At 33.0% G+C, this 144,179-nt stretch overlaps 3 protein-coding genes across 5 annotated transcripts; 2 read left to right on the top strand and 1 right to left on the bottom strand.

Annotated features, from left to right (window-relative positions):
• The first annotated feature begins 24,567 nt into the window (after positions 1-24,567).
• Positions 24,568-25,206, top strand: LOC128667679 (uncharacterized). Its single transcript, XM_053738826.1, has one exon. It carries the CDS (start codon positions 24,568-24,570, stop codon positions 25,204-25,206), a length of 639 nt encoding a protein of 212 aa, XP_053594801.1.
• A 4,816-nt stretch (positions 25,207-30,022) lies between these two features.
• Positions 30,023-99,120, bottom strand: LOC128667586 (ataxin-8-like). 3 transcript variants are annotated; one of them, XM_053738281.1, is made up of 5 exons: positions 97,781-97,810; positions 33,163-33,296; positions 33,001-33,070; positions 32,706-32,894; positions 30,023-31,131 (listed from the first exon to the last, which is right to left on the bottom strand). In XM_053738281.1, the coding sequence occupies exons 4-5, from the start codon at positions 32,832-32,834 to the stop codon at positions 30,826-30,828; spliced, it is 435 nt and encodes a 144-aa protein (XP_053594256.1). In that variant the 5' UTR covers positions 32,835-32,894; positions 33,001-33,070; positions 33,163-33,296; positions 97,781-97,810; the 3' UTR covers positions 30,023-30,825. The 3 variants fall into 3 exon arrangements, with proteins under 3 accessions (XP_053594256.1, XP_053594255.1, XP_053594254.1); XM_053738280.1 differs by lacking the exon at positions 97,781-97,810 and adding an exon at positions 34,116-34,207; XM_053738279.1 differs by lacking the exons at positions 32,706-32,894; positions 33,001-33,070; positions 33,163-33,296 and adding an exon at positions 98,874-99,120 and having other exon boundaries at positions 97,781-97,947.
• LOC103578378 (ataxin-8) lies at positions 74,760-78,898 on the top strand. The gene is made up of 5 exons (XM_008559458.3): positions 74,760-74,851; positions 75,671-75,804; positions 75,897-75,966; positions 76,073-76,261; positions 77,835-78,898. Exons 4-5 carry the CDS (start codon positions 76,133-76,135, stop codon positions 78,093-78,095), a joined length of 390 nt encoding a protein of 129 aa, XP_008557680.3. The 5' UTR covers positions 74,760-74,851; positions 75,671-75,804; positions 75,897-75,966; positions 76,073-76,132; the 3' UTR covers positions 78,096-78,898.
• Positions 99,121-144,179: the final 45,059 nt, after the last annotated feature.

Genomic DNA, 144,179 nt, shown 5'->3' with positions numbered 1-144,179 from the left:
AAACTAACCTTCACATAAATAAAGTCTTGAAAATTAAATTAGTATGAGATCATAATTGTAATCGCTGTGACAATGGCAAGATCAGTTATAATTATAGGACGTACAGGTACGATTAAAACGTCATAAATAATAAGAGAAATACTTATAAAATATAAAATAGCTGTGAAATTTACAGGTTATTTTGTTGACAATAAAATAAAACTGATGAAATTGGATTATAATCGGAACGCTTTAGTTACGTGGAATGAAAACTATAGTTCCTAAATTTTTTGATTTCGTTAAAAATTTCAAGGCTATCAAATTATTGGACGAAATAGATACAACATAAAGTTTAAGGTCATAAATGAAAGATTATCAGACAAGCTTTCAGATACTTTTTACGCAAATTATCTATGAACATTAGTTTTTAAGTTATGTTGGCTTTAACAGTGATGAAAAACTGATTTTTACGAAAAATCGTGAAAATTTCAAATAGCCATAATTTCAAAATTATTTAAACTATTCAGCCCATCTTTGAACTTGATCAATTTTATCCTCTATAGAATGAGTGTAAAAAATTTCATTAAGATCCGATAAAACTGTGGGCGCTCGAACCGTTTCAAATCGTCATAAATCATCAATTGATGATTAAAAATGATTAAATTTTTCGAATGAAGATTAAAGACGATTCATGGCGATTTGAAATTTTAATCGTCATTAATCGTTTTTAATCGTAAAATAATAAATCGTCTTCTGATGATTTGGGACGATTAAATCTGAAAATCCATGACGATTATGACGATTAATGATGATTTAATTTTTAATCGTTTTTAATCGTCACAAATCGTTTTGTTTAATCAGGGAAGACCAGTGAAAATCATCGGGATGAGAGGTACATTTGATCCATTATAAATAATAAAAGAAATACTTTTGAAGTATAGAATAGCAGTGAAATTTACAGATTATTTTGTGCACAATACAATACAACTGACGAAACTGGATTATAATGGGACAAGCATAAGTTATGTGGAATAAATACCATATTTTCAACATTTTTTGATTCTATCAAAATTTTCAAGGCTATCAAATGATTGGAATAAATGGTCTAAATATAAAGTTTAAGGTCACAAATTAAAGTTTATTATCCAAGCCCTAAAATACTTTGTACAGAAATTATCTATGAGTTTTAGTTTTAAAGTTAAATGGACTTTAAAAGTAATTAAAAACTGATTTTTTCGAAAAATTGTTAAAATTTCAAACAGATATAATTTCTTAACTAATCGACCGATTTAGCCCATCTTGAAACTTAAACGTAAAAATTGCCCATAGAATAAGTGTAGAAAGTTTCATAAGACCGGATGAGAATTGTAGACGCAATCTTGTGTTCTGAAAAGTCCGTTCTGTAACACACATATATATATATATGCATGCATAATTTTTTAACGGATGGTATTTTTGAACTCTACTCAACTAATTATGATAGTTTATGACAAAACTTCTTAAAAAATCGACCATGAGGACAAATACAATAGTTAGATTTTTAAACAAATCTACCTAAAAACGGGAATTTTCCGGGTGCTTTTAGATAACATGACAATTTACTCATCGCTGGGGTCACTACTGTCTAGTTTCGACCAGTTGATATTTTCTAGACGTTGACCAGCCTGCGAGTGAGGGGTATGAGGCTCCGAGGTTGCAAGCGATCGGTCTCTTGGTTACTGGCAAGCATCAGCGACGGACATACTTTTTCCGGATCGCTACTACAACACTACTACTACTTTCACTACAGCATCTAGTACACGCATATACGCCATTTTGTAACCAAGAGCTCATAATCCCTCGTTGTGGGAAAGTTTATTTTTATTCAGTTTGTTTTAAATAATTGTTGGAGTATTGGAGATTGTTGCGGAATTGGATTGGAGATTAGATTAGTTGGAGAACTGTTGGAGAATTGGAGAATTGGAGGAAGCTATTTGATCTGAGAGGAGGTCGAAGGGTCGGAAGGAGTTTGTAAAGTTCGAGTGAGTGGAGTTATTGTCGGTTGAATTTATTTTTAAAATTTGTAATAATTAAAATAGTCGAGTCATTTGTGATTTATATAAATAAATTTAATCAGTAGAGTCAATATAAATAATTTAATAAGTAGAGTCAGTAATAATTAAATTTTTCAGTTGAGTCATTGTTAAATATCATCAAGTCGAGTCAATTTCATCAGCCATTTCATTTATTGTCCATGCACATAAAGTTTGTTTGTAAGGCAACTTCGTCTTGAATAAATGTCAACTTAAATTTAATTCACATCAATTATCTATTAATAAATTTTTCCTAAACATTTTCCTTATAAGTTAATAATAATGTGTCTCTTCTAAATATTATACTGCGTGGTCTAGTATGGGGTGATCCTCGTCCTGAGATTACTGAGCATAGCTGGACAGGTACGTAAGAAACCTTAAATTTTAAACATGTCTGGGCCCTTGTTTTATTACGACCACATTTAGTTAATAAAATAAGTGGACTCATCACACATCCATCAAGTGAATGAACTCATCGCAAACGGCCTTTGATAAATAAGTAGTAGTTCGTGATCCTTGATTTCCAAATCAGTTAATATGGCTTGCTAAAAACGGATCGAACTCGGCTAACAGTTCCACTATCATAAATTAGTTTCTGTTGTGCGGATTACCAAACTTTTCATTTTTTCCTCTAAACGCGAGGCCTTTTAAACATAGTCGCTTTACTACAGCAACAACCCGCCTTAGAACGTTTCTCCAATAAGTAACTTCTTCATCTATTTGGGTGCATAGTGAATTATCAACTCGACCCACGATTGCACTTCTACTTTTCATAGCAATAATACTAGATTTATGACGCGCAGAGTTTTCATGCTGAGCTACTCGGTTTTCTGCATTCTTCCAATCATTACATCCGTCGTTCTCAAATTGAGTTATATTCTCCGATGGGCCAAAAGCCACACACGTTCCATAATATACGGAGTTTTCACTCTCAGAATAAACCGGCCAACTTCGATTTCTCACTATATTGTTCTTCATTTTTTAACTTCCAGCTTTCATCAGATGTCGACGTTTTGAGGTTAGAAAGCTATTCTGACTATTTTCAGAAGGATATTCGTGTGTGTGTGTGTGTGTGTGTGTGTGTGTGTGTGTGTGTGTGTGTGTGTGTGTGTGTGTGTGTGTGTGTGTGTGTGTGTGTGTGTGTGTGTGTGTGTGTGTGTGTGTGTGTGTGTGTGTATGGATGTAAACTCTTAATATCTTTTTAATGAACAGACCATTAAAATGTTTGAGGTGGCAATCAAAAGAGTTTATTGGCCGTCAACTTTTCTCAAAATTTCAAATTGATCGATCAAATAGACTATAAGATATGGAAGAAAAACAAAAAAAAAATTTTTTTTTTAGTTTTTTTTAAATTTTTCTGAAATGGCTCCATCGATTAATTCCAAAATTCAATCAGCATACGAATTCAATAAAACGCGTCGATTGCCGCCTCAACCATCTCAATCGGTTAATTCGTTCGTAAGATATCGTGGGAGAAAGAAATGCTAAAAATCGGTTTTTTCCGAAAATAATGGCATACAATTGTATTTTCGAGCTCGAAGAGCAATTATTGCCGTAAGTTATGAATCTACTCTTTGACTGAAATGCATGACTTTTCCGTGTATTTTTGTTGCAGCTCTATCTTGAAGGTGATATTGAAGATAAGTTATCGTCTCTTTTCGTTCGGTCAACACATTTGAAATTAAAAGAATCAAACGAAACCGAATTTTCAAGTTATACGCGAAACTGTATTTTGCTAAATAATTTTAATTTGGCAAATAAAAGTTGAAATTATTATTTTTGCTAAAAATATTTGGTTATATTTTATAAATTTTTATTTAAGCTATTAATCCTTTGATCCTCTTGCTTAGTAACTTTTGGTTCATTGCTTGCTCACTCCAAGCAACCTTAAGTTTTTTTAAACGCACAGCTTATCACTTTTTTCAAGGGTGCAATTAGATGATTTGTTTTTTTTTTTCTCTTTAGTGTCTAGTTTTCTATCTAATTTATCAACACATCTTATATTTCTCATTTATTTGGAAACGAATTCCGGTGGTAATAACGATGATCATTCATCATTCCTATATAGCAAAAACTAATGAACAAAAGTCATCGAAAATCGAAAGATATTTTAACTTTTTTCTACAAAAGATCAAGAAACAGTCTTACAAACAACACACATCTTCCCGATATTTGTGTTGCCTGTTGTCTGGGTCGTAACAAATACAATTTAAAAAAAACGGCCTTGATCGCTGAAGAATGGTTATTTTTTTTTATTTTCAAAATAGATTCTTATCATTAAAAAAAATAATTCTGAAATAAAAATTAAGATCTTTAGTACATTCAAGTGTCCTCTTTTTGAATCTGGCGTCAAAATAGTTGTAGTTTGAAAATATATTTTATTACTTTGCCTACATTATCATTTTCACTTCTAAAGTAGCGCTTTTCATTTCTTCAGCGGCAAGACAAATTTCACTCTTGGTGCCTGACAAAAACAATTATATTAAAAAAAAATACAAAAAAATTACTTAGCAAATTGAAAAAATATATTCTTGAACTACAACTATTTTATGCACTCATGGTTAAACAAAAGTGGAGGGTCTTGAAGCGTCTTCAATGAGAAAAAAAATATTGGGAAAAAAAAAATGACTTCGATTTTTTTGGTTTTCTGGTTTAAAAATGGGCATATTTATTTTTCTAATGGACAAGAACTCGATTTTAATCCCAGATTCGAAAAGAGGGCACTTACAAGTACTAGGAAACGTAAATTTTATTTTAGAATTATTTTTCTTCAATGACAAGAATCTATCTCGAAAATGAACAAAAAAATCACGATTCGTCGGCGTTGATAGGTTGAATTTGCCACCCCTGAAATTTTCCGCCCTAGACTCAAGTCTACTCAGCCTTCTGGTAAATCCGCCACTGTGCCTATGCCTACTTATATATATCTATACGATATTGACATGGAAGATTAATGCATCAACTTTATTATTACGCTTTATTTTTGATAACATAATTTAAAAATAGATAAATAAAATTTTTAAAATTGTGTAATTTACCGGTTTTTTCATTTTTTTATCTTTAGCAATCATCAGAGATTTTTTGTTCTGAAAATAAAAAATTTTACTGACTTCGAAATCGTATTATATACATTTTACTTATTTAATATTCAATAACTCTCTTACTATGTATTAAAATTTAAAATTTATTCGATATTCAGTAACTAATGATAAAAAAATAAATAAGTAATGAACATATGCTTTTGAATAAGAAAACATGGCTTATTACTTTTCCACTTTTCCCAGTCTTTGTTTTTTTGTTAGTTTTATCATTGTTTTGAAATAATAATAACAATAATAATGAAATTTAAATGAGTGGTTTAATCCGTTCAGTTTAGTTAATTATATTATTTTATTATTAAAAAGAAAACATTAAAAAACTAATAGTAGCCTTAAGTTTTATATTATATTTATGTTTCGGATCTAAATATCCGAATATTAATAATTCTTTTTTATCATTCATGCAATATAAGTGCTATCTTAGCGCACACTCTTATGTTTGCCAAATAGCTGTTTGTCCATTCAACTGTTTTCACGACATTTGTGTGCGTTAAACAATTATCTGCGTGCAACTAGAAGTAAACTTGTCGCACGCAAATTTACTTCTAGTCGCACGCAGATTATCGTTTAACCCACAAAAATGTTGTGGAAACAGTTGAATGGGCAAACAGCTATTTGGCGAACAAAAGAGTGTGTGCTAAGATAGCACTTAAATTGCATGAATGATAAATAAAGTGTGTTCAATTCGTGCAGTGTTGTCGATTACCTACACGAGCGAATGAGCGCACTCAGTTTGTTCGTGCGCTCAACTTCCCTCTCGTGGGCAATCGACAACTTACCGCACTAGTTATATAATATACTAATTCCAACTCAGCAAAAATATTAGTGTAAAATTTTACGCACGCTTTTTATTTTGCATCCTATTTCCTTCAACGAATCTTTCTTGTCGTTGAGTTTACGCTAAAAATGAACAAAAAATAATAGGAAGATAAGTTTGAAAAAAAAATAAGTATAAAGATTAATAATAATATACCTTTTTAGGATTATGACCATTTTCAGTAGAACTAATGATGTGATTTTCCGAAAAATTATTCGGTCCTGTATCTTCTTTTACTGAGGTTGCGTTTTCCATATTGAAGCGTTCCTATACGTGTAAATAGTAGTATTTGAAAAAATATATATATGTATATTAGGGTGGCCCAAAAAAAACGGACAATTTTTTTTTTTTCGATCTCGCATGAAAATTTGTTGGTTTACGATGATTTAAGAAGCATCTCCAAAAATCAGCTCGATAAAAAATTTTTAAGAGGTCGCTCCCGAATTTTGAAAATTTCAAAAAATGATTGAAATTCGAATTTTTTACTTCTAAATTTTTTCTTTCTCGTGGCAGCATTAGTTTATATATGAAAAATTATGACAATTCTGAAAATTTCAGCCCAAAATTTGAATATTTAAACGGCGCTCAAGAATTTTAAATATTAACTGATAATATGCAACTAATAGTTTGAATTAGTTGTTGTATTTTTTTATAACTCAATTATTGTCGTTTCAGTCAAATATAACTTTTGCATAACCGAAAATATATAGGTCAGTCTTAAACAATGATGTTTGGTAAGTTTTGAATAAGCGGAAAAACCTAAAACTTGAATTAAAAAATAAAAAAGTATGTAAATAACTTATTATTTTTATCTCTCGGGTTATAGCCTCATTCATTGTGATATAAATCGATGGTGAAAAAATCGAGAAGCTTTATTATTAATATATAAGGGTCGCTCGAAAACGTCCAAAAGACTGCACTCGGAAACATTCAAAATTCTTGAGCGAGGATTAAATATTTAAATTTTTGGCTTAAATTTTTAGCATAGTCATGATTTTACAAATATAAATAATGCTGCCACGAGAAAAAAAAAAATTTGAAAGAAAATTCCGAATTTCAATCATTTTTGAAATTTTCAAAATTCGTGAGTGACCTCTTGAAAATTTTTTATGAAGCTGATTTTTGGAGAGGCTTCTTCAAACATTGTAAACCAACAAATTTTCATGCGAGATCAAAAAAAAAAATAGTCCGTTTTTTTGGGCCACACTAATGTATATATAATAATAGTTCCATAATTTTGATAGATGTTAGATCTTAAGTCAATAATAATAATAATATTGTTATTTAATAATTGAATAATGAATAAATAAATAGGTTGAATTAAAGTTTCATTTTTAAACACGAAAGAAAAATAGTTACAACAGAAATAAATGATTAGTTAGTAGATTTATTCCATTATTATGTTAATATCAATTAGTTTTCATACTTTTCACAACTCTTTTAATTTATATAAAGTTGATTTAATATACAACGTTAGCATAGATTTTTTAATTTATAAGGTGTAATAATAGAAGATTCTTTGCAAATCTTTTATATTAATTAACTCCGGGTTCGACTTTCATACGTGATCAACATTCAATCAACAAGGGTCAATTTAAATTCGCAATATACGGAAAATAACAAATATATCTTTGTTCATCTATCTGAACATGTATCACTTTTTCTTTAAAGCAATCAATACTTTTGATAACAGTATTATCTCCGCAGTCATTTATTACACGATGAATATGATCCGTTTGGATTTTACCAACAGAGTGAAGTGAAGCTTTTACAAGACATCCATAAATAAAACATTTTGTTTCGACAACTATTAAATGATGTACGTGGATAATTTAATTAGCATGAGATAATATATATGTGTCCTCCGTTTTTGTAACACGTGTGTACTCAATGGAGTGAATGATAGACTTTTTAAAAAATACCTTTTTTGAATACTCTTGGAGAAAGATTATTATTTTTAAAGTGAAACTTCATTTCATCATTAATATTTTTTTTTACACGAGTCTCGGCTGTGAGAACGACTCCACTTTGAAGTTTTAAATAATTTAGAAGTTGTCTGGGCTTAAATAAGTTTTCACAAAACGTTTTACTATTTTCAGATATTGCTGTTGTTTTTAATCGCGAAATCAGCATTTTTTTCTTCAGAAACTTTTTTACAATCTGATGGCTAACACCTCTAGGTCCATTTATACATTGCTTTTGCCCAAATATACCATTTTCGAATGCAAAAGCCGAAATATCTAATAATGGCCTACTTTGCTTGACAGATTCACCTAAATGTAATAAAGAATAAATATTAGAAGTTATCGTTGATTTTGAAAATGCAACTTGAAAATTTCCAACAAATTGCAGTAAATCGTATTCTGATCTTATAATATCTTCATTGGTAATTCTTCGTTTCAATAATGTATTAATACTGCGAACTAAAAGGGCATACATTTCTAAAAAACTGTCATCTACAATCCCCGCCAGACATAAAATACTCCAATATAGAAGTCATGATTCGAATTCGGAGGCTTTCCACTTAGACATATCAGCAGTTGATCGTGGCAATCTATAAACTTCATGAGGTGGTTTTATAGCAGTTAAACGATTATTAACTTGTTCCCATTTTAGTTTATCGAGTTTGTATTTTATAACGGTGACCTTGGCTACTTCGTGTCCAGTAGCCACGAACCACAGTTAAATAATTTCCCGATTCAATAATAAATTATTAATTATAAATATAAATTTTAATTATGATGTTGCTGGTTCTGAACGCGGGAAATAGATCTCAGAGATGGGTCGACTCGTTTTGACCGGACACGCGGCTGAAATTTAACTTATTCTAAAGACACTGGTGATGAGAGTAAATTTTAGAGACTTAATTCAATTATTATATATAATGAATTTTTATTTAACCAAGTCCCAAATATTTACAAAATTTCCCCTTTACTTATAAAATAATAAATGTCCAGCGACAATGAAATCAATTTTATTTAACGCGCAAATATTTGATGGACACGGGGTAATAAATTAAATAATTATTTAAAGTAAAATATTACGTTGAAGAGAGAGAGAAAGTATAAAAATATATATAAGAAAATTTATTATAAATCTTATCTGGTTTAGTACAGACGACATACAGGTGGAATCGGGCGTCGGTTCATCTTTGATTGCCACCGTTGATTCTGGAAGTTCTTGGACTGCTGGCTGACCGGAACTGGGCACCAATCTTTCACTTCCAATATAAATTTTATTTTCAAGAAGAAAACGACTACAAACTTTAGGTTTTATGTGTTATTTTGACGTGATTGCCAAGACGATCACTTCCACTCGAGTGACGATTCAGTTTCAACTCCCTTAGGTCCCAACCTCTGATGACCCCTACCTAATTATGCGCAAAGGACCAATTCATGGTCACCTGCTGCGCGAGATCATCCCCTGTGGTCTAGCACCTAACTCAGCCGAACTCAGCAATCGGGTTGTAACGAGAGAGAGAGAGAGAAAGACCAAAACCAACAAAGACAGCGAGAGAGCCGCACTCTCACGTCGTACCAACGCTGCCCGGTTATACTCCCCGTCGCCAGACTTGAGATTGGGGCTCGGAAGCTGAAAAGACTAAATAATGTTTACAGGTGGTCAGGTTCGAAAGAAACTAGTTTATTAAAAAAATATAACTGAGCAAACAAATTTATAAATTTTTCTTCTCGTCTACTCTTCATCAAGCAGAGCGGGCACAGCAGGGTCTATGGCCACTTTTTCGTCGATGACAAGAGTGTCGGGGTCATCTGAAGACTCCTCGGGCTGCTCGTCGACCTCCATGTCAGCTAAGGCAAGTGGATCCTCCTCGTGGTCCAATTTGGGAGAAGTGATTTCCTGCATTGGTTCAATATAAACCACCTCCGGAACAGCTACGGGTGCCACCAATCTTTCAACCTCTGGATCAACTTCATTTGGAGTCTGCATTAGGTCCTAGCGGGTCTGGTTCAGAGCTTTAGTGACAGCTGTTGATGAACTTGGGCGAGCAGGGGGGGTGTAACCCGGCTCGACGAACCTAGCCACCGAGGGGCGACCAGTTTGCTCTACAGCTCGGGACAATGAGCAATGTTTTGCCCAATGCATCGGGCTGCCTGGTCGGGGTTTCATCGCGACCACAAGATGGCACGGCAACAACTCCTTTGCTGAAGTGGCCGGAACGACTGGAGCAGGTGGCGGCGGAAGATCTGGCCTAGGCGTGCGAAGACGACGAGATGGCGGAGCTGGTAACCCCATGCGAGCAGCTTGAGCCAGATAGGTGTTCTTGCGCTCCCGGCGCATCCAAGTGCGGCAATGAGTTTTGTCGCGAAATCTCCCCGGCTCCTGAGCCATGCGTTCGCGAACTCGGCGGTCTCGCTCTTCTCCCTGAAACAAAGTTAAACAATTTTTGATAACCGAGGGCTGCGCCTGGGCAATTTTAAATCCGGAACATAGTGATTGCCCAAAATTTTACCAGCCTCTGATTTTAACTCAACGACTAAAGGACCAATGGTTTTATTGACAATGGCTGTTCCTAGAAATTTACTAGCCAAACTAGACGAATATTTGTCGGCTTTCTTACTTAATTTCCGATTTGGGTAGTATACCGGATCACCCACCTGCAGTTTAGGTGGCTCTTTAAGTCCTTTATCGTGATACACGGCTTGCTTTTCACTTTCTTTCCTCATTACGTCCTCGATTTTATGACGTAATTGATCGAGACGATTAACCCGAGTACGCCACGAAGTATCATCAAGATCCAAGTCATCTATTTCGAGTTTAGTAACTCTACCCGACAGCCGTGGTTCTTTGTCATGAACCAAGTAGTATGGCGATATGTGCAGTGAGGCATGATAACTACTATTATAAGTAAGTTGGAATTCGCCTAAGTGCTCATCCCACGACGTCTGGTCTTTCGAAATAAATGCCCGAATCATTGGTTTCAGAGTACGGTTAATTCTTTCAACCGGGTTACTCTGAGGGTGCGCGATCGCGGTGGGTACTGACTTTACTCCCGTTTCTTTCAAGTAATCTTTAATCTCGTGATTAATAAATTCTTTGCCGTTATCTGTGATTAAAAACAGAGGGTATCCCCAGCGTGAGAAAACACGACGTAAACTCTTCTTAACATTTAGTCCCGTCTGCTTACGAAGTCTAAAGACCTCAATGAAGCGCGTGTATAGGTCTTGTACAATTAAAACGTATTGATAACCGGCTTTAGATCGCGGAAATGGGCCAGTCACATCGGCCGCGACTATGGCCCAGGGTTCGATAGGCTGTCGCGTGCGCATCGGCGCTTGAGACGAGGTCTGTTTATATTTGACCTTTTTACAAGTTTCACAGTTCTCAACATAGTCGCCGACATCGTGATACATACCAGGCCAGTAGTAGCGTGTGCGTATCCGATGATACATCTTATCGCGACCCAAATGACCCGCATCCGGTACATCGTGGTTTTCTTTTAAAATATCGGGGATCTCATTCTCTGTTAAAACCAATTTCCACGCATCTTGATCGTCAATATACTCTTTCAAATAATCAGGCTTATAATACTCTAATCTATCTTCACTATTTATACGCCAATCAACAAAATTCTCAGGATATTTCCTAACATTAGCTTTCTTTATATCGTACCACGAGCGAACTTGAATATGAACGAAATCTACGCCTTTAGTTTTAATCTCATCGAGGACTTCGGACCACTCCACAGGCTCCTGGTCCTCGTATAGACGCGACAAGGCATCCGGGCCTTCATTCTCGGTTCCACGACGATGTTCGATCGTAATTTGGTGGGCCAAGAGTTCCATGGCCCAGCGGGCAAGCCTACCGTTCGGGTTTTTTAAGGTATGGAGCCATTTTAATGAAGCGTGATCGGTAACCACTACAAACGGAAACCCTTCAAGATAACATCTTAATTTTCTCACGGCCCATACAACCGCCAAACACTCCTTCTCAGTTGTAGTATATCGTGTTTCGGCACCTCGTAACGGTCTACTTAAACATATAATCAGGAACTCTTTCCCGGTGTGTGGTTCCTTTTGAACCAAGAACGCGCCTAGCCCCGTATCACTCGCGTCAGTATATAAATAATACGGAAGATCTGGCTGTGGTACAGCCAAAGGCTTAGCGTTGACCAGGGCTTGTTTAAGATCCTGGAAAGCCTTCTCTTCCTCATCACCCCATTTCCATTCCGGATTCACACTACATAATTTGTTTAAAGGCCCTTGGACCTTCGCGACATTTTGTAAATGCCTATGGTACCAGTTTACAAGCCCGCAGAAACTGCGTACTTGCTTACGAGACGTTGGACGAGGGAAATTCGCGATAGGTGCTATTTTTTCAGGGTCAGGTCGTAGACCCTCGCTATCTACAATGAAGCCAAGAAATTTTACCTCGGATCGCGCGAATTTGCATTTACTTGGATTAATTAATAATCCGGTCTCACGAAAGATTTCAAAAACAAGAGACAAAACGGCCTTATGCTCATCGTAATTCTCACTTATAATTACCCAATCGTCCAGGTACGCGAAGACTTTTTCAGTCCAAGAACTCGGTAAGTTTCTCTTGTGTACTTGCTCGATGAACCTATCGCGAAGCTTATCCATGGCTTTTTGAAACGTTGATGGTGCTCCCGCGAGACCATAAGGCATGCGAACCCATTCAAATTGCCCCCTACCTTCGACAGAGAAGGCAGTGTAAGGAATGGACTCCGGTGACATTAAAACCTGATGGAACGCTTCCTTGAGATCCATGGTTGTGATATACTTCGCGTTATGTGAAGCACTTAAAATACGTAGCATATTAGGAAGAGGGTGAGCGGGTAAAATAGTATATTTGTTAATTGGTCGGTAGTCGACGCAAAAACGCCAACCACCCGAGGCTTTGGTCACCATTACCGGAGAACACGACCAGAAACTGCTACTAGGCCTAATATAGCCTTTCTCGAGCAGTTCGTCTATTTGTTTATTTAATTCCGCCGCAATAACAGGACTACGCCGATACGGACGGATTTGAATGGGTTTAATTCACGGTTGTAAGACGATCGTATGCTACACGAGGTCAGTTAGACCTTGGTTCGATAACTCCGCGAATTTTAACATTTCCGATTCTAAAAATACATCAAAATCTTTTTGTTGATCCGAAGTCAAAGTTTGACAACTAGTTCGTTTATCGCGACAATTTATTAATTCAAATGGATGAATTTCGTTAGTGTCTTTGAATTGCCAAGTTTTCGTAGCGCAATCTATCAATATTCCAAACTGAAGAGCAAAGTCCATACCTAGGACCACTGAATAGCTCAGGTCCTCGAGGACACTCAAATACTGCTCTCCCGCTATTGTACCAATTTGAATTATGAACGGAGCTCCCCCAATAGTTTTACATTGGGTATGATTCGCGAGAAGAACTCCCCGACGGTTCGTATCATCCTGTTGCAGTTGACCAGAGCTAAGCTCACGTATTTGGTCATACACTCGCCGATTGATGTAGGACCTCTCACTTCCCGTATCAATAATACCGTTCACTTGCACCCCGAATATCCAGATAGACACCGGTATACGAGCTGTAATTGTTGGTGGAACAGGACCAGTACCCGTATAAAATTTGGTCCGAGATGCAATACGATTGGCGATACGTGAGGGTAATGTCCTATCTCTGAGTATCTCAGGAAGATACGACGCGTGCGAAGGCGAAGAACACGGTGGTGGAGAGCTATGACTAACAGCTGGACCTTCAGGTTCTAATCCTGGGTCAAATTCTTCCTCCCACTCCTCTTCAATCTCCTCGTCACTCTCAAGTGGCTCCAGACCACATAGGTATGGCATACCGGGGACGTCTATAGAACTTGGTTCTTCCGATTCGTCGGAACCAATCGACACAATAGAATTGCTAACTTCTAAAGTCGCTAAGATTTTTTGATGTATTTCATTCGGATTAATTTCGACCGAAGGAAAAGAACGATCAAGACCGGCGCAAATTTCTTCGAATAAATTATCAGACATTGGTAAATTAACCATGGACCGTGCTTCTTCCCTTAAGCCTTCCCAATGATTCATTTCGTCGGAATTTAAAATGGATGAATTAATTTTGTCATTTTTTAAAACAGATAAATTATTATTAAAAACAGATAAGTTATTATTTAAAACCAATAAATTATTAAGATAAGATGAGTCATTATTTGAAACAGATAAATTATTAAAAATAGATAAACCGTTTGTATTATCATAGATATCGCAAAACTGCGTGAATGGATTTTCTTCATCATCCAAATTTTCTAAATTACTACCACTATTAATTTCATCGATAGCATCATACCAAATTTCATTTTCCACGACATGATATAAATTATTTTTCTCTATAACTGGACTGCATAGGTCAAATAAACTGACCTCAGTCTCAAATTTATTATCATTATTATTTAAAACGGAGCTAGTCGAATTTAATACCTGATTTTCTAATATAACATCACCTATTAGTTCATCACTGGTTAAAGCAATCGGACCGACAGTACTCTCTAAGACGCCGTCTAGTCTTGTTATTAAATTGCTACCTACTACCTCTTTAAATTTGAATTCTTCTACTGGACCGACAGTACTCTCTAAGACGCCGTCTGGCCTTGTTAACAACTTTTTACTCATTAAATTTTCTTTTACCGGACCGACAGTACTTTCTAAGACGCCGTCTGGTTCCGAATCTTCTTTTATTAATTTATTGATTTGTATAGTTGGACCGACAGTACTCTCTAAGACGCCGTCTGGTTCCGAACTTGAATCTATTAAATTTTCAACATTAATATCTATAACTGGACCGACAGTACGCTCTAAGCCGCCGTCTGGTTCCGAGTTATTATTTGTTACATTAATTACTTTAATTCTTGTAAATTTATTTGGTTTATTCAACCAGGCTTCATGTGAACTATTACGACTAGGGCTCCGATTTCCCCATATTATTTGTTTAAGAGACCTCCTACGTTTCGCGCCCTTTTTCCTCGGGGAATAGGAGGGCGAAGCTAGTTTTTTGAACGATCAGTGTGACTAACGTTGCCAACACTGGTCGGTTGAGCTTCGACGCAATTAGAATGGTTGTTTACATTATTAATATTATCATAATGATTATTAACATTATTATTACGAACGAAACGATTAGAACGGTTTCTACGATTATGTCGATGATCATTTCTTTTAAAATTATTTACAGTTGGGTTTGGGTTTCCCCTATTAAAATTATTTACATTTGGTTGCCCATGATTCAGGTTATAATTATTACTATTATTATTCAAATTATTATTATTCGAATTGTTATTTGATTGAACAGGAATGGCTAACGGACGTAAATTTGAACTACTCGTAAATCCAGGCCTAAATGAATCGGCATTTAATTTAAAACAATTTTGTCTTACGTGTCCTATTTTAAAACAATAATTACAGACATCTACTCTGTTATTTATACACTGCTCAAATATATGACCATTTTGCCCGCAGTTAAAACAAAAGTATTGGTCGAAATTACGACCAGCAGTAACTTCACTAAACGTACGCGATATGACATTTGAGTTGCCGCTATTATTCGCATTATAAGAATAACGTACTCGATTGTTTGGAGATCTATTTGATGAGATATTGTTTTGAGGAGTTTGGACAGTAGCTGTCGATGCACAAACAATTAATTTGCCGTCCTCTCCCTCTCTAATTTCCTCGATAACGAGTGGTTGTTTATCATTCATCATATCAACCATAATAGGAGTACGCGGGAACGAATGTACTGCTGAGAATCGCGATTTTTCTTTTGTCTTAGCGTGCGACCTATCGGATGGCTCAGACGCGCGTTTATTTTCTTCTAGTAGCGCGGTGGCCTCATGTAATACCGATAAGAAGTCATCATAAGTGTTCACTGACCTAGAGAATACTAAGATGGAAAGATTTCTAGGCAAGTGATTACGGATGCACGTAACCTGTTCTGATCCAGGAGGTGGGTTGCGCATCTCACTATATTTTTGTTGAACTCTAAACGTGAAATCTATTGACGATTCACCGGATTCTGGTCTCAACTGACCAATTTCCATCAATAACTGAGTGTCCGTTTTTTGTGAGCCAAATGCTCTTATTTTCATGATTCAAGTGGCCTGTACTACACTCCCCGTCGCCAAAACTGTGAATTACTTCGCGAACAGTTTGTGTAATTGACTGTACAGGCACTTGAGAATTATTTATCCTTTGCGTGCTCATAGCTATGGTCAAATTTTGTAAACAATTCAAAATTTGAGCCAGGGCAGTTTGAGTTGCCGCTTGATCAGCCTGTGCGGAAACTGGAACGGTGCCAGGAAGAAAAGCGGATCCCGCATTAGGCTAAATTTGTTGAGAAAGTACCGGTGGGGGGTTTTCTATGAATACTTCATCCATAGACGCCCGTAAATTATTATTGTTTGTTGAATTTAAATTTAATTGTGCATTTGTATTAACGGCCTGTGGGTCGCGCGTTTGAATTGACCCAGACAAAGTTGTAACAGTAATAGGTGTGGTGATGACGGTACTGGGTAGAGTCGCGGTAGTGATTGGTATAGTGGTGGTCACTGTCGTGACCATAGACGTGGTAGTTGCTACCATATTCCCCAAGCTACGCCTTACTGGCGGTCTAACCTGCTGTGGGGTGTCTGCAGTCACGGTCAAATTAGGTATACCGGGTAACGGAGTATGATTTGACATCGTCGAGCTCGCTGGCGAAACCGAAGTGCTTGATGTTATCTTAAACGTAGTCGAGGGTGGTGAATGTACTACCCTGTTTTGATTTCTACCGTTTGAGGAACTAATTCCTTCGAAGATTATCTCTTCACTTTCCCGCCTACCCGATTGTTGAACCGAACGCTTTGAGTTTTGACGCGTTACTGGTCGAGTGTTACTCATAATACGATTATTGGGACTTAATTTTGATTTATATTAGCTGGTAAGACAAGCAGCTTACGATCCCCAATAATACTTAAATACAAAATTTAATTACCGGTAGTAAATCTAAATAAGTTAAAATATTTCTTTTGTCACTTATTAAAATTAAAATTTATTTATTTGTTACCGGATTAAGAATTTATTTTAATGGCTAGGTGACGCCAGCTATAGCTAAGTAGTTTCTAACAATGACAGTCTTTGTAAATTAAATTTTATTTATCTGAATTAATTATAATGGTTTAAGTAATAAACCACAAATCTATTAAATTTTAATTTGTTTAAAATTATTATAAAGAAAATTATAGACAATGGCTAAAATTTTAAGCTACTATTTTATTTTATTTATTAGCTGATAATTTCTAATTTTTTTCGACGCTTAAAACTTCAAGCCCTGAATTCTATTTTAAGCGATAAAGATTTTAGCTATTTATTTTAATTTATTTAATTGAAAGATTTACCCAGACTTAAGTCTAGTGAGTAAATTATTTTAAAATTTGAATATAGTATTATTTTTATCAACAATTTTATTGCAATGACTCATTCACTTAATGAATTTTCCTCAAACTTATTTTAATAATCCAAACGGTGGTTTATATTAAACCAAAGTAATTAAAATTAACCGTATTTATTTTATTAGAATTTTAACTTGTAATTTTACTACAGAATTTATTTTTATTACTTTGTTTAAATTTATTATTTAATAACGAAAAAAATTACTGTCACTGTTAGTTATAAAATATAAATTTAATTTACTGATATAATTTATTTTATTTAATTTATTTATTCAGAGAATTTTAAAGAAACAACAAGCGATTTTAGTTTATGTTTCTTTCTTTGAGCTTAGTAACGTACCTATTGTTTGTACTACGAGTAACGCGTACGACCAACGCGTAAGACGATGACCTTGTCTTGGTCTTCACGAGACCACCGGAATTTATCGATTTTTCACTACCACGATTTCAATTTTAATTCTATTTTTCACTCGATATTTTATATTTTAAAATTTAAGTATTTTACTCGCTATTTAGCCTGTTAATATTTAAAACAAATTATTATAATTTTTATAAATTTAGTTTAAATAATTTTGGGCAACCAATATATATATAATTTAGCACAGTATCAATCCAATATTATCATTCACAGTTTAAATATTTCTCTCTTCAACGGTAGAATAAATTAATTAAATTTTTCCAAAATTTTCCAAATTTGATTTTTCTTTATCACCAGGTCTAGAATTTTCCAAAACGAGGAACACGAGTTGGGCTCCAAATATAACGGTGACCTTGGCTACTTCGTGTCCAGTAGCCACGAACCACAGTTAAATAATTTCCCGATTCAATAATTAATTATTAATTATAAATATAAATTTTAATTATGATGTTGCTGGTTCTGAACGCGGGAAATAGATCTCAGAGATGGGTCAACTCGTTTTGACCGGACACGCGGCTGAAATTTAACTTATTCTAAAGACACTGGTGATGAGAGTAAATTTTAGAGACTTAATTCAATTATTATATATAATGAATTTTTATTTAACCAAGTCCCAAATATTTACAAAATTTCCCCTTTACTTATAAAATAATAAATGTCCAGCGACAATGAAATCAATTTTATTTAACGCGCAAATATTTGATGGACACGGGGTAATAAATTAAATAATTATTTAAAGTAAAATATTACGTTGAAGAGAGAGAGAAAGTATAAAAATATATATAAGAAAATTTATTATAAATCTTATCTGGTTTAGTACAGACGACATACAGGTGGAATCGGGCGTCGGTTCATCTTTGATTGCCGCCGTTGATTCTGGAAGTTCTTGGACTGCTGGCTGACCGGAACTGGGCACCAATCTTTCACTTCCAATATAAATTTTATTTTCAAGAAGAAAACGACTACAAACTTTAGGTTTTATGTGTTATTTTGGCGTGATTGCCAAGACGATCACTTCCACTCGAGTGACGATTCAGTTTCAACTCCCTTAGGTCCCAACCTCTGATGACCCCTACCTAATTATGCGCAAAGGACCAATTCATGGTCACCTGCTGCGCGAGATCATCCCCTGTGGTCTAGCACCTAACTCAGCCGAACTCAGCAATCGGGTTGTAACGAGAGAGAGAGAGAGAGAAAGACCAAAACCAACAAAGACAGCGAGAGAGCCGCACTCTCACGTCGTACCAACGCTGCCCGGTTATAATTTCATCTCCGAGGTTTTTAACAACTCTAATATTTGTCGTGTAACTCCTAACAAACAACTGTGCATAGAGTCGTTCGGGAACCCCCGAACACTGTCAAAAGATGGCAATTTTTCGATAAAAGACATTGATCCTTTAACACCTATGATTTTATGAACATAGTTTTTTCTGGTTGAAGAATTTTGTAGTCTTTGAACTTCTTTAACATTAGATAAATGTGATTCATGACTTCTTAAAGGTGCTTCAACTTCGACGATCGGGTAGTGTATAGCATTTCCTACATAAACTCCTGGTTCGTAACACCAGCTACATCCCCAGTAGCCATTAAATTTGGTTCGATTCTTGCACAAAGCTCGAGCAGGTGTGTCAAGACAGCAACATAGTAAGGTAAATTTTAAATTTACAATTTCTTGAGTAGAATACTTGTATATATTAACACCATTACTTGATAAATCAACAATTTGATCAAATAATGCAGCATTGTAAAGATTCATGAATTGTGGATTAGGTTCTCTACTCGTTAAAAAAATATCCCCAAGAATAATGTGCTTAAAACGAAGTTCTAGGGGCAATTCATTTATGTATAATTGTTGAAGCCAAAAACTGTTCTTAGAACTCTTAAATAGCGGAGCTCCATCGGTGTTGAAATTTAATGTTAATAAATCAGAGTTATTAGCTTTTAATTTCTTATACAGTACCCTCGCAGTTTTGCGAATGCCGTAAAAATGCCGTAAATTTTCGGGATTTATGCACATGCCGTAAATTTACCGGAATAATTTGGTATTAAAATGGTTATTTTGGCCAGTTTTTTTCCTGCAGTTATGCCATATACTTACTGCACTTATGCTGTAAAGTTACCAGATTACTACAGTAATATTACTATAAAAATGCCGAACTTTTACCGAAAAAATGCTGTATAAAAACTATAATACGATAATGTAGTAATGATAGAATCGTTGTTTTTGTGATAATAATACCGCCAGTATCCTGCCATTTCGCCAGATTTACGCTGATAAAATAGAAAATTGTAAAAAAATATGGTTTTATTTTTTGTTCGCTTCTGCATTTAAAATCATCGAAAATGTGCAAAATGTAATATTTTTTATTTTATTTTATTGGTTCGCACAATTCTTACTCAAACAAAAACATGTAAGTGAAAATAACTATCTGTGAAAATTGATGTTTTCAATTTTCTTAAGTTTGTTTGTATCCATCTGAATACAATTAGTAACATATTTCAAGTAAGTGATTTGGCATAATGGCTACCAGATCAGACTTTGAACAAATAGGTCTCGGGATCGAGTCCACGAGTTAACGGGTGTTTTTATTTTTTTTTTTTTTTCATGACAGTTTTTTAATATATAACTTTATAAGGTTCTATATAATTATATAAAATTATATATAACTGAATAAAATTTTATATAATTATACATAAATTTTTTTACGGGTAGAACGGTTTGATGCTGCAAAAATGCCGAAAATATACTATAAATATGCTGTATAATTACTGTTTTAATTCTGTTAAAATACCTTATTTTTTCTGTTTTATTACCGTAAATATTAGGAATTTATTTCGTAAATTTTTGGTAATAATGCGGCAAAAAAACTGGCTAAAATAACTCGAGTAATACCATATTTATGCAGTATTTATACTGTATGATTCCGGTATTATTTCGGTATTTCCAAAACCGCGAGGGTATAGAATCTTAGACATCACAGATATCAGTAGATGAATGATTCATATTTTTAATATTTTTAAATAGATTGTGACGAGGCAAAATCCTAGCCTCGGTTTCTAGTCATATTTTTAAATATACTTTCATTTAACTAATCGACGTCGCGACAACCGAGAGGCACTGATGTACGTACGACTTTAGTCGCACGGGCTCTCTTCGCAGAACCTCATCACCTGGTGGTGGGCGACACCTGCGAAATACTTCCCTGGAGGCGCAATGCTCCACCTCAGGAGATCGTAAGCCGACCCACTGGAACAGACGTTGGTCCAGTGCCCTGCAGTCCACCTTGCAGGGACATACGCGGCTCGCTCACTCATACAGGTGAGGCCAGTTCAGCTTATGTGGCGCCATCTCTGAGGGGGAAAACTCAATACCTTGTATTCGATCGTTGATTGAGCGACTGAGTGTGGTATCGCTCCCACTGTTGCAGCCGCGTGCAGGCACTGAGCGTCCTACCCGAACTGCAAGAAAAGGCAGTTGCAGATTTGTTGCCGATAAACGTCAACGAAGAAGAAAGCAAAGCGGCGGCCAGGACAGCCGGCAACCTCGACGTCATCCAAAACAGTCAAAATAGCCCTGAAATGGGTAAAAGGAGGCAACAAAGTAGACCACGAAACCAGCGACGGAACAGTACCCCCAACGCTGAACAAATCACGCTGCTCCAAGAACAAATCATCACATTACAGAGGGAGATAGCAGCAGTGAAAGGGTCAAGAGATACGCAGAGCAATCCTATGGATCCACAGCAAGACCGGTCCAACTTGGGACGACAACCGAAACCGCCCCCTAGAATAACAAACCCCGAGATAGTCTGTTACAGATGTGGGACGCGTGGACACGTGTCTAGGGATTGCAAGAATACACCAAAAACTACTCAGCCTCCCGGGAACTAAACTCGTCGCCCAGGGACAGATCGGCGTAAGGACGAGTATGAACAACAGCGCTGGTACACTTCAACCCACCTCATTATCCGTCAGTGAGCCCCTGTCAACCCACGTGGAAAACCTCAACCCCACCCAAACCAGTCCCAAAACCCCACCGCGCGGCAGTCCAGACTGGAATCAACGGAACGAAAACTCGACTGGCCCAGACAAGCATTTTGATTCAGAATTCTTGGAGAATGTCCCAATACTTGCGATGTCGAACCCGGAGTCGAACGAATACGAGGACGAAGTAGAATACTTCGGGTCTGAGTGCGACTGGGATGATGAGAGTGATGGCGGGGGGGGGGGGAGTGTCCTCTGAACATCACACTCTCATCCCAGTATCAGAACAAGTCCAACTCCTAGGCAGCTCAATTCGCGAACTAGAGGACCTCTGTTCATCGGGCACAATTGACAAAGGGGGGCCGGTAGAAACCAGATTCTACGTAGCAGCAAACAGGTTCGAACCAGCCCCAGAAACGGCCAAAGTCATGATCCAGATTGCAATTGCGGGGTTTTGCCTCAACGGCATCATCGATACCGGAGCTGAAAGGACCTTCATGTCCTTAGGAGCATTTGAGCGAGTTAAAGACCACGTTGCGAAAACCCCGAAACCTGACTTGGTGTGTAGGGCTGGTGTGCGGCTGGCCGATACTCATACTGTGTACCCTGAAGCCGGGGCTCCTTTCGTCATTAACGTTGACGGGGGACAAGGCCCACAGTGGTTCACCATTTTCCCATGGCTTAGCTGCGACGTCATCATGGGAATGGATTTCTGCAGACACTGGAAGATAGTAATTGACACCCACCAGTCCACGTGGTACTCGGCCTACTCAGATGTCCTACACCCGATTAAGTGGAAAAGCTTCATCGACTTGCCCGCAGTACTTCGGTCCCTGTCAGAAAACGAGACCCAGAGGCTCGAACAATTTTTGGACGAGCAGCTCGCTCTCATGGACAAAATCGACGTGGGCCTCACAGATATCGTCTCCCACGAAATCAAACTGCTTGACAATGTCCTAGTCCGGGAGAAACCCCGAAGAAGGTCCCATGTTGTACAGAAAGCATTACATGAGGAGGTTAACCGCTTGCTTGAGAAAGGCTACATTCAACGTAGCAATAGCGCCTGGTCTTGTCAGCCGGTTATGGTAAAGTAGCAAGACGGATCGTGGCGTTTCTGCGTAGATTATATGCCCGTGAACGACAAAACCGAGAAGCCAGCCTATCCGATTCCCTTCATGTTAGCGATTCTGGACGCTCTGAGGAAAGCAACGTTGATATCGACCATCGACTTGAAAGAAGCCTTCCACCAGGTGAAAATGGATCTGAAGAGCCAACCCCTCACCGCCTTCGCAGTTGAAGGAATGGGTCTGTTCGAATTCATCCGCATGCCGTATGGGTTAACCGGGGCACCTTCCACCTTCCAGAGATTGACGGATACACTTCGTAGTCGGTTGCTGCAGAAGTTGAACGATATTGACCGGGGAGAGCTCATTGAGAAAGTGTTCGCGTACCTAGATGACTGGATCATCATTTCCAGGACGTTAGATGAACACTTACTATTACTGAAATTGGTCTTCGAAATCTTCCGGGAAGCCAAGCTGCTAGTCAACCGCAAGAAGAGCCACTTCGGACAGACCAGAGTCCGTTTTCTCGGGTACCTAGTTGACGAAGAAGGAGTCCGACCAGACCCAGAAAAAATCGCGCCCATCTTGAACTTCCCAAGACCAACTAACCGTAAAGAGCTACGCAGGTTCAACGGTTGCGTGAATTGGTACCACCGACATGAAAGACGTGGCCAAGGTCCAAGGCCCGCTTAACAAGCTAACCAGTGTCAAAGTCCCCTGGAGATGGACGGAAGTGGAGGAAACAGCTTTCCAAGACCTTAAACGAGCACTGACCAACACACCGGTTTTGTCCATGTCGGACCCTACGTTGCCTTTTGTCCTATACATTGATGCTTCTGACACCGGTTTAGGAGCCGTATTGACCCAACAAGGGCCCGAGAAAGAACACCTGATTGCCCTGGACAGCAGACCCTTACGCGGTGCCGAAGTCAACTACACGACGACCGAGAAGGAGTGCCTCGCGGTAGTATGGGCCGCTCGTAAGTTCAAGTGTTACCTCGAAGGGGTCCCGTATACAGTAGTGACTGACCACAGCGCCCTCAAGTGGCTGCGAACGTTGAAAGACGCAACGAGGAGAGTCGCTAGATGGGTAGCAGAGCTTTTACCTCAGAACATCACCATAGTACACAGGAAGGGGACCGAAAATGAGGCCCCTGACGCGTTTTCCCGTCTTTACGAAGACCACTCCCCCGACGCCGTACCCGAACCAATCATTCTCAGTGGGATGGAGTCCCCCACGTGGTATGATCGTAAGTTCGAAACGGTTCATAAGCACCCTGAGTCGCTGCCAGACTGGAAGATTGTTGATGATGCGCTCTACTATCGTAGACCAGACCCACTCAAAGCTACGCTGGGAGATCAGAGTGAGTGGAAGCAGGTAATCAAGAGCGACCAGGTCCTGGAAATCATTAAAACCCACCACGACGAGGCCTCTGCTGGTCATCTTGGGATAGAAAAAACCTATTACCGAATTTCGACGTCGTATTACTGGCCGGGCATGTTTTCCGACATCAAAGACTATGTACGCTCCTGCCAGACATGTCAGCTGGTGAAGTCTGAATAGTCAAAAGCTATTGGGTCCATGGGAAGACGCCCCTCATCGGTCCATGGGAGATTATATCCATTGACACCATTGGCCCCTTTCCCCGGTCCAAGACGGGCAAAACTACCATCGTTGTTGTCGAGGACATGTTCACCCGCTACCTGGAGAGCTTCGCAGTGGCCAGTGGCACCGGTGCCAAAGTAGTCGACTGCCTACGTACAGCCTGTACTCATTGGGGTACGCCACAAGCCATCGTTTGTGACAATGGAACTGAATTCCTCAATAAAGACGTAAAATCTTTCACCTCTGAAAAGAAAATCACCCTGATTACCACCCCGATTTGCCACCCGCAAGCCAACCCAGTAGAAAGAATAAATAGAAACTTGAAGACCCTCTTAGCCGCATTTGTCGGCTCAGATCAACGAGACTGGGACGCGAACCTCCGGGAATTGCAATTCGCGTACAATACGTCTATCCACTCATCGTTGGGAGTTTCCCCCGCGTATTTAAATCATGGGAGGGAGTTGTTAGCCGATGGCACTCGACGCCTAGAGACCGGCCCCGAGACAGTATCCGAACAAATTGAACGAGCCGGGAAGCTCATGGAGCTGAGGCATCTTGAAGAGAACCACATGGTCCGGGCCACAGACTCGCAAGCGAAACACTATAATAGAAACCGAGAAACCGCGTGGCGACAATTCGAGGTCGGGGATCTTGTATATTTTCCGAACCGACAATTGAGCAGGAAAGTCGACTCCTACAGCTCAAAATTGGCCCCTCGTTAAGCGCGTGTTGTCACCGTTAGTGGTTGAACTCCAAGCCGACGACGGTTCGTCCCTTGGTAAACATTTTATATATGATTTAAAGCTCGTACGTCGTTCGAAGCGAATTAACGCCTTAAAGACCCCTTTTTCAAATTCCAGCATGCTCCACGCGGTAAAGTTGACAGGGCCTGGACAGGCCTACCATCCTGCACCTCGCTGAGACGGTATGTTGGGCCGTGGGATCGTCCACGCCCCCATCTCCTGCCGACCTGGTCAGCCCGGGCTCGGCAATCCACCAGCGCCACGGCCGGCCCAACCTCCAACTCCACTGCCACCGACGCCGCCCCAGCTCAACTGCTTTCTGCGCAGCCACCAGCTCCTGCCGGGCCTTCACAACACGAGCTAATGGTAGCTCAGCGGCGCCAGGCCTACAAAAATCGCCCGCGCCCGCCAGCCGTCCCAGGCTGCTTGAATTGTGGGGTTAGAGGACACCCTTGGCAGCGGTGCCCCCTGCCCCGCCAACGTGACTACTGCGAAGTCTGCCACGCTCCAGGGTTCACCACCTTGGATTGCCCATGGCCCCACGGAGACTACACCCGACTGGCTAGAGGGTTTTGTGTCTGTGCGACCCCTCTAGGTCAGTACAACGAGGACTGCCCCAAGTGCGTCGAACGTTTCTTGGACTCATAAGAGCCGAAACCGCACCACGTGGTCCATCTGGCCAAGTCTTTTATATTTTTTTTTCTTTTATATTCATGTTCCTCATTTATTATGCACCTTTTATTATTTAATAGGTCTCGCACCCTTTTGTAAGGAACTATGTTCCCCATGGCAATAAAAGCAATCTTGATTTCTGCACTCCTACGCGACGAGTTGTTACTCAGCTAACCCTCAATCAACCTTTGCACGTCCGATACCGGACCTAGTTCGTAAGCTATGTGATACGATCCTATCATTACCAAGGCCCCGTTCTTCCTTTTGTGTTTTCCCTTTGTGTTGTTTACCCTTTGTGTTTTCATTATCGATGTATATGTTTATTGAGCAGTAAATAAGAGGACTATCAGCACCAAAACGTTCCAGTTACGTGTCGCGAGGTAGTTTAGTTAAGGGAGGGAGGATGTGACGAGGCAAAATCCTAGCCTCGGTTTCTAGTCATATTTTTAAATATACTTTCATTTAACTAATCGACGTCGCGACAACCGAGAGGCACTGATGTACGTACGACTTTAGTCGCACGGGCTCTCTTCGCAGAACCTCATCACCTGGTGGTGGGTGACACCTGCGAAATACTTCCCTGGAGGCGCAATGCTCCACCTCAGGAGATCGTAAGTCGACCCACTGGAACAGACGTTGGTCCAGTGCCCTGCAGTCCACCTTGCAGGGACATACGCGGCTGGCTCACTCATACGAGTGAGGCCAGTTCAGCTTATGTGGCGCCATCTCTGAGGGGGAAAACTCAATACCTTGTATTCGATCGTTGATTGAGCGACTGAGTGTGGTATCGCTCCCACTGTTGCAGCCGCGTGGATACGGATAAGCCTTAGCAATTCCCTAGGCGACGTAAGGTTGGTCAACTACATAAAAGGAACCAGGGGACTTCTTTTTGGAGGGAAGTCACTCTTGGTTGATTCGCAACGCTGATCGGTTAGAAAAAGTAATTTCTGGTTATCATTGTTTATAAAACTTAGAAGCCTCGCATCTTTATAAAATAAAGTTCCGAGTTTATTTGAAACATTACTTCGTGTTATTATTTTAACTTAAAAGTACCTGTCCATTAGTTATTAATAGTATCAAGTGCATTCAACGTTGCGTAGCACGTGTCAGACGAGTATTTCAGTTGAAGTAAAAAAGTAAGTCCGTATTTATTTATCTGCTCAATACCCATTATCTATGACTATCCTGGTGAAGCCAACATAGTAGCCTGGTTGAAGAATAAATAAATTGCGTGACCCAACCCCGCAACGCTGCTTAGAAAACAGCGCGGTAAAGACTGACCGAACGGATACCTGTCCTCGAGGTTAAATTGACCGAGGAGGAGGCATACAGTTTTAAGATCTTCTTGAAGTTCAGGTTGATTTGAAATTAATTCTAATTGATATCTGATGCCTGGACTCATAAAAGAATTACTACTTTGTGAACAAATTAAAAATTTTTCAGAACACGTTTTACATGTCATTTTTTCCTTCTTTACACAATTTTTTAAGTATTTTTTGGTTAAAATGACATAACACTTTTCACAGAAAAAGGACAGCGTGATTTTATCATCAGGAACACAAAAAGCTTTCGATCTTTCGTAATGACTACTTTCCCATTCTTTAAACTCTGGCCCAGCTAAAGTTTTTACCAACTCCAGCAAATCATTTTCATCATTTTTGGTTAAGTTTTTAGCTACTGAAAACATTTGGACCATAAATATAACATCAGCAACGGTTAGTTCAGCTGCCGGAAACATTATTCGATTATTTTGAACTTGACCGGCGTTAAATTCATTTGAATCACTATTTATTTTTTCATCAGTTTCAGAACTACGATCACTACAACAGGAAGAATCACTATGAATTTCATCAGTATTTTCAAAACAATCACTAAAATCATCATCATTTAAATCATAATCATTAACTTCACGAATTATGTTTTTTTCTTCGCAAAAAAAATCGTCACTGTCATGACGGGTGTCAATAACAGCCGTTTCGTCAATTTCGTCATCTAGGTTTTTTTCCGGTACGTGGGCAACTTTTCCATTCCCTTGTGGAAATTTTTCTCTTAATAAAAATGGAAAAATTCTTAAACAGTCAAAATAATGATTTTAAAATTATTATTCTCTCTTAAAAAGTCTTAAATAGTCTTATCAAGTAAGAAGAACTCTTCATTTGACATAAAACGTCAGAGTATTTGGTAGATTTCGGACTCTTCTAGAAGAGTTTTTCATAGTTAATAAAACTTTCGGTAGAAAATTAGTGCGATTGCCAAAAAACTTATTGAGAATTTTTAATAATTAATAAGACTTTCAGTAGAAAATAAGTGCGGCCACAAGAAGAGTTATTCAGAGTTTTCAATAATTAATAAGACTTTCAGGAGATAATTAGTGCGGCTGCAGGGAAGAGTTATTCCGAGTTTTTTTTTATAATAAATAAGCCTTTCTTTAGATAATTAGTGCCACTACAAAAAGAGTTAATCAGAGTTTTTCCTAATAATTAAGACATTCAGCAGATAATTAGTACCACCACAGAAAGAGTTATTTAGACATTTTCTTAATTATTAAGTTATTCAGGAGATCATTAGTACCACTACAGAAAATATTATTTTGAGTTTTTAATAGTGTATATCAAATTGTATCAAATGGTAAGTAAGCTAAAGCTTTCCTTTTAAATAATTGATTGATAACAAATTTTTATTGTAAGTAAAATAAATTCTCTTCTACACAATGAAATAAATTTTATTTTAAATTTTAGCCTACGTTACATGTTATATATATTATTTACTTATTATATAATTGGTAATTAAGTCATCTTCAATAATATTATTTATGCTTAGTTTTTGTTTTTATAAAATTATTTTAATCTTAAACAATATTTTGGAATCTACATTAAACTAACATATACGAAAATATATCATTAAGTATAAAATTTTCAAGACAATAATAATAAAAAATATAGCAATTACCCGACAAAATACCGAAGGGAGAAAAAATAAGTTTTTCTTTACCCCCTATGCAAAAATTTCATAAAAAAAATATGTTATAAATAGATCAAATTTGTATAAAATATATAATTTTATTTGCTAACTTTTGGCCGATTTTCGTTTATAGTTTAAATATTTCAAATGTAATTTAAATATATTAAAAATGTATCTTTCAATATATAAAAAATACATGTATGAAAATATTTAAAAAATATATAAAACATATACTTAAAATATAAAAAATAAATACTTTTAATTTTATCAATAACATAGAAAAAAAAAATATTAAAAAATTATATAAAAAACATATTAATTTTTTTTCTCCTATGTTGGTAATAAATTTAAAAATATGTTTTTTGTATTTTAATGATTATATTTTTTATATATCTAAAATATATATATTTTTTTCTTTACATTATCATACCGATATTTTTTTTACATTTTTATACATGTATTTATTATATATTCTAAGATATATTTCTAATATATTTAAATTATATTTAAAATATATCTAGCAATCACCCAAAAATTGGCTATTGAAAATATAATTTTTATACAAATATTATATATTTTTTATGAATTTTTTTTCCATGAGGGACAAATCATTTTACATAAAATCACAACACTACTTTTTTTTTGCAGATGTTATAGCACGGCCTAAATATGTATTTATTTTTTTGAGTTCCGTTTGGATTTTATCATCTGAGTAATTGCGTTTATTTAAAAAATTTTGAAAATGGTATGATACTAATTCAACTTTTCTTGGTGTTAGATCTTTTCTTGCACCGGTATTTTTTTTTAAAATAACCAAATTAAATTATTAATTAAAATAATTAAAATAACCAAATTAAATATTAATTGAAATAATTAATCGGACCAAATTAATAATTAAAAGTAAATTAATAATAAATAAAATTATTATAAAATATACTCGGCACAAAGAAAGATCTATAAGTAAAAGTCGGGAAAGTTGAATGTTGAGTCAGGATTAGAAATGAGATTTTACTAACTAAAACTTAAAATGTTAATTCTCGTGAAATTGAATCAGTATTGTATTGAAGAAAGAATGTTAGTTATTGGAAAGGAATTAATTGAAATTAATTAATTAATAATCATAAATCTTCTCATAAATTAATTAATTAATAAGATGCGTGGCGGGAATAGCCATTTTAAATTCAGTGTGTGTGAAGAAAAGTCCAGGGGACTCGAGTGCAGTATGTGTGTAGGAAATAAATTTTAAAATGTGTAAATAGTTAATAAATAATTCGCGAGGTAACCGATTTTAATCATAAGTCCAAAGGTAGTTGGCAATGTTTTAACTGAGTGTGAGAGTGTGTGTGATGCCAAGGTAGTGGCTATGTAGTTAAGTAAAGTAAGTCCAAAGGTAATTGGCAGAAGTTATAAGGTCAAAAGGTTAATAGTTATAAGGTCTAAAAGTTATAAGGTCCAAAGGTTAATAGTTATAAGGTCTAAAAGTTATAAGGTTCAAAGGTTTAATAGTTATAAGGTATAAGTTATAAGGTATAAGGTCAAAAGTTATAAAATTATAAGGTTTTAATTGAAAGGTTGGGAATTAATAAAGTTAATATTATTGTAATAATTAAATCTAAGTTATTTATAAAATTATCCTTCCTCTTCCTTCTCTTACAATTAAATTTTACACCGACCCTGAGCATTAAGAACCGGTTCTGGAAGACCGTTTAATCCTTCCAGTGGCGCCCTTAAAAAGTAATTTAAGGACGGCCAGAGTAACAGCATAGCCCTGTTATATCCAAATGGCATGTGCCATATTAGTTATAAATTTAGCTGGAGTATCGGAATTACTCGCATTGCGATATAATGCACTTCATATATATAAATTATCTCCGATTACGAACTGATCATTATGTAAATAGTTAATGTTTTCATCTTGTTGCTGTTGTTGTTGAGCTTGTAATAATCGACGTTGATGTTGTCGTGCTAGTAACAGCCGGCGTTGTGTGCTTGCAATCGTTGACGTTGTTGTTGTTGTAGTCCTTGTAATTCTAGTTGTTGTAGTCCTTGTAATTCTGGTTGTTGTAATCCTTGTAATTCTAGTTGTTGTTGTCCTAATTCTTGTTGTTGTAATCCTTGTAATTCTAGTTGTTGTTGTCCTAATTCTTGTTGTTGTTGTTGTCGTTGTAATTCTTGTTCTTGTTGTTGCTGCTTCGGTTCAAATAATCGAACTTTCATATTTCGTTGTCTTGCTTTCATCAACTGCTTTTTTACTGCGTTTGTATTTGAACTCTAAACAAAAAATATATTTATTAAATCAATCGAATAATTTCAATTTCAATCATCAATCAAAAAATATCATATGTACTTTCAGAAAGTGATAAAAGATACCAATAACGAGATTTAATATTTTTATTTGGCTAAAATATCGTGAGCGTCTATTGGCAACTAAATGACATCAGTCAGTTGGTTGAATATTAAATCTTTCATGTTCAAACATTAAAAATTTGCTAAAGTATTAAAAATATATAAACGCAAAAAATATAAGTTTGTTAAACTTCGTTACGTTTGTAAGAAAAAACACAATTGTTTGAATATTTTTTCGCAGACCCTATGAGGAAAATTAATATTAAAAGATATAAAATACATAAAAAATATTTAAATACATGTTATTAAATTTGTATACAATCTATTTTTAATAGCTAACTAACGGTTGAATTTCGCATAAATTTAATTATTTTAAAATGTAATTTAAATATGTCAAATATTTTAGATATATAAAAAATATAAAAATTTTAATTTTAATTTAATTAACAACAAAGGAAGAAAATATTAAAAAATTGTATAAAAAAAAATAATTTTATCAATATTTTTTTCCTATGTTAATGATTGAATAAAAAATATTTTTTTTTTTTTTTTATATCATCATACCGATACTTTTTTTTTTATTTTAAATATATTTTTTTATACAAATTTTATATATATTTGTTTATATTGTATGTATTTTTTAAAATTTTTGATATACTAAATATATATATTAATATTTTTTTTTTTTTTCATAGGAGAGTTCAGTGTCATTCCTATTTAATTTTATGAAAACTTTTAAAGTTTTATGATTTTTAATATTAATTATAATATCTTCTTTACTTTTCAAAATAAAATTTGATAAAATTATAAAATTCTTAAACTGTACTTTGATGATTTTTTTTCGAATTCTATACGATATTTAATGAATCTCTACCTTAACATTCAAATAACAAAAGAAAATTTTATTTACCATGAATTTCTGAATGGAAAAAAAAAATTGCTGGTCAGATTTGCTTCTACACAAATTCATATTACATTAATCAAGTTATTTAATATTTCATAAAAAAACAAACAAAAAAAATCTCACGTTTAATTTTAATTTTTCATTTGGTACTTCTTTATTTTTTTTATAAAAAACATTACTGATAATAACAAAATTATATATCATATCATGATTAAGTTTGAGATATTGTACTACATTTATAATAAACTCATGAATTTTTATAATTTTATAAAAACGTTTCCTTTCAAATTTTGTTTCCATCACTATCAAATTTTTTTGTTTATGAAGAGTTATTTACATATTCCCGTTTAAACTTTGGAAAAATAAAAATAAATCCCTCCTTAAAAATATATTGCCAGTCAAATTTTTTTTTTTTTTTTAAATAATTAAAATATTGAAAAGATATTTTATCTGCCACAATAAAGAAAATCTGCCATTTTTTATAGGTAATTCGAAATTGGTACAAAATATTTAAATAAAAAGAAAACATGTGTTTTATAAAATAATCAATATTAAATTCATATTATTGCTGATATATATTCAAAAAAATGACTACCTTACTAATTTCAGGTGTCAATTTCAATTCATTATTATAAATATTCTCTGACAGATCCGAATCTTCACCCTCTGATATCATTTCTACATTATTTTCGTTCCTTGCTACGGCCTCATTACTATCATCCATGCCTTTTTCTTCTTCATTCTCGAAATTTCTATTTACAAGCAAATTTTGTTCCTTCAAAATCTAAAAAAAGTTTAAAATCATATATTAATATAAATATGAGAACTTCAATACTTATTAATTTTTGTTTTTTAATATTAAATACATGCTATATTGTTAATTTCAGTACTTGCTTTGTGAGCCTTTGAAATTTCGTCAATTTTTTGTTTATTTGCAGTTGCTAAATGTTGCCTCTTATTCTAAAAAAGTAAAAAAGTAGAAAAATAAATCTTTCATGAAAAATATTACTAAATTTTTATCAAAGATGCTTAAAGCAATTACTCGTGCGTACTTTTCTAACTTTTTTAGCCGTTGAAATATAATTGTTTTCGTCGTCTGATGAGGATGAGTCTTCTAAAGATGATAGATTCATAATTTTTTGGATTCGGTATTTCAAGTTTGGATCCTTTAATTTCTCGATTGAATCTGAAATTTTTCATAATTAAGTATTATTGCTACAAAAGTTTGTTTAAAGAACAATATAGGTATAATATAAAATTTTCTATAGAGTTTCTGAGTAATAAAGCGAGATTGCTGATTACGAAAAAATAGGTGATCTGCTTTTTTTTTGACTCAATCACAAATTGAATATAAAAAAAAAAATTTGATTTACATTATATTTCAGATACATAAAAATATATAATCTATTCAGTGAATAACATGAAACAAAAAATATATGATTTTTTTAATATTTTTTTTTTTCCTGTGTTCATGATTAAATTAAAAATATATATTTTTTATGTAACTGAAACATTTTTTTTTTATATTTCCATATATTTATTTCTTATATATTCTAACATATATTATCTATATATTTAAATTATATTCAAAATTTGATCTACAACCGGCCAAAACTTGGCAATTACAAATATATTTTTCTTTTTATAAATCTTTATTCCGGATGACGCACTTTACCGTATACGGCCGTATGTTTGTGTTTCGGCTCTACTGTATTATATACATATATTGTGGGTCTCGAGTTTTTTTTATTTGTCTTAAGTAGCTTTCCGTAAAAACGCCTAAGTACAACCGATATTGATCACTTCTCAATTTAATTTTATTATTGATTGACAACTTAAAATAATAGTTTTTAATTGACTATACCGATAAATGAATTAAAAATTTATTAACTTCTGAAATTGAGCTATGATGAAATTATTGATAATATCTTTTGATTCTTTTGTATTTTAGCTAAATAAATTAACAAGAATTTTTAAATATGTTAGTCTGCAATAGTAGCTATACCTCTTCAGTATGAATAAAGTAATTCGCGTTTATAACTCTTGTAAATAAATTTTATTAGAAAATCTTTATATTTTTATATAAATCACGAATAGCTACATCTCCACAGTATGAATGAAAAGGCACGCGTTGACTGCCCCTGTTACGTTCTGGTTGATGTTTTGGCGCTGGCGTGGTTGAGCGGTCGATTTGAATTGGACGTAATGAGAACTTACATATAATTATAAATAATTATTTAGTAAGGGTTGAACAGCCACCATTCGGTGGTTGAAATAAACTGCTTATTATTTTATATCTCAATCCGATTTATTCAATTGTAAAAGAATGATTTCAATAATGTGAAAATAGACAATTGAATCAATTTATAAATTGTTAAAGTTCGTCTAACAATAACTTCGAAAGGGTGAGAAAGAAGTTGAGTATTTAGTATTGAGCCTGACTGCTCTCTATGATTCTATATTTCAGACTGAATTCTCTTGATCGAGAAAAACTAGAGTAAGTCTCTTATCAATACGAGGCGCTTGGGCATCAGGCCCGCGCATCGTTCGATATAGAGGGGTGGATCGTGATAAGCAATATTCTCCGATGATCCATTCTCCGTTCTCACGCTTTCTCCGTTTTTATTATTAACAAATGAGTCACTTATCTATGAACAAAGTTATCTTAGAACAAAATAGATGTTTGTGCAGCTGCACGTCTCGAGGATTTACTCGAGGCGTCAGCGTTTATTTGTACATAACAAATATTAAGAGAAAAATAACTTTATTAATATGTTTCAAATATTCTAAATAATATCATATTATTTTATATTATTATGTTATGCTATACTATTACATTATATTATATCCTATAATATAGAGTAACTTATTAATTATGCAACTTGCTAAATTATCAATATACATCTTAATTAATTAGTTAGGTCTCAGATCGGTCTCTTAATAATTAGTATTTAAAAATAGTCAGAGACATCTGACGAGCAGGCTGGGACGTAACACCTCCCCACGCGGTAGACAAGCGCCCCGCTTGTTTTGGGCCTTAGCTCTTGTTGGAAATGTAGGTTATTTTCTTTATTGTTTTTTTTGTAACTCTATTTTACCCATCTTCGAGTTTAAGAAATCTAAGTACCGACCTGTGACCTATGACTCGACGCCTGCCTTTTTAGTGGCGACATTAAAAATCCATTTTCTTTCTAATCCGTCTGTTTGTAAATCATGGTAAACATTTTTATAAATATTTCTTCCAATCCTATTTGTTTGGGGATTAAGATAAATTATGCGTCACGTATGCCGTATCTGTGGCCAGAAAATTATCTGAAAATTTATATTTTTTTTGTAAAAAAAAAAAAATTTTAATATATTCTTAAAATTATTTCCCTTTTTTTTCTTTATTTAAAATTTTTTTTTTTTTTTTTTTTTTTTTTTTTTTTTCAAATTATTTTAAAGTAGACTATATACGTATATAAAAAAAAGATTTTACGAATAGGACGAATTCATAAAATTTTCTTGTAAAATTATTAATATTTTCTTTTTAAAAAAAACTTTAAGATATAATGTTTGTAAGAAGTTTATGCTAAGGAGAAAAGAAATTCCAAAACCTTAAACTATTATTTGAATGTGATTTCTTTCCGGTCTTCTTTATGTAATTATTACTATGATTTTAATTTTCTTTTAACTGTTTTAAATGTATTACTTTATCGTAGGTTATAAAAATTTCTTCATTTCTTTGTTTTTCTTTCTATTATTTAGTTAGTTTTTTTTTTTTTTTTTTTTTTTTTTGAGTTTTTAGTATTGTTTTCTGAATATGTTTATTAATGTTAATAAGAATTATTATATTATTACAATGATGTATCTATATTATATCTAAATATTTGTATATATTCATTTATTAGTATTACTTACGACTTTTCTGTCTCTATGTGCTAATTCTGTATATTTGCATATAATTTTTTTGTTTTCCTGCATTTTGCATATTTTTTTTTTTTTTTTTTTTTTTACAATTCTATATAAATTTGCATTAAAATTATCTATTAAACAATATATAAAGAAAAACTTACTCTACAAATTCTTAATTTTACATTAAAATACTATTTGAGTCTATATACTGTTAAAAAAAATTATTTTTTTTTCTGTCTTCTTTTTTTTTTTTTTTTTTTTTTTTATTTTTAATTTTTTTATGAAAGTTTATAGACTGGAAGCTTATTTTTTTTCTTAGCATTATTACTCAATTTCAATCCGTAGCAGATATTATTGATACTATCATTCTTATTAAAATTTGTGTATAGACAGTAAATTCATTCATTAATTATATAACCATTCATTAATTGTATAACCCTCTTTAAGTTTACTCTCTACTCGAACAAACATTGCCGTTTTCGTTTAAGCTTTTAAAACGAAATATTCTCCTTCTGTTAATGATATTTGTAGATTATTTAAATGTTGAAATGTTACCGTATTGTCTACTAAATTTATTATTCCGCCGTGTTCTCGTAAAAATTCCATGCCAAGTATGCCCGTATAATCTAAAGGAAATTCGTCCGGTATTATATGAAAATAAGTGTCCTTATTAAAAATTTGTATTTTTACTCTACCCAAAGTGATAGCCTCGGAGACACCGTTTAATTTGTAACAATATGATTCGTCGATTAATTTTTTATATTTTACTTCCCCGTATTTTATTAAATTTAAATTACATCCGGTGTCTACTAAAATTTTCCCATAGCTAGATATTATATCTTTGGATCTGAACATAATTGACGTAGGTTTATAATCAATTGACATGGCACCCACGGAATAAGTTTTTGTCGGTATTCTTAGTTTTTATTTAAATTTTGGCAATGAATTGCTACGTTTTCCATCGGAGCGCCGACTCGAGGGAACGCTTGGTCGTTTCCCGTACCTGTACTCGGTTTTGCATTTAAACCGTCGCGTTTTCCTTCATTATAAATTTTTTTACGACAATTGTTTACTGAATGACCGTTCATTTTACAATAATCACATTGAAGAATATTTTTGTTTATAATTTGATTAGATTCAATATTTTTTCTTTGAATTAAAATTCTACATTCCTCAATATTATGATTGTTTCTTTTGCAAAAATTACAAAATTTATTTGGGTTGTTTCGATTTTTATTATTAACCTGTTCCGATTTTTCACGACTGTTTCTGTTATAATTTTTATTAAATTGCTGATAAGGATTCAAATTTCGAATGTGGTGATTATTTTGGTTAATTGTGTTGTGTGGGTTTGGGTCTTGGATTGCGAAACAATTTTTATTTGAATTATTATCGAATGGCTTGAAAAGTTTATTTATATTTTTCATTTGCTGTAATTTTTGTTCCGCTTTAATTGCTGCCGTAGCGGCTGTAGCAAGATCCGCGAATTCGTCATTGTGTAAAAATAAAGCAAGTCTTGGTTCTAAACCCGAAATAAATGCTTGTACCGCGGTTTCTTTAGTCAAAACTATTTTTTCATCTTTACTATTACCGCCTGTATCCGCGATTTCTGAGCAAGTGTCCTGTAAATGTTTATTCACTCTATGGTAAAAGTCCATTACGCGTTCACTCGATTTTTGCTCCAAGTCATTAAATTCTTTTAACCAAACTGAAACTTGTTTGCTTAATCTAAAATTTAAATTTAAAAATGCAATAAATTCGTCTATTGTTTTTACGTTTGACCCGCTTACTCTAATTAAAGGTTCGCCTTTACATTTGGATTTTAATATTCTAACGAGCGCGTCCTCGTTTATTTCTCTTAGATATTCTTTCGCGTCTTTGCATGCCTGTATGAATGATTCTACTGGATAACTTATACCATCAAAGTCTGGTATAGTTTTGAAAAATTCCTTGTAATCGAATTTGTTATTTACAGTTGACTTATTCGTTAAATTAAGATTGGGAGGTAATTGGTGTGAAGTACCCACGGGTGGATTTCTTTCGAAATGTGTTTTTAATTGTTGAGCAATAGCTGCTTGACAGTTTTCTTCAAATTTATTTTTCATTTCAAGTTTTTCTGCTAGTAATTGTTCGATTTGAGCTTTTAACGCTAGTACTTCATTTTGGGTTTCCGTAAGGGAAACTTCCATTTGTTCAAGACTCATTATTGTTTATATAGATATTTCGAACATCTTAATTAATTAGTTAGGTCTCAGATCGGTCTCTTAATAATTAGTATTTAAAAATAGTCAGAGACATCTGACGAGCAGGCTGGGACGTAACACCCCCCCATGATAAAATTATATATCAAAAAAATATATGTTAAAATAAAAAAAAATATATATATGTATATATTCAAAATACATGAAAAATATATAAAATTTGTATACAATATATTTTTAATAGTTAACTGACCGTCGATTTCTATATAAATTTTGAATGTTATTTAAATATATTTAGAAATTACATGTATGTAATAGAATAAAGTATATTAAAAATTTACATATAATTATTGAAAAAAATATCGATCTGATGATATAAAAAAAAAAAAATTATTGACAATACATTACATAGGATATGTAAAAAACGTAACTATTAAGAAATTTTAACAAACAATATTTTTAATTTAATTATGAACATAGGAGAAATCAAACAAAAAATATATGATTTTAGAAACATTTTTTTTCTATCTTGGTAAAAAAATAAAAAATTTATTTTTCATATTTTAATAATTATATTTTTTATATATGAGAAATATATTGTTAATATAAATATATATATATATATAAATAAATAAATAAATATGTATATACATATATATGTATATATATATATATATATATATATATATTGAGACAAACCACTTTTCTTTTCGCGATTTTTACCAGCAGCCACCAGAATTCGCGGGTTTAACCCTGGCTTAGGCTGGCCTCTAACAAATTTTATTTTATTGGGACAGAGCAATGGGCTAGGGTTTTTGCAAAGCAAGGACCCGCACTTATTCAAACTCGGCAACGTATATGAAAATTCATTAACTTACCTCACGGCTTATTATTTATAAATTATCTCTGATAATTACTTCAATTATCTTATGTAGCTTAATTAATAGGTATTATATCTTATTAAATAATTTTACCAGTATTTTAAAAGATGAATAAAAGATAATAGGTAGAAAGGAAAGTATGCAAGTTTATTGCCAGTTATAATAATTTCAATTACTTACAATAAATGTTTTCGAAGAATACAATCAATGTGGTCCAAATAATAGTCGATGGCCACGTGGAAATCGTTAATTATCGCACTCATTTTATTCTTTATAAATAATACGCTGATACTACAGATGTATCAGCGGTAACGTAATGATAAATTTAATAAATCAAACTTATTTTGTACTAAAATAATAATATATAATAGACAATGAAATCGCATGCTAAGTTGCCAGTTAAAGATAAAGTATAGTAATAAAATTTAATAGTAATGAACTGATATAATGCAAGTAAAATTGCCAGCTAACAATAATTAATTTAGGATATTTAAGTAAATCTAAACGCTACTAGATCCAAGATCGAAGTGATTGACCGATAATTGAAGGCCTGGGACTCGCCTCTGAACTCTGTCCCCACTTCACCCTTACGGTCATGCGTCAACGTGAAAATTAGTCATGTGACCACGGCACTATGACTTGTGTAGTTTCAGACGGCAACAAGTGAGGGGAAAATGGGAACCGCAAGGCTGAGGACGACGAAGACAATTCACATTGTTTCAACCCCCCCCCCCCCCCCCCCACTAAGCCAAGGTTGCCCTTTTGACCTCTCATCTAGGTTGTCTGAAAGTATTGCGAGTAGATCGCCAGATATGCAAGTAGATTGCCAGTGATAATTATACAATAGTTATATACAAAAAAAAATATGTACATTTAAATTATTTACAGTGGTGCGAATAAATCTCCCGAAAATTGCAAGTTACTTGCCAGCATAAAAAAAAAGATTTTCAATTGAAAAATCTTTGCCAGATAGCAAGTTTCTAAAAATTCTGCGATTTAATCGCCAGTAGTGCAAGTCAATTGCCAGTCATTTTTTAAAGTGCGAGTCAATCGCCAGCTATGCAAGTAGATTGCCAGTAAAAAAAAAATAATTTTGAAAACGATCGCAAGCCGTTAGGAGTATTGTGACTCAAGTTCCCAAGTCCAGCCACTCTAATCTCGAGCCCACCTCGATTCTGGGACTTCGATCTAGATCAGGAAATCTTCACGACTTACGAACTAGAAAATAAAATATACAATAGAAATAAAAATATAATTTTAAATATTTGTTTCCCACAGCCTCTGGGCTGAAAAAAGAGAAAAAAGGAAAAAAATAGTAATTTTTCTGCTACCAACTGCTACAGGACTCGAAGCTGTAATTGAAAATTATTACAATTGGCAACAATAATAAAATGAATCAATGAGATGAGTATGAGATTATGTGTATATGTTTATTTGGATGTACATCTAAATCGGTACGGTAATAGGAAAAAAAGTGTGTAAATTCATTCCGGTTTACTCGTCGCTCGCAGATGACTTCGATGGAAGCGCTCGATATCCTCTAGAGTGTACTTCGTTGAGATCCAATCTTTGTACCCCGGGTATCTGCGATTACATGCGCTACAGTGCGGATCGAACAACTGAGCCGGAATCCCGCAGCCTTGACAACGTCCCCGAATGTAATCTTTGTAATTTTTATCGTGTGGACGGAAGCACGTTGCCGTCGTCACTTGGTCTTGATAGGATACGTGGCACATGTCAGGTCGCCATGGTAATTGACATTCGGCAATTTTGTGATCTCGTTGCCGACAATTTTGACAAGCGTTGGAAATAAACAACGACTGAGCTTGGGTCGTTACCGTCTGTGTCCATGATTCCCTCAATTCTGTATAACATATCAGAGGCTTGACAGTGACACTAATTTTTTCGATCGCTTTGCAGAAGGTTGTGTAATCCAGAAAGTGAACACCGTTATGGATCACAACTTGTGGTGTTGGCTGGAGCAGGTGGTAAGCCGGACAAGAATTGTTTGGAGGCGTCTGTAGGTTGCAATGGAACCTCATACCTTGGCGCTGGAGCTGTCTGCGAATACGGTAACGAGTTAGCAAAAGTTACCATCTGGATCTTAGTCTTGAGGTCCTTAGGAATAGCTCCCGAAGCTTGTAGTGTCGAAACTTCTTTTTCAGATAACTCTTGACGAGCCATTCGCCTGGCAAGCAATGATGATGTGGAAATCTGGCATCTTTTGACGATGAGCGTTGATAGGCGCCATCACGAATCTTGAGTCCAGGATTTGGACCGCAAGCTGACGATTGCTGATCCAGTAACGGAAGCACTGATTTATTATTTGAAGTGATGCCAATATCATATTCTACTTTGACTGGAGTAGAGGTTGTAGCTGAGGTTGTTGTTGTCTGACAGCTGATTTCAGTGACAGTCAGTTGTGTTTTCAAATTGACCGCCTGGAGTTTCTTAGCAAATTCTTCTGGGCTTGGCAATTTAATGCCTGCGATCATTTTCTGGCTTCGCTGGAATTGCTCAGTTAACTGATCAAGTCGTGCCGTGAGGTTTGTTGTAAGACTTGACTCTGGTTGCGGAGTGACTGGAGGCATTTTCAGAGATTCTAATTGCGTTTTGAGTTCGGCGACTTGATCGGTGTTGGTTTGAACGACAATTTGCAGATCTTCTAACTTCTCGTCGATGCGTTCCATCCACTGGATGTCAAATCTTGATGCCCCAGATGGTATTGACGTGACCACAGGACGGTGACTTATGGCACGGTCAGTACGAGCATGAAGCTTACTAAATTCGTCTTTCATAAATTTAGTAAGTGTCTCGAACATTGCTGAAGTTGGTGTCGCAGTTGGACTCGACACGTATAGTGCAGACGATGGACGACCAAAGTCGAGGCCAGTTGTAGTTTGCCATGGCGGCAACGCAAATCGGAGTCCAGTTGATGTCGCTGACCCAGTAGATCATGTTGGTGATGCTGCGACGGTTGTTGCAATTACAGGTGCAGCCGGTGACGAAGTTGGTGTTGTCTTCTCAGTAACAGGGGGTAATTCAGAGGTGGATGTTGATGCGGTGTTAAATGCGAGTGATAATGAGTCAGATGATGGTATGACTGCATGAATTGATGACAATTCAGTATCAGACACCTCGGCCTCGGACTCATGAGATGAGGCTTCAGTATCTGATCCTGAGTTTCCATGTATTTTCACTTTCATGATGGATGATCTGAAATATATCGAGAATAATCAGTTACGTCTTCGAGAGCATCTAGGAATTTTTAAGTCATTGTAATAATATGTGCCAATATCGTTACCGGCATTATCTTGTAGTTCGACTACTAGAGGACTTAAAATTTTAGAGACAATCGCGGGTCCCGAATATTTTGGTGCTAATTTTGCACTATAACCATCAACTTTCTTACTTAATTTTTTATTTAGATTGTCACGTAACGATTCAAATTATTTAATTTTTATTTAGTTATAAGCTGAATATTTTAATTATATATATTTGAATTTGAACCGTTACGCGGGCATTCCGCCATTTCGCCGATGGAGACAGCGGTCCGTGCACGGTGCTAGCGCATGCGCGCTGGGTATGTGTGAGCACATGTGTAAATGAATATTAATTTATAATTTAAAAATGCAAATAATTGATTTGTGTATAATTTAAGCTTTTGTTTATGATTTTGGAACAGTTGGGATGCATAATCCAGCGTAGCATTATGCCCCAACGATTGTTTAATGTATTATTTGATTGAAACTTGTCATCCGACTAAGGATGTGAGTTAGTCGAAAAATTGACTGCCGGGTAACGGTAAATCGATACCTCGGCTATGATCCCGACGTCAATTCGATAATTTTGAATAATTATTATTTCAGTTACCGGGTAAAATAAAAATAGGAATAAGTTATAAATAAATAGTTCATATATTTAATTAATTAATCATGTGTCATTCAGGTATTGAAAGATTATTTTTATATTTTATATTTTTAATTTAAAACTAGGCCCAGGGCTAATAAAAATATTTATAATAGTAATTAAGGGCGACGGTGGTGCCACGTGTGCGACGACCAACAGGTGGAGGTTGAAGTAATTAAATCAGAAAGATACGGACTAGCATCGTGGATAGACGCTAAACATTATTATCCGGATAATTGTGGATTAATCAGTGATTGATACAGACAAAGATAGTTAATTAAGTTAATTTACCGGGCGTATTAGATTGATATTTGCTACAAAATATATTATTTCTTTTTATCATTGGAGAATCTTGAGTAAGTACTTTGAATTTCTTTCACGGCATATTTTCTCACGTGATAACCTCCCCCCCGGTAGTTGTTGGTCGCCGCGGCGAGGAAAATTAATTAATAAATAATTGATACTGGATGATACATGATTTCTATTGTTTATAATTATCATTAATTATTATTATCATTTGTTATTGGTGGATTTATTCTGATATTATTGCGCATATATATATATATATATATATATATATATATATATATATATATATATATATATATATGAGTTGAGTGCAGCGTTGGGAAAGCGTTGCCGGTATACCTATATATACACGTATAGTATACATAGCTATAGAGCGCATACAGTACTTGAGTAAATTCCTCAAGTACTGATGTCAGCACTCGGGTGAAAGATTCCCGAATTATTATAATTATTATTTTTATTTGAAATATCTGTACGATATTATCAATTATTATTTATATTTATTATGATTTAAAATAATTAAGTAACTTTATATTCGGTGATTTATTTATTTATGTACCCCAGCGGTAAAAATTATTAATGAGATTTCTATACTAAAATTATAATTTAACTTTTTATTTTAAATTTATAAATTTGTTTAATACCGAGGAATTTATCTTTTTGAGTGTGAGTGAGGATAAATTCCGTGTCTTTCTCCCTCTCACAAGTGCTGAGAGAGTAAAATAAAGTAAAGAGATTATTATTATTCATTATATTGGATATATTCGGATGAAACAATTGGTTTCTTTTATTTAATATTAAAATTAATATTGATAATTAAATTAAATTATATTTATTTTGGGTTGAGTTTATGTAATGTTATTTTTTTCATAATCACCGAGTGTTATTATTGTTCTAAATTTACCTTAAATCAAATATTGTGTAAAATTATAATTTTATATTGTTTATACAAATTAAATACGTGGAAACCAACAGCTGTCGGGGAAAATTTAATATTTATTTTCCCTGGATCTTTTCCTACTACTTAATTTCACCTTTCTGATCTTATTTATTATTTGTAATATAATTATTTATTGTACATTTACTATTTATCTTTTTTTATTATTCATTTTATTTCTCTCAATTGTTTGTCCGCTTTGTCGCGAGTCACTTGCTCGGATTTTCCCTCGCAGATTTTCCCCTGAATTAAATTTTGTCCGTTTTAGGATAAACGGTTTGGCACCTGCGTGCACTAACCCAGCCTGAGGAGCTGGTCCAGGCACAACATTTAACTATCATTTATAATTTAATCATTATTTAAATTTTTGTAGTTTATTTTAATCTGGTCTCGATATTTATCATTTAATATCGTTTATTATTATTTATTATTATTATTATCACGCGTGGGCGACCTCATACGCTATATCGAGGGAGTTCGCGTCTCCGTCGCGAAAATCGAGTAGATATACGTTATAAGATAATAGACTTGATCACCGATTTTTAAATCTATTGGGATATCAGAAAATTTTTGTTCATGTTGTTTACGCGTGCGTTCCCGAGCTTTTAACATATTTTGCTCAACAAAATGTCTCAGTTCAACTGCACGGTCCATTCGGGCTTGCCAAACGGTAACGTCAGATACGTCTAGATTTTCAAGAGGATCGGTGTCATTAATCAGTCGTGCGTCACGTCCGTGGTTCAAATAGAATGGGGATACACCCAAAGCAGTGTGTACTGAGGTATTGTACGTGAATTTTAAATCATCGAGATGTTCATCCCAGTCTTTTTGATTTTTACTCGTAAACGCGACAGTCATGGGTTTAATTGTACGATTACAACGTTCAACAGGATTTGCGCAAGGGTGACCGATAGGAGTTGGTGTAAATTTTATATTATATTGATTGATTAAATTAATTATGTCTTTATTTATGAATTCTTTGCCATTATCTGAAATAATTTGGCAAGGAGGACCCCAGTGATTAAATACAGCCATCAGGTGATGTTTTATGATTTTACCGGATTGTTGTTTCAAAGGAAATATTTCAAGATAACGAGTATAAAGGTCTTCGATAACCAGAGCATATTGATTCCCCATAGTTGAACGAGTGTATGGGCCAATTGTGTCAATCGAGATAATAGACCAAGGTTGAGTTGGTGGTCTCGTTCCGATGTATCCTTGCGGTTTTGCCTGGTCACTTTTAGTCATTATACAAGTCTCGCAAGCTGAAACGTATGCTGAAACATCTTTGAACATTCCTGGCCAGTAAAAATGATCTCGTATCCGTTGATAAGTTTTGTCAATCCCAAGATGACCCGATTGAGCTTCACAGTGTGCTTTCTCGATAGCTGGACGAATTTCTGATTCAGTTAGAACAACTTTCCAAAGATTTAATTCACCAAGTATTTCCTTCACAGCTAATGGACGGTAAAAATACAACTTGTCATCCTCATATTTCCATTCACGATAATTCTCCGGATATTTTTTGACAACTCGGACTTTCTCATCATACCAAGCAGAATTTTGAGCAATTACACACAGTGATGATGGATTAGAATCAGAAACAGTTAAATCAGCAGTCTCTGGTTCTTCATACCGACGCGAGAGTGCGTCTGGAGCTTCGTTTTGTGTATCCCGATAATGAACAACTTCTATGTCATAAGCGGAAATGTCAATTGCCCACCTGGCTAATCTACCTGCAGGATCTTTTAGCGAATGAAGCCATTTTAATGCGGAATGATCAGTGTAGACCGTGACTGGTAAACCTTCGATGTAACCGCGTAATTTCCGTAAGGGCCACACGACAGCAAGACATTCTTTTTCTGTTGTTGTATAATTCATTTCTGCTTTATTTAACGGTCGACTCAGACAGATAATTAAATTTTCCCGATCGAGTTCTGGATCATACTGAGTTAAAACAGAACCTAACCCAGTGTTGCTAGCATCGGTATATAGATGATAAGATAAGTCTGGACGTGGCAATGACAATGTTGCGGCTTTTAACAGAGCTTCTTTCGTTTCCTCAAAAGCTTTTTCTTCGACATCTGTCCATTCCCACGGAACTCGAGTACTTGTTAATTTGTTCAAAGGACCTTGAACTTGTGCGACCTTTTTAAGATGTTTATGGTACCAGTTGACTAATCCATTAAATCTTTGCAGTTCCTTACGGTTTGTAGGTCGTTTATAATTTGCAATTGGCTCCGATCGAGCTGAATCAGGTTTCAAACCATCTTCATTAATGATGAAGCCCAAAAAATGAACTTCAGAGCATCCACAATGACTTTTTTCTTCGTTCATTTTTATTCCAGCCTTACGGAATCCTTCAAAGACAGCTTGAAGAAGAATTTTATGCTCTTGTAAATCATCACAAATTATTATCCAATCGTCAAGATAGGCGAAGATTTTATTTTCTGCTTCAATATATGAAAACTGGGTTTTTAATGACTCAATAATTTTTCGTCGTAACGTATCGGAAACTTCTTGGTACGTGCCTGGTGCATTTGTGAGACCGAATGACATCCGAATCCATTCAAATAACCCTCGTCCCTCTACACAAAATGCTGTGTACTGGTGGCTATTTGGCTCAACTAAAACATGATGGAAGGCATCACTGACATCAAGTACCGAAATTACTTTAGCACCTTGAAGGCTTGACAAAATGCGATGCATAATTGGTAGTGGATAAGCAGATTTTTTCGTGACTTTATTTAATGGCCGGTAATCGATGCACATGCGCCAAGTATTGTTCTTTTTGTGTACCATAACTGGAGAACATGCCCAAGCACTATCTGAAGGCTGAATATAACCCTTCGCGAGTAATTCATCGACTTTGTCTTGCATCACTTTCATTACTGGTGGACTTCTACGGTATGGTTTAGTACGTATTGGAGTATCATCTGTCAATTCGATACGATGTTGAATTAAATGCGTTGAACCCAACTAGAATTGTTTATTTTTCTCAAATTCTTTTGCTAGAAATTTTTCAAGATCGACGCGTTCAGCTGACGACAGTACATTTAATGATGTTTGATTTATAAATCCGGACCGAGAGAAAAATGTATGAGTGACGTTACTGGTATTTAATTTCCAAGTACTCTCCTTGGAATTTACTTGGATGTCTGCTAGTTGCCAGAAATCAAGACCAAGAATTACTGGAGTTTTCGCTCACCAACTTGTCAGCAATTTGATCGAGAGGAGTTGAAAAGTCAATTAAATCAGCATCAGGATTTTCCGAAACGTTACCAACCAGTTTTGAAGTATCAGCAGCAATGGGATAGTTTAAAAAGAATTATCCATTACTGATAATAAATTCAGGAGCATCCGGATTTAATTGAGTCGACTTAGGTTTAACATCATTAATTTCAATCAGCATATCCGAGTTATTCGTTGACACTGAAGCCCTGGTAACATGGTTGGTGTCTACCAAGGCGCTTACGCGTTTTTTGGAGACGAAGGGCGAGAACGAAGAGGTAATCCCGCCTTAATGCGCAATTCATCGGTTACTGGTCTACAGCAAACGTCGGCAACATGACTAATTTTTCCGCAACGACCGCAGACAGGAGCTTTCGTTGCATTATTATTCGATCCCGGAGTTGAATTGAATCTTGCCGGTGACGTATTAACAGTATTTTGATCTAATCTTTCTAAAATGGTTTTCATTAAAAACTCAAAATTATTTAATAAAGTAGAAGACTCAAAATGTACATTTTTACTAGATGGATTTGACTGTGCTGGATTTTGAGTGTATTTAGAATTATGAAAATTTTTATTATTGTTAAAATTATTATATCTATTAAAATTATTATTTCTATTAAAGTCATTGTTTGCAAAATTATTGTTGGATGATACAGTAGAAGGCTGTGAAGTCTCTATACTATTTAATTGATCTATTTCCGTGCTTTTGATAGAATTTAACTGGCTACGAGTTTTGATTCTACTGTTATTTTCTTTACGATTTTTAAAATGAGGGTTCAGCGCATCAGCCGTCGACTGCCAGGCGCTGGCCCGCGTATATAATTCAGCGTAAGTCAGAATAGTCGTATCCGAAAATTTTTGTAAAAACTGAGAATTAAATCGCGAAGTTATAATTCGAATTTGCTTCATTTGTGGTAACGGATCAGGTAAGCCAGGCATGGCGAACTGCTGTCCGTTCGCTTGCGTTGCCGAAATGGGTGCATGTGGATGTGGGATGACTGGGCGAGTGGAGGGAGGATTTGCCGCTTGGGACGTCACAGTGGCAGCAGAGAATAACTCTCTCGGCATCCACATGCTTGATGCGTCTGGTCGAAATCATGGGGGTGGCAATTGAGCACCTGGAGGTCGCAAGACCGTGCTCGATATGCGACGCAAATGCTGACGTTCTGCCCGCAAAGCTTCAATTTCCGTCTGAAGGCCCGAAACTACATTTTGTAATACGGCAACGGAGGTCGTATTTTGGGACTCTGAAATTGGTGCAATCCCACTAACGTTGTGCGAGTGACCATTCACGTTACCGCTCAAACTCGTAATACAAACATGGTTATTATTATTTACCGATTGATTTTGGGTATAAATGGTACTGTTATGTATTTCATCGTTCTGTGTAAGATCAACAAGATCCTCCATTGCGCTCGATGTGGTAGGAAAGTGAATAAGATTGTCAGGGTTAGTAGCCGAGGTGACTGGGAGCGATGCTTGTGGAATCGGCGTTCTCGGTAGCGTCATTTCGGCGGGAAAACTGTCTCAGTCAGTTCTTATCAAAATACTAATTTATAAACTTTTATTATTGATAATTTTTGTTTAATCCGAACTGATGATAATCTTGTCGGATTATAAATAGATTTATTTAATCACGGATTATTGTAATACGAAACTTTTATAACTGTCAAGATTAATTATTTATAACTTAATAGTTTATTTAAGTTATTGAGATTCTCGATGACTAATAAAAATTTTGTTTAATACTTCAATAACTTATTTTGGTTATTGAAATTTTCAATGGCTCATAAAATTCTTATTTATTACTGCAAGAATTCTATTGATAATGTACTTAAGTGCTTAGTTTATTTGAGAACAATTTTGTCGAGCAAAAGATATTTTGTTTTAAACCCGAAACGAATATAGTAATCTTTTGTGTCGTACAGAACGTAATAAATTTCTTTACTTAGAAAATATTCGAACCAAAGTTTTATTTTAATATTTTAAGTATTTATTTTATTATTTACTTTGGGTTGTCTTTGTGCGTAAGCAGAGAATCCTAAGCTGTAACGAAATAAATACTAGTGTCTCGGGTTACAACGCGTGTAACTAGTGTACGCTCAAAGTCAAAGTATAACGAAATATTTATGGGAACGAAACCGGCACACAATATTACAATGATAAATAATTTATAATAAATTGATAATAATTAGAATAAATAAATTGAAAAAGCAATTAAATATTTTATAAAATTTTGATGCAGATAATGAATTATGAAATGTAATGGAATGATGAATGTAGAGAAATGAAATTGTTAATACTGGTAAAAATTTCGAAATTATCACTGGAAATTGTATAAAGTTTTTACTGCAAAGCAAAACGGAGGTCGTATTTTGGGACTCTGAAATTGGTGCAATCCCACTAACGTTGTGCGAGTGACCATTCACGTTACCGCTCAAACTCGTAAAACAAACATGGTTATAAAAAAAATATAATTATTATAATATTAAAAATAAATTTTAAATTCAATAATCAACACAAGGAAAAAAAATATTTAAGAAATCATATATTTCTTGTTTGATTTTTTCAATAATGATGATTAAATTATAAATACTTTTTTTTATATTTCATACAAGTAATTTTTATATATTAAAATAAAATTTAAAATATATATAAAAATCGGCGGTCAGATAACTATTAAAAATAAATTGTCAACAAATTTTATATATTTTTTATGCATTTTGAATATATACAGATATATATATATATATATATATATATATATATATATATATATATATATATATATATACACATTTTTTTTTTATTTTAACATATATTTTTTTGTTAAATAATTTTGCAATGGGGGGGAGTTAACGCGTGTCTTTTCATTCATACTGTAGAGATATAGCTATTCGTGATTTATACAGAAATATATAGATTTTCTAATAAATTTTATTTACAAGAGTTGTAAACGCGTGTTTCTTTATTCATACTAAAGAGGTATAGCTACTGTTTCAGACTAACATATTTAAGAATAATTGTTAATTTATTTAGCTCAAATACAAAAGAGTCAAAAGATATTATCAATAATTTCATCATAGCTCAATTTCAGAAGTTAATAAATTTTTAATTCATTTATCGGCATAATCAATTGAAAACTATGATTGTAAGTTGCCAGTCAATGATAAAATTAAATTGAGAAGTGATCAATATCGGTTGTACTTAGGCGTTTTTACGGAAAGCTACTTAAGACAAATAAAAAAATCTGGGCGTCGGTTGACCCTGTGGGCCAGCCCCAAAACTTCCCGCTGTTTTCAACCTCAAAGAGCCCAAAAACATTAGTGTAGATATATTTTCGAGCTCGAAAATGCTATTACATGCCATTGTTTTTTTACGATCTCTTCAATCTCTAACAAGTTACCTTTTATGCTGAAGTTCGAAAATTTAAGAATCGAAAATCATTTATGAAGCGGTTTTTAAAATTTTATTCTTGATTATGTTCAATAAAATAAGTGTATTGAGACAGAAATCAATGTCAGGGATCAAAATCAAGATTTTAATGAGTTTTGACTCATGTAAGGAACAATAAAATATGAAATATCCGATAAAAATTTTAAAAACAACGTTTTATCGATTTTATTGTTGATAATATGATTGAAACTAATAACCAAGTTCGATGACACTACATGATCGAAAGAAACCATAAGAAGGATGAGTTGGTATAATTTCAGACACATTTTTGTAGGTTACATTATGATTTATCCGGAAAAAATAACATAAAATGTTATTTTTTGAACTTTTCCACGCCGATATCTTTCGAACTAATTAATCGATTTTGACGTTTGAGGTGGCAATCAGCGCGTTTTATTGAATTCTTGAGCTGATAAAAATTTGAAATCGATCGCGTCAGTTGTTTCGAAAAAATTGAGAAAGAACCGTTTTTCACCATTTCTTTCTTCAACGATATCTCGCGAACGAATGAATGGATTTTGATGGTTGAGGCGGTAATCGACGTATTTTATTGAGTTCTAGAACTGTTCCGATTTTGGAATTGTTTGGTTAAGTTATTTCAAAGATATTTGCAAATAACTGTTTTTTACCATTTCTTTCTCCCGCGATATCTCTCGAAGAAACCAACCGATTAAGATGGCTAAGGTGGCAATCGACGCGTTTTATAAAATTCTAGAGCTGATTAGATGTTGAAGTCGATCGTTCGAGTCGTTTCTGAGAAATCATTAAAAAACTAAAAAAAAATTTTTTTTTTTCGTAATTCGCAAATATTTTCGAGTCTATTCGATCAAATGATCTGAAATTTGCAGAAAAGTTGATGGCTAACAAGCTCTTCCAATTGCCACCTCAACCATCCAAATCGATTCATTAGTTCAAAAGTTACAAAGAGTTTACATACACACACACACACACACACACACACACACACACTCGGACATCATTCTGAAAATAGTCAGAATAGCTTCCTAGGACCTCAAAACGTCGACATCTGATGGAAACTCGATTTTCGAAAATCGGGGTGAAAACAATAACTTCCCGAAATTTTTGAAAATCGTCGATTTTCTCAGCGGGAAGTTAAAAAACCCGAGACCCACAATATAGGTATATAATACATAGAGCCAAAACACAAACATACGGCCGTCTACGGTGAAGTGCGTCATCCGGCATAAAAATTTATAAAAAAAAAGAAATATAAGATAAAATATTATTAAAATTTAATAAAAATAAATCTTACAATATATAGCAAATACATGTATAAAAATATTATAAACAAAGTACATTAAATATATATTGAAAATTATGGAAAAATATTGGCATAATGATGTAGAAACAAGAGACATATTGAGACAATGTGAATTGTCTTCGTCATCCTCAGCCTTGCGGTTCCCATTTTCCCCCGTCTTGTTGCCGTCTGAAACTACACAAGTCATAGTGCCGTGGTCACAAGACTAATTTTCACGTTGACGCATGACCGTAAGAGTAAAGTGGGGACAGAGTTCAGAAACGAGTCCCAGGCCCTCAATTATCGGTCAATCACTTCGATCTTGGATCTAGTAGCGTTTAGATTTATTTAAATATTCTAAATTAATTATTGTTAGCTGTCAACGTTATTTGCATAATGAATTAAAAATTTATTAACTTCTGAAATTGAGCTATGATGAAATTATTGATAATATCTTTTGACTCTTTTGTATTTGAGCTAAATAAATTAACAATTATTCTTAAATATGTTAGTCTGAAACAGTAGCTATACCTCTTTAGTATGAATAAAGAAACACGCGTTTACAACTCTTGTAAATAAAATTTATTAGAAAATCTATATATTTCTGTATAAATCACGAATAGCTATATCTCTACAGTATGAATGAAAAGACACGCGTTAACTCCCCCCCATTGCAAAATTATTTAACAAAAAAATATATGTTAAAATAAAAAAAAAATGTGTATATATATATATATATATATATATATATATATATATATATATATATATATATATATCTGTATATATTCAAAATGCATAAAAAATATATAAAATTTGTTGACAATTTATTTTTAATAGTTATCTGACCGCCGATTTTTATATATATTTTAAATTTTATTTTAATATATAAAAATTACTTGTATGAAATATAAAAAAAAGTATTTATAATTTAATCATCATTATTGAAAAAATCAAACAAGAAATATATGATTTCTTAAATATTTTTTTTCCTTGTGTTGATTATTGAATTTAAAATTTATTTTTAATATTATAATAATTATATTTTTTTTATAACCATGTTTGTTTTACGAGTTTGAGCGGTAACGTGAATGGTCACTCGCACAACGTTAGTGGGATTGCACCAATTTCAGAGTCCCAAAATACGACCTCCGTTTTGCTTTGCAGTAAAAACTTTATACAATTTCCAGTGATAATTTCGAAATTTTTACCAGTATTAACAATTTCATTTCTCTACATTCATCATTCCATTACATTTCATAATTCATTATCTGCATCAAAATTTTATAAAATATTTAATTGCTTTTTCAATTTATTTATTCTAATTATTATCAATTTATTATAAATTATTTATCATTGTAATATTGTGTGCCGGTTTCGTTCCCATAAATATTTCGTTATACTTTGACTTTGAGCGTACACTAGTTACACGCGTTGTAACCCGAGACACTAGTATTTATTTCGTTACAGCTTAGGATTCTCTGCTTACGCACAAAGACAACCCAAAGTAAATAATAAAATAAATACTTAAAATATTAAAATAAAACTTTGGTTCGAATATTTTCTAAGTAAAGAAATTTATTACGTTCTGTACGACACAAAAGATTACTATATTCGTTTCGGGTTTAAAACAAAATATCTTTTGCTCGACAAAATTGTTCTCAAATAAACTAAGCACTTAAGTACATTATCAATAGAATTCTTGCAGTAATAAATAAGAATTTTATGAGCCATTGAAAATTTCAATAACCAAAATAAGTTATTGAAGTATTAAACAAAATTTTTATTAGTCATCGAGAATCTCAATAACTTAAATAAACTATTAAGTTATAAATAATTAATCTTGACAGTTATAAAAGTTTCGTATTACAATAATCCGTGATTAAATAAATCTATTTATAATCCGACAAGATTATCATCAGTTCGGATTAAACAAAAATTATCAATAATAAAAGTTTATAAATTAGTATTTTGATAAGAACTGACTGAGACAGTTTTCCCGCCGAAATGACGCTACCGAGAACGCCGATTCCACAAGCATCGCTCCCAGTCACCTCGGCTACTAACCCTGACAATCTTATTCACTTTCCTACCACATCGAGCGCAATGGAGGATCTTGTTGATCTTACACAGAACGATGAAATACATAACAGTACCATTTATACCCAAAATCAATCGGTAAATAATAATAACCATGTTTGTATTACGAGTTTGAGCGGTAACGTGAATGGTCACTCGCACAACGTTAGTGGGATTGCACCAATTTCAGAGTCCCAAAATACGACCTCCGTTGCCGTATTACAAAATGTAGTTTCGGGCCTTCAGACGGAAATTGAAGCTTTGCGGGCAGAACGTCAGCATTTGCGTCGCATATCGAGCACGGTCTTGCGACCTCCAGGTGCTCAATTGCCACCCCCATGATTTCGACCAGACGCATCAAGCATGTGGATGCCGAGAGAGTTATTCTCTGCTGCCACTGTGACGTCCCAAGCGGCAAATCCTCCCTCCACTCGCCCAGTCATCCCACATCCACATGCACCCATTTCGGCAACGCAAGCGAACGGACAGCAGTTCGCCATGCCTGGCTTACCTGATCCGTTACCACAAATGAAGCAAATTCGAATTATAACTTCGCGATTTAATTCTCAGTTTTTACAAAAATTTTCGGATACGACTATTCTGACTTACGCTGAATTATATACGCGGGCCAGCGCCTGGCAGTCGACGGCTGATGCGCTGAACCCTCATTTTAAAAATCGTAAAGAAAATAACAGTAGAATCAAAACTCGTAGCCAGTTAAATTCTATCAAAAGCACGGAAATAGATCAATTAAATAGTATAGAGACTTCACAGCCTTCTACTGTATCATCCAACAATAATTTTGCAAACAATGACTTTAATAGAAATAATAATTTTAATAGATATAATAATTTTAACAATAATAAAAATTTTCATAATTCTAAATACACTCAAAATCCAGCACAGTCAAATCCATCTAGTAAAAATGTACATTTTGAGTCTTCTACTTTATTAAATAATTTTGAGTTTTTAATGAAAACCATTTTAGAAAGATTAGATCAAAATACTGTTAATACGTCACCGGCAAGATTCAATTCAACTCCGGGATCGAATAATAATGCAACGAAAGCTCCTGTCTGCGGTCGTTGCGGAAAAATTAGTCATGTTGCCGACGTTTGCTGTAGACCAGTAACCGATGAATTGCGCATTAAGGCGGGATTACCTCTTCGTTCTCGCCCTTCGTCTCCAAAAAACGCGTAAGCGCCTTGGTAGACACCAACCATGTTACCAGGGCTTCAGTGTCAACGAATAACTCGGATATGCTGATTGAAATTAATGATGTTAAACCTAAGTCGACTCAATTAAATCCGGATGCTCCTGAATTTATTATCAGTAATGGATAATTCTTTTTAAACTATCCCATTGCTGCTGATACTTCAAAACTGGTTGGTAACGTTTCGGAAAATCCTGATGCTGATTTAATTGACTTTTCAACTCCTCTCGATCAAATTGCTGACAAGTTGGTGAGCGAAAACTCCAGTAATTCTTGGTCTTGATTTCTGGCAACTAGCAGACATCCAAGTAAATTCCAAGGAGAGTACTTGGAAATTAAATACCAGTAACGTCACTCATACATTTTTCTCTCGGTCCGGATTTATAAATCAAACATCATTAAATGTACTGTCGTCAGCTGAACGCGTCGATCTTGAAAAATTTCTAGCAAAAGAATTTGAGAAAAATAAACAATTCTAGTTGGGTTCAACGCATTTAATTCAACATCGTATCGAATTGACAGATGATACTCCAATACGTACTAAACCATACCGTAGAAGTCCACCAGTAATGAAAGTGATGCAAGACAAAGTCGATGAATTACTCGCGAAGGGTTATATTCAGCCTTCAGATAGTGCTTGGGCATGTTCTCCAGTTATGGTACACAAAAAGAACAATACTTGGCGCATGTGCATCGATTACCGGCCATTAAATAAAGTCACGAAAAAATCTGCTTATCCACTACCAATTATGCATCGCATTTTGTCAAGCCTTCAAGGTGCTAAAGTAATTTCGGTACTTGATGTCAGTGATGCCTTCCATCATGTTTTAGTTGAGCCAAATAGCCACCAGTACACAGCATTTTGTGTAGAGGGACGAGGGTTATTTGAATGGATTCGGATGTCATTCGGTCTCACAAATGCACCAGGCACGTACCAAGAAGTTTCCGATACGTTACGACGAAAAATTATTGAGTCATTAAAAACCCAGTTTTCATATATTGAAGCAGAAAATAAAATCTTCGCCTATCTTGACGATTGGATAATAATTTGTGATGATTTACAAGAGCATAAAATTCTTCTTCAAGCTGTCTTTGAAGGATTCCGTAAGGCTGGAATAAAAATGAACGAAGAAAAAAGTCATTGTGGATGCTCTGAAGTTCATTTTTTGGGCTTCATCATTAATGAAGATGGTTTGAAACCTGATTCAGCTCGATCGGAGCCAATTGCAAATTATAAACGACCTACAAACCGTAAGGAACTGCAAAGATTTAATGGATTAGTCAACTGGTACCATAAACATCTTAAAAAGGTCGCACAAGTTCAAGGTCCTTTGAACAAATTAACAAGTACTCGAGTTCCGTGGGAATGGACAGATGTCGAAGAAAAAGCTTTTGAGGAAACGAAAGAAGCTCTGTTAAAAGCCGCAACATTGTCATTGCCACGTCCAGACTTATCTTATCATCTATATACCGATGCTAGCAACACTGGGTTAGGTTCTGTTTTAACTCAGTATGATCCAGAACTCGATCGGGAAAATTTAATTATCTGTCTGAGTCGACCGTTAAATAAAGCAGAAATGAATTATACAACAACAGAAAAAGAATGTCTTGCTGTCGTGTGGCCCTTACGGAAATTACGCGGTTACATCGAAGGTTTACCAGTCACGGTCTACACTGATCATTCCGCATTAAAATGGCTTCATTCGCTAAAAGATCCTGCAGGTAGATTAGCCAGGTGGGCAATTGACATTTCCGCTTATGACATAGAAGTTGTTCATTATCGGGATACACAAAACGAAGCTCCAGACGCACTCTCGCGTCGGTATGAAGAACCAGAGACTGCTGATTTAACTGTTTCTGATTCTAATCCATCATCACTGTGTGTAATTGCTCAAAATTCTGCTTGGTATGATGAGAAAGTCCGAGTTGTCAAAAAATATCCGGAGAATTATCGTGAATGGAAATATGAGGATGACAAGTTGTATTTTTACCGTCCATTAGCTGTGAAGGAAATACTTGGTGAATTAAATCTTTGGAAAGTTGTTCTAACTGAATCAGAAATTCGTCCAGCTATCGAGAAAGCACACTGTGAAGCTCAATCGGGTCATCTTGGGATTGACAAAACTTATCAACGGATACGAGATCATTTTTACTGGCCAGGAATGTTCAAAGATGTTTCAGCATACGTTTCAGCTTGCGAGACTTGTATAATGACTAAAAGTGACCAGGCAAAACCGCAAGGATACATCGGAACGAGACCACCAACTCAACCTTGGTCTATTATCTCGATTGACACAATTGGCCCATACACTCGTTCAACTATGGGGAATCAATATGCTCTGGTTATCGAAGACCTTTATACTCGTTATCTTGAAATATTTCCTTTGAAACAACAATCCGGTAAAATCATAAAACATCACCTGATGGCTGTATTTAATCACTGGGGTCCTCCTTGCCAAATTATTTCAGATAATGGCAAAGAATTCATAAATAAAGACATAATTAATTTAATCAATCAATATAATATAAAATTTACACCAACTCCTATCGGTCACCCTTGCGCAAATCCTGTTGAACGTTGTAATCGTACAATTAAACCCATGACTGTCGCGTTTACGAGTAAAAATCAAAAAGACTGGGATGAACATCTCGATGATTTAAAATTCACGTACAATACCTCAGTACACACTGCTTTGGGTGTATCCCCATTCTATTTGAACCACGGACGTGACGCACGACTGATTAATGACACCGATCCTCTTGAAAATCTAGACGTATCTGACGTTACCGTTTGGCAAGCCCGAATGGACCGTGCAGTTGAACTGAGACATTTTGTTGAGCAAAATATGTTAAAAGCTCGGGAACGCACGCGTAAACAACATGAACAAAAATTTTCTGATATCCCAATAGATTTAAAAATCGGTGATCAAGTCTATTATCTTATAACGTATATCTACTCGATTTTCGCGACGGAGACGCGAACTCCCTCGATATAGCGTATGAGGTCGCCCACGCGTGATAATAATAATAATAAATAATAATAAACGATATTAAATGATAAATATCGAGACCAGATTAAAATAAACTACAAAAATTTAAATAATGATTAAATTATAAATGATAGTTAAATGTTGTGCCTGGACCAGCTCCTCAGGCTGGGTTAGTGCACGCAGGCGCCAAACCGTTTATCCTAAAACGGACAAAATTTAATTCAGAAAGGTGAAATTAAGTAGTAGGAAAAGATCCAGGGAAAATAAATATTAAATTTTCCCCGACAGCTGTTGGTTTCCACGTATTTAATTTGTATAAACAATATAAAATTATAATTTTACACAATATTTGATTTAAGGTAAATTTAGAACAATAATAACACTCGGTGATTATGAAAAAAATAACATTACATAAACTCAACCCAAAATAAATATAATTTAATTTAATTATCAATATTAATTTTAATATTAAATAAAAGAAACCAATTGTTTCATCCGAATATATCCAATATAATGAATAATAATAATCTCTTTACTTTATTTTACTCTCTCAGCACTTGTGAGAGGGAGAAAGACACGGAATTTATCCTCACTCACACTCAAAAAGATAAATTCCTCGGTATTAAACAAATTTATAAATTTAAAATAAAAAGTTAAATTATAATTTTAGTATAGAAATCTCATTAATAATTTTTACCGCTGGGGTACATAAATAAATAAATCACCGAATATAAAGTTACTTAATTATTTTAAATCATAATAAATATAAATAATAATTGATAATATCGTACAGATATTTCAAATAAAAATAATAATTATAATAATTCGGGAATCTTTCACCCGAGTGCTGACATCAGTACTTGAGGAATTTACTCAAGTACTGTATGCGCTCTATAGCTATGTATACTATACGTGTATATATAGGTATACCGGCAACGCTTTCCCAACGCTGCACTCAACTCATATATATATATATATATATATATATATATATATATATATATATATATATATATATATATGCGCAATAATATCAGAATAAATCCACCAATAACAAATGATAATAATAATTAATGATAATTATAAACAATAGAAATCATGTATCATCCAGTATCAATTATTTATTAATTAATTTTCCTCGCCGCGGCGACCAACAACTACCGGGGGGGAGGTTATCACGTGAGAAAATATGCCGTGAAAGAAATTCAAAGTACTTACTCAAGATTCTCCAATGATAAAAAGAAATAATATATTTTGTAGCAAATATCAATCTAATACGCCCGGTAAATTAACTTAATTAACTATCTTTGTCTGTATCAATCACTGATTAATCCACAATTATCCGGATAATAATGTTTAGCGTCTATCCACGATGCTAGTCCGTATCTTTCTGATTTAATTACTTCAACCTCCACCTGTTGGTCGTCGCACACGTGGCACCACCGTCGCCCTTAATTACTATTATAAATATTTTTATTAGCCCTGGGCCTAGTTTTAAATTAAAAATATAAAATATAAAAATAATCTTTCAATACCTGAATGACACATGATTAATTAATTAAATATATGAACTATTTATTTATAACTTATTCCTATTTTTATTTTACCCGGTAACTGAAATAATAATTATTCAAAATTATCGAATTGACGTCGGGATCATAGCCGAGGTATCGATTTACCGTTACCCGGCAGTCAATTTTTCGACTAACTCACATCCTTAGTCGGATGACAAGTTTCAATCAAATAATACATTAAACAATCGTTGGGGCATAATGCTACGCTGGATTATGCATCCCAACTGTTCCAAAATCATAAACAAAAGCTTAAATTATACACAAATCAATTATTTGCATTTTTAAATTATAAATTAATATTCATTTACACATGTGCTCACACATACCCAGCGCGCATGCGCTAGCACCGTGCACGGACCGCTGTCTCCATCGGCGAAATGGCGGAATGCCCGCGTAACGGTTCAAATTCAAATATATATAATTAAAATATTCAGCTTATAACTAAATAAAAATTAAATAATTTGAATCGTTACGTGACAATCTAAATAAAAAATTAAGTAAGAAAGTTGATGGTTATAGTGCAAAATTAGCACCAAAATATTCGGGACCCGCGATTGTCTCTAAAATTTTAAGTCCTCTAGTAGTCGAACTACAAGATAATGCCGGTAACGATATTGGCACATATTATTACAATGACTTAAAAATTCCTAGATGCTCTCGAAGACGTAACTGATTATTCTCGATATATTTCAGATCATCCATCATGAAAGTGAAAATACATGGAAACTCAGGATCAGATACTGAAGCCTCATCTCATGAGTCCGAGGCCGAGGTGTCTGATACTGAATTGTCATCAATTCATGCAGTCATACCATCATCTGACTCATTATCACTCGCATTTAACACCGCATCAACATCCACCTCTGAATTACCCCCTGTTACTGAGAAGACAACACCAACTTCGTCACCGGCTGCACCTGTAATTGCAACAACCGTCGCAGCATCACCAACATGATCTACTGGGTCAGCGACATCAACTGGACTCCGATTTGCGTTGCCGCCATGGCAAACTACAACTGGCCTCGACTTTGGTCGTCCATCGTCTGCACTATACGTGTCGAGTCCAACTGCGACACCAACTTCAGCAATGTTCGAGACACTTACTAAATTTATGAAAGACGAATTTAGTAAGCTTCATGCTCGTACTGACCGTGCCATAAGTCACCGTCCTGTGGTCACGTCAATACCATCTGGGGCATCAAGATTTGACATCCAGTGGATGGAACGCATCGACGAGAAGTTAGAAGATCTGCAAATTGTCGTTCAAACCAACACCGATCAAGTCGCCGAACTCAAAACGCAATTAGAATCTCTGAAAATGCCTCCAGTCACTCCGCAACCAGAGTCAAGTCTTACAACAAACCTCACGGCACGACTTGATCAGTTAACTGAGCAATTCCAGCGAAGCCAGAAAATGATCGCAGGCATTAAATTGCCAAGCCCAGAAGAATTTGCTAAGAAACTCCAGGCGGTCAATTTGAAAACACAACTGACTGTCACTGAAATCAGCTGTCAGACAACAACAACCTCAGCTACAACCTCTACTCCAGTCAAAGTAGAATATGATATTGGCATCACTTCAAATAATAAATCAGTGCTTCCGTTACTGGATCAGCAATCGTCAGCTTGCGGTCCAAATCCTGGACTCAAGATTCGTGATGGCGCCTATCAACGCTCATCGTCAAAAGATGCCAGATTTCCACATCATCATTGCTTGCCAGGCGAATGGCTCGTCAAGAGTTATCTGAAAAAGAAGTTTCGACACTACAAGCTTCGGGAGCTATTCCTAAGGACCTCAAGACTAAGATCCAGATGGTAACTTTTGCTAACTCGTTACCGTATTCGCAGACAGCTCCAGCGCCAAGGTATGAGGTTCCATTGCAACCTACAGACGCCTCCAAACAATTCTTGTCCGGCTTACCACCTGCTCCAGCCAACACCACAAGTTGTGATCCATAACGGTGTTCACTTTCTGGATTACACAACCTTCTGCAAAGCGATCGAAAAAATTAGTGTCACTGTCAAGCCTCTGATATGTTATACAGAATTGAGGGAATCATGGACACAGACGGTAACGACCCAAGCTCAGTCGTTGTTTATTTCCAACGCTTGTCAAAATTGTCGGCAACGAGATCACAAAATTGCCGAATGTCAATTACCATGGCGACCTGACATGTGCCACGTATCCTATCAAGACCAAGTGACGACGGCAACGTGCTTCCGTCCACACGATAAAAATTACAAAGATTACATTCGGGGACGTTGTCAAGGCTGCGGGATTCCGGCTCAGTTGTTCGATCCGCACTGTAGCGCATGTAATCGCAGATACCCGGGGTACAAAGATTGGATCTCAACGAAGTACACTCTAGAGGATATCGAGCGCTTCCATCGAAGTCATCTGCGAGCGACGAGTAAACCGGAATGAATTTACACACTTTTTTTCCTATTACCGTACCGATTTAGATGTACATCCAAATAAACATATACACATAATCTCATACTCATCTCATTGATTCATTTTATTATTGTTGCCAATTGTAATAATTTTCAATTACAGCTTCGAGTCCTGTAGCAGTTGGTAGCAGAAAAATTACTATTTTTTTCCTTTTTTCTCTTTTTTCAGCCCAGAGGCTGTGGGAAACAAATATTTAAAATTATATTTTTATTTCTATTGTATATTTTATTTTCTAGTTCGTAAGTCGTGAAGATTTCCTGATCTAGATCGAAGTCCCAGAATCGAGGTGGGCTCGAGATTAGAGTGGCTGGACTTGGGAACTTGAGTCACAATACTCCTAACGGCTTGCGATCGTTTTCAAAATTATTTTTTTTTTACTGGCAATCTACTTGCATAGCTGGCGATTGACTCGCACTTTAAAAAATGACTGGCAATTGACTTGCACTACTGGCGATTAAATCGCAGAATTTTTAGAAACTTGCTATCTGGCAAAGATTTTTCAATTGAAAATCTTTTTTTTTATGCTGGCAAGTAACTTGCAATTTTCGGGAGATTTATTCGCACCACTGTAAATAATTTAAATGTACATATTTTTTTTTGTATATAACTATTGTATAATTATCACTGGCAATCTACTTGCATATCTGGCGATCTACTCGCAATACTTTCAGACAACCTAGATGAGAGGTCAAAAGGGCAACCTTGGCTTAGTGGGGGGGGGGGGGGGTTGAAACAATGTGAATTGTCTTCGTCGTCCTCAGCCTTGCGGTTCCCATTTTCCCCTCACTTGTTGCCGTCTGAAACTACACAAGTCATAGTGCCGTGGTCACATGACTAATTTTCACGTTGACGCATGACCGTAAGGGTGAAGTGGGGACAGAGTTCAGAGGCGAGTCCCAGGCCTTCAATTATCGGTCAATCACTTCGATCTTGGATCTAGTAGCGTTTAGATTTACTTAAATATCCTAAATTAATTATTGTTAGCTGGCAATTTTACTTGCATTATATCAGTTCATTACTATTAAATTTTATTACTATACTTTATCTTTAACTGGCAACTTAGCATGCGATTTCATTGTCTATTATATATTATTATTTTAGTACAAAATAAGTTTGATTTATTAAATTTATCATTACGTTACCGCTGATACATCTGTAGTATCAGCGTATTATTTATAAAGAATAAAATGAGTGCGATAATTAACGATTTCCACGTGGCCATCGACTATTATTTGGACCACATTGATTGTATTCTTCGAAAACATTTATTGTAAGTAATTGAAATTATTATAACTGGCAATAAACTTGCATACTTTCCTTTCTACCTATTATCTTTTATTCATCTTTTAAAATACTGGTAAAATTATTTAATAAGATATAATACCTATTAATTAAGCTACATAAGATAATTGAAGTAATTATCAGAGATAATTTATAAATAATAAGCCGTGAGGTAAGTTAATGAATTTTCATATACGTTGCCGAGTTTGAATAAGTGCGGGTCCTTGCTTTGCAAAAACCCTAGCCCATTGCTCTGTCCCAATAAAATAAAATTTGTTAGAGGCCAGCCTAAGCCAGGGTTAAACCCGCGAATTCTGGTGGCTGCTGGTAAAAATCGCGAAAAGAAAAGTGGTTTGTCTCAATATATATATATATATATATATATATATACATATATATGTATATACATATTTATTTATTTATTTATATATATATATATATTTATATTAACAATATATTTCTCATATATAAAAAATATAATTATTAAAATATGAAAAATAAATTTTTTATTTTTTTACCAAGATAGAAAAAAAATGTTTCTAAAATCATATATTTTTTGTTTGATTTCTCCTATGTTCATAATTAAATTAAAAATATTGTTTGTTAAAATTTCTTAATAGTTACGTTTTTTACATATCCTATGTAATGTATTGTCAATAATTTTTTTTTTTTTATATCATCAGATCGATATTTTTTTCAATAATTATATGTAAATTTTTAATATACTTTATTCTATTACATACATGTAATTTCTAAATATATTTAAATAACATTCAAAATTTATATAGAAATCGACGGTCAGTTAACTATTAAAAATATATTGTATACAAATTTTATATATTTTTCATGTATTTTGAATATATACATATATATATTTTTTTTTATTTTAACATATATTTTTTTGATATATAATTTTATCATGGGGGGGTGTTACGTCCCAGCCTGCTCGTCAGATGTCTCTGACTATTTTTAAATACTAATTATTAAGAGACCGATCTGAGACCTAACTAATTAATTAAGATGTTCGAAATATCTATATAAACAATAATGAGTCTTGAACAAATGGAAGTTTCCCTTACGGAAACCCAAAATGAAGTACTAGCGTTAAAAGCTCAAATCGAACAATTACTAGCAGAAAAACTTGAAATGAAAAATAAATTTGAAGAAAACTGTCAAGCAGCTATTGCTCAACAATTAAAAACACATTTCGAAAGAAATCCACCCGTGGGTACTTCACACCAATTACCTCCCAATCTTAATTTAACGAATAAGTCAACTGTAAATAACAAATTCGATTACAAGGAATTTTTCAAAACTATACCAGACTTTGATGGTATAAGTTATCCAGTAGAATCATTCATACAGGCATGCAAAGACGCGAAAGAATATCTAAGAGAAATAAACGAGGACGCGCTCGTTAGAATATTAAAATCCAAATGTAAAGGCGAACCTTTAATTAGAGTAAGCGGGTCAAACGTAAAAACAATAGACGAATTTATTGCATTTTTAAATTTAAATTTTAGATTAAGCAAACAAGTTTCAGTTTGGTTAAAAGAATTTAATGACTTGGAGCAAAAATCGAGTGAACGCGTAATGGACTTTTACCATAGAGTGAATAAACATTTACAGGACACTTGCTCAGAAATCGCGGATACAGGCGGTAATAGTAAAGATGAAAAAATAGTTTTGGCTAAAGAAACCGCGGTACAAGCATTTATTTCGGGTTTAGAACCAAGACTTGCTTTATTTTTACACAATGACGAATTCGCGGATCTTGCTACAGCCGCTACGGCAGCAATTAAAGCGGAACAAAAATTACAGCAAATGAAAAATATAAATAAACTTTTCAAGCCATTCGATAATAATTCAAATAAAAATTGTTTCGCAATCCAAGACCCAAACCCACACAACACAATTAACCAAAATAATCACCACATTCGAAATTTGAATCCTTATCAGCAATTTAATAAAAATTATAACAGAAACAGTCGTGAAAAATCGGAACAGGTTAATAATAAAAATCGAAACAACCCAAATAAATTTTGTAATTTTTGCAAAAGAAACAATCATAATATTGAGGAATGTAGAATTTTAATTCAAAGAAAAAATATTGAATCTAATCAAATTATAAACAAAAATATTCTTCAATGTGATTATTGTAAAATGAACGGTCATTCAGTAAACAATTGTCGTAAAAAAATTTATAATGAAGGAAAACGCGACGGTTTAAATGCAAAACCGAGTACAGGTACGGGAAACGACCAAGCGTTCCCTCGAGTCGGCGCTCCGATGGGAAACGTAGCAATTCATTGCCAAAATTTAAACAAAAACTAAGAATACCGACAAAAACTTATTCCGTGGGTGCCATGTCAATTGATTATAAACCTACGTCAATTATGTTCAGATCCAAAGATATAATATCTAGCTATGGGAAAATTTTAGTAGACACCGGATGTAATTTAAATTTAATAAAATACGGGGAAGTAAAATATAAAAAATTAATCGACGAATCATATTGTTACAAATTAAACGGTGTTTCCGAGGCTATCACTTTGGGTAGAATAAAAATACAAATTTTTAATAAGGACACTTATTTTCATATAATACCGGACGAATTTCCTTTAGATTATACGGGCATACTTGGCATGGAATTTTTACGAGAACACGGCGGAATAATAAATTTAGTAGACAATACGGTAACATTTCAACATTTAAATAATCTACAAATATCATTAACAGAAGGAGAATATTTCGTTTTAAAAGCTTGAACGAAAACGGCAATGTTTGTTCGAGTAGATAGTAAACTTAAAGAGGGTTATACACCTCGTATCGAATTTGAAAACGGTATTTACGCGGGCGAAGCTTTAGTGAGTAATAATAACGGAATCGCTTATTTGTACACAATAAATACTCTTGACAAAGATGTAAAAGTAAAAGTACCCGTAATTCCTCTGTACCCATTTGGGACAAGCGAAGACGAGGATACTTGTTTCACGCAAGACGACACGGTTAGATACGATAATAGTACCAGGGCCCGGGAAAATCGTGTCAACAAAGTGTTAAAACTCTTGCGTTTAAAACATCTGAATGAGGAAGAGCGTAAAGCAATAGTTTCTCTAGTAGAGAAATCCGCTGACCTATTCCACATTCCAGGAGAACCACTGCGCGCTACAGACACTGCGGCTCATACTATACCCACTATCGATGACGTTCCCGTAAATACTCGACAATACAGAGACCCTCCAGCACAGAAAGACGAAATAGAAAAACAGATAACAGAACTAATGTTAATGGACATTATTGAACCTTCGACCTCACCATATAATTCCCCTTTATGGATCGTACCCAAAAAAGCCGATTCTAAAGGCAATAAAAGATGGCGTTTAGTTATAGATTATCGTAAATTAAATGATAAGACTGTTAAAGATGCATATCCACTACCGTTGATAAATGATATTCTTGATCAATTAGGTGGTGCGATTTATTTTTCAGTATTTTATTTGAAATCGGGTTTTCATCAATTAAAATTAGATCCTAAAGATAAGCACAAAACAGCATTTACAACTCCTCATGGTCATTATCAATTTAATAGAATGCCATTTGGACTTAAAAATGCTCCAGCAACGTTCCAAAGGCTAATGGATTTAGTTTTACGCGGGTTACAAGGAGTAGATCTCTTTGTTTACTTAGACGATATAGTCGTTTACGCACGTTCTCTAGAAGAACATAACACTAAATTCGAAAAATTAGCCGAACGTTTGCGAAGTGCGAATTTAACTCTACAAGCCGATAAATGTGAATTCCTAAAAAAAGAAGTAATTTATTTAGGCCATCTTATATCTGCCGACGGTGTCAAGCCTGATCCCGATAAAATTAAGGCGATCAAATGTTTCAAAACACCTGAAAACACAACACAAGTGAGAGAATTTCTTGGACTTGCTGGTTACTATCGGCGATTTATCAAAGATTTCGCAAAAATCTCTAAGTGCCTATCCGATCTTACAAGCAAAAACGCAAGATTTTCATGGGCGCCTGAATATCAGATAGCTTTTGAAATTTTGCGCGATAAACTATGTACAGCTCCGATATTGCAGTATCCAGATTTTTCGAAACCATTTATTTTAACGACCGATGCTTCGGGCTATGCAGTTGGAGCAATTCTCTCACAAGGCAAAATTGGCGAAGACACAATTGTTGCAGCAGCTTCTCGTGTGCTCAATACACACGAAAAAAATTATTCGACCACCGAAAAAGAAATGGTCGCAGCCTTATTTGGTATGAAAACATTTAGACCGTATCTCTATGGCAGAGAGTTTACTCTTGTCACCGATCACAGACCGCTGGTGTGGGTAAACAATATGAATGACCCAACATCGCGTGTAATGAGATGGAGAGAACGGCTTAAAGAGTTCGAATATACCGTGTTATATAAGGCGGGAAAAATAAACACAAACGCGGACGCTTTATCGCGTAACCCAATAATTGAAAACCGCGAAGTTTATCCAATTAAAATTAAATAGCGACCTGGAAAACCCGGAATCGCTAGGTTGAGGACTTCAGATCCTTCAGACGATGGTAAAGTCTTTAAAAAGAAACCTAAATACAAAACTAATTCAGAGTCAATTAGCTCGAATAACGATAAAAAAAATTTGAACAAAAATAATAATTCAAGTTCAGAGGAAATTACTCCAAGTAAGAAAATAATTCGCGATAAAAATAAAATTGCAACTAACTCAGTCGACGGAGTTAGAAAAATAAATTCAGAAATTCAAAATCTTGAGCAAAATACTCAAGCGGTCGGTCTAGAAGATTCGGTCAAAAAACGTCAAATTCTTGAACCAAAAACTCAAGCGGTTGGGCCAGTCAGTAACAATACTATGGACCCAGTCGTCAAATCTACTAGCGACGGCAATAGGATTAGCTACCCTAGCTACCGGCGATTAGTTAAAAATAATAAAAACGGATATATCGGTAAAAATAAAAATTTAAAAATGAAAAGATCTGATGTCAGACGATATAATCCATATAAAAAATTTTCGAGCACTGAATCACTAAGCGAAGATGATTTAAGTAAAAATAAAAATGATAAAATATTCACAAACTTGGAAACAAATAATCCTCAAGAACTAAATTCAAATTCAATAAATAAAAACTTCAATTCTAAAAATCAAAATGAAAATAATAAAAATAAATTAAATTCTAACGAAAAATCAAATCGCATGCGTAATTCTAACGAGAATGCAAAATTAAATAAAAATTCTAAATGCAAAGTCATATCAAATCCAGAACCAGATAAATCAATAACTCTTCCTGATTATTCTGACGGATCGTCGTCATTAGGAGACATGTCTGATGCTGTAACTCTGAGAAAAAAACTCATTAAAGACAACCCTTCGTATTTAAGTGACGAATCTGATATGACAGATTTCGGTTTGTCTTATATTTCTAATAATTCTATAAACTCTCCAAAACATAAAAATTCACGTAATTTAACACCAACACCTCAATCCCCAAATCCGCAAGTTGAAAGTGGTAAAACCACGAAAACTCCATTGTCATTACCACCCAACGTACAAACACAAGCTACATCTACACACCCAAATCCAAAAATACAGACAGATAAGAAAAATGTAAAAATTAATAAAAATAAATTTAATCCTTCTCAAATCAAAAGGACAACTAAAATGGCAGAGTTTACACCCTCTCCTACAATACGTTCACGTAGAAAAATAAATAAACAAAGTAAGAAAATTGAAAAAATAATTATTCCAGAAACTTCTGATGACGAATCAAACACTGACGAGACAGAAATGACTTATTCAAAAATATATTCAGAAAATTCAAATGACATTAGTACTGAATCACCTGTCGAAACAATCCCTATCACTCCAAGAACTCCTATCACACCCAAATCCGTAAATAAAAAAGACATGGGAGGTGCAATTCCTTGGTCTTCTGACGAAGGAGGCGATTATCCAAAAATTATGGACGTCTCTGCGGTAATTCATAATGAACCAGAAAATAACATAAACATGTCAACTAACGACATAGGAGAAAATTCTTTTGTAATTGAACCCATGACAGTAGAATCACCCGACGAAACAAAAACCATAAAAACTAACACAATAACACAGGAAGAAATAGCCAATAAAAATACAGAAAAGACAAAAACAAACACTACAAAAATAAACCCAAATTTAACAGACGCAGACAAGAACAGACCTCACGGTACTGATGCAGAACAAACACATACTAATAAAATTACACCAGAACTACGTAGATCGATTAGAAAACGTAAACTCAAAACATGTTCATGCTGTACCGACTACGACGAACATACACATACACAAAAACAGATTCCGAATAAAATACAACATCTTGCGAAAAATTTTAAAAATAAAACAAAAAAGCCAAATAATAAAAATTCACAACCCAAATTACCAGACATAATGGTTACTCTAAAAGCAATTAAACGTCAACAAAATTTAAATAATAAACGAACTAATGATAGATTGTCAATAATAAATGAAAATACAAGCCCAGAAAATTCACAACAAACTACATCACGTAGAGAATCACAAAACCCTACACTAAATTCACCTGCTGATCGAAATTCAAAATCGCCTGAACGAATAAATTCATTCAACGACCTGAACTTCGATTAACAGATAAATTCAGCTGACGACGAAAATTTCGAACAGATAGAACAAATAAATTCATTTAATGACCAAAATTTTGACCAAATCGAACAGATAAACTCATCTGATAATGAAATAGACATACGACTAAATTCGACACAATCAAATTCGGACAGAAATCAAAACAAATCAAACGACAATGCGATCATAATAGCAAACGACAATTTATCTAACGAGGAAATAGACTCTGACGGTAATATATCTATAATTTCAAATACTTCAAACGACTATAGTAACGAGAACGTACCCGAAACAAGAGATAACTTAGAAATGCAGAAAAATTGTTATTTATGTTTCATTAACGCTGATGGTACCGTACCAAGCGAAATCGGGAAACAGTTTTTAGTGTCAGGATATTTAAAATTAAGCCCTTTAACTAATTATAAAACAGGTCAAGTAATCAAAATGAGATCATGTAAAAAGAAAGTACTCGCGTTGATAACTCAAAGAGATAGTCGAGATACACCAACTGAAAAAGATTATTGTAAAGCTTTCAAAAATTTAAAGTTATATATGGAAAAATCAAAAATAAAATCAGTTAGTATTTCTCGAAGTAGAAGCAATTTATCAAAAACAGTTTGGACGAAAATTAAAAATATTATTGCTAAAATTTTCAAAGGTAGCGATTTAAAAATAATTATTTGCAAAGATGAAATAATAATACCTCCAGTAGAGGAAAAAGAAAAAATAATAGCCGAAAATCACGAAACTTCAATAGCAGGACATAAAGGAGTAACTAAAACTTATAATAGAATTAGACAAAAATATTTTTGGGACAATATCAAAAAGCATGTTGAAGATTTCGTTAGGAAATGTATTAGTTGCCAGAAAAAGAAATTTGTTAGAATAAAAACCAAACAGCCGATGGTCATTACAGACACATCCGCAGAAGTATGGGATAAATTAGCATTAGATATAGTAGTACCGAATAAAACTTCAGCTAACGGATATTCATATATTTTAACGATGCAAGATGACCTTTCAAAATATTGTTTTGCAATACCTTTAGTGTCCATGACGGCCAAAGATATCGCGATAGCATTAGTCGAGAATTTTATATTAAAACACCCTGATTAAACAAAACGATTTGTGACGATTAAAAACGATTAAAAATTAAATCATCATTAACCGTCGTTAAACGTCATAATCGTCATAAATTTTCAGATTTAATCGTCCCAAATCATCAAAAGACGATTCATTATTTTACGATTAAAAACGATTAATGACGATTAAAATTTCAAATCGTCATGAATCGTCTTTAATCTTCATTCGAAAAATTTAATCGCTTTTAATCATCAATTGACGATTTATGACAATTTAAAACGATTAAAACAGTTTTAATCGTCACAAATCGTTTTGTTTAATCAGGGCACGGTTGCCCGAAAGTAATTTTAACAGACCAGGGTCAAGCTTTTATAGGTAAAGTAATGAGTTGCGTAGCCAAAATTTTCAAAATGAAACAAATTAAGACAACAGCTTTTCATCCTCAATCGAATGGTTCTCTCGAGAGAAGCCATCAAGTTTTAACTGATTATATTAAACATTTTACAAGTCACGATGATTGGGATAAATGGTTGCCTCATGCCACTTTTGCTTACAACACAAGTGTACATGAAGGTACGAAATTTACGCCGTATAAATTAGTTTTTGGTAAAGAAGCACGATTACTATCAGAATTTTCCTATCTAGACGAGATTCCTACATACGCAGATTTTGTTAAAGAACTTGCAACTAGATTATTAGAATCACGGAAAGAAGCAAGACAAAATTTAGAAAATTCAAAGCAAAGATCCAAAGTACGGTATGATAAAAAAATTAATCCAGTAAATTTCAAAATAGGCCAAAATATATTCTTAGTAAAGAATCAGAGAGATGGTAAATTTGCGGAACACGGCGGAATAATAAATTTAGTAGACAATACGGTAACATTTCAACATTTAAATAATCTACAAATATCATTAACAGAAGGAGAATATTTCGTTTTAAAAGCTTAAACGAAAACGGCAATGTTTGTTCGAGTAGAGAGTAAACTTAAAGAGGGTTATACAATTAATGAATGGTTATATAATTAATGAATGAATTTACTGTCTATACACAAATTTTAATAAGAATGATAGTATCAATAATATCTGCTACGGATTGAAATTGAGTAATAATGCTAAGAAAAAAAATAAGCTTCCAGTCTATAAACTTTCATAAAAAAATTAAAAATAAAAAAAAAAAAAAAAAAAAAAAAAGAAGACAGAAAAAAAAATAATTTTTTTTAACAGTATATAGACTCAAATAGTATTTTAATGTAAAATTAAGAATTTGTAGAGTAAGTTTTTCTTTATATATTGTTTAATAGATAATTTTAATGCAAATTTATATAGAATTGTAAAAAAAAAAAAAAAAAAAAAAATATGCAAAATGCAGGAAAACAAAAAAATTATATGCAAATATACAGAATTAGCACATAGAGACAGAAAAGTCGTAAGTAATACTAATAAATGAATATATACAAATATTTAGATATAATATAGATACATCATTGTAATAATATAATAATTCTTATTAACATTAATAAACATATTCAGAAAACAATACTAAAAACTCAAAAAAAAAAAAAAAAAAAAAAAAAACTAACTAAATAATAGAAAGAAAAACAAAGAAATGAAGAAATTTTTATAACCTACGATAAAGTAATACATTTAAAACAGTTAAAAGAAAATTAAAATCATAGTAATAATTACATAAAGAAGACCGGAAAGAAATCACATTCAAATAATAGTTTAAGGTTTTGGAATTTCTTTTCTCCTTAGCATAAACTTCTTACAAACATTATATCTTAAAGTTTTTTTTAAAAAGAAAATATTAATAATTTTACAAGAAAATTTTATGAATTCGTCCTATTCGTAAAATCTTTTTTTTATATACGTATATAGTCTACTTTAAAATAATTTGAAAAAAAAAAAAAAAAAAAAAAAAAAAAAAAAAAATTTTAAATAAAGAAAAAAAAGGGAAATAATTTTAAGAATATATTAAAATTTTTTTTTTTTTACAAAAAAAATATAAATTTTCAGATAATTTTCTGGCCACAGATACGGCATACGTGACGCATAATTTATCTTAATCCCCAAACAAATAGGATTGGAAGAAATATTTATAAAAATGTTTACCATGATTTACAAACAGACGGATTAGAAAGAAAATGGATTTTTAATGTCGCCACTAAAAAGGCAGGCGTCGAGTCATAGGTCACAGGTCGGTACTTAGATTTCTTAAACTCGAAGATGGGTAAAATAGAGTTACAAAAAAAACAATAAAGAAAATAACCTACATTTCCAACAAGAGCTAAGGCCCAAAACAAGCGGGGCGCTTGTCTACCGCGTGGGGAGGTGTTACGTCCCAGCCTGCTCGTCAGATGTCTCTGACTATTTTTAAATACTAATTATTAAGAGACCGATCTGAGACCTAACTAATTAATTAAGATGTATATTGATAATTTAGCAAGTTGCATAATTAATAAGTTACTCTATATTGTAGGATATAATATAATGTAATAGTATAGCATAACATAATAATATAAAATAATATGATATTATTTAGAATATTTGAAACATATTAATAAAGTTATTTTTCTCTTAATATTTGTTATGTACAAATAAACGCTGACGCCTCGAGTAAATCCTCGAGACGTGCAGCTGCACAAACATCTATTTTGTTCTAAGATAACTTTGTTCATAGATAAGTGACTCATTTGTTAATAATAAAAACGGAGAAAGCGTGAGAACGGAGAATGGATCATCGGAGAATATTGCTTATCACGATCCACCCCTCTATATCGAACGATGCGCGGGCCTGATGCCCAAGCGCCTCGTATTGATAAGAGACTTACTCTAGTTTTTCTCGATCAAGAGAATTCAGTCTGAAATATAGAATCATAGAGAGCAGTCAGGCTCAATACTAAATACTCAACTTCTTTCTCACCCTTTCGAAGTTATTGTTAGACGAACTTTAACAATTTATAAATTGATTCAATTGTCTATTTTCACATTATTGAAATTATTCTTTTACAATTGAATAAATCGGATTGAGATATAAAATAATAAGCAGTTTATTTCAACCACCGAATGGTGGCTGTTCAACCCTTACTAAATAATTATTTATAATTATATGTAAGTTCTCATTACGTCCAATTCAAATCGACCGCTCAACCACGCCAGCGCCAAAACATCAACCAGAACGTAACAGGGGCAGTCAACGCGTGCCTTTTCATTCATACTGTGGAGATGTAGCTATTCGTGATTTATATAAAAATATAAAGATTTTCTAATAAAATTTATTTACAAGAGTTATAAACGCGAATTACTTTATTCATACTGAAGAGGTATAGCTACTATTGCAGACTAACATATTTAAAAATTCTTGTTAATTTATTTAGCTAAAATACAAAAGAATCAAAAGATATTATCAATAATTTCATCATAGCTCAATTTCAGAAGTTAATAAATTTTTAATTCATTTATCGGTATAGTCAATTAAAAACTATTATTTTAAGTTGTCAATCAATAATAAAATTAAATTGAGAAGTGATCAATATCGGTTGTACTTAGGCGTTTTTACGGAAAGCTACTTAAGACAAATAAAAAAAACTCGAGACCCACAATATATGTATATAATACAGTAGAGCCGAAACACAAACATACGGCCGTATACGGTAAAGTGCGTCATCCGGAATAAAGATTTATAAAAAGAAAAATATATTTGTAATTGCCAAGTTTTGGCCGGTTGTAGATCAAATTTTGAATATAATTTAAATATATAGATAATATATGTTAGAATATATAAGAAATAAATATATGGAAATATAAAAAAAAAATGTTTCAGTTACATAAAAAATATATATTTTTAATTTAATCATGAACACAGGAAAAAAAAAAATATTAAAAAAATCATATATTTTTTGTTTCATGTTATTCACTGAATAGATTATATATTTTTATGTATCTGAAATATAATGTAAATCAAATTTTTTTTTTTATATTCAATTTGTGATTGAGTCAAAAAAAAAGCAGATCACCTATTTTTTCGTAATCAGCAATCTCGCTTTATTACTCAGAAACTCTATAGAAAATTTTATATTATACCTATATTGTTCTTTAAACAAACTTTTGTAGCAATAATACTTAATTATGAAAAATTTCAGATTCAATCGAGAAATTAAAGGATCCAAACTTGAAATACCGAATCCAAAAAATTATGAATCTATCATCTTTAGAAGACTCATCCTCATCAGACGACGAAAACAATTATATTTCAACGGCTAAAAAAGTTAGAAAAGTACGCACGAGTAATTGCTTTAAGCATCTTTGATAAAAATTTAGTAATATTTTTCATGAAAGATTTATTTTTCTACTTTTTTACTTTTTTAGAATAAGAGGCAACATTTAGCAACTGCAAATAAACAAAAAATTGACGAAATTTCAAAGGCTCACAAAGCAAGTACTGAAATTAACAATATAGCATGTATTTAATATTAAAAAACAAAAATTAATAAGTATTGAAGTTCTCATATTTATATTAATATATGATTTTAAACTTTTTTTAGATTTTGAAGGAACAAAATTTGCTTGTAAATAGGAATTTCGAGAATGAAGAAGAAAAAGGCATGGATGATAGTAATGAGGCCGTAGCAAGGAACGAAAATAATGTAGAAATGATATCAGAGGGTGAAGATTCGGATCTGTCAGAGAATATTTATAATAATGAATTGAAATTGACACCTGAAATTAGTAAGGTAGTCATTTTTTTGAATATATATCAGCAATAATATGAATTTAATATTGATTATTTTATAAAACACATGTTTTCTTTTTATTTAAATATTTTGTACCAATTTCGAATTACCTATAAAAAATGGCAGATTTTCTTTATTGTGGCAGATAAAATATCTTTTCAATATTTTAATTATTTAAAAAAAAAAAAAAATTTGACTGGCAATATATTTTTAAGGAGGGATTTATTTTTATTTTTCCAAAGTTTAAACGGGAATATGTAAATAACTCTTCATAAACAAAAAAATTTGATAGTGATGGAAACAAAATTTGAAAGGAAACGTTTTTATAAAATTATAAAAATTCATGAGTTTATTATAAATGTAGTACAATATCTCAAACTTAATCATGATATGATATATAATTTTGTTATTATCAGTAATGTTTTTTATAAAAAAAATAAAGAAGTACCAAATGAAAAATTAAAATTAAACGTGAGATTTTTTTTGTTTGTTTTTTTATGAAATATTAAATAACTTGATTAATGTAATATGAATTTGTGTAGAAGCAAATCTGACCAGCAATTTTTTTTTTCCATTCAGAAATTCATGGTAAATAAAATTTTCTTTTGTTATTTGAATGTTAAGGTAGAGATTCATTAAATATCGTATAGAATTCGAAAAAAAATCATCAAAGTACAGTTTAAGAATTTTATAATTTTATCAAATTTTATTTTGAAAAGTAAAGAAGATATTATAATTAATATTAAAAATCATAAAACTTTAAAAGTTTTCATAAAATTAAATAGGAATGACACTGAACTCTCCTATGAAAAAAAAAAAAAATATTAATATATATATTTAGTATATCAAAAATTTTAAAAAATACATACAATATAAACAAATATATATAAAATTTGTATAAAAAAATATATTTAAAATAAAAAAAAAAGTATCGGTATGATGATATAAAAAAAAAAAAAAAATATTTTTTATTCAATCATTAACATAGGAAAAAAATATTGATAAAATTATTTTTTTTTATACAATTTTTTAATATTTTCTTCCTTTGTTGTTAATTAAATTAAAATTAAAATTTTTATATTTTTTATATATCTAAAATATTTGACATATTTAAATTACATTTTAAAATAATTAAATTTATGCGAAATTCAACCGTTAGTTAGCTATTAAAAATAGATTGTATACAAATTTAATAACATGTATTTAAATATTTTTTATGTATTTTATATCTTTTAATATTAATTTTCCTCATAGGGTCTGCGAAAAAATATTCAAACAATTGTGTTTTTTCTTACAAACGTAACGAAGTTTAACAAACTTATATTTTTTGCGTTTATATATTTTTAATACTTTAGCAAATTTTTAATGTTTGAACATGAAAGATTTAATATTCAACCAACTGACTGATGTCATTTAGTTGCCAATAGACGCTCACGATATTTTAGCCAAATAAAAATATTAAATCTCGTTATTGGTATCTTTTATCACTTTCTGAAAGTACATATGATATTTTTTGATTGATGATTGAAATCGAAATTATTCGATTGATTTAATAAATATATTTTTTGTTTAGAGTTCAAATACAAACGCAGTAAAAAAGCAGTTGATGAAAGCAAGACAACGAAATATGAAAGTTCGATTATTTGAACCGAAGCAGCAACAACAAGAACAAGAATTACAACGACAACAACAACAACAAGAATTAGGACAACAACAACTAGAATTACAAGGATTACAACAACCAGAATTACAAGGACTACAACAACTAGAATTACAAGGACTACAACAACAACAACGTCAACGATTGCAAGCACACAACGCCGGCTGTTACTAGCACGACAACATCAACGTCGATTATTACAAGCTCAACAACAACAGCAACAAGATGAAAACATTAACTATTTACATAATGATCAGTTCGTAATCGGAGATAATTTATATATATGAAGTGCATTATATCGCAATGCGAGTAATTCCGATACTCCAGCTAAATTTATAACTAATATGGCACATGCCATTTGGATATAACAGGGCTATGCTGTTACTCTGGCCGTCCTTAAATTACTTTTTAAGGGCGCCACTGGAAGGATTAAACGGTCTTCCAGAACCGGTTCTTAATGCTCAGGGTCGGTGTAAAATTTAATTGTAAGAGAAGGAAGAGGAAGGATAATTTTATAAATAACTTAGATTTAATTATTACAATAATATTAACTTTATTAATTCCCAACCTTTCAATTAAAACCTTATAATTTTATAACTTTTGACCTTATACCTTATAACTTATACCTTATAACTATTAAACCTTTGAACCTTATAACTTTTAGACCTTATAACTATTAACCTTTGGACCTTATAACTTTTAGACCTTATAACTATTAACCTTTTGACCTTATAACTTCTGCCAATTACCTTTGGACTTACTTTACTTAACTACATAGCCACTACCTTGGCATCACACACACTCTCACACTCAGTTAAAACATTGCCAACTACCTTTGGACTTATGATTAAAATCGGTTACCTCGCGAATTATTTATTAACTATTTACACATTTTAAAATTTATTTCCTACACACATACTGCACTCGAGTCCCCTGGACTTTTCTTCACACACACTGAATTTAAAATGGCTATTCCCGCCACGCATCTTATTAATTAATTAATTTATGAGAAGATTTATGATTATTAATTAATTAATTTCAATTAATTCCTTTCCAATAACTAACATTCTTTCTTCAATACAATACTGATTCAATTTCACGAGAATTAACATTTTAAGTTTTAGTTAGTAAAATCTCATTTCTAATCCTGACTCAACTTTCCCGACTTTTACTTATAGATCTTTCTTTATGCCGAGTATATTTTATAATAATTTTATTTATTATTAATTTACTTTTAATTATTAATTTGGTCCGATTAATTATTTCAATTAATATTTAATTTGGTTATTTTAATTATTTTAATTAATAATTTAATTTGGTTATTTTAAAAAAAAATACCGGTGCAAGAAAAGATCTAACACCAAGAAAAGTTGAATTAGTATCATACCATTTTCAAAATTTTTTAAATAAACGCAATTACTCAGATGATAAAATCCAAACGGAACTCAAAAAAATAAATACATATTTAGGCCGTGCTATAACATCTGCAAAAAAAAAGTAGTGTTGTGATTTTATGTAAAATGATTTGTCCCTCATGGAAAAAAAATTCATAAAAAATATATAATATTTGTATAAAAATTATATTTTCAATAGCCAATTTTTGGGTGATTGCTAGATATATTTTAAATATAATTTAAATATATTAGAAATATATCTTAGAATATATAATAAATACATGTATAAAAATGTAAAAAAAATATCGGTATGATAATGTAAAGAAAAAAATATATATATTTTAGATATATAAAAAATATAATCATTAAAATACAAAAAACATATTTTTAAATTTATTACCAACATAGGAGAAAAAAAATTAATATGTTTTTTATATAATTTTTTAATATTTTTTTTTTCTATGTTATTGATAAAATTAAAAGTATTTATTTTTTATATTTTAAGTATATGTTTTATATATTTTTTAAATATTTTCATACATGTATTTTTTATATATTGAAAGATACATTTTTAATATATTTAAATTACATTTGAAATATTTAAACTATAAACGAAAATCGGCCAAAAGTTAGCAAATAAAATTATATATTTTATACAAATTTGATCTATTTATAACATATTTTTTTTATGAAATTTTTGCATAGGGGGTAAAGAAAAACTTATTTTTTCTCCCTTCGGTATTTTGTCGGGTAATTGCTATATTTTTTATTATTATTGTCTTGAAAATTTTATACTTAATGATATATTTTCGTATATGTTAGTTTAATGTAGATTCCAAAATATTGTTTAAGATTAAAATAATTTTATAAAAACAAAAACTAAGCATAAATAATATTATTGAAGATGACTTAATTACCAATTATATAATAAGTAAATAATATATATAACATGTAACGTAGGCTAAAATTTAAAATAAAATTTATTTCATTGTGTAGAAGAGAATTTATTTTACTTACAATAAAAATTTGTTATCAATCAATTATTTAAAAGGAAAGCTTTAGCTTACTTACCATTTGATACAATTTGATATACACTATTAAAAACTCAAAATAATATTTTCTGTAGTGGTACTAATGATCTCCTGAATAACTTAATAATTAAGAAAATGTCTAAATAACTCTTTCTGTGGTGGTACTAATTATCTGCTGAATGTCTTAATTATTAGGAAAAACTCTGATTAACTCTTTTTGTAGTGGCACTAATTATCTAAAGAAAGGCTTATTTATTATAAAAAAAACCTCGGAATAACTCTTCCCTGCAGCCGCACTAATTATCTCCTGAAAGTCTTATTAATTATTGAAAACTCTGAATAACTCTTCTTGTGGCCGCACTTATTTTCTACTGAAAGTCTCATTAATTATTAAAAATTCTCAATAAGTTTTTTGGCAATCGCACTAATTTTCTACCGAAAGTTTTATTAACTATGAAAAACTCTTCTAGAAGAGTCCGAAATCTACCAAATACTCTGACGTTTTATGTCAAATGAAGAGTTCTTCTGACTTGATAAGACTATTTAAGACTTTTTAAGAGAGAATAATAATTTCAAAATCATTATTTTGACTGTTTAAGAATTTTTCCATTTTTATTAAGAGAAAAATTTCCATAAGGGTTTGCTAAAAGAATTTAAGAATAAATACTGCATTATTTAAAATACAGTTTTTTAAGCATATTGAAGTACCTGAAATCTTAACATACCTAATAATTGTTTCAATTGGGTAATGCGCATTTCGTTTCGAAATCTTAAACGAGTCTGTAAACTCACGTCTCCTTCATCAAATGACGGATTTAATAACCGATTATACATTTGTTTTATCTCTCCCATTATTTTTCTGTTGCTAGAAATTGACTATATTTATTATTACAACATACAAAGTGCCTGTAATAAAGGTCCGCCGACACTAAGTTCTGATGAAACGTCATAAAAACAAACGAAGTTTTAAATCATTTTGTGTCAATGTCATACTATTCAGGGACAAAATGTATATATAAAAACTCATAAATCAATAATTTCAAGTAATTTTAAAATTATGAAACATTTCAATAAAGTAGTCGAGTGACAATTACTTATATTTTATAAGACCTAATAATTTACTTAACACCTTATTTATTCGAATATATTTATTCGAATTTCGATTATAATGGAAATATATTTCGGATAGTATACCACAATCTGGTAATTTAAAAGCAATTATTTTCATCGAGTATTTTTAATGGTTATTATACAGTATAGGAATTTTACTATTTTCGCTGTAATGCTATTAAAAATAATCAAATTATAATAATAATTATTATTATTATACCCTAATAATAATCACTATTACTAATTAAAGTAATCGCTCAGATAAATTAATAGTAATAATGATAATCTTAGCTGACATTTTTTATGCTGCGAGAGTAATAGCCCAAGCCGAAATTTAAAAGCTACATAGAATCTAAATTAAAGTCCTTATGTAGAATCAAAAGGCTTAAAGTTGAGTCTATTTGGTAGGCATATTTTTGTAGGTAATTGAATGCTCTACAAAAAAAGTTTCTTATTATTTTTTGATAAATCCATTTTTTCAAAAATTATTTGAGGTTGTAACAGGGAACTTTGAATTTTCCGCGCTTAATTACCGTGATTTTCTATCATGTGCGCGGTCGATATAATCTATTACTGCCCCAGGGTTATCCGGGGTAGAGTGCGACTGTCGTCCCGAGCGGAAATCGTAGGGGCTTGTCTGTCAGTCCCACTTAGCGATAAGTAGGGGTAGCTAATTTTCCGGAAGTAGCCGAATTCGGTCGAGTGGGTGTACAGTGATAAGTGAAGAGACAACCCAAAACTGAGACACACAACCGGACAAGACGCCGAACCACCAAGACGCTTCCATCACACAGCAGGTGAAGGAGCCAACACCAACTAAATTAAAAGTGAGGCGAGAATTAACTAGAGAAAAGACACGAGAGACAAGCAGGAGAACGCGACGAACGAGAAGGAAAAGGATCTAAAGAGAGACGAAACAAAGAGAACCGCATCAGAAAATAATCAGGTATTAATTAAATTAATTATTTTAGGCCAAAGCCGAAATATTAATTTAATTTAAAAATACTTAGTCGTTCGTCGAGGTATCCGCGTCTAGGCCCATATTTAATTAATTAGTTGTAAAATTAATTTATTAATAAAATTAAGCCAGACGGTTGTCTAACCGGGTCCAGGCCCAATTGCCGGGTCCAGGGCGTTGTCTTGAAATTCCAGGCCGTCGCCGGAGTTATTGCGTCGTAGAAATTTCTAGGCCGATGAGCCAGAATTTTCCATAGTTTAGTCCGCGTTGTTACAAATTAATTTATTAATTAAAATAATTAATTCAACCAAATTAAATATTAATTAAAATAATTACTCGGACCAGACTAATAATTAAAGTAAATTAGTAATAAATAAAATTAGTTAATAAAATTATTATGAAATATTCTCGGCATAAGAAAATCTGAAAACAAAAGTCGGGAAAGTTGAGTCAGGATTAGAAATGAGACTTTACTAACTAAAATTTAAAACATTAATTCTAGTAAATTCGGATCAGTATTATATTGAAGAAATAATGTTAGTTATTGGAAATGAATTAATTGAAATAAATTAATTAATTAATAATCATAATTCTTCTCATAAATTAATTAATTAATTTATAATTGTGTGGCGGGAAAAACCATTTTAAAGTCAGTGTGTGTGAGAAAAGTCCAGGGGACTTGAGTGCAGTATGTGTGTGAAATAAGTTTTAAAATGTGTAAATTAGTTAATAATTAATTCGGGAGGTAACCGATTTTAATCATAAGTCCAAAGGTAGTTGGCAATGATTTTAACTGAGTGTGAGAGTGTGTGTGATGCCAAGGTAGTGGCTACGTAGTTAAGTAAAGTAAGTCCAAAGGTAATTGGCAGAAGTTATAAGGTCAAAAAGGTTAATAGTTATAAGGTTAATAGTTATAAGGTTATAAGGTCAAAGGTTATAAGGTCTAAAGGTTTAAGGTCTAAAGGTTTAATAGTTATAAGGTATAAGTTATAAGGTCTAAAGTTATAAGGTCATAAGTTATAAAATTATAAGGTTTTAATTGAAAGGTTGTGAATTAAATAAAAGGTAATACTATTGTAATAACTAAATCTAAGTTATTTATAAAATTATCCTTCCTTTTCCTACTCTTACAATTAACTTTTACACCGACCCTGAGTATTAAGAACCGGTTCTGGAAGACCGTTAATCCTTCCAGTGGCGCCCTTAAAAGGTAATTTAAGGACGACCAGAGTAACAGCCTAGCCCTGTTATATTTGGCGCCCAACTTAAATAAAAACCCCGTAAATAATTGTAAGAGAGGTTGAGGAGATAATTTATTAAATAAATTAGAAGGTAAAGTCGCGTGAAAAAGTAATAGTTGTGTGGCGTGGTCGAGGTGAAAATTTTGCAAATAAATTGGAAAAGTTTAAAACAAAATATCAGTAGAATTTTGCGTGAATTGAAGTTTTACGAATTATTTTGATAGTTGGAAAATAATTATCACGAAATTTTAATTGATAAAATATAGAAAATTTCACAATAAAAGTATTATTTTAATTTGATAAAATAAAGTACAAAAATAACTGTGATACTTAAAGTAAATTGTGATACGTATTTAAATAATAATTAAAATATTAATTTAATTAAAATATTTAATTAATTAAGTAAAACAAAACTAAAATATCTACTCAAAGAAATAAAATAATTATTCTATCAAAGAAAATTTAATAAGAAATATAATCGAGTAAAATATTTTAAGCTAAAATCTTACTCGCTACCGGATAAGTCATAATTCAAAATTTAGAAAATAAACCTTGTAAATAAAATATTAAAATTTACTCGAACAAAACCTCGGGAATTAAAAGATTAATTTTTACTCAGACTTAAAATTCAAAATAAAAGATTTACTTAAACTAAGTGTATAAATAAAAGTTTAAGTTCGGTAAAATTTAATCTGAGAAGAAAAATTAAACAGTGAATTATTTACATAAAACAACAAGTGATAAATATGTTCAATCAACAAGATCCAGACTCTACAGGACGTCGATTGTCAGGAGGTCGAGGGTTCAGTCGTCCAAATATGTCACCTAATCCAGGGAGACCGGTCACGACATCAGCAGTGACAACAGTCACTACGTCAACGAGAACTACACCGACTATAACGACGACTATAAGTTCGATATCTGCGATGTCATTACCACCAAATCCACCGCCTCTGTACTCTGTAGCTCCGAATACGTTACCTAGGAACACAAATCCAGGCAACCACGAATTGAATTTAGCCGCAGGTGGGTTGGATTTTCCAACCAATTTGCAGGCCCACGATACCTGTAGACCATTACCAGGATATGAACAGATGGACTTTGCTGGTAGTCTGAATCGTCTGGAAAATAACATACCACCAGACGTACAACAATTATTTGATCGCATGGAAAGCAGCACACAGCAGATACGTCAGTTATCAGAAAACCAAAGACGTACCAACGAACAAAATGCTGCACAAATAAATCAGTTGTCTCAATTAATGAGAGAAATCTTGGACTCTCGTAGAGAAAGGGAAAACAGATGGTATTCAAGAGAAAATTCTTGGCACTCAAACTCACCAGTAAACTGGAGAGCAGCTGAGCTCCAGCTTAATAATGCAAACGTTGTCCCCATGGGTCAACATTTGGCGAGGGGGGAGGGCCCAGCTGCTGACAGACCCCAGTATCTTGGGTATCAGAATCAACAACAACCACATTTACCACACGGCCAGTTTGATAACCATCATGATGATAGACAAAACATACCAGTGCAAGATAGAATTAATTATCTACAAGATCAACTGCGTCGACTTCAAATAAGTTCACAAGGCCAGATTCCATTGAACAGTGAACATCCAGGAGGAAGAGCAGGGGAATACCCCCAGGCCCACAGCTATCATAATCAGCCGGAGGTACCCGCTCCAAGTCCTGCCTTCCAACAAAACCTAGGCAGATACAATGACGACAGGAGGTGGAAAGACATTTTGCAGAGCTTAAAGATGGGAAATCTTCATTTTCCTCAAGAAAATATGACGGTAAACGACTTCCTTTACGCTGCGGAAGCAAGATCACACAGAGAAGGCTGGTCTGAATGGGACCTGTTAAAAGCTATGAGTTACATTCTCCAGGGAGCGGCGGCGCGTTGGTTTGATGCCAACTATCTCCGTTGGACAAATTACGCTCAATTTAAATCTGAATTCAGAAAAGCCTTCGGTAGCTCGGCAACGGATCACCAAATCATCATGGAAATTAGCCGTATGAAGATGAAACCTGGAGACAACGTAACTGAGTTCGTCCTGAGGATCCAGCAAAAATATCAAGCGATGCAAATACCTCCGCCAGTGTCTGAACAAGTTGCATGTATCAGAAATCACCTAACTGATGAATTACGGACGCTAGTGTTTGCCAGATCACCGCAGTCTTATGAAGATTTACTCAATGCCTTACACGAAGCAACTCGATGTATCGAAGAAGCTCAACAGCCAGCCGTCGTGTCCAAGACGGTGAAATTTCAAGAAAAACCCAGATTTAACATGATGCAAGTGCCAGAGGAAGAAGTTATGTACCACGAAGAAGATCTAGAACCTTCTCAGTGCAATGTAATGGGATCAGCATCACCAGGGACATATAATAATAAATATGGAATACAAACAAGGAACAACATGAATTATTATAGACCTCAAAATAATCCAATGAGATCACAACAGTTCAGACAAAGAGTAAACCAAGTTCCTGGATCGATTTCTGGTTTTACTCAAAACCCGGTAATGGCTCCCAGATACAATAGACCTTGCTTCAATTGTGGTGTTCCTGGACACGTCTTCGAGGTCTGTGAAAATCCCAGACAAGAAGTCTGTAACATTTGCTTCGAAATTGGACACACAAGAAATAAATGTAAATTAATTATATATACAAATGAAAATATACCGAGTAATGCAACGTCACCAGAAAATCAGACTCCAGCTCATCAGGAGAATAAAGAAGGACCTGGTGACAACCGAAAAAACGAGTAACACCTGGACCGAATTCCCCGTCGGCTCAGGATCTTCATAAAGAAAAACAGGGGTCAAATAAAAAGACTTTAGATAATAAAATCAGCCGGTTGGGGATATTGCAGGCCAATGAAGTCTCGACTTCACTGCAGTATCCTTATCCAGGCCCACCATCAGTACCAGATAGCCGGTCAGAGACGTTACAGTGTCCTTGTCCAGGCCCGTCATCATTACCAGATAGCCAGTATAAAATATTGCAATTGAAAGAAATGTCAACTTCACCGCAACATTTTGTTCTAGGCCATGATTCGCAACCAACTAAGACACCTACGAAAATTTTGGACATTGAAGAATTAGTTAAACTGACTCAAGAAGATCTGTCAGAAGTTTCTACTGAAGTAGTATACCAGCTTATCCAAGTCATGGAAGACCAAGATTTAATTATAAGAGATCACGACCAGCCAGATCAAAACATCAATATTAATTCAATTACATCTATGATGGAGCAAGAAGATGATGAATCAGAAGAACAATGGGAAGAAGAATTTCAACCAGGGCTTGAACCGGTTGATCTTGAATTTAATATGTCTTCACCGCGTCATTTGGAACTAGGCCCAAGCCAGTTTCCAAACTCGCAGACCCCAGACACAAGTACAACACCTTCGTCTCGAGAAGCTTTTATTCCAAGAATACTCCAGAACCAGCCATTGTCAGCTGCTATTAAATATCGTCTAGCTGAAAGAAAAGTTTTCGTTCATGGTTCAGGACCAAGACCACCTGAATTTACAGCAAGAATACCAGTCTCACTGTGGATTTTTGGAATTAAATTGAATGGTATTTTGGATACTGGCAGTGAGAGATCATATATAAATGCTAAAGTGTATGAAGACATCAGAGAATATGCTTCTGGTGAATTAAGACCAGACGAAACTCAAAAACGTGGTGTTCTATTGGCAAATCATACATTATGTAAGAGTCTAGGTGGTGCTCCATTTATTATACAAATTGACTCGGTCGCTGGAGAACAATACCTGAGTGTGATTGAAGATCTTGGTTATTCTGTTGTGTTGGGAATGGATTTTGCGCTCCAATTTGGTGTCATAATTAATAGTAAAGACAGAACTTGGCAGTTCAGTGGCAATAATGAAGTTCACCCATTTGAATTTATTTCTTGTAAAGAAAATGCAACTAAGTGCTCGTCAATGTCAGCTGACCAAGAATTGGATTTCAAGAATTTCATTGAACTTGAGATGAAAAAGTTTGAAGGCATGCCGAATCAAGGACTTACGAATATAATTGAACACGAGATTGTCCTGAAGCCTGACGCCAAACCAGTCAGAATTAAACCATATAGACGTAGTCCGGTAATAAACGAAGAATTAAATCGGCAGATCGACGAACTACTGAAGAAAAATTTTATAAGACCCAGCTATAGTGTCTGGTCTTGCTCACCGGTAATGGTTGCTAAGCCAAATAAAACCTGGCGATTTTGTGTTGACTATCGACCCATCAATCGTGTAACTATACCGCCAGCTCATCCACTACCTAACATGTTACGTATCCTCAGCGCGCTTCATGGTGCGGTTTACATCAGTACGATGGACTTGAAGGAGGCTTTCCATCAGATCCGCATGGCAGTTGCGTCGATTCCTCTCACCGCTTTTTCTGTGGAAGGACGAGGGCAATTTGAGTGGTTACGGATGCCGTATGGACTAGTAGGTGCTCCTAGCACATTTCAAAAAGCAATGGACGAGCTGAAGGAAAGATTTCACAAACTTTTGGTGGAACGTAATTTACCAACTAGTTGGGCTGATCAAGTCTTCGCATATTTGGATGATTGGATAGTAATCAGCGAGACCATGGAAGAACACAAACAAATCTTGGCTTTAGTATTTGAAGTATTTCGAGATGCTGGTCTTCTGATAAATCCAGAAAAATGTAAATTTTGTCGCCCAGAAGTGAAGTTCTTGGGATTTCTAGTCAACAAAGATGGACTACATACAGATCCAGATAAAATTGCTCCGATTGTCAACTATCCTAGACCAACTAATAGGAAACAGCTGCGAAGTTTTCTGGGACTAGTGAACTGGTACCACAGACATCTACAAAACGTAGCCAAAGCTCAAGGACCGTTAAATAAATTAACTGGTGTAACCACAGAGTGGAAGTGGGGACCCGAGGAAGAAGAATCGTTCAATAAATTAAAACGTGCATTAATCGATGCTCAGCCATTGTCTGTACCTAAAGTTGGACTGCCGTATTATCTTTATACCGATGCATGTGATACAGGCCTGGGAGCATTCCTGGTACAACGTGATCCTGAGACACATAAGGAATATTTAATTATTTGTTTAAGTCGTCAGCTTAAGGGTGCTGAGACTCGGTACACCACCACAGAGAAAGAGTGTCTGGCAGTTGTCTGGGCAGTACGAAAATTACGCTGTTATCTAGAAGGGACTCCATTTACCGTCGTCACCGATCATGCAGCATTAAAATGGTTACATTCACTACGAGACCCGAACGGCAGGCTAGCTCGTTGGGCTATGGAGTTGCTTTCACACCAGATAACTATCGAACATCGAAGAGGCACTGAAAATGAAGGTCCTGATGCATTGTCACGTATATATGAAGAAAACACTCCAGAAGATTGGTTGGACATCAAAGGTCAGCTTGAATCTAACCACTGTCTACACTTGCAAGTATCAAATTGGTATGCAGTTAAATTTAATAACGTACGTCGCAATCCAGGGAGATTCCCGGATTGGCGTATCGTTGAAGATCGACTTGAATATCATCGTCCAGATCCATTAAAATCTATCGTTGGAGACGATAATGCTTGGAAAGTAGTTTTGAAAGATCCGGAGATACAAGAAGTCCTCAAGAAACATCACGAAGACCCAGATGCTGCACATCTAGGGCGAGACAGGATGTATGAGCGCATTAAGGTCCAATACTACTGGCCTGGTATGTACCAGGATGTGGACAGTTACGTGGAAGCTTGTGAAGTTTGTAAGCAAGCAAAATATAAACAGTCATCATCAAAAGCTCCAATGCAAACTCGACAACCCATAAGACCTTGGGCAATTGTCGCTGCTGACGTAACTGGACCGTTCACTCGATCACGTAAAGGACACCAGTACATACTGGTTATTCAGGACTTATATACTAGGTTTATTGAGCTTTATCCTTTACGTCGTCATACTGGTGCAGCTGTTTTGGAGGCATTTAAACGCACATTTTCCTTACGATCATACCCGCTGTTTTTGGTGACAGATAATGGCAGGGAATTTGTAAACGAGACCGTACAGGATTATTTAAAATCAGTTGGCGTGAAATTTACACCATTGGCAGTCGCTCATCCTCAAGCAAATCCTGTGGAACGGATTAATCGTACAATAAAACCAATGATTCGATCTTACATTAATAAAGACCAGACCAGATGGGATGACCATCTAGGGGAAATTCAACTGGCTTATAATAGCTCATATCATACGTCGTTAAAATTATCTCCATATTTCTTAGTGCATGGCCAAGAGCCTAGGCTATCTGACAAGTTAACTGAGCTGGAAATGGAAGATTTTATTCCGGATAACGAGGAGTGGAAGCAGAGAGTTCAGCGACTAGATGAACTTCGGCACAAAATTGAAAGCATCGTGCGAGCCGAACAAGAACGTCAAGCTACTTATAAGAGTCCAGAATCTAAAATACCAGAAGTTAAATTAGGTGATAGGGTCTTCTACCCAAACAGAAAACTTAGCAATAAAAGTCAAAAATATAGCGCAGGTCTCGGTATGAAATACTTGGGTCCGGCTACCGTTAAGAAAATCATTAGTCCGCTAGTAGTAGAACTTAGTAATGATGCGGGTAAATCGCTTGGTACTCATTATACACCGGATTTAAAATTACCGCGCCGGAGCACGCGTATTGCTAATAAGACGAAATAGTAACTTAATAATAAAGATTCCCTTGATCATACGACTAACCCCAATTTATTTCAGATGGACCGGAGCAGAAGACGCTCCAGGGACGGAGTCCGCGGGTATACGGAGGCAACCCGCAGGAGATATCATCGTAATGTCAGACCATATGGACCGCCAGGAAGACATCTCCATCGCCGGTTGGTAATAAACCATCCAGGCCCATTGGCGGGGTCCGAGAGTGACGTACAACCGCCAACACGCCAGTCGGCTTTACAGCGACTAGGCCCATTGGTGCCCGAAGACCAGGGGACCACACCTAGCCGCCCGGCTCAACCTCGGGTAGGCCCAGCATTGATTTCTGACACCATGAACCGCATGAGTAATATTAGTCTTACTCGCCAGGAGGCGGCCAAGCCAAGAACATCGGCAGTCGTGGCGAAAACTACCTTGACCACAGGGCAAACAGCTACATCGGCTCACCGGGATGCTGCGAAACCATCGACACCGGCAGCAGTGAGTGTAACTGGCTCGCGGGAGCGGCCCCAAGGGTTGCCCAATACTACATCATCGGTCAATCCTGCTGCGAAGGCGGCAGCAAGACGTAAGAAGAACGCGAAGCGTCAGGAGCTGCGAGAGGCTAAGCTCGCCGCGATATTAGCCAAACCAGCGGAGGAAATAATTTTGGAAAAGGTGAAAAAGTTGGCATATCACATTGGATCAAGGTCAAAGACAGGAGTAGGGCTCCACAACTGTGCCTTTACTTCCACTCTACCGGTTTCGAAAACACCAGAGGCCGAGGAAGTTATCCCGAGAGCTTCCCTACCACCGGGGCCAACCGGAGAGGCATTACAACCGAAGGAATCAGCCGGTATGGAGATTGCTCCCATTCCAGGCCCATCAGCCGGTATGGATATTGATCCCGTTCCAGGCCCATCAGCCGGTATGGATATTGATCCCGTTTCAGGCCCATCAGCCGGTGCGGAGATTGATCCCGTTCCAGGCCCTTCAACTCGGACAGACGCCATTCCGTGGCAAGAAGAAGCTCGCGCCTTGCCCATTATGTCACCAAGATCAGCTGAAACTGAGGAAATAGCCGGACAACGAGTTCCTCCAGAATTCGTTGCCCAGGCCGGAGGGTCGGAGGCTCGTGCGAATGAAAACCCGATGAAAAGGAAGAAAAAGACGAAAAAGAAGAAGAAGAGTAAGAATGGACCACATATGGTTCACATGGACTGGGTCGAGCCGGACAACCCAGATCGGATTCAGTATGGATTGGGATACCTATCAGCCGATTCAGGATGCGATGAGGGAGTCCCCATTTTCGATGATCGTGATGAGGTGTTAGAGTTAGAGACACGTTCAGATGATGAAAAATTAGAATAACTATTCTTAAAAATAAAGTTTTTTTTACTTTCATACTTATTGGATTTTAACAAAGACCAAGTCTACACCCAACATCCTTGGACGACGAGAACCTACAATTCCCGACCGGGCGACAGTCTGGCAGGGGGGAGTGTAACAGGGAACTTTGAATTTTCCGCGCTTAATTACCGTGATTTTCTATCATGTGCGCGGTCGATATAATCTATTACTGCCCCAGGGTTATCCGGGGTAGAGTGCGACTGTCGTCCCGAGCGGAAATCGTAGGGGCTTGTCTGTCAGTCCCACTTAGCGATAAGTAGGGGTAGCTAATTTTCCGGAAGTAGCCGAATTCGGTCGAGTGGGTGTACAGTGATAAGTGAAGAGACAACCCAAAACTGAGACACACAACCGGACAAGACGCCGAACCACCAAGACGCTTCCATCACACAGCAGGTGAAGGAGCCAACACCAACTAAATTAAAAGTGAGGCGAGAATTAACTAGAGAAAAGACACGAGAGACAAGCAGGAGAACGCGACGAACGAGAAGGAAAAGGATCTAAAGAGAGACGAAACAAAGAGAACCGCATCAGAAAATAATCAGGTATTAATTAAATTAATTATTTTAGGCCAAAGCCGAAATATTAATTTAATTTAAAAATACTTAGTCGTTCGTCGAGGTATCCGCGTCTAGGCCCATATTTAATTAATTAGTTGTAAAATTAATTTATTAATAAAATTAAGCCAGACGGTTGTCTAACCGGGTCCAGGCCCAATTGCCGGGTCCAGGGCGTTGTCTTGAAATTCCAGGCCGTCGCCGGAGTTATTGCGTCGTAGAAATTTCTAGGCCGATGAGCCAGAATTTTCCATAGTTTAGTCCGCGTTGTTACAAATTAATTTATTAATTAAAATAATTAATTCAACCAAATTAAATATTAATTAAAATAATTACTCGGACCAGACTAATAATTAAAGTAAATTAGTAATAAATAAAATTAGTTAATAAAATTATTATGAAATATTCTCGGCATAAGAAAATCTGAAAACAAAAGTCGGGAAAGTTGAGTCAGGATTAGAAATGAGACTTTACTAACTAAAATTTAAAACATTAATTCTAGTAAATTCGGATCAGTATTATATTGAAGAAATAATGTTAGTTATTGGAAATGAATTAATTGAAATAAATTAATTAATTAATAATCATAATTCTTCTCATAAATTAATTAATTAATTTATAATTGTGTGGCGGGAAAAACCATTTTAAAGTCAGTGTGTGTGAGAAAAGTCCAGGGGACTTGAGTGCAGTATGTGTGTGAAATAAGTTTTAAAATGTGTAAATTAGTTAATAATTAATTCGGGAGGTAACCGATTTTAATCATAAGTCCAAAGGTAGTTGGCAATGATTTTAACTGAGTGTGAGAGTGTGTGTGATGCCAAGGTAGTGGCTACGTAGTTAAGTAAAGTAAGTCCAAAGGTAATTGGCAGAAGTTATAAGGTCAAAAAGGTTAATAGTTATAAGGTTAATAGTTATAAGGTTATAAGGTCAAAGGTTATAAGGTCTAAAGGTTTAAGGTCTAAAGGTTTAATAGTTATAAGGTATAAGTTATAAGGTCTAAAGTTATAAGGTCATAAGTTATAAAATTATAAGGTTTTAATTGAAAGGTTGTGAATTAAATAAAAGGTAATACTATTGTAATAACTAAATCTAAGTTATTTATAAAATTATCCTTCCTTTTCCTACTCTTACAATTAACTTTTACACCGACCCTGAGTATTAAGAACCGGTTCTGGAAGACCGTTAATCCTTCCAGTGGCGCCCTTAAAAGGTAATTTAAGGACGACCAGAGTAACAGCCTAGCCCTGTTATAAGGTTGAAGTTGAATTCATATCAAATTTTGAGATTTTTTTACTTTTCCGGCAAAACTATCAGACCTATAACAAAATATTATGGAACCTTTTTTGTAGACAATTTTATTCCCCAAATGTTATTTTCATAAAGTTTATTCGAATTCCGCATTGTTTTCTAGTTATTTTTATTTTAATGTCAAGCTCTAAAAGAAATAGTTTTCTGATCGATTTTAAAAGATTGACTTTAAAATAAAAATAACTAGAAAACAATGCGGAATTCGAAAAAACTCTATGAGAATAACTTCTAGGGAATAAAATTGTCTACAAAAGAGGTCTCATGATATTTTGTAATAAGTCTGATAGTTTCGCCGGAAAAGTTAAAAGATCTCAAAATTTAATATGAATTCGACTTCAACCTCAAATAACTTTTGAACAAATAGATTTATCAAAAAATGATAAGAAACTTTTTTTGTAGATCATTCAATTACCTACAAAAACAGGCCCATCAATTATTCCTATGACGCATCTTTAGCTATTTATAAAAATCAGAAGACAAAAGAAAAATTTTTTCCATGTTATTTTTATGGAAAATAGAAAAGTGCAATGCGAAACCTCTTAATGTTAATGTTAAGAGCTCTAATTTACACAGGTGTCATTTTTAATCTAAACGAAACTTTTAAACCTGTTTGCGAAAAAAAAAAGAAATTTATTTTTTTTTGAATCACCCTAATATATATACATATATATATATTATTCAGAACAAAAGAATTTTTGCAACTGGTATATCTTTACAATAAAATAAATGAAGCTTATTGAATAATGATCCTGAAATAAACCAACAATTAACAATTTTCTGATTGTTTTTTTCGACAAATCGTTTCCAAGAAAAAAAATAAATAAATAAATAAATATATGCACATGTAAACAATTAAAAAATTCATAGGTTTTAAGTTTTTCAAAAAATTTTTTTTTATAATTTATCGTTTTAAAAAAATCAAAAAATTATTAGACATCGGTTAACTTTAATTTCATCATTTGTGATGGTAGACCAGTTTGTGCGGACCAAGTTTTTTTGTGATTACTACTATTTGTATTTCTTATGAGCTAGTATGACTATTTCTAATTCTCTCTACTCTTATTACTAGTTACTCATATTACTATGATTTTCTTATTACTATTGACTAATTACTATTGTGATTTTCTTATGACTATTATTAATTGCTATTGTGATTATTATTACTTAGTACTATGTGTAATATATTACTATGATTTATAACTAGTATTATTATTATTATTATTACTTATGACTAAACCTAAACTATGGTGTTTATTCTACTTACTACTCGTACTTAAAAACTATTTTTTTTCATCAACTATGACTAGATAACTACGTTACTTAATTACTACATGTTTATTGTGATCTACTTATAAATATTGGTATTATAACTATTACTTAATTACTATTATTTCTATTAACTACTACTGTGGTTTCTTTTTAATATACTAAAACTATTACTATAACTATGTTGATTTATTTACTATGGCTGTGTTATATTATTACTAAGATTTTGTATGATATTACATTGGTACGAGTGTATAGAATGATAATATGAATGCGCGCCGAGTGAAAATTATTCTAAGTCCCGAGCCAGTAAAATTAAAGGAGAAGAAAAAAAGGTGAAAAATGATTCTATATGAATCTCTTAAAAGATTTAAGAGATTGAAAGAAATATAAAATAAGACAAAATATGAAAAAACAATGTGAGAGAGTTTAATTTAACTTAGTATTTTAATCGCGTATTCTTTCATTCTCTCTCCTTTCGCTCACGAGTGTGTGAGCCGTACGGCTAAGCTTCTCCGTATTTAGATGTTTACTCAAAGTCTTAAACACATTCTTTTCCTTTCCGAATCATTCTTTATATCTCGTTAAATTATATTTTTCAATTCTCACTGATATTAAAGCACAAAACTTAGAAGAAATTCAATCTCTTGAATAATATTTCATCGTTTTTCTGCTTCCTTTGATTTTTGTCGGTTTGGACTTAGAATAATTTCTCGATCGCTACGCTTCAGAAAGCAACGCTAGAGGGCGATGAAATTTATCCTTTTCCGTATGTGTGACGGATGGCTCAGGTAATAAAAGCGCTCGGTAAAGCTCGTATTGGCAACTTAGTCTCCCGAGACGTTTTCTGGAGGAAGACCATTCCCTGAACGACATCTGGAACTTCGACTACCCCGAGTCCGACCGGACCAAGGTAAGCGAAATTTGATTCTCGGGGAGATTTAAGGGTACCCACTCTGAGGCCTTCTGCCAAGGGATGGTAGGTGAAACTAGCCGATTAGGTGGGGGTTAGACGGAGACCATCCGCTTACCTTCTGGGAAGGGGAACTCGTGCAGGGCCGACGGGGAAGTCGACCAGACACCCCTGAAGCATCCGGGAGGGGGTAGACCCGCGTTACTAGTCCGCGTAATTTTGTGTGTGTGTGTGGGAATTGACCGCGTAACCGTGTGTACGTATTTAAAAATCATAATAAACCGTGATAAAAACCTTGCTTAAATAATTGGTAGTAGAACAAGGGCTCGAAGCCTATGTAAAGGTGTTGATTTGAATAAAATTTAAAGTCTTATATTTAATAATGTCTGTCTCTTGAAAACCCCTTTTGTTTTTAACCCCGGACTCCGGCGAGCTAAACCGAGCAAAAAGGGGTAGTTTTGTATATTTTCTAATTTTGCTTTCTGGGATATTTTATGTTAACTTAAAATAATATTGGCTAATTATTAAATTCCTTGCATTCAGATATTGTTTATCTATTTACTGGTTTATCTTTTCTGGTTCTGGATGGTTCATTTTTCAACTTATCAAGTAATTAATAACTTTTAATTAGCAACTGAAATTAACCCCAGTTTTCCCGTTACACATTGAAAAAGAAGTAGTATTAAAATGGCCGTGACTTCAACATGTACTTTTTCATTGTTTTAAGTTTATATTTAAAAATTTGCAACTATTGGTATGCATTCAGTTTTTTTTCTTGAATACCGCAAGAAATTAAGTTTTTTATGATTAATAATATTGGAATTTCAAGCCAAAAAATGATCGCATTTTTATATGTTTGAAATGAACAAATTGTTGTCGAAAAAACAATTTTTATTTATTTAAAGTTAAGTGGTGGATTCATAAACTTCCCTGATTACGAAATATAATCGAGAATGATTTGAGATTCGTAACTATTAATCAAATAAATTATTACTAAAAAACTTTTTATAAAAAAAATTAATGGATCAAATAAATTTTTAAATAAAAAAAAGCTGTCGGACTTTTCTACAAATTTGTTCAAAATTCTCCCAAAATTTCTTAATAACAATTTTTTCATTTCAAAAATTCATTTTAACTTTCCAAAAGTAATTAGAGTTGATAAAAAAATGTTTACGGTTTCTATGAAGTTAGTTAAAGTTTCCCAACAAATCTCAAATAAAAAAACTTTTCAAGATTAGTTTACTTTCAACGAAAAATAATTTGCGCTGTAATAACTTCATAATATAACCACTAATCAAATTGTCTTCCTCAATAATTTTTTTTTTTACTACTTGAAATTGTAAGACATCGGGGTTCAATGTAATTTCTTTTGGGTAATCGGGGTCTATTATTTAAGCTTGAAACTTTGTTACCTCAATGTAAATTCTATTAAAGTTCTTAAATATCAAAATAGGTTCTAAATTTCGACTCAAGAAATACCATCGTGTATTTTAATATCACATGATTTTATTATCAATAAACTGAATTTTTAAAATAAATGTATTTAATCATTCATTTACTTTTCTTAAGCTAGGTTCAATTAAGAAGGTACTCTTTCGAATTTTCAGTTGAAAAAAGATTGTTATTGTGAAGCTTTATATATATAAATTGAAAACATGGATATATTTTTCATAAATGAATAATATATATATATATGTATCATATAAAATATTCACATTAAATAATAAATATGTTGTATAAGTAATTCGCTGTACAAAGGAACTGATTAATGCACAAAAAATGGACTAATAACGAAGACCATTGCTGTATTATGAAAGATATCACCAAGTATCTCCATTCATCAAGTGGAAGGTATCGCAAAGAGATGACCAGTTTTACCGCAATATCATGGTGATCATTATAATTAAATTTTCAACGTGCAATAATGTTCACTAATTTTCAATGTTCAATATATTACTATTATTATAGACGCCAAGTAAATAAACTTACCGGATCTTTGCGAAGTAAGCGGCTGTGGAGGATGTTCAAAGTGTCATCCGATTTAACAGTTATTTTTTTAACTTTTAAATCTTCTTCTGATGGCTCGGATAATAATGCCAAAGGTGGAGCTTTTTTCTGTGATGATTCCACTATTTCCAATAATTCCTGGATTGAATCTAAATCATGAGATCACTTTAATTAGAAAAATCGATATATTAGCGTGTAAAAAAAGACAGTATTTGTTTTTACAGACTCAAGAATTTGATGATTGATTAAATTTATATTCTAACTTGGAATTATTTTTCATTTTATATATGAAAGAATCATTTATTCAGAAAGAATTAAGTTGTTTAGTTTAAAGTTGGTTTATTTATGCGTCCAATTCAATTTAATTTCATTCATAGTATTTTTACTTGAAAAGATAGCTTGCAACCAGTTTAATGATAGTTTGATTTATAGGTAAAGTTTAATTAGGATTTTAAATTATATTAAAAAATATGAAAAACTAAAAAGATTGGATATTGTGAAAATTAAAATACTGTAGTAAAATCTTAACAAAATCAAGAAAAAAAAATATTTTACATATTCGGATAGACAATAAAAATGTAATAGATAGTTATATATATATTTTAAAAAATTTAAGTCAACTGATATCTCATAAAAACTTATAGATACTCATACACGTTGATAAGATCTCATTAAAATTTATACAACCATCTAAAACTTCGTTACATTTTCAAAATTCGATTGAACTAATAAAATCTCACAGGAATAAACGCATTCAGAAATTTATTTATCAGATATTTATTGTTTTTTTAAAAACGAACAAAGATCAACATTCGATTGAAACTCATCATTATCTTTAATACATATTTTAATGAAATAAATTTCAAAACATTTAATGGCTTCAATCAGTGCTATTTTTTATAACTACTAACAGTATTTTTATGGATTATGAACAAATATTTAAAATGATGGTATAATTTAATTGATAGATAGATTAGTAGGAGAAATCTGAATGACATATAATATTTACAGTTTATTACCGTATCGTTATTATACGAAAAGAATGGGTAATTTAATATTTTTTAAATTAACTTACCATGCACAGCAACAACAACTGCGTCATGAATTACCTCGTCTTCTTCCATTTTGAAAATTTCGTTTGACAATTAGGTTTGCAATTAATAAGTTTATTTAAATCAACTGTTTTATACTTTCCACTCTTCACAAATTTAATGTGAGCAAACATGAAAACTTTTTATAGCAATTAAATATGCACAAAAATAAATCACTTGTAGTTCACAAATAAATTATATCAATGGACAAGCACTCTGCACGACAGTCAAAACTGGAATAAAATGTTTAATATGGCACGGCTGACCTCTAACGTTAAAAGAGCGGGAAGGACAGTGGTGTCTGTCGCTACGTTGTGTTTGTTTTTCTTCATCTCTCTAAGCATCTTAGTGTATGAAAAAAACAAGGGAGTATGAGAAAGAAAAAGCGAATGAGTGAGTGACGAATAAGCATGCGAGAATAAGACAGAGGCAATGTATTGTGAGCTATATGAGTTTTTGAGTGCAAACTTTTATGTTTATAAAATTTTTATTGTCTTTTCATAAATTATTTATTCATAATTTTGGGTATTTCCCCACGAAAAAAAAATTTACGTTAAAATCTAAAAAAAAACATACAAAATATATGTATAAAGAATATAATTTTTAATAGCTAACTTTTGGTCGATTTTCATGAATATTGTATCTATTGTAATGTAATTTGAATATATTAAAAACATATTTCAAATATATAATTATGAAAATTAGCCAAAAGTTAGCTATTAAAAATCTATTTTTTATGTATTTTTAAAATATTTTTTTTGTATATACTTTTCATAGGGGTAAAATGTAATTATTAGAAGTATACTTAAAAAACGTAATTTGATTGTCTTTATAAATAATATACGTATATATATATATATATATATATATATATATATATATATATATATATTATACATTTAAAAGTATTGGTCCCACCATGAGCTACAAAATTCCAAAGCTTAAAAAATAAATTTTCCCATCTTAGTTAAATGGGAAATAGAAAATTGCGATGCGGCAGTTGTTAATATTAATATTAAGAGCTCAAACTTCCACAGTATTTTTTTTTCGTCATTTCCAACAATATTTTCGATATAATGAAGAAAAAAAAATAGTTATTATTTTTAAAATAGTCTAATATATATATATATATAGACTGGGCCAATAAAATTGACTTTTTTTTTCGATACTGTGAAAATATTACTCCTGATGATAAAAAAAAATTCTTGTGCAAGTTTGTGCCCTTAATATCGATATTAAGAGGTGTATCGTTACGACTATTCATTTGTTGACAGAAATTTCATTTTTTATCCAAAACTCGTAAATCATCTACCTGAAAAATTTAAACAACGTGTATTCTTAAAGAAAATTGAATTCCCTACGAAAAATCTCTCTTAGTAAATTGACGTAAAACGAGCCGTTTCCTTGTAACTGTGCCTTAAACATTGATTTGTTTTTTAATTCTTTGTTTCTACTCTGGATTTTTGTAACTACTAGAAATATAAAAATTTTTTCTAGTCAAGATGCATATTTTTGAAAGAAATTTAATGCTCTATAAAAATGGTCTCTTAACATTTTTTGCTAAATTCACTCCTTCGAAAGTTATTCAAGTTATTTAAGTCGTTTTGACTCATCTTCAACCTTGAATAACTTTTGAAGGAGTGAATTTAGCAAAAATGTTAAGAGACCTTTTTTATAGAGCATTAAATTTTCTTCAAAAATATGTAACGTGATTAAAAAAATTTTAATATTTCTAGTACACGGAGAGAAAATTATGGTAACAGTTACAATATATTATGGGAATGGTTCCCATACTGCATGGTAACCGGTTTTTTTCAAATGTTGATTATAGGAACGGAGCCCATATATATTATGGTAATCATTCCTATAATTATGGGTATAATTCCCATATGGTATCGGAATAGTTCCTATGGAATCATGGTAATCGTTACCATGTAACTATGGTAATTGTTACCATAATATTTAGAAATTATAATAAATTTTTTTTTTTTGTAATAAGCGTTTTTTTGTATACTTAAAATTTTGTAATATACAAAAAAAACGCTTCTTACAAAAAAAAAATTATTATAATTTCTAAATATTATGGAAATTATTACCATGATATTTTGGTAACCATTCCTATACTATTATGGTAACTATTCCCATAATATTATGGTAATAATTACAACATAATAGTTACCATAATATGTAGGGCTTATTCCCATATACACTTAGGAACCATTACAATGTGGTTATATGATCGGTTACTATCTGCTTGTGGGAACTATTCCTAAGAGTATGGTAATCATTACCATGATTCTTTCACATGCGATATGGAAACTGTTACCATAATGATAGGAATTGTTCCCATACTTATGGAAACTTTTCCCAGAAAGTATGGGTCTATATCCCATAATCCCAAGTAATTATTACCATAACGGTATAGGATCATATTTCATAAACGTACTAGAAACAGTTACCATAATTTTCTCTCCGTGTAGTTACAAAAATCCAAAGTAGAAACAAAGAATTTAAAAAGCAAATCAATGTTTAAGGCACGATTACAACGAAACGGCTCGTTTTACGTCAATTTACTGAGAGAGATTTTTCGTAGGGAATTTAATTTCCTTCAAGAATAAATGTTGCTCAAATTTTTTAGATAGGAATAATATTTTCACAGTATCGAGAGAAAAAAAAATAGTCGATTTATTTGGCCCAGTCTAATATATATATATATATATATATATATATATATATATATATATATATATATATATATATATATATATATATATATATATATATATATATATATATATATATATATATATATATATATATATATGTATTATAACGCAAAATCTATCCATTCAAGCAGACGTTAATACGCCCGGATTTCCTTTGCGCTACAAACTTCGTTCTCTATCCTGAGCCTCCAGTCTCAATACTATCAAGGCGCCAGGTAATTTTTTATCACTGGAATCACCAAACCAGTAAATCTTAAGAATTAGATAAATTTTTGATCTGTGGAACTATCTTAAAACCACGCATAAGTAAAAACCGAATTATTTTTGATCTGTGGAATTATCACCAAACCCACGCAACTAAATAAAAACTAAAACTTAACAAAATTCTCAGAACTTATAAGCAAAAACAAAAACAGAGACTGGAAAACTAAAAACAGAGTTACGGTATGACATGGTGTCGCTCAGTGTGTAGGTTTATGGAGAGAGGGAGTGGTCCGGGTTACATCATTCCAAATTCATGTAGATTATCAGTGAATTTGCAATTTTTATTAAACAACAAATAATCTAAAATCTCTATTTAACAGTTAACAAAATCCTGTAGCTTCGCACAAACAATTCAAAATAATGAATCTAATAATAATGGAATTACTCTCAACAAAAAGGTAAACTGACATCTAATCGATGCGTATCGATATATTAAAAATAAATTAATTAATTACTAGAGCTAATTTACAATCAACTAATATTCAGGAACTTAGAACAATAAATTACAAAGCCGTTATTCTAGAACATTCTCTTCAACAAAACTAGTAAAACTAACGTACATGGATTTAATATTGACGTCAATTAGACGACAATTGGTTTAATAGCTAAACATATTTCTTATAATTATTTATAGAGTAATATTAACAATAAATCGTGAACATGACTCTAACTGTTACAATATCCTCATAATTCTCTCAGTTCTTAAATATTTTCTTTAATTAAAACAGTAGCATCATATCTCAAGACTCTGACTCGAACTCAATTAATTATTGATAATTACAATAATTATTTCATACCTGATTACTGATGAATAAAATATCGAGTAACGTCTTACACTGTTTTAAATAATACTTCTGTAACAATACTCTTGATCTGTAGCTTTCCGCAATGCCATGAACTGTAACGCCATTTCTGGACACGTCTGCTCACTTCGAGCGACCAGAGCTGAATGCCCACGTCCGTACTCTTCGAAGGTTTCCCTTCGACCCCCCTTTTCTCAATAACCAAAATCCGAAACCTCAAACTAAATCTTATCAATATCAATAACTGACCTCTATATTCTAAATCCATAAATTAATTCCCAAACTCTACTATATTGATAACTGGAGGCTTATACCTCACCAAACGTACTCACTAAACCTGACCTTGAGTATGGATATCCTTGGTAGTTGCTCTCCTGGAACAGACTTCAGCTGGGATCGTAAAACTTAAAACTAAGTGACCTATGACTTCCTCAGCGGTACAAGTGGTCATGACTTGTCCTCTGAGGCCTGTCAGACAAAAGCAATTAAAAATGACGAAACGGCTTCCGCAACAGCAACGGTCACAATATTACTGTTGAGGCCTGCCAAACCAAAACTCAAAAACTGATCCCAATCTGCATCCATCAGATTCCTTTTATACTGGAGCACTAGCATTTCAGCTAGACCTCTGCAATCTACCGAGAAGTCTCATAGGGATAGAACTAGGTTCTATCATCAAATGATACCGGGTGACTAACTCAAATCCCGCTCCACGGTAACACTGACTTCTCCACATACTCAAAATTCCAAACTGTAAACTAAAACTCAAACTTTATCATTATCTCAAACTTTAAATCTCAAAACATATTCCATATTTTATTTCCATAATTCTGATTCTAAATCTTTACTATAATTTTTCTTAACAAAACCCATAACTGTAGCTAAACGTTACTCCATATTTAATTCTTAAACTATAACTTAAATCAAAAATCTGTATCAAAATCGTTAATACCTGTACGCTAAATTCTAAGTCTTGAGTTACCATGCTGGTAAATACAGAAAAATCAGTTGGTGTTTGTGACGTTCACTTTGATTTGACCCCCATACGAAAAATAACGTCACAATATATATTTATATGTATATTATTTAAAAGACAGTCAAATTTCGTTATATTGCACAACTCATGATGCGAAGCATCAGAGAGTGCTTTACGATCGAAAAATTTTTTTCGCCTTACTTCAGCAACTATTTCAGTTATTGTACCTTTGTTGATTCACGGAATTAAGATATGTTGCACACCATTTTGAAGATAATTTAATGGAGATTAATTCCATACCTTTTAAAAATTTACTTAGTTCAATAAAATCCGAAAAAACATCAAAATAGTTTAAAAAAAATTCCTGTCGGTCAAGTATGAATCCCGTATACACGATAACTAGCGAGAAAATCCAGTAATTAATCAAATTTAAAAAAAAAAAATTCTTTGAAAGATTTGTAGAAAATGGCTAGTTAAGTCAGTGTCGTTTAATTACAATTAATAAAAGAATGAAAACAGCTGTATAACTATATCTATATATATCTATGTAAAATTAATATGGATGTTGATACATCTATACATTATACGTACATTTATTCCACCAGGAGCGCTTGCACACTATATACCGTCCTAGTACAGCTGTTTTTTTTGTGTTATTGCTAATTGGTAAGCCTGAATTTTTTCAATTCAATTTTCTTTTTATTTACATATATTTTTTTTTTTTGTTATTAATCAAGATATTTTGAAAAAATTCTTTTATAGTTTTAAAAAATTACTAATATAATTAAAAAAAAAAATAAAAACAACAACAAATTTTAATGATAGAAAATTGTAAATATTTTAAATTTATTCGTACTTCCCGCCATTTTTTTTATTATTTCATAATAAATGAGCATTATGAGTCGTGCACTTTTGGATTGTCTAAATTTTTATATATTCTCTTGAGGAAATGTCTAGTAAAAACACATGTCTATTTAATCCAAAAGTGGTATAAACGATTGTTATTAAAAAGACATGGATGTTTTTTTTCTTTCTCAAATATTTCGCGAAATTTAGCAAAGAAACTAGCTGGGTGTTCAGATCTCTCACTCCTGGCACGAACGCTTTGTCTCCGCCATTACGTATACGATGGTCGGACGATTGACCGAAACATTTCTAAGTCTTTTATATTAAAAATTAATGAAAATAAAAAAGAATCAATAAAATGTCGTTACTACTAATCAACTCGATTTTTCGCAAAACAAATTTCTCTGGTATCGTCCCATGAACATTTTTTTTTTTGTTAATTTTTTTTTTAAACAAATGGATCTTTCAGTCCATTTACAAAATTCCGTGCGCGAAAAAAAAGTCAATTAAACGATACTACAGAAATTCATTTCACGAAAAATCCAGTCGATTAGTAGCATCAACATTTTACGTATTTTCTCAATCAATAACGGACTGTGAATAAATCCATTTGTTGAGAAAAGAAGTAAACAAAAAAAAAATAATAAAATGTAATTGGACGATACAACAGAATTTGGTTTAGCGGAAAGTCGAGTTGAGTAGTTGAATAAGAGGGTTTTTGGCCCCGAAATCAAAGCAGCGCCCTAGCTCACCGGTCCACGATAAGTAGCGATCGTTGGTAATGTAGATTTGTTTTATCGATATTTTGGGCTGTTGTAGGTAATGTAGATCTATGTCATCGATATTTGAAGCCTTTTTTCATATATATGATAATGTAGATTTGTGCTAATCGATATTTAAGTGATCATGGTAACGCAGATTTAATCAGAACTTGATAATGATAATGAAGATATCGTTGGAGCCTGTTTCCGCCGATCGATAAAAGCAGATTTTTGGGACTTAGTGGATATTCGAGAACTTTTTAGTAAACATATTTTTGAATTTTTACTGTTTTACGTAGGATTGGAAGGAATTGAACATTCGAGAATTATTTTGAATTTTCTACGCATAAATTGGTAAGGATATATTATTTTCATTCTGGATCGTTCTAAACCTTTTAACAGCTGCAAAGGGGCGGTTTATGAACAAAAATTCGAAAGTTTTTCTGAGAATATTTTTTTATTTTTTTAGAAGTAGGGGATTTAACGGTTGATTCAACCGGTTTTGGGCCAATCATTTTTACTCTGTATCCCCACAAAAAATATTTTTTTTTCTAGAGGGGGTTACCATTATAAAACTCATACTTTTCTATTATGTCCTCCTAGTTATAGCTGTGCTAAATGGAGGAGCTAAGTGATAGTGAAAAACATTTTTTAAGTATTAGTCATCCGGGTATGATAGACACTGATGAAATAGTTGAAAATTATTTTGGTGACATATGTCCAGAGTTTATTGGTTCTTTTCTTAGTAATCTATTTTCTTATTATGAAAATTTGGATATAATCAGAAGCAAACGAGATTCGTCGTGCCCAAGTTGCATTGCTCTGAAAGATTCAATAAAGAACTTATATAAAATCATTCAAAATCTTGAAAAGTTGGAGAGTCGCATAGTTGATAAATAAATAACAATGGAGTATATAGTGGATTTCGTTGGTTATATAGTTTCCAATGGAAAATTTATTGTCAAGGAACTATGTGTAGTTGATATTTATAACCTTAATAATGCAAATGGTGTGTATCAATGCAAAATTTACGTATTCAAACCGCCTATCCAGTACACTGACACGGTGATTGTGCAACAAAGTGAAGATCAAGATGGGAATCGTCATGGTATTCACTGGGACACTGGTGATCATCCTTATGAATCATTGCAACCTATGGTAAAACAACTAGTTCAGAATGCGCGATATTTTTATGTACAAGGGCCAACAATGCAAAAACGACTCGAAGAAATGATTGATTATGCAGTCCCAGTTATTGATTTAGAACAAATGAAATTTTTTTCGATCGATAATTTCGAAAACATAAACAGACCTCGATGTGCATTCAGATTCAACCACACCAAACTCGGACATTATGCTTGTTCATATGGAACTGTTCAGCAGCTAAAACAATGGTTTTTGAAATATTGGGGCTGTAATCAATCATATGAGAAATCAGTACAGATATCCTATCAACTATCAGATTTGAGAAAAATGGATGCAGCTGACATCGCTTGTCTTGATGATGTGTTCATTCTCCAATTCGCTCGATCTCAAATACGATTTGTCTGGGATAAACTACCAATTAATTTAAAACAGAACTTTAAAATTATGGACTATAAGTTTTGCATTGAACATAATTCCATTACAAGTCCTGATTACGACGTCCGAGGAATTTATCTTTATCCTTACAAAAAAGATTGTACTAAGTGTAAAAAACTAAAAGATGCATTAAAATAATTATAAATTCATACTTAACATTTATTTCAAACGTATATAATTATATATACTTATCAAGCTATATTAATTAATTAATTATGTGCATTGGGTATAAGCAAAATAAAATTTATTGAAGCATATTTTTAATTGTGAAAAAATTTATTTATTTTTCTCAACCTTGTTATCTAATACAATAATTATTAAGTTAATTTTCTCACAGCACTACTCAATGGATTATATTCAATAATACGATCATGTAGAATTAAGCAGTATGCTGATGTCTGATCGGGAAACTGATCATTTGATTCAAATTCAACACGAATGTCAACTGGTCCAGATTTGATTGATTCATTTTGTTTTGAACAATCGATAATGTAGAGAGGTGCTTTTTCCAAAAATCCTGCTTTAGTCAACAATGGTTCCGGCTCTTTATTATAGTATGACGTTTGGAAATTTGTATACATATCATACAATAAAGCATACTGATTGCGATTAATGTTTAGATTCCAATTTCCATATGGATAACTTTGAGAATTGAGAAAAACTCTTACATCTCGAATATTACAATGATCAAAGTGACTGGAATTTTTCGTCACAATATTTTTTTCTTGCAGTTTGAAACCTTAGAACCTAATATCGTGGTTTCTCCAATTGCGTTGAAGTTTTGATAGGCCAAACATGTTTCGTTGTTTTCGGAAGTAATGGATATTCATATAATTGCCATGTACGGTAGCTCAATGGAATAGCTGGATCATTTGCGATAAAACTGAGTGCTTGAATCTTCTGTTTATCCGACATTGTAATGTATGGTACATTCTATTCCACTTTATTAAGAACTATTTTAACTTTTCCAGCAGCCTCTCGAGCAGCAGGTGTATGTAGATATGAGTTAATATCAGGGTTTGATCTTATGAGAATTAATTCATTCTTAGCATTTATAATAATCCGATTATAATCTTCAGCGAATCCAAGTAATAAACTCAGCGGTATAGAAATATCAAAATATCCATCACCATTAGTCAATTTATCATCAGTTTGTAACCACCCGGCGTTTTCCATTAAATTAGCCTGTCCGGGAGTTAAAGATATATAATTCTTTATAAGACTTGTAATTCCAACATTCTTGCATCTATCAATTTCAATAGCATCAATTCGTAGCGTATTTCTTCAAACATGTGACAAATGGCCATGTTAACCAACTCCATAGTTTCACTAACAGCAGTGCCATCTTCTTTCGTAAATCTCCCACAAATGTGTAAAGCACTCTTACTCGGTAGAATGCATAAATCTTGATGTTGAATACTGATTCTTATTTCATCACTATTATTAAATGTTGTTGAAGCATAAGGTTGATGTGAATGAACCTCATAGTAAGAAATCGATTCGTCGAAGATTATTGGTTTTTGGATGTTTAAGATTTCCGCCATGGTAGTATAATGCAGCACAAATTGATTTTTCTTATTTTACCGATCTTCCACGTAATTTTAATCCCAGGCTCTTGAGAAATTGGGCATTCTGAGATGTTTGCACCCTGACAGGGACACGACGACTGATGAGCTTTAGGCATGATGCTTGACTTTTATAACTACCTCCAATTTTTTTATCAAATACAATCCCCATTATTTCACTGATTTTATATGCAATCTTATTGTAATCGTTTCACCACGAAAATTCACCAAATTCCCATTTTGATCAACAATTCGTAGCTGAAGATTGTGTATTGACTGTACTGCGACTGGTAAGTAAATGATGTGGAATGGTACTTCGATGATCTTATATCCTGGTGCAACACTTGGGAAAAACTCATGAACTGTGTGAACTTTACGGTTATTCATATATGCACCAGTAGGAATATTGCACTCAACTCGCAGTGCGTTGATTTCAAGGATTTTTATTGGTAAATCGAATTTGTGTAGAAGGTATGGCACAAGTCGACGATTTCCAAATCCCAATAATGATGCGATAGAATCTTTCGGCTCAAAATTTACAATTTGATTACATTTAATTTCACTATGTAATTCATTGTTATTTGCTTTGATACTCAATTTTACTCCCTCAGGTAATTCCTTTATTAAATACTTTTCAATGTCACGTAGTTCATAACTTCCGGTTGGTATTGTTATAATTTTATCTGCCTCCCTCCCATTTATGCTGGATAAATACAACTTATTACAACCTTCATCGATATTAGGTATAGAATTGAATGTTAACAACTCTACAAGCCCCAAGACATAACTTTTCCCAGGCGATAATTCAATGGGTGGAAAATATTGAGCTTCCAATGTGGAGGTCGCTCCAGATAGTGCTAACGTCAACGAATCAGCCATGAATAAACACATTCTATACTCGTCTCATATATTTATAATTGATTACTTAGAAATTTAAGAAACAAGTGTCCACATATAACGGTATCATAATCTTGATATTTCTGATGACTATATTTCATCAATTATATTTTTCACGCTACAAACATCGAGATATTTCATGAGTTCATTTGGTGGTTGAAGGTTACCAAAACTGTCAAAATAAATGATGTCATCACCATTCTTCTTGTATGCAACCCAATGAGTTCCACCACCATTTTTATCATCTAGATTTCTGATGGCTGATTCCTTTTTCCATGGACCAGATTTTGGTAAATTATTTCTCATGAAAACACCTCGGAAATATGGAATTTTTAAATCCTTTGCATATTTGATTAAATCAAAATTAGTCAGAGCTCGATGAGGTAGCGTTACATGTTTTTTGAAAGAGGACTTAAATATAATCCCATTCCAGACTTATATGGTGACAAGTATAACCCTTTTCCCAAGGCTATAGCTTCCATTGTCGAATTATGCCGTTTAGTCTCCTCCAATTCACGTTTAGCAGTCTTAGCAGCATCCACAGCTCTAGCGATACCAGCAGCGCCCCCAGCTAATGCACCAGTAGCACTTAAACCAGCAAAAATTGGTAATCAAAATTGGTAGCAATCCACCTACTTTTAGTGATGGTATGGGTAATACACGCGATGATCGTATATTTTTTTTCCTACCAACCATTTTTACAGCTTCACGAGCACCCCGTAATGCAGACTTGAACGGTGAAATGAGTACACCGTCGTTCATCGTTTTTTTAGCTGATTTTATAATTTGTCGGATGGGAACAAGTCGTTTTTTTTTTCTTTACTGTCTTTTTCTTCTTTTTACTATTTCTTTTAGACTTCCCCCTCTTTATTTTCAACTTCTTTTTAACTGTAGCCATCTTTTTCATGCCCATACCCAAACTTCTCTTTACTCTCATAGTTTTATTGACTCCCGAAGCCACAGCTTTTTCACCAAGGCTAGCATCTTTTGCATGAAGACGTTGTAAAGCTTTTTCAGCAAGCTCTTTATCAGCCGCATGACGTGCTGCCATATTGTCAGGATTTCTAGAATAAGCAATGTCATGAGCTTTACATGCTCTGTCCAGAGGATTTATATCGGATCACCTCGAGCTAATCTTTTCGTTAATTTTGTACCAGGTGCACAATACTGATATCCCGGCACATGTAATTCTATCGGTAGTTTATTTATAACACTGTTGATAAAACCTTTACCACGTTTAGTTTCAACTTTACTAATACGTCTGCTCTTAACCATTGCAGATCTATGACTAATCTCAATTGTATAAATACTCAGTACTTATAAGCATATTGTTGAGTCAGAATCAAGTCATCAGCAGATTAACATAGTATTTAGTGTCATCTAAAATAATTCGAAATGAAGTTTGAAAAACAGACAGCAAAATTACCTGTGATCGATTTTGATCAAATAATTCAAGGTGATAAGAAAAAAATTCAAAAACATCATGGTTCACTACTACCAAATACTGTTCGAGCAGTCCTTTGTGGGCCATCGAACTGTGGGAAAACGAATGCACTCCTTGCACTAATTACTCATCCTAATAGTTTGAGATTTAAGAACATTTATGTATACTCTAAATCATTGAATCAGCCTAAATATAAATTCTTAGAGTCAGCACTACAGCCTATAGAAGGAGTTGGATACTTCACTTTTAATGATCATGAATCAGTTGTTAATCCGGATGATGCACAACCGAATTCGCTTATGATATTCGATGACGTAGCTTGTGAGAAGCAAGATCATGTTAGAGCATATTTTTGAATGGGGCGGCACAAAAATGTTGATAGCTTTTATCTCTGTCAAACCTATACACGTATACCAAAACATCTGATACGTGACAATGCCAATTTTCTTGTACTTTTTCGTCAAGATGAAATGGATTTGAAGCACATATATGATGATCATGTAAATACAGATATGCCCTACAGTGAATTCAAAGATTTATGTTCAGCATGCTGGAATGATAAGGAAAGTGATAATAAACACGAATTTGTTGTTATTGATAAGGATAGTGAATTAAATAATGGACGTTATAGAAAAGGTTTTGATTGTTTTATAAGTATAAATTAATCATACTCTACACAAATTGACCCAGTCATAAATAACATTCAAGTGTGCAAACATGGCGTGTAGAAATATTTCTCAGCAGAAAGATGTGCTGCTTCAGATATCGAAAGTTAGTGATGCAATAAGACAGAAGCATAAAATAGTAAAAGTTGATAAAGATACTTCTGAACAAGCTGCAAATGAAATGTTTAAACCTATAGTGACGCCGTTAAGGACATTAGTTAAGAATTCTAAAGGTTTGAAACATGAAATTAAAGAAGAAGCTGTGGAAAACTTTCCGTTAAAGAAACGCGAACATAGTGACTATCCAAGTAACTATTAAACTGTTTATACTAATGAAAGTGAAATATATGATGGTCAAAATACTTTTAATGACTTTGTCACGATATTTTAATATCGCGGCAGTCTCGCATCAGGTCGGTGAGCAACAGAGGGCAGCAGACGCTGCTCACACGTCTCATCCGACATTGCCATTATACTTATTGTTTGTTTACATGTAAGATTTTATTTAATTATTGCGTTAATTAGACTTTATTGATTTCTTAGGTATAAATTGTATGTAAAGCAGGAGATTTCACTGATTGATTTAAGCATATACTTGGATTTTATAGCGCTGGGAGAAATAGTTGCGTATTTCATTTAAGTGCTTATGATTATTTTGAATTGGGTGGCGCATGCGCGTCAACGCAACAGTTGGCATCCGTAGATTTATTCATATATAAATGAATGATTCATTTATAAATGAATCTACTAGTTTATGAATAAATCATTGGTTGATTTATCGGTAAATCATATTAACAATTAATTATGAAATATACGGTTGGTCATTTAGCGTCGGGAACTTGATAAGTTACACGGTCAAAGTTATGTAGTACGTTGGTGGTACTGTAAAGAAATAACATGCGACAGTTGTATATCCCCATTGGTCAAAGTGAGATATACGACAAAATGGCGTCGGCCTAGGTGCCGGCGTGAGATTCACGTGCTGCCATGGTGAGACGTGGGATAGTCTCTGTAAGAGTAGCGTGTGTGCTCTGTTACATTAAACTAATTATAAATTTGTCGCCATTTGGTATTTTGTGTAGATAATATACACCAATTGGCATTAGTTGAGCATTTGTTAAATCGCATAAAGGAAAATACATTTACCGTATTAGCGTGCAACCGAGGGAGTTGAATAATACGTAAACTGTAAGTACTTTTTGGCTAATACATTGGCGTGTAATTTGGTTCCCGAGTTGGTGATCATTTGTATATAGCATAAGCGTGAGAGAGATAGTAAATGCTGAGTATTAATAATTTGTCATAAGCATATGATGGAATGCGTAAATATTATACTCAGTAAATACGAATACAATCAGTAAAAATATTCAATACTATTTTACCAAATATTGAGTGTGATAAATGTTTGGTTATTTTTCATTATCATTTATTATTAATTTGAGTTATCATTTTTTATAATTAATTTTTGGTACGTATTATTATTTTATTATTTTAATTGTCATGTGAGAGTGATACAAAGGTATAAATATCACTCATAATTATTGTATCCAAGAGTGCTTTTTATCTGTATTATTTGAGTATAGGATAATATTATTTCGTGAATACCGTAAATTCACCATTGGAAATTATTGGGAATTTGTACTGGAAAATACTTCCAATTCTTATATGAGATGATTTATTTAATATGTCCTAATTTACATTTGTTTATATTCACATGTGAGTGATACTATTAATTATTAATAGCTATATGTTTTCGATACATTTATTGTTTATGCAATAGTATTATTATTTGAATTATAATTTTATATGCGCATACTACTATTATTAATTTTCTTGTAAGTGATTTACTATTATTTTCGATATTAGTTATGTGAGTATGCGATATATATTTGAATGATGAGCTATTAATTAAATTGACAATTAAATGCAAATGGTCATCAATCCGGTGGTAGTTAATTTTATTATTTTAATTACTGCTATCTTTTCTTGCTATCCTAATTCCTAAAATCTGAAATCGCTATCCTGTTATTCATTTTATTTTCATTTTCATTTTTCTCTGTCGGGTTATTTTCGAGTTAATTTGTTCGTGGGGCACACGAACTGGCGCCCAACTAGGTTGTCTAACCCAGCCTGAGCAGAGCAGCTAGTCCAGGGAGATTCAGGATATCTCCAGGTGGGACATTTTGTTTTGTTACTATTTTGTTTTCAGTTTTTCAACCAACGAAGAGCCATAACGGCTATTGAGCGCCAACCACACTCCGCCGTGGGACGCGTAAAATAGAAGAGAACGTTATAACTTAAACGGCGGTGGTACTAGTACCACCAACTTGGACGAAACCATTATATCAGATCCCCCTATCTCTGCAAGTACACCGCTGAGATATCATAGCTCCATCTCCAAATATATTGAAATGTTAAATAAAAAAAATCCTAAAGGCTTAGATACAAGATTTGGGATTCGTCAAAAAAATAATCAATTATTTTTTGGAAATTCACCTGTTCAATTTGGTGATAATACAATTTCAGTGAATCATTAAAGTTATGTCTTATCACCGGGACTTATAGAATTATTATTTAAAAGTGATCCACATGAAAAAGCTATTACAAAAAATGATTTAGATGTATACCATAAACTGATCATTTCCACAAACACACACAGGAAAAATTATGAATCCGAAAGAAGTTTTTATGTTGAAAGGAGTTCTAAATATATTAAATATATTGCTGACTATGTTCAGTCACCAATAAAAAAGGGTAAAGGACTACCAGACTTAATGACTGTTTCAAAGAAGCTAAAATATGTGGATTATATTTATTGGGATGATCCTAATGAACTCGTAGATCGCCTTCGTCTATTGATGGCATCTCAAACAGCTGGCAACTCTAGCCATTCGAATGAGATAATTTCAATTATTGAAGAGCTGCGTGAAGCTGAAATTATTTATTAAGAAAGACATTGACAATAATTCATCATTTATAACATAATATTCGAGAAGAGAGGATCATAAAAATGGGTATCGATATATTTGGACGTGTATCTTCCCAATCGAATCAGACACAATTTAAAGGTTGCAGTAGTGGTGTTGGACCACCTGGAAAAGGTTTCAAGTTAACAAATGATGGGCAGTTCGACTTAGACCAAAAGAGGTTATGTAATGTTGCTGAGCCTAAGAATGAAAGTGATGCAGTTACATATAATACTATGAAAGCTGCAATAAACCATATTGACGATAAATACAAAACTGTAAGCCAACAAGTTGATAACCTCATGAAGACATCTAATGTCGAGTCAATGGACCAACTAAAAATTGCAATAAAACAGGAATTAGACAATGTGGAAACAATTAGTGAATATAATAAATATCGTATAACTGATCTTGAAGATAAAATAACAGTTAAAATAGTTAAGCTAGAGGATAAAATGACGAGTAAAAATCCAGACCTCATTATTGAATTGGCAACCAAAGTGAATGCATTAGAAAAACTTGTTAGTGAACAGATTCAACATATCGAACAGCTATCAACTCGTGTAACAACAGTTGTGAGATCTATAGTACGCGATACTCAAACTATAGCGGATGTTGATCGTAGGCTATCTTAGTAACTTGAAAAACATGGAAAGTAAGAAGAAAGTCATAGCTCGAGAGCTTCACAAACCAGCACGAAAAAATTATACTCGTCGTCATGTTGACATTCGAGGACTCGATGAAACTTGGCAAGCTGATTTGGTAGAAATAATACCATATAGTTCTGTAAATAGTGGATTTAAATATCTACTGACAATTATAGACGTATTCTCAAAGTATGCTTGGGCGGTTCCTATTAAAAGTAAAAGTGCTGGTGATGTCAGAAACGCTATGAAGTCTGTATTACAACAAGGGAGGCATCCTAAAAATCTACACGTTGACCAAGGCAAGGAGTTTTACAATAAAGAATTCAAAGATCTCATGAAAAGTCATAAAATTCATTTGTACTCGACATTTAGCAACCTAAAAGCATCTATATGTGAACATTTTAATCGAACTCTAAAAAATAAAATGTGGCAAGAATTCGAAGCTCAAGGCAGTTATCGCTGGATCGATATGCTTAAAAACTTAGTTGATGCATACAACAATACTAAACATCGCACAATCAAAGTGAAGCCCATTGATGTAACGGCTGAAAATGAAAAACAACTATTCAAGAAGATTTACAAACCCCTTCAAATCCATCAACCGTTGAATAAAAAGAAAAGCAAGTTTAAAGTTGGCGATAAAGTGCGGATAAACAAATACAAGCACGTTTTCGAAAAAGGTTATACACCAAATTGGACAACAGAAATATTCACAATAAAAAGCGTGCAAAATACTAATCCAACGACGTACAAGCTTACTGATTATCAAAACCAATCAATCGAAGGTGGATTTTACAATGAAGAGCTTAGTAAAGTCAAATATCCTGATGTTTACCTTGTAGAAAAAATAGTGAAAAAGCGTGGAAATAAATATTTTGTAAAGTGGTTAGGATTTGATAGCTCACATAATAGCTGGATAGACGAATCAGATTTATGAAAATTTTATTGTTTTAAAGATGATTCTTATATGAGATGTATTTTAATGAATGAATAAACAAGTTTTTCCATATAAATGTTTTCTTTATTTTTTATTACTATTTTTTTTTTACAAATTTTAATTTACAAGTAAAAAATTAATAATTATACATAAATTTTCTACTTCCATATATCCCCATGGCAGTGTATCTGTTGAATTTTCAAGCAAACGTCTTCTATCATCATTCTAACTTAATGCTAATTTTTGTTGTAGAACCGTTCTAACAACATGTTTTTCACTTTTGATTAACCATTCTTTTTCTACAACGTTGCAATGTTCTAAGAGACATTTTTTAAAATCATCAAACTCAATCCTTCTTAAAGTTGAATCTTTAACCCCTTTAGCTCTTTTTTCAACTTTATTATTTTTATGTTTTCTATATGTATAAAGCTTGGCTCTTAAACCTATAAATTCCGCCATAATTTTACCATTATTTTCATCTTTCATAAGACCTAATACTTTTTTATTTTTTAATGGGATATTATATACATTATTAGGTGAATAATCAGATGTATCAAATTTATGAATGTCACGTTTAATAATTTCGTATATATTAGGCACTATAAAATAATAAATGAGACTATCAGTATCTGTATACATTAATTTTGAGATACCATTATGAAAATTTTTTTTTACATAGTTATAATGAAAATCATAGATGAATGTATTAGCTAAATCGAGTATACTAAATCCAATATATATGGGTTTTGTAAAATGTACATGAACGTTTTTTAATTCAATTATTACAATGTCTTCGCGAAAAACAGTTAAACTATGAAAGTTAGGTTTAGAAATTAGAGATTTTGCACCAAAACGTCCTGTCCATTCTGTAACTATTCTAATTTCTTTATGTTTTCTAACATTTTCCATTGTTTTCCCAAATACAGCATTATTCATAAGCTTAAAAAAGTTTTTCTCAAATTCATTCTTCGCATTTTTACGGCAATCAGTATTTTTATCAATGTATGGTTGTAACCAAGCTGATTGTTCGAAGCCTAGAACACGATGAACTCTTACGAGCCTCATACCTAACTGAAGACACTGCTGTAAATTCTTATAATGAATAACATATCTTTCTTTTGAATATAAAGTAGTAATTAATTTAGATTGCTTACGGTTTGGTGGTACAAAATGATCAGGACATAATGGTAGATCTTTATGCAGATCATGAAGCTCTATTGGATATTCTAAATCTACCTCTAGTATAAAACCTTTTGATTCGTTTGAATTAAAAACAATATCTATATTATCCACAGTTATATCTTCAACCCATTTCAATGACTTACACGGTAGGAGCATACTCATTGCAGCTCCATAGAAATTATTTACATCAAAATACATTAAATAAGATTCAGGTTTATTTGGATTAAAGTCATCACCCATGAATCAATTATTAGCCACAGCATGACGATTAGTACACTGTGACACACCACCTCTTATACCTTTTTCTATAAATAATACCATTTCAGCAACATCTAGCAGTTCTAATTGAATACCAGTGAGCTTTAACATAGCATAAAAGGCTAATCCTGGTGCTGTATAATAATGAAGGGGATCTAAATTATAAGTATTATAACAACTACGTCGAAAATTTTCAAAAATATCAGCTAATAATAAGACATCGGTTTTTAAATACAAATCAGAATATTCACCGAGTGTTTTAATATTAAATTCACTCCAAACTAATTTTGCATGATCATAATCTTCATCAGATATATTATTATCATTCAGTTTAGAATAAAAAAATGATTTTTTAGGTAATTTATCTTCATTCAACTTTACTATGGAATCTATGTACTCATACGGAAATACTCCTTTACGAGTAGCTAAACTGAACTGTTCATGATCAGAGTCATACATTCGTGTAATTTGTTTATCATTATCTGTAAGGTATGATGCTAGTTTCTCTAGACCAGATGCCATAAATCGAAATGAGTCAATAAAACGCAATTCAACTAATGTATTTTTGATAGACTTTGTAAAAGATATATAACGTTCTTTATTAATAGGTAAAACAGTAACTGAACCATTAAATCCAGTCACTAATGATTTAATAATAAAATGCGAATCGTAACCTGATAACTTATGAAAAATAATAGGTATTTTCTGAGATTGTTTGTAATTTAAATTGCATGAGTTATGCGCAGGCCCACGATATTTGCCTGTAAAATGAAAATGATCACGACATTTGTTAGCATTAGAATCAATTATTTTCCCGCAAATATGACGATCTTTTGTTTCGTTATGATATCTTTTTTCATCATAATTGAGCGGCTTCATAGGTATAGGGTTTTTAAGTTTAAAATCAACTTTTCTTCCTAAAATTTCCAACTCCTTAATAAACCATTCAATACAATCAGAAGAGCGTTTGAGCTCAAACTTTGATAACGACGAATCATAATTACATAAGACATAATAAGCTATACTATACGGAACGTGTTTTTCAGTACCATTATCAGATTCAAGAGTACATTCTAAATCAGCGTAGACAAAAAATGGAACTGGATCTTCATATTTAAAATTTTTAAATTTCAATATTTTATTCTCTTTGTCGGGCAAGCTCATTCTAATCTTATTATATTTAACACAGTCTATTTTATGTTTTTCTAAAGAATTTTCAAATCTAAAATGACACAAGCATCTCTTACAAAACCATAATTTATTTCTACTTTTTGATATTTGGCTTTTTACTAAACGTGATAAATTTTTTATTAAAGTAAAATGGAAAATTGGTCTATAGTTCTTAAGATTATCATTAATAAGATTATTATTATAATCATTATTAACATTATTATTATTATTCGCTTCAATCATTAATAAATAAATTATAGGTTTCTTACATTCATAATTAGTACTTAAGTAAAATAGTGCTATTACACTAGATGCGGCATCTTCTTCATTCTTGGTGAACTGTGATTCAAGTCCGTAAACATTTATCTTCAAGTTGTTCAACTTTTCAAATTTCGGAATGTCTTTGAGAGTTATAGGAAAGTGAATATCCTTATAATTAAAAAGTGTACTGAAATGTGGATATGATGATGTCCTTTCTGGGTGAGTAGTTTTAACACCATATACTGCAGCAGTTACACACCAAAGGAAACAAAACTCATCGTTATTTTGGATGTTGATAACAGCTTTTTTATATTGTATATCTTTAGGCAAGGTGGTAAACGTTGATAACCCAGCTCTCAACGGGGCATATCTAGCGATGTTAATTGTTAAATTTATCACTTCCACTAAACTCCACCCCGAGTCTTTTTGATTAAACTCTTCAACTTTCTTCAATAAAACATCATACACACTAGCAAACCAGTTGTCAAGATCTGTCGTTGCCAATATCTCATCACTTGGAGTTTAAAATGTCTTTCTCTCCTCAACAGTAAATTCACTTTTAACATTTTCAAATTTACACATTAAAGTTGTACTGACTTTAAGATTTCCAATCCGCTGCATATTTTCTCGAATTTTATTAATTGTTAAACTTTTTGCATCATTCAAAAATGTTCTTAAATCAATATGCCCAATATTTACGATGCAGCCGGTTGTTATGCGATTCTGAAATGCGTTTTCCATATCTCGCCACTGAATTAGATTTCTAGAATTCAGATCTCCACCAACCACTTGATCACTTAATCGTAAAAACTTCTCATAATATGAATGTAATAGTGAAATATTTGCTTGTATACGCCGTCTCTCTTGGATTAAACTAACTCGAGGATTTAATAGGATACTATTAAATGATATGATAGTCTCACTACAAACATTACGAGCTCTAATGCTCATATCTCTACTGATAGGGTTGTGTGTTAAAAGATCTTCATATGTTTGAGCAATTGTATTCACAACGTTGGAATATAATTGTATCGCCATAGTTAAAGATTAAAAACTTTTTTCGTAAAGCACAGAGCTACAGTGAACACGTTTTTTATGGTGAGCAGAAATGAACTGATGCATCATCTCTAAAACGTCTCTTTTTATATAAGATCTATCACAGAAAACCCGACAATGAAGAGATAAAAATTTTCCATGAATTTTTTAAGATTTACGATCATTTTTTCCGAGAAAAAATTTTCTAAAATCGTGTAAATGTATAAATTATGTTAATTAAAATATAAATTCGAAAAAATAATTTTAGTTTTTCAGCTGAGTAAATATAAAAATTTTGAAAACTTTTAAAATAACAAATATATATTTAGGTTTGTTATTGAATAATGTTTTCTGCAGATTGCATAACTGGATAGCGGTAGTTTTCATAAGTATCTTAATCCTTTATGGCGGAAATAAACAAAATTAGAATAAAATGTAAAAATTTTTCCATGATAAAGTTTTGAGTAAATACATATATTTTTTCAAAAATTTATATAAGATCCTTTAAAATAATAAATACAAATATAAAGGTTTGCTATTGCATAATGTATTTTACTGATTGCATAAACAGGTGGCAGCTGTTTTCAAAATATCTTAATTCATTTAAGTTGATGATAAACAAAATTAGAATAAAATATATAAAATTTTCTAAGATAAAGTTTTTGAGTAAATATATATAAATTTTTCAAAGGGTGTTCGATGAGTCAATACGTAAGATTAAAGTAATCTGAAATAAATGGATATTTTTATTTACTATTGCAAGTTTACAAAATTTTCCTATAAAATATTTAAAACTGTCGAGCAGCTGAAATAATCTATTAACGGATAAACGGAACCAAATTACGGCTAAGAAGTTTAAGGAAAACATTTTTGAGCAGGTAAATATTCATATTAGGATAAATCTATCGTAACTGCAAGTGAATATAAAATTTTCAAGAAACAAAATTTTGTTGTGCAACTAAAAAATTTTTCAATTCCTAAATAAATAAATGAAGATTATGAGGTCGGTTCTAGAGAAAAAATATGTATTAGTATAAATTCCCAGCTGTTGTGAATAAATGTAAATTTTTCCTTGAGCAAAATTTTAGTGTGTAAATAAAAGGATTTATTTTGAATGCGTTAAAGGTTTAAAAAAGAAACTACTCATAAAATTTGAAGTAAAGAATAATTTGAATTATTCTATAAAGTAATAATTTTAGTTAAAGAATTTTTAAAATTATTTATAGGAGATGGATTTTCTAGATAGATGAACATTTAATACAAAAAATTTTAAATAAAGAAAAATAAATATTAAGAATTTATTTCATTTGATGTATAATTTTTTTTTTTTTATCGAATCTAAATGTATTTTTAAAACTCCATAAATATTTTTTCATAATGATTTGATTTTACATCTACGAACAAATCATTTCTATCAATCAAAGTTTTACTCCTATGAAAATTAAATCAAAGTTTTACTAACTATGAAAATAGTTATATAAATTAAAAAAAAATTTTTAGTATATAAAGTGGGGTTCAAAAATATGCTTCGAAAATCATGAGACATGCCTCCTATAATTGAAATAGTACTTTTTTTTGCATGGTGGGGGTTGAAAAGATGTATATTAAAACTTATGACAAACCTTCTTACAGGTAAGTAATGTACAAGTGTATAGCGTGGGGTAGACAAGAACCCCTACTTAGATATGGATAAGAAAATTGTAGCTCCACCCGTTTTCATGGTCAAAATTTAAGCAATAGGGTATCGTCCTAATGAGATGGGATTGTTACGTCTCAGCCTGTACGTCAGATGACGTGGGCATTTGCTTCTCTAATTACTGAAATCTAACTAATTATATCGAATATCGATAACCAAGTGATTTCCATAGTATTTAATTGATTATATAGAATAATATAATATAATAATAGAGTAATATTATTTAAGATATTCGAACGTTAAGGATATGAGTAATAATTGATTAAGTTATTTTTCTATATTTTATCAAATACAAATAAACGCTGACGCCTCGAGTAAATCCTCGAGACGTGCAGCTGCACAAACATCTATTTTGTTCTAAGATAACTTTTGTTCATAGATAAGTGAATGATTTGTTAATAACAAAAACGGAGAAAGCGTGAGAACGGAGAATGGATCATTTGAGAATATTGCTTATCATGATCCACTCCTCTATATCGAACGACGCGCGGGCCTGATGCCCAAGCGCCTCGTATTGATAAGAGACTTACTCTAGTTTTTCTCGATCAAGAGAATTCAGTCTGAAATATAGAATCATAGAGAGCAGTCAGGCTCAATACTAAACACTCAACTTCTTTCTCACCCTTTCGAAGTTATTGTTAGACGAACTTTAACAATTTATAAATTGATTCAATTGTATATTTTCACGTTATTGAAACTATTCTTTTACAATTGAATAAATCGGATTGAGATATAAAATAATAACCAGTTTATTTCAACCACCGAATGGTGGCTGTTCAACCCTTACTAAATAATTATTTATAATTATATGTAAGTTCTCATTACGTCCAATTCAAATCGACCGCTCAACCACGCCAGCGCCAAAACATCGATCAGGACGTAACAACTTATTATATAATTAAAATTGGTGGCAGCGACGGATTCGAACAGCCCCCGAATAGACTGGTAAAATCTCAGAAATCCGAAAATTTTTTTTTACAAAAATTAACATCAAGTTCTCAAAGTGAAATTGAGCAACACAAAAAAAAAATATTACAAATTTTTTTTTGTCGACATCGGAAATTTTTTTTTCCCTAAATAAAGAAAAAAAAAGAAGTAAAATTGTGAAGCAAAAGTGAAAAATTAAGTGAGAATTGAAGTGAGTAAAATAAATAATAATAAAAATTCGAATAAATAAAATTAAAAATTCGTAAATAATTCAAACAAAATCATAAAGAAAAAAAATTAATAATATCGAACATTTGAATACAAAATTCGGAAATTTTTTTTTAATATCCGAGATTCGAAATTTAATTTTATTTCGCTCTTATAAAATAATAAATAAAAAAAAAAATATATATATATATATATACATATATATTCATAAAAGTCAGACATATCAAGAAAAAAAAAGTACAAATTTTGTGAATAAAAAAATAAAGTCGTAATAAAATTCAAGTGAATGAAGTTAATGAATAATCAAACAAATTTTAAAATAAACCAAATCTACCAACATCATTTACGACGCCCGACGGATGCAGTTCAACATCATTAAGTGCCGAGATATCTACATCGTGCATACCTGCTGACCTTCACCATCAACCTTCCGACGGCAACGTAGATCTTCGCATCGATCAGAATTTATTTTTACAATCTTCTAAATAGTAAGTCGATTTATCGATATCATTCAATTTTGTAATTTTTTTTTGCGGCATATAAATTTAAAAATATAAATTGTAAACGTGCGTTTTGATTTTACGATTTGAAAATCGAGCGCAAAGTCTAACTGATTCTACGGCCATCTATTAGAATAATTTGTATATTAATTAACACTTCCTTAGTCACTTGGGGGCCATGTTAGAGGCCACCTAGATCGAATTCGAACTTAGACGACAGTGGGGTAGTTCCACCCCTCCAAAATTAAGATATAAAAGGGCCAGCAAACACTTGCTCAGAGACTTAGGCCCTGGCCATCAGCTAGAGTGGACTGAGGACGCTTAGCGAGGTCCCACTCTAGCACCAGGACTCATAACAATTTATTTGAGTCGGCCTAACGATATCTAGTCATTTAGTCCGACATTCAAGTGCAGGCGATCGATTCAAGTGTAGGCGATAAATTCAAGCGACACTGAAGTCGAAGCGCTGACACCGACAGCCTCATTACTAGTTATTCGATTCGCTCATTGAAAAATTTTTAATATTTTTGTTCTTTTATATAAACTGGTTTATAAAACCAAAAAAAAAAAAAAAAAAAAAAAAATTAAGTTAAGTGATTAGTGAGTGTCCAGCATCAAGTTCTGGTCAGACAGCAGCCCAAGTCTGACATCAACAGCCAGGATCCGGAAGAGAAGGTCCACGATGCAGCGGCGTCCAGTACCGTCGGTACGTCGAACACAATAAAACCAGATAAGAAATATAAATTTTGTATTCATATCTCTCTTCAACGCGATCTAATATAAATAATTATTAATCTTATTTTCCCGTGTCCATTAAGTAATTACGCGCAGAATAAATTTACTTTATTGGACAACTCAATTAATTTGAAAAGAATTTAATTTTATATAAAAAAGGGAATTTTGTAAATACTTGGGAATTTGGTTAAATAAAATTAATTGTATATAATAATTAAATTAAGCCTAAAAATTACTTTCATCACCAGTGTCTTTAGAATAAGTTAAATTTCAGCCGCGTGTCCGGTCAAGACGAGTCGACCCATCTCTGAGATCTATTTCCCGCGTTCCAGAACCAGCCATATAATAATTAAAATCTATATTTATAATTAATAATTAATTGTTGAGTCGGGAAATTATTTAACTGTGGTTCGTGGCTACTGGACACGAATTAGCCAAGGTCACCGTTATAAAATTCATAAAAATGTCTAAATTAGAACTTATGGAAACTTCCCTCACTGAGGAAAAAGATACAATAGAAATATTAGTAAATGAAATTCAAAAATTAAGATCAGATCATGAACGAGTAAAAAATACTTTTAATGAACAATTCGAAATCGAATTAGTGCGACGCGTAAAAGAAGAAATGAATAAATTAGACATCACAACTTTAAATTCACAATTCACACCAAATCCTAACAGAACTCAAAATAATGGTAATATTAATAAAATTGGTTATAAAGACTTTCGAAAAACCATCCCAGACTTTGACGGTACAAAAGACGGTTATCCAATAGAATCATTTACAAAAGCATGTATAAATGCTAAAAAAATTTTTAAAGACGATATTGACGAAGAATTTTTAGTAAAATTATTACAGACCAAATGTAAAGGCGAACCGTTAAAAAGAGGTAGTACTGTAGACCCGACAAGCATTGACGACTTTATTTCATTTTTAAATTTACACTTTAGACAAAGTAAAGAAATCTCACTATGGATGAGAGAATTTGATAGCTTTCAACAACGCCCACACGAACGCGTTAGGGATTTTAACTATAGAATAAGCCAACATTTGCGAAATACATTGTCAGAGATTGAATATACCGACAGGGAAAATAAGACAGAAAAAGCTACGCTAGCTAAAGAAACTGCTATTCGTTCATTTATGTCGGGTTTACATCCGAAATTTGCTATTTTTCTACAAGAAGATAAATATTCGGATCTCGACTCCGCGACAAAATCAGCCGAAAAAGTCGAAAAACAGCTACAACAAATGAGAAATGTTGATAATTTTTTCAATGTATATGATTCTCGAACAAAAAGTACAGATTACCACCACGTTTTTACTTCAGACACTAAACAAAATTTTCAAAATGATACTGACTCTACCCACAACATTCGTAATACAAATAATTATCATAAAAATCTAAATCAATATCAAAAAAAAATCAAAACTACGCACAAAAATCGGGACCAAATAGACATCAAAATCAAAGAAATTTTAATCAAAATACTAAATTTTGTAACTTTTGCAAAAGAAATAATCATAGTATCGAAGAATGTAGAAATTTAATGCAAAGAAAAAGCATTGAATCTAATCGAGTATTAGACAAAAATATTATTCAATGTGATTACTGTAAAATGAATGGTCATTTAATGAATAATTGTTAGAAAAAAATTTATAAAGAAGGAAAACGCGATGCATTAAATTCAAAACCGAGTACAAGTACGGGAAACGACCAAGCGTTCCCTCGAGACGGCGCTCCGATGGGAAACGTAGCAACTCAGCGCCAAATTTCAAACAAAAATTAAGAATACCAACGCGAACTTATGTCGTAGGTGCTATGTCAATAGACTACAAACCTACGTCTATCATGCTTAAATCTAAGGATATAATATCGAGTTACGGAAAAATATTAATTGATACGGGATGTAGTTTAAATTTAATAAAATACGGCGAAGTAAAATATAAAAAGCTAATTGATAATTCTTATTGTTATAAACTAAATGGCGTATCTGAAGCTATAACTTTGGGTAGAATTCAGATACAAATTTTTAATGAAACTACATACTTTCATGTTATCCCAGATGAATTTCCTTTGGATTATAGTGGAATACTCGGTATGGAATTTTTACGCGAACATGGAGGAATAATTAATTTAGTAGAAAATACTATAATTTTTAAACATTTAAATAATTTAGAATTATCATTTACCGAGGGAGAATATTTCGTTTTGAAAGCTCGAACTAAAACAGCAATGTTTGCTCGAGTCGATAGCAAACTTGAAGAGGGTTATACACCTCGTATCGAATTTGAAAACGGTATTTACGCGGGCGAAGCTTTAGTTAGAAATAATAATGGTATCGCTTATTTGTACGCAATAAATACTCTTGACAAGGATGTTAAAGTGAAAGTACCCGTAATTCCTCTGTACCCTTTCGGGACAAGTGAAGATGAGGATACTAGCTTGACGCAAGACGACATGGATAGATACGATAATAATACTCGGACGCGGGAAAATCGTACTGAAGAAGTGCTCAAACTCTTGCGTTTAAAGCATCTGAATGAGGAAGAGCGTAAAGCAATAGTTTCTCTAGTAGAGAAATACGTTGACCTATTTCACATTCCGGGAGAACCACTGCGTGCTACAGATACTGCGACTCATACTATACCCACTACAGATGACGTTCCCGTAAATGCTCGACAATACAGACATCCACCTGCACAAAAAGACGTAATTCAAAAATAAATTACAGAATTAATGCTGATGGACATAATAGAACCTTCGACCTCCCCCTATAATTCCCCTCTATAGATAGTACCTAAAAAGGCTGATTCAAAAGGCAATAAACGATGGCGTTTAGTAATTGATTATCGTAAATTAAACGAAAAAACTATTAAAGACGCATACTCACTACCGTTGATAAATGACATTCTTGATCAACTGGGTGGCGCAATTTATTTTTCAATTTTCGATTTAAAATCTGGATTCCACCAAATTAAAATGCGTCCAAAGGATAAACATAAAACAGCATTTACAACGCCTCATGGTCACTACCAGTTTAATAGAATGCCATTTGGACTTAAAAATGCTCCGACAACATTCCAAAGGTTAATGGATTTAGTGTTACGCGGGTTACAAGGAGCTGATCTCTTTGTTTACTTAGACGATATAGTCATTTACGCACGTTCTCTAGAAGAACATAATACTAAGTTCGAAAAATTAGCCGAACGTTTACGTAGCGCAAAATTAACTCTACAAGACGATAAATGTGAATTCTTAAAAAAAGAAGTAATTTATTTAGGCCATCTTATATCTGCCGACGGTGTCAAGCCTGATCCCGATAAAATCAAAGCGATCAAATGTTTCAAAACGCCCGTGAATGCAACACAAGTGAGAGAATTTCTTGGACTTGCTGGTTATTATCGGCGATTTATTAGAGATTTCGCAAAAATCGCCTATCTGATCTTACAAGTAAAAACGCAAGATTTACATGGACGCCTGAACATCAGGTAGCTTTTGAAACCTTGCGGGACAAACTATGTACAGCTCCGATATTGCAATACCCCGATTTTTCGAAACCGTTTATTTTTACGACCGATGCATCTAACTATGCAGTTGGAGCAATCCTCTCACAAGGCAAAATTGGCGAAGATACGATTGTTGCAGCAGCCTCTCGTGTACTTAATAAACACGGAAAAAATTACTCGACCACTGAAAAAGAAATGGTCGCAGCTTTATTCGGTATGAAAAGATTTAGACCGTATCTCTATGGCAGAGAGTTTACTCTTGTCACCGATCACAGACCGCTGGTGTGGGTAAATAATATGAATGACCCAACATCGCGTGTAATGAGATGGAGAGAAAGGCTCAAAGAGTTCGAATATACCGTGTTATATAAGGCGGGAAAAATAAACACAAACGCAGACGCTTTATCACGTAACCCAATAATTGAAAACCGCGAAGTTTATCCAATTAAAATTAAATGGCGACCCGGTAAACCTGGAATCGCTAGATTGCGATCTTCGGATCCATCTGACTCCGGAAGAGTCATAATAAAAAAACAAAAAAAATATACTAATACAGAGCCAAGCAACTCAGATGAAAAATTGAAAACGCGGAATATTAATAAAAATAAATTGCTTGTAAATTTAAGCAAAAATAAGAAAGGAAATGTAAGTTCAGAGGAAAGTTATTCAAGTAATAAAATAAATTCGGTAATTCAAATTCTCGAGCCAACGACTCGAGCGGTCGATAACGAAAATTCGGTCGAAAAAGGTAAAGTAAATGAGTCAAGAACTCAAATGGTTGGGCCTATCGATAAATTAACTACGGACCCAACAGTCAAAAATACTAGCGACGGCAATAGGATTAGCTACCCTATCGATCGGCGATTAGTTGACAAAAATGAAGAAAACGGATATATCGGTGAAAATAAAAATTTAAAGAAAAAAAAATCTAACGTTAGACGGTATAATCCATATAAAAAAATTTCAGAAACCGAATCAAAAATAAATAATAAAAAAGATAAAAATGATAAAGTAAATAAAAACTTGAAAAATTATAATACTCGAAACCCTTCGAATAAAAATTCCGAGCTTAATAGTGAAAATCAAAATAAAAAAGAAACTAACAAAGTAAAAACTAATGATAATTTAAAAAGTTATAAAAGAAAACCCTTCGAAAATTTTGAATCGAATAAGTCTACTGTACTTCCTGATTATTCTGACGGATCATCATCATCAGGAGTAATTTATGATGCTGTAGCTCTAAGAAAAACACTCATTAAAAATAACCCTTCGTATTTAAGTGACGGATCTGATATGACAGATTTCGGTTTGTCTTATATATCTAATAATTCTATAAACTCTCCAAAACATAAGAAATTTCATAATTTATCAGCGTCATCTCAATCCTCACATTCCTATATACCTGAAAGTTTTAAAATCACTGATCCTTCATTACCATTATTAACAGACGTACAGACGCCAATTGCATCTTCAACCTCAAATTTAAAACTACAGACAAATATTGAAAATACAGAAATCAACAAAAATAAATCAATACTTTCTCAAATTAAAAGATCACATAGAATAGCGCAATTCACACCTTCTCCAGCAGTTCGTACACGCAGAAAAATAGATAAAACTAATTACAAGACAAAAAAAATTATTACTCTAGACACCTCAGATGACGAATCAAATACAGACGAGACAGAAATAATAAAATCAAAAATATATTCCAGTAACTCAAACGACATTGACACTGAATCGCCAATAGAAACTATTCCTATTACTCCAAGAACACCTACACGAAATGTCACAAAAAGTCCAATTAAATTATGCCCGACTCCTATACGGAGTCCTATAAGAAAAATTAATAATTCTAAAAATATGGGAGGCGCGATTTCATGGTCATCAGAAAAAGGTGGTGACCACCCAAAAATTTTAAATGTAGAAGCTTTAGTTCATGCCGATCCTTATAACGAATCCAATATTCATGTAAATATGGAAATTGATAAAACTACATTTAATGACTCACTCGCACGACCGATGAACATACGGATGTCGTCCGATGATAACGTAATACCGCCGACTATTGTAAACACTGATAGGAATAAAACTAATGTAGAAAATGTAAAAATAAAAAATAATCCTAAAACAAATAACGACGAACCACGACAACAAAGTCCTAGTAAAGCCATAGAAAAACATCGTGTAGTAACAAATCGTCAAACGAAAAATAATTCCCCTTATAGCGAACCGCAGCTACGCAGGTCAAAAAGACAGCGTAAGCCCAAAACGTGTTCGTGTTGCACGGACAATGATAAACATACACATACACAAAAACACATTCCATACAAGATACAAAAACTTTCAGAAAACTTTAATATAAAAACAAAAAAACCTAAAAATAATAAAAATGAATTTCTACCACAATTGCCGAAAATAATGGTTACCTTCGAAGCAATTAACGGCCAAGAAAATGCAAATGATAAACTTCCAAACAATAATTTAAGTATAATAAATGAAAATGTAGAACCGATAAATTTTCAAAATTCCTTTCCTGATAGAGGACCACAAAATCCTGAGCATATAAATTCACCCGTTGAACAAAATTTGAGTTCAGTCGAACGAATAAATTCATTCAATGACCAAAATTTCGATCAACGAGAACAAATAAATTCATTTAATGACGGAAACTTTGATCAAATCGAACAAATAAATTCATCTAATAATATAACAAATTCTCAACAGAATTTAACAGAATTAAATTCAGATAGTAATCAAGAACAAATAGACAATGTAATTATCGTAGAAAATAATAATCCAGATAATGAACAAATAGATTCGGACGATGATTCATCCGTAGTTTCAGGAATGTCGAACGATTTTAGTAATGATAATATAATAGAGACAAGAGATAATTTAGAAATGCAGAAAAATTGTTATTTATGTTTCATTAACGCCGATGGTACCGTACCAAGCGAAATCGGGAAGCAGTTTTTAGTGTCAGGATATTTAAAATTAAGCCCTTTAACTAATTATAAAACAGGTCAAGTAATCAAAATGGGAACATCTAAAGAGAAAGTACTCGCGTTAGTAACTCAAAGCGATAGTCGAGATACATCAACTGAAAAAGATTATTGTAAAGCTTTTAAAAATTTTAAATTATATATGGAAAAAACAAAATTAAAATCAATCAGTATTTCTCAAGGTCGAAGTAATTTATCCAAAACCGTATGGTCAAAAATTAAAAATATTATAGCTAAAACATTTAAAGGAACCGATATTAAAATAATCATTTGTAGAGATCTAATAATAATACCTCCAGTGGAAGAGAGACAAAAGATAATAGCCGAAAATCATGAGACCCCAATGGCAGGTCATAAAGGTATAACTAAAACTTACAACAGAATTAGACAAAGATATTTTTGGGATAATATTAAAAAACATGTCGAAGATTTTGTTAGAAAATGTATTAGTTGTCAGAAGAAGAAATTAGTTAGGATAAAAACAAAACAGCCGATGGTCATTACAGACACATCCGCAGATGTATGGGATAAATTAGCATTAGATATAGTAGTACCGAATAAAACTTCAGCTAACGGATATTCATATATTTTAACGATGCAAGACGATCTTTCAAAATATTGTTTTGCAATACCGCTAGTATCTATGACAGCCAAAGACATTGCTATAGCATTAGTTAAGAATTTTATATTAAAACACGGTTGCCCAAAAGTAATCTTAACAGACCAAGGTCAAGCATTTATAGGTAAAGTTATGGGTTGTGTAGCTAAAATTTTCAAAATGAAACAAATAAAAACGACAGCTTTTCACCCGCAATCTAATGGTTCATTAGAAAGAACTCATCAAGTTTTAACAGATTATATCAAACATTTTACAAATAAAAAACGATTGGGATAAGTGGTTGCCTCATGCAACTTTTGCTTATAATACGAGTGTACACGAAGGTACAAAGTTCACCCCATATAGATTAGTTTATGGTAAAGAAGCGCGATTACCATCAGAATTTCCATAATTAGATGATATTCCTACATACGCAGATTACGTTAAAGAACTCGCAATTCGATTGTTAGAATCAAGAAACGAAGCAAGAGAAAATTTAGAAAATTCAAAATTAAAATCTGAAGTACGATACGATAAAAAAATAAATCCTGTTAAGTTTAAAATAGGCCAAAATATATTTTTAGTAAAGAATCAAAGAGATGGTAAATTTGATGATAATTATTTAGGTCCTTATAAAAATTACCGAAATCTTCCCAGATAAAAACGATATAGAAATTGAATATAAACCTGGAAAAAGAATACTCATCCATTGTGACAGAGCTAAAATAGCTTATAAGTAGTCTAAGTTCTTTTCCCTCTCGCTTTTTCCCCTTCTCTGTTTATCGCACCACAGACAAAAAAGGTCTTACTCAAATAAATTTTTCAGGTAAAGATGTCGAGCAATATGATATATATTTTCTTCATGAGGATAATGACCTCAACCATAAATCAGAGTAACGGCTTCATCGCGTACGACTGTGGAGCTCCGGTAGCTAATATGACAACCCTTTCATTGGTAGATATTCAAAAATGTGATATTCCAATCACCAAACCAAGAGCAACAAAAACAAAAATACAACTAATACAAACAGTAGAACAGTCACACATTAGGGTCATACAATGTAAAGTAGAAATACAAAGATCTATGTATTACTGTGGACGCTCGAGTCATATCTCGACGGTAAGCAATGGCCACATGCAATATATAGAAGAGACATCTAGAGCGTTTTGCGAGGATATACACAAAACAAGAACACATCATATGTACATCACAGTAATCACAGATATCCCCGCCAATAGTACAATTACTAGAGCAATTACACTAACAGGTAGCGCAGACAACAAGAGAAATTGTGTAAGAGGTCAATTTTCTGATCACTACGGAACATGGGAGGACGTAGTGGTTCAAGGGCAGGTTTTTATAACAGTACAAGATTATTTAGCCCCAGTAAATTTTATGAAAAATGAGATAACCCTTCGGTCAGGTATCAGATGCGCGTATAGTACAGAAAATTTTATGGATATCGAGGGAAGAAATACATATTGGGAAATAATAAAAAGAGATACATGCGAACTCGACCGATTTAGAGTTATATATGAAGGCAATGCCTTAAAAATTAAAGATAATTCTATTAAAAATTACAGTGAAGAAATTTATACGGTAACCACAAACCAAATAACATTTGCACTCTCAGTAAGAGGCTTTATCCCATCATGTGGACATAAATTAATTAAGACCGAACACCTAAAACTTTTTATCGTTGACAGCCCAGACAGTAATTTCTTTATTGAAAAGACAACACTTACACCTACGGACATGGACATTTTCGCCTATGTAAACTCAAAGGTCGTATACCTGGAAAAACATTTAAGAAAAGAAATAGTAACTATGTACAATGACGTCATTAGACAACAATGCGAGCTAGAAAAATTAATTTTACATAATTCTTTAGCGTTAGCAGCTTCAGCACCAGCAGAATTTGCATTCCACTTTATAAAAGAACCTGGCTACATGGCAAATATAGCAGGTGAAGTTATTAGAGTAATAAAATGTGTACCTGTAGAGGTACAAACACGCAAGACGGACGAGTGTTACCAGGAACTACCGGTAACTCGAGGAGACGAAAAATTCTTTATGCTCCCGCGGACTCATCTACTTGTCAAAACCGGAAATCAGTTAGATTGCAGCTCCTTCGCACCTGCAATGTATAACATAAATAGTGCATGGTATCAAATTTTACCCCAATTAGCACCAGCCATTTCTCCTCAAGCAATAGCTCCCAAAACCCAAATGTCATGGAGTTACACCTCTCCATCTCATTTAGCATCAAGCGGAATTTATTCCAATAGTGATTTAGAAAGGTTACGAGAGTCATTGATGTTTCCCGTAGAAAAAAGTGCAGTTTTAAATACTATAGCTAGAGGCGCGACAGGTCAGGATATAATAAATCAGGGAATTACGATAAATAGACTCATTGATGAAGAGGCAATGAAACGCACCCTGAAAAAATGGTGGAATAAATTCCACAGCATAATTAGTAGTATAGGAACATACAGTGCATCGTTTTTAGGGATATTAATAATAGGAAAAGCAATTAAATTTGCAGCAGACACGCTTATACATGCGCTCGCACTCCATAAAGTATTCGGCTGGAGTCCAGTATTATTCGGAGCGATCTGAAACGCATTAACAAATTATTTACTTCATATCAAAAACGGACAAACACAAAGAAAACGAAGTAAATCGGAGACTCAAACTCATTACAATAATACCCGATAACAAAGACAAGGACAGACAATTAGCCTCCCCATCCAAGACACCCATACCCGTTACTGAGACAGACAAAGACGGCGATAAAATGAAAGATGGCGAAAGCATCACCATCACAGACGCATCCATAAATTTTTTTTGCTTAAAATATACTTAAAACGTAATAATTTTTTTTTTAACTTAAAATATACTCAGAATTAATTTAAGAAAAAAAATTTAAAATAACGTTGGAGGAAGAGGGTAAAGGGCACCTAAACATAGAAATTATAAATCATTTTTTTTTTTTTTATTTTTAAGAGTGGACTTCAGCCCACCCGTTTATTAACCCACAACCCGTTTAACCCAAATACAAAAAGAATAATACAAATTGTTTTTAATTATTTTTTTTCTCTTCTCTTCACACGACAAAAAAAAACACACACACACACTTACAAATAATAAATTCAAAAAATAATATAAAAAAAAAAGGAAAAAGAAATTTAAAAAATATTCCATGGAATACACGGACATCAATCCGGCTTCCACACCCCACGCCGGATGACACCAGTCTTCGGCAGGACTGTCGGTGCCCCAACGACCCTCGTGCATCCATCGGATGCCTAGGAAATCGAAGTCATCGCTTTGGATGACTTCAGCAGGCATCAGGAGGCGATCATGGAACCAAGAGTTCCGGGCTGCCTGCCTGTCCCAACGACGGCGCTTGATTGCTTCAAAGCTAACGGTCCCCTCTAACGACGGATAGTATGACGACTGAAAAACAAATAAAAACAAACTATTATTAATTATGAATACGGAAAATATATATAATTATAATAACGATCAGCTAATAATAAAAAAAAAAAAAAAGAGGCTAATAAGATACTTACGTCTAGCTGCAGATTCACGTAATTGAATAAATCGAAGAGCTTTTGAAAGCCCTCGCGGAAGCGTGCGATCGTCGGCCCGTTGGGCGAAATCTGGCGCTTCAACCCGACAATAGCCGCGAGCCACAACATCGTATGCAGGATACACCGCCAAAACGCTAAACGTGACAACTGCAACACAAAAAAATATATATAGATAAATAAAATAATAAGAACAGTAATAAAATAAAAAAAAAAAAAAATATGAATAAATAAATAAAAGTAAAATAAACAAATAAATAAAGAAATTAAAAATAATGAATAACTATTCAAACTTACCTCACGAGTGTCAAAATAATAATTAATTCTTAAAGCCATAGCTAAACTTCTATAAATTTTGTGGCACTTACACGACGTGCTGATAGTATAGGAAAGACAAGACTGATAGAGTGTGGAACCCGCGCGGCATTTTATACACTCCCGACGACCAAAACACCCCGCTTAGGAATCCCTTAGAAACAATGGGACTCATAGGCGCACAAACTTAACTAGATACCGACGACTAAATTCTCTCTCTTTTTTCCTCGACAATTTAAAAAAACAACGCATTGCGCGACAGTGCCCTTCCAAAACTTACGCAGGAAACCAACTCGAACTTTAACACCCCCGCCAAATACAGAAAGCCCACTATGAAATGTAGGTAAAAGAACATAAATAAAGAAGGAATATACAGATACGCACGAAAATGACAAAAACACGAGACCACATTACACAAAAAGAAAAAAAACGCACATAAAGACAATACAACATTTAATTGACAAATTTTCGAAATTTTTTTTATATATTTACTAAACACGGCGAACTATAAATAATAGTCAATAATTTCCATAATTTTTTTTCTCTCAACTAAAATAAATATCAAATAATCCATGACCTGATTTAATTAAATGTAAAGAATTTAAGAAATGTAAGAATAACTACGTATTATTAAGAAAAATTAAATTTTACTTCAGAATAATTTCGAAAGATTGGAAACATAGACATAATTAAAGTTAAATAATTAGTAAAGATAAGAAAAGAATAATAAAGAAAACGGATTAAATGATGCAAGAAATCAAATATTCTATAATTAGTATAACAATAATTTATAATATAACGCAAAATAGACAATAAACAATTGTAAAAAAATAAAATAATAATAACCAGATTTCTGAAGATAAATAAGAAGAATAGAAAAGAGAAGAAAAAGTAAAATAATTAAAAAGATAGTTAAACAGATTATATCGTATTGATATACTAAAGAAAAATAAAATAAATAAACGAATAAAAAAAAAATAAAAAAATAAAAAAAAAAATAAATCTATATACATATAAGCGAAATACCACTGACTCATCACCAGATCTCTGAAACTATTTGACCGATTCATTTAAAATTTGGCATAGGGACTCCTTTTTCACTGTAGATGAGAGATGAGAAGGGATTTTGCGCAATTCCTAGCTAAAATGGATTTTTCGATAACCATCACGTATGCTACCCCCTCCCACCAACGTTGCCATGGTAACCGTTGCCATGGTTAACGTTGCCATGGTTACCATTGCCATGGTTACCGTTGCCATGGTTACTGTTACTATGGTTATCAAGGTGGTTACCATGGTAACCGTTGTTATAATAACTGTCAAAATGAATAAATTGTAATAACAAATTCAGTTGTCAATTAAATTCAGAGGAATCATTAGAATAAAAGTAGAAAGATATTAAATACTAATATTCTATAAATCATCTACAGTATTATTTTATATGTTAGTTTTTTGCCAAGTTGGAGATCCGATTAAATTTGGGATAAATATCGAGATAATTTCACGGACGATATTAAAAGACGAATGAGTAGGAATCGCGAAAACTCTGAGTTAGATGTTGATATTGTTTACAATCAATGTTTGATTAATCTTGAAGATATGGTCATTGCTATGTCAGGTAAGACTCTTTTACAATTTGGTCTCACTTCACCATCTCGAGAACAAGAATCTGGTATTATTAATCAACAATATTTAAATGAATTAGCTTATGACACTGATAAGTTAACCGAAGAAGTGATAAAAAGTGTTCCGATACTGAATAAAGAACAGAAAGAAGCATATGAATCTATATTGAATAGTGTCGTTTCTGATTCTGGACGATTGTTCTTCCTTGATGCTCCTGGTGGAACGGGAAAAACATTCTTGATTAATTTGTTGCTTGCGAAAATTAGAAGTGAAAAAAGTATTGCTATTGCTGTTGCTTCTTCAGAAATTGCGGCTACTTTAATAAAGATTTAAATTAATAGTGTGCCCAGCGAAGCGGGCGGTCGGCTGCTAGTAAATAAATAAAGAAAAAAAGGAAAAAAAATATATAACATAAATTTTTTTTATATATAATAATAATTATAAGGAATAAACGAAATACAATTTTTTTTTTGCCTATGTAACCATTATAGTGAACAAGACATTCATATTATATAGTATTGCATGGATAAATTGATATGTAAACATAATCCTCTAATGATTTAAGAAAAAAAATAGAAAATGAACAAAAAAATATCACATTAAAAAAAAATTAAACGTGTACAGATTTCACGTCAGTAAAATAATTTTTTTTTTAATACTTAGTACCTTTCACGGACAAGGCCCGAACGAGCGAGGGCGCTCGTCTAACGGGTGGGGACGTGTTACGTCCCAGCCTGTACGTCAGATGACGTGGGCATTTACTTCTCTAATTACCGACCTGAAATCTAACTAATAATATCGAATATCGATAACCAAGTAATTTCCATAGTATTTAATTGATTATATAAAATAATATAATATAATAATAGAGTAATATTATTTAAGATATTCGAACGTTAAGGATATGAGTAATAATTGATAAAGTTATTTTTCTATATTTTATCAAATACAAATAAACGCTGACGCCTCGAGTAAATCCTCGAGACGTGCAGCTGTACAAACATCTATTTTTTTCTAAGATAACTTTTGTTCATAGATAAGTGAATCATTTGTTAATAACAAAAACGGAGAAAGCGTGAGAACGGAGAATGGATCATTCGAGAATATTGCTTATCATGATCCACCCCTCTATATCGAACGACGCGCGGGCCTGATGCCCAAGCGCCTCGTATTGATAAGAGACTTACTCTAGTTTTTCTCGATCAAGAGAAGTCAGTCTGAAATATAGAATCATAGAGAGCAGTCAGGCTCAATACTAAACACTCAACTTCTTTCTCACCCTTTCGAAGTTATTGTTAGACGAATTCTTTTACAATTGAATAAATCGGATTGAGATATAAAATAATAACCAGTTTATTTCAACCACCGAATGGTGGCTGTTCAACCCCTACTAAATAATTATTTATAATTATATGTAAGTTCTCATTACGTCCAATTCAAATCGACCGCTCAACCACGCCATCGCCAAAACATCGATCAGGACGTAACAGGATGGTCAAAATTTTGCTACCTTCTTAGAGATTTCGAATGTACAAGTTTGTGGTGAGGGCGGATTAGGGGCCCTACTTTGAAAATAGATAAGAAAATTGTTGCTCCACCTGTTTTATGGTTAAAATTTGAGTGATAGGTTATTGTCCTAATGAGGTGGGTTGGTTGAAATTTTGTTACTTGCCACTGACCATATAAATATCGGCTACAAACACTACAGAACTCAGTACAAAGCATCTTGTCAAACTACTTGTGCTTTGAATTTCATTGGCATTACGTTCGTGAATAGATTTTTATATTTATACGATAATATTCCCATTAAGAAAAAAAGTTGGTATTTTTTATGCATTTAAAAAATACGTTAATATTATATCCAGAAAGATTGGAAAATGGATATTAATAACGTAAGTATATTATTTATTTTTTTTTTATTTACGTATTTCGATTTATAATATGCATTCAACTTATCTGTTTATTTCGTTTCTTTTTTTAGATTTTCACTGATTCGTGTTACTTACCAGTAAAGTGGGTGGAAAAATTCGGGTTAGCCATGCTATGGCAAACTCTAATGGGTGGAGTGTGGCGGCACATACAGTCTGGAGAAGATTGCTTAGAAATAATTTATTTAATTGATGAACAGAAGACGAGGCTTATGCAACTTGGAGCAAGCATCTGGTGCTTTTTTATGGTTGGGGACAACGATGACGAGGAAATTTTGCATGCAGACCTACGGCAAATTTCCCATGACTACAATTATTTTTATTTGGATGCTATAACAGCCCGCTGCATAAGCTCCACAGTCTATCGTGAAGGATGGCCAGGAGTTATAGTCAATTTCTTGCGACCTGGTAAAGAACCGATGACCATCGAAGAAGACATTGAAGTTATCCACGCTTGATGATGATGATGATGAGGATACCGAAAATGATACCATTACTACTGATGGCGAGGATGAGGACGAGGATGGCAATGACGATGTTGATCTTTTGCCGGTATCACCTCCACCGCCATATTTACCACCACCATCATACTCATCATTATCATCGATGTATACAATGCCTCAAACTTTGTATGCACCATCAACATCATCGTATTTATCAACATCATCAGGCTCATCATATGTGTCGCAGCCATTACCATCAGCACCACCATCATATTTACCACTACTATCATCATCGTCCTCACAACAGTCATCATCATCATCATATTTGCCATCACCAGCAATACCATCATATTTACCGCTATCATCATCATCTCAACAATCAGCATCATATTTGTCGCAACCATTATTACCAGCATCATATGGTCCACCACAATCACTGATGCCATGGGCAGAGAATGGTTATCGAAATGAATTGGTTTTGATGATGCCAGCTCCACATGAACCAGAGCAGCAGCCACCTCAACATCAACAAGAAAATAATGATTATGATCATCATCAGCAGTATCAGCACCACTACCACCACCACCAACAACAACTGCAATATTATGATAATGGGTGCTACTATTATCATCACAATGAACAGTTTATCCGAAATAATTTTTTTAATACACATAATGATGACGAAGGTATGGACAATCATTTTATATAATAACTAGCAGCCACCCGCCCGCTTCGCTGGGCACACTATTAATTTTAATCTTTATTTTTTATATTAAATACAAAATGTATATTTGCTTATCGATAAATGAAGTGAATTTTTAAAATTTTTAGTCAGGAAAAATAGTACCAGTCAATGCATTTGTCATTCACCGATTTCCGCATCACCCATGAGGTACTGTGTATTGGAATGCGTCCCCGTTATTTAACGTTGCGGGATCCCCAGGAGGCATACACAACAAAAAAAAAATTAAGTTTTAACTTTTTACAAAAATCTATTTCTCATAATGAACAAAAATATAACAATCACTCAATATTTATCAATGAATAAAATTAACAGTTTTATACGGTTACAAACTTAAAACTTCCTTGTAAACAATGTTTTTCGTCTTTTTTTCTGGTTGAAGAATAATCAAGTTGTCCGGTGAACTGACTCTTGAGCATGCCACGTAAAACTGACCATGAGAAAAACAATCATGTCTCAAATCTACACCAGCTAATTTTAAACTCTGCCCCTGCGCTTTATTGATAGTCATAGCATAGCAAACCCTAACAGGAAATTGTAGACGTTTGAAGTTGAAATGGTAGTCAGATGGAACCAAAGGAATTCTTGTATAAAATAATACTGTAGATGATTTATAGAATATTAGTATTTAATATCTTTCTACTTTTATTCTAATGATTCTTCTGAATTTAATTGACAACTGAATTTGTTATTACAATTTATTCATTTTGACAGTTATTATAACAACGGTTACCATGGTAACCACCTTGATAACCATAGTAACAGTAACCATGGCAACGGTAACCATGGCAACGGTAACCATGGCAATGGTAACCATGGCAACGGTAACCATGGCAACGGTTACCATGGCAACGTTGGGGGGAGGGGGTAGTATACGTGATGGTTATCGAAAAATCCATTTTGGCTAGGAATTGCGCAAAATCCCTTCTTATCTCTCATCTACAGTGAAAAAGGAGTACCTATGCCAAATTTTAAATGAATCGGTCAAATAGTTTCGGAGATCTGGTGATGAGTCAGTGGTATTTCGCTTATATGTATATAGAAGATGTTAGTATTATTATAATTATTATTGTAAGTGATTTTTCATATTAGACTCAGTATATTTATAATCAAGCATTTCTTGAAATTTTTTTATAATTATTATGTAGTATTATTTTTTTTATATTTTATCATTTTAAAAATGACGATTACTAAATAGTAAATAATTTTAAGTTTATCCGAAATTTATGCATACATTTTTTTTGTAAAGTATATGAAGATTTTTTGGTTGAATAAAAAAATATATACTTTTATTAATATTGTCTTTATTTGATCATTTATATATACATTTCGTAAAGTAAATTGAGAATTTTTGATTGAATGAAAAATTGTATATATATATATATATATATATATATATATATATATATATATATATATATATATATATATATATATGTATTTGCAACATTGCTGTAAGATTTAATAGTTTAAATTCTATAGAAATATTTACTAACTATCTCATTTATATAATATTTAGAAATCATGATAATACTTCTAATATATTAATCACGATAAGCCATTTCGAAGTCATTATATTCACCACCGAAGAAAGTGATGTAAAGCTTTTGATATGGTATGGGGTTGAGCAAATCATCGAAATAATTATAATTCTTCGTTATTAACGCTGACGTTCTTCTTGGTAAAAATACATTGAATTCGTTATTGATGGATGCAACAACTCTTATTCCGAATTTCGTATTGACATTTTTGAAAGCCGTTATTTGATAATCTCCATTTTTCTCCAATTCGTTTAGCTTTTTAGTAGGTAAAAATACTGGTAATTTGATGGCCTCATTAACCTTCGAAATGTCCATTATTTTTCTAAACAAGTATTTCAAATATTACATTTACGGTTTCGAATTTTGAATATATTTAATAGTTTTAAAAAATTAAAAAGTATACCTGATTAAGAAGATCAATAGTGCACTACTTACAAAAACGAATCTCCTAACAACTGTAGAAAATGTAGCAAAACCCAAGTTTTTATAATAGCGATCCCCACTAAAAACTGCCTCGTGTTGGAGATTTCTACGAAAAGAATTATTTGGGGGCTATAAAGTAAAAAATAATTGGTCCAAAACCGGTTAAATCAACCCTTAAATCCGCTACTTCTAAAAAAATAAAAAATATTCTCAGAAACTTTCGAATTTTTGTTTATAAACCGCCCTTTCACAGCTGTTAAAAGGTTTAGAACGATCCAGAATGAAAATGATTAATTCCCACCAATTTATGCGTAGAAAATTCAAGATAATTCTCGAATGTTCAATCCTCTCCAAACCTACATAAAACAGTAAAAATTCAAAAATATGTTCACTAAAAAGTTCTTAAATAACCACTAAGTCCCAAAAATCTGCTTTTATCGATCGGCAGAAACAGGCCCCACCGAAATCTTCATTACCATTATCAAGTTCCGATTAAATCCGCGTTACCATGATCGGGCTTCAATCAAGCCTGCATTATCATGAGCAAGTCCCAACAAATCTACATTATCAAAGAGAATAACGGCTCAAAATATCGATAAAACTAATCTACATCACTGATAACAGCCCCTAATATCGATAAGAACAAATCTACATTATCATATATATGAAAAAAGGCCTAAAATATCGATAAAATAGATCTACACTACCTACAACAGCCCAAAATATTGATAAAACAAATCTACATTACCAACGACCGTTACTTACCATGGGTCGGTAAGGGAGGGCGCTGTTTTGATTTCGGGGCCAAAAACCCTCTTATTCTACTGAGTTGATTGGTAGGATCGACATTTTTTCGATTTTTCTTTAATTTTCATTGATATATTACTATAAACAAATTAGACATATTTTGTTCTATCGACCGTCGTATGCGTAATGGCGGAAAGAGAGCACGAGTACAAAGTAACTACTTATGCCAGAGATAGAGATCCAAGCACCGAGCTTGTTATTTTACTAAACCCTCGAAAATATATGAAACAAGAAGAAAGCAATCATATTGTTTTTATGTATTTTTTTATTTCGAAGATTTTTTTTTTTTTACAAACTTCCGTCAAATCAAAAATTCGAGAGATATAACAATTTAAACAATCAAATTGTTACAGCAATCGTTTTCATCACTTTCAAGGAAAATAAACTAGATTTTCGTTATCTCCGGCCCCAAATACGTAGGAAACCGGTGCTACAATTCGGGGACATTAAAATGTATACAGCCCACCCTCTTCAGCCAAGGGACTGTGAATCTAAAGAAAAAAAAATTCTAAAACCATGATGTGTCTGCAATACGAAAATTACTCATAGAATATTTGATTGATAATTAAAACTCGAAACTACTCAGTATTATTTTTTTACAAATAATTTTTATAAGCAAAGACTTTATTGTAGATCAATTTTCAATTAAGACCTGAATTAAAATGTATCAAAATTCTCATGAAAACATGTCAAAGAATATAACACATCAATCTTATAAAAATATAAGTAATTGTGCCTCATAGAATCTTACAGTTGAAAAATCTCCATTAATGCTGATAAAATTCTATTTGCAATGTCCCTTAAAATGATACACAAGGGAAATTCTTATCGAATCTCATATAAATTCTACCAGTTAGTTATACACAAATTATCTCCAAAGAAAAAACTAGAACTAATAGATTTTTATAAAGAAATAGATTTCACTATAAATATTCTGAAGTTCTTTTCATCTCACATGCGTAAATAAATATGTATTTCGGATTGGACACTTTATGGACTATTATTATAAATTAATCGTCGCAAAACAAAATCAAAATGTGTCATTCTATTAATTTACTTTGATATAAATGCGTATGGTTTTTGTCAGCTATGACGCTACTAATAATTATTTTTAAGATAATTATAATAATTATAAGTCGAATTAGTATTCAATATTTATTATTACCTAATAACGCTTTCAACGCTGAATCAAGCTTTTTTTTCAAGTACTTGTCTTTGATAAAGCGCTTAAAGTAGTGTATCAACTTCAAAAGTCAACTAATTGTATGTCATTAAGCTTTATATTTTTCAATAGTTAACCACAACAGATTCGCCATAGCAAAAGATCTTCTGAAAGTTATTGATTTTAAAGAAGTCTCATCGAATCTCATAAATCTAGTTTTCAAATAATAGATTTTATGAGGAATTTATGTGACTATCATATTTATCAAGTTCTCATCGGATCTCATAAGATGGCAGATTTAACATGAAGAAATAAAATTTATTATAATTTTTTCAAATTTGTTAAGTAGAAATAATATAGTTGATAATCATGCAGAAACTTTTTATTTATTTGAAAAATTTAATAGTAATTTTAGAGAAATTTCTTGTTAGATAATTCTCTTAGAAACTCATAAATCAAGTATCCAACTAAGTATATTTTTATGAGAAATTGATGTGCATATGGCACCGAAATTACTCATTGAAT

Source organism: Microplitis demolitor, chromosome 4 (genome assembly GCF_026212275.2).
Source record: "Microplitis demolitor isolate Queensland-Clemson2020A chromosome 4, iyMicDemo2.1a, whole genome shotgun sequence".
NCBI lineage: Eukaryota > Metazoa > Arthropoda > Insecta > Hymenoptera > Braconidae > Microplitis > Microplitis demolitor.
The sequence above is the reverse complement of the archived record's forward strand: the minus strand, read 5'-3'. Positions and strand labels throughout refer to the sequence as shown.

Excerpts from the sequence above, each read along its gene's own strand:
- LOC128667679 (XM_053738826.1), top strand. The coding sequence starts at position 24,568 with ATGTTCACCCGCTACCTGGAGAGCTTCGCAGTGGCCAGTGGCACCGGT.
- LOC103578378 (XM_008559458.3), top strand. The coding sequence starts at position 76,133 with ATGGATGATAGTAATGAGGCCGTAGCAAGGAACGAAAATAATGTAGAA. Across the intron at positions 76,262-77,834 it reads TGACACCTGAAATTAGTAAG|AGTTCAAATACAAACGCAGT; the intron begins GTAGTCATTTTT and ends TTTTTTGTTTAG.
- LOC128667586 (XM_053738279.1), bottom strand. The coding sequence starts at position 98,922 with ATGGAAGAAGACGAGGTAATTCATGACGCAGTTGTTGTTGCTGTGCAT. Across the intron at positions 97,948-98,873 it reads AGTTGTTGTTGCTGTGCATG|ATTCAATCCAGGAATTATTG; the intron begins GTAAGTTAATTT and ends CTCATGATTTAG. Across the intron at positions 31,132-97,780 it reads GCTTACTTCGCAAAGATCCG|AGTTCAAATACAAACGCAGT; the intron begins GTAAGTTTATTT and ends TTTTTTGTTTAG.